The sequence below is a fragment of the Diplotaxodon limnothrissa genome, linkage group LG18, assembly GCF_057381915.1.
Source record: "Diplotaxodon limnothrissa isolate DT_005_m linkage group LG18, D_limnothrissa_male_GT1.1, whole genome shotgun sequence".
Taxonomy (NCBI): domain Eukaryota; kingdom Metazoa; phylum Chordata; class Actinopteri; order Cichliformes; family Cichlidae; genus Diplotaxodon; species Diplotaxodon limnothrissa.
Window position 1 is genome coordinate 7,570,594 of NC_140613.1, and position 144,179 is coordinate 7,714,772.

General features: G+C 39.9%; 5 protein-coding genes across 5 annotated transcripts; 1 reads left to right on the forward strand and 4 right to left on the reverse strand.

Moving 5' to 3' along the window:
- Positions 1 to 594: 594 nt before the first annotated feature.
- Positions 595 to 62,138, reverse strand: LOC146613014 (rho GTPase-activating protein 12-like). Its single transcript, XM_085377297.1, has 19 exons — positions 61,928 to 62,138; positions 49,770 to 50,538; positions 15,082 to 15,348; positions 13,166 to 13,381; positions 12,711 to 12,791; positions 12,298 to 12,426; positions 12,083 to 12,145; positions 11,583 to 11,657; positions 10,923 to 10,984; positions 8,370 to 8,451; positions 6,200 to 6,301; positions 5,243 to 5,341; positions 4,651 to 4,753; positions 4,181 to 4,300; positions 3,660 to 3,758; positions 3,390 to 3,467; positions 2,668 to 2,802; positions 2,184 to 2,289; positions 595 to 1,920 (listed from the first exon to the last, which is right to left on the reverse strand). Exons 2-19 carry the CDS (start codon positions 50,463 to 50,465, stop codon positions 1,746 to 1,748), a joined length of 2,688 nt encoding a protein of 895 aa, XP_085233423.1. The 5' UTR covers positions 50,466 to 50,538; positions 61,928 to 62,138; the 3' UTR covers positions 595 to 1,745.
- Positions 62,139 to 64,267: 2,129 nt separating this feature from the next.
- On the reverse strand, positions 64,268 to 88,228 carry LOC146613015 (kinesin-1 heavy chain). The gene is made up of 26 exons (XM_085379075.1): positions 87,879 to 88,228; positions 80,045 to 80,132; positions 79,851 to 79,924; positions 79,663 to 79,767; positions 79,074 to 79,122; positions 77,611 to 77,666; positions 77,426 to 77,513; positions 77,209 to 77,333; positions 76,913 to 77,017; positions 74,676 to 74,821; positions 74,241 to 74,389; positions 73,951 to 74,138; positions 73,569 to 73,637; positions 73,148 to 73,354; positions 71,706 to 71,849; positions 71,395 to 71,586; positions 71,187 to 71,304; positions 70,623 to 70,678; positions 70,038 to 70,147; positions 69,720 to 69,821; positions 69,508 to 69,568; positions 68,776 to 68,847; positions 68,478 to 68,582; positions 68,096 to 68,312; positions 67,422 to 67,557; positions 64,268 to 67,161 (listed from the first exon to the last, which is right to left on the reverse strand). The coding sequence occupies exons 1-26, from the start codon at positions 88,002 to 88,004 to the stop codon at positions 67,158 to 67,160; spliced, it is 2,892 nt and encodes a 963-aa protein (XP_085235201.1). The 5' UTR covers positions 88,005 to 88,228; the 3' UTR covers positions 64,268 to 67,157.
- An 8,731-nt stretch (positions 88,229 to 96,959) lies between these two features.
- On the reverse strand, positions 96,960 to 98,678 carry LOC146613016 (paraneoplastic antigen Ma2 homolog). The gene is made up of 2 exons (XM_085377714.1): positions 98,259 to 98,678; positions 96,960 to 98,099 (listed from the first exon to the last, which is right to left on the reverse strand). Exons 1-2 carry the CDS (start codon positions 98,676 to 98,678, stop codon positions 96,960 to 96,962), a joined length of 1,560 nt encoding a protein of 519 aa, XP_085233840.1.
- An 18,219-nt stretch (positions 98,679 to 116,897) lies between these two features.
- On the forward strand, positions 116,898 to 125,722 carry LOC146613017 (sodium- and chloride-dependent GABA transporter 3-like). The gene is made up of 14 exons (XM_085378246.1): positions 116,898 to 117,051; positions 117,135 to 117,269; positions 117,400 to 117,537; positions 120,743 to 120,821; positions 120,991 to 121,123; positions 121,210 to 121,344; positions 122,569 to 122,672; positions 122,790 to 122,914; positions 123,093 to 123,205; positions 123,294 to 123,431; positions 123,519 to 123,621; positions 124,119 to 124,219; positions 124,470 to 124,640; positions 125,588 to 125,722. The coding sequence occupies exons 1-14, from the start codon at positions 116,898 to 116,900 to the stop codon at positions 125,720 to 125,722; spliced, it is 1,764 nt and encodes a 587-aa protein (XP_085234372.1).
- A 6,433-nt stretch (positions 125,723 to 132,155) lies between these two features.
- On the reverse strand, positions 132,156 to 137,609 carry pold3 (polymerase (DNA-directed), delta 3, accessory subunit). Its single transcript, XM_085378002.1, has 12 exons — positions 137,481 to 137,609; positions 136,912 to 136,967; positions 136,402 to 136,501; positions 136,256 to 136,295; positions 135,885 to 136,017; positions 135,480 to 135,726; positions 135,315 to 135,387; positions 134,376 to 134,523; positions 134,027 to 134,130; positions 133,639 to 133,727; positions 133,439 to 133,520; positions 132,156 to 132,527 (listed from the first exon to the last, which is right to left on the reverse strand). Exons 1-12 carry the CDS (start codon positions 137,535 to 137,537, stop codon positions 132,325 to 132,327), a joined length of 1,332 nt encoding a protein of 443 aa, XP_085234128.1. The 5' UTR covers positions 137,538 to 137,609; the 3' UTR covers positions 132,156 to 132,324.
- Positions 137,610 to 144,179: the final 6,570 nt, after the last annotated feature.

Sequence of the window (144,179 nt, forward strand, 5' to 3'; positions counted from 1 at the left end):
TTCATGAAGTTAATGATAAACCACATACTGCACCTTTATTACAACAGCATGACTTCACATAGAGGAGTCTGGGTATCTGCAGTCCAGACCTTTCATCAGCTGAACAAAATCTGAAACCATCATGAAACCAAATATTTGACGCAGCGACCGAGGACTGTCAGACAAGAATAGGACACCATTCCTCTCCCAAAGGTCAGCTGGTCTCCACAGTTCCCAGATGTTTGCCGATCACTAAAAGAAGCTAGGATGCTACACAGTTATAAACATGTGACCTGTTGTTATTCCCATTTTAAAGAGCATTCCAGCCTTTCTGGATCGGGGTTGTAATCGACAGGTAGATGATTATGAGCATGCACCGTTTTCAGTTTCTCACTCACAGATCCAAACAGCAAAATAGCAATACTGAAAATCCTCAGCTAGAGTATTTAATAACCAGCTGATGATGTCACAATTGCCATGTCCATCTGCTGCTGAGTTTTAAAAAAATGGTCCTACCCAGCCCTCTGTGTTGTGATGCGGTGACTAAAATGCATGAACAAGTGCAAAATCAACAAAGAACGAAGATTTAGAGTATCTCTTATTTGAGGTCTTTAATTCAGTTAGACGCCAACAGTACTGACTCAAAGGTAAACCTCCACATCCCAGTTCATAATTTTATTTCTCAGGTCTGTTGGTTACACAATGATCACACAATAGTGATTTCTCCCTTGCATCATATATATTTTTAATACTCCAGGCGTACTTATATTTACTATTTTTACAATATATTGCTATTTAATTCATTCATTCATGAATCCATCCACCCTCCCCATTCACATGCACACGCACAAACACTGTACAATATCGTTAATTTGTTTTGTCCCCCCCAAGATGATGTTCTGCCCACTGTTAGATGATTTATTCTAAAAACTAAGAAGGTGGCGTGCAGATGCAATACCGGAGGCGATAACCTTTATGTGTTCAGAGGACCTTGGTCCTGTTTCTCAGCAAGAAAATACAGAGAAGCAGATTCAAAGAGAGGGGGAATGATCCACTTAAACTAAATGTAAAAAAAGAAAAACTAAACAAACAAAATAAAAAAAACAACAAAAAATATTCTTCCCTCCTCTTCTTGTTACAGCGTCAGCATGTTTCACCTTTTCTGTCCGAGGGTAAAGAGTCCACAGTTTGGTTTCCTTCTGTTGGTTCCTCAGTGTGGTTCATACAGGAGTGACTATACAAGTAATGAGATTTACAGTACAGTACATACAAGCTGCATCCAGCATCATAAACCCCCAATACTGCTGCCTCATCTGTAAATACAGCCTACTGGACCTGCTGCTGCTGCTTTGGCCTCAGTCAGTCTGTGCAGTAGTTCAGGCTTGCTTGGCCTAGTAAGTAATAATAGTTTTAGGAATCCAGTGATAGGACAGAAGGACGCCACCTTTGCAGTAAAGTGGCACAAATACAGCTGCGGGAGAAAACGAGACTGAAAAGTGCAAAGAGTCCAAACTTTTTGGTCGATAGTTATGGATGTTTTCATTGTATATTTTCGGTTGGCTTTGTTGGTCTAAGATTTTGAAGATCGGAGAAGTCAGCAACCAGAGAAGCCAGGTTGGTAAGAGTTCAGGATAAGCTGGCCCAGACCGGGGCAGGGCGAGGCTGGGCCGGGTTGACCCGAGGCCTGCCACACTAGGTTGGGAAGAGCTCTGCACTGGGAGAGGAAAAGAAGAAAAAAAAAGAGAGAGAAGCTCATCCTGTGGCATCTACCTTCCAAAAATGCTCTCATACTCTAGCAGTATAAGCTCTACAATCTGGTTCTGATACACCATGTGGACCGCCATGTTCAGCGTCTCCGTTTCAGGCCGCAGCAGCGTGGGGCCGAATACGATGGCGACGCTCTGGGTCGTCATACGGTTCTCCTCGCCGTAGTCAATCACTCTGGAAAAAATAGATAAACCCATTGTCAGTTATTTACCGTGCAAGGTAATATGGAAGCCAAAGAGTGCTCAGTACTCATTTGTTAATTAACTGAGCAGTCATCAAGTAGATCAATCTTTTTTATTTTCTTCCATTATTTAACACCTTTGAGTTTGCTCATGTTGAGAATGAAGCCCTCTTATGATTGAATATGATTTTTTTTAATATTTAACTTTTGTTTTCCTAGGAGGGGAAAAATCAATAACATGGTGTGCTGCTCTTACTTCCTGAGGTGTTTGAAGAGAGCCTGCATGGTGTCGTGGTTGGGTTTGGGCAGCTGTCTGACCAGCTCTTTGATCGACTGAACTCGATGTTTGTGGTCAGATATTTCTGCAGAACAAAAGACAAAATCCATCAAAGTCTGGATCCATCACAAAGTTACACCAGCTCACCAGTACAAAATCCAACATATCTTTACTTTCAGTGAGACAATGATGAGAAAAAGTGCACTTCGGTTCACTGACACTCATTTTTAAAGCGTTTTCAGAGAGAGGTTTGGTGACTGCAGCTGACCCTGCCTGTCTTTACAGACCCTTACAGTAAATACAGATGAGTCCCTGGATAAAAACCCAGGAGCTGTAGTCCTTGACTGAGTTTGGGTCTTTGCTGTTTGGGTGCTGTGAACCAGCTGTTTAAAAAGTTAACAGGATTCCACTTAAGGGATACTACAGTGACACTGCATTTATTTACAGATACAGAGACACATACTGATGGCGCTGACAAAGTCGTGGAAGAGACTGTAGGTGAAGAGGGGCTCCGGCAGCTCTCTGAAGAACATCTTCAGGGCTCCTGTGGTCACGTGGATGTCCTCCCACTTCCCGTCTGACAGATTCACCTTCTCATCTGGTGACAAACACATGTGAACACCACTTAAGTATCTTATTGAGAATAAAAGAAAGGAATTCAAGTCAAAATATCTTGTATAACACTGTATGTAAAATATTATGCTCATCTATGACCTGAATGAAGCCGTTTTAGCTTTCTCTTCCTTTCTGTTTAGCTTTTGTCTGGTTGGTTTGAGCAAAAGGTCAATGGAGCTTCTAGAGAGCTGTGTGCTTAGAACATCAACACCATAAAAATCATAGGGTTGAAAAAAAATGTGAAAATGAGCTCCGTTTGGCTCATAGGGATTACCAGATTACCTGTACTCCTAATGTAGAACTTTGACAATATTTAACATGACTTTAAAGAAATATTTACATTAAAAAGTGAGAATATTTAATGCTTTGTAAAGTGTTGTGCCATAAATAGGTGATGTATCACACATCAAATTGTGTTTTTAAAATCGTGTTAAAAGCTCTTTAACTGATTATTATTACAAAAAAGTACGTTTTGAATATTTTTCGTCTTTACTTTTCATTTTTACTCCATTATTCACTTCAGTGGTATCTCTGCAATTAAAGGCAGAGGCAGTTTCAAAGGGCACTTACCGTGATTGACAGCAAAGCGGAGTTTCTGTATGACTGCCAGGTTCCCGCTAACTCTGTACAGCCCGTCTACCGACAGACCTGCAGGGATCAACACCAGGTTATCAGTATCTGTAAATTAACCTTAAAGTCTGAGTAGCAGAAAAGCACAATCAGCTAAAAGGAGACCACAGTCGCACCTTATTTCAGTAGGCAGTAAACCTCACCTTTCTTTTATGACAGGGAAGAAAACAGAGAGTAGAATGATTTTCTCTTAACAGCAAAGTTACTCACCGTTATTCTCCACATTGTCAATGCACATTTTGACAAAGTTCGGCACCGTGGTGTTCTCCCTTTGACACAAACTGGAAAGAGCACAGCCAAACACCTGATCTGGAGACAGAAAATAAAGAACGGTCATAAAACAGACCAAACACACTAGTTTGCTTTCAGATCTCAACATTAGACCTCTGGTACTTCAGTGCTTTTAGTTTTTATTAGAGTTTAAGGTACAGAAGGCGAAAACGAATCATAAATTCCTGATTTATGTGTGAAAACTGGACTCTGATGTCTTAAGCCAAAAGTCTTAAAAGTAAAATAAATAACAAGAAACACACCAAAGCTCACGTGATGCATCCAAATGTACGGCTCTAACCTTAAACGGCAAGCGGTGGTTAAAAAAAAAGCACTGATGTGTGCTTCTTTACTGCTGTCATCACATTTCCAAACCTTTGCTGCTTGTAACATCTTTTCAACTTTCCACAGAAGAAATGAAACCGAAAACATTTCGAGTGTTGCTGTTGTTTCTTTGGCACCTTTAATGTATCCCTTGTCCTTGACGGTCTGAAGGGTGGGACGGCCGGTCAGGAGCTTCTTCAGCTTGTGCCTGGTCTTCTTGTGCTCGGCGGAGTCCATGCTGGTTGAGGGCTTCATGGCTGTGGAGGAGACACGAGACAGGACGGTGTTATCCACCATTCGTCTCAGCACGCTGATCGCCATGATGTTTTGGAGGAGTGAAACTGATAAGCTATTGTTTTATAGGGTAAGGAGGGCAGATGAGGTTGCTGAGGCCTTTGACCAAATAGGCTTGTTGTTGTACTTTGTGCTTTCACTCATGTATCCCTTCTGCTCTTTGTTAGAGGAGTCATGCACGTTAGTCATTTACTGCTACTGTAAATATTTGGCATGTGATGATTTGTGGCTACTTTCAGTCATTTTTAGTCACGTTTTATTTCTCGAATCACACCCTGAATGAATGAATCCCACCATTTAACAGCATGCACACCTTTGGCTTTCTTGGAGTCTCTGCGGTCTTTCTCTTTGTCATGTTTCTCCGCACCAGGCGACTCGGGCATGTCCGCCTCTATGGGGTCATCAGACTCACTGGCCTAATACACACAGAAAAAAAAATACATGCACAAGGAAATAAGATACAACCGCTTGTAAAAGTCTCAAAAGGTGCTCTTTGGCCTCTGGAAAGAAAACAATAAACTCTCTATCTTCTCGGTTTAATTTTCATGCTACTCTGCTTTTATGTAGCTTTGAAGTGTTTATTTCCCTTACAGTTGCTGGTTGTAGGTTTTCCATAAATGTGAAATTGCGTTTCATTCAGACCATAAAGCCTATTGTTGGTTAACGTTTTCCCTCAGTGGGTAAAAATGAGCAGCTGCTGTTTAGTTGGTGCTCAGAGCAAAAAGGTAACTGCGACACAGCAGTCCTCTTTGTTTCTCTTATCAGTCACCCGCACAATGTCAAACCCGGACGTATTCCTTCATGCTGAACCACAAATCTTCTCACTGCAGATGATTTAAAATGGACTTTATTCTGTTTGAAACAGATGGAAACTATATTGACAGAGTGAAGGTGTTGCTGCTCACATGGTTGCTGATGGTGTCCTGCAGCGCCTTGAACCAATCGTTGACGACGCTGTCGTTTTCTGACTGGATCAGCAGGTCTGTTCCCTGACGAGTCTTCAGCTGCAGAGAGGCACAAATCGTTTTTCTCATAAACATTTTGAGTTTGTGAGTGCAGCACTGACTACTGATTAAAATCACAAAACATCCGAATCCACCAGAGCGATAGTTTATTCTCTAAACATTTTACAATAACTGCTGGATGTCCTGCATATAAGAAATTGTGAGACCCACCAGAGAAGCTTAAACCAGGAAAAACCTGTTATACTTCATAACTGAGAAATATTAACATCACTCAATGCTTTCTCCACCTGAATATGAAACATTTACTTCAATCAAGCAAGCCGTCATAATCTGCAGTAACATACATGTTACTGTTTCAGTAACTGGCTGTGTTTGTTTTGTCATTTATGTATTTAGATGCTTTAGCAACTCACTGGGGACAGCAGAGGAAAATCATAAAACAAATTATAGCCAAATCTTGCACATTTACATGGCACACCCAAGCACTAATGTTAAACAACATGCACAATCGCTTTTTGATACAATAAACAGAAATAAAAGCTCAGGAGTAAGTGCTGGATTTTTTTGTTTGTGATGGCTTTTTGTTCCTTTCTCATGTTTTCAACGTTTGTTCATAAAGTAAAAAATGTGTTTATTTCATCTGTAAATAACGCTACTAACTTTCTCATGTTTAAAAGAAATTACAATTTCGATTTCAACGCTGTAGCTTTTTCAATAGTTGAAGTTCTTTAAAATGTTTGCACAGATGTATAATATGACAGAGGCGAACAAGAGATTTTGGTCTACAGTTAATAGATTTTATTTTGATTCTGAATAAAAAATGATATGTAAAAACAGTGACGCCTCATAAAAAGCGATAAAAGCAAAAGACTGGATGTTATTTAAGATCTCCCTCACCTCTATAACGTGCTTCTTGCTGGACTTGTCTTTGGAAGCCCAGTCCACTGAGCCGCCCTTCAGATCCACTGTGAACTCTGGTTTCGACTGACCGCCTCCAAACTGGACAGAGACAGAAAAACAATCATATTAACAAACAGAGGGCCTGCTTATATACAGGGGTCTCGTTTTTCTTTGATTGTTGAACCATGCAACAGCTCACATCAAAGAAAATAAAAAGTCAAATGATAACGGTGCGCACGTCAGTCAAGTTTCTGCCCAACTGTAAAATTTTCTTAGCTTTTAAAGTGTGAGGAAGAAAACAGAAGAATAGTTTCAGTCGAGGCCAAACACTTAATGGTGAATATGAATGGAGAGTTGTACTACTTGTATTTTCAGCTTTTTCCTTGCAAGTGTATTAGATGTGGTCGTCCTAGTTGCCTACTCAGTGCTCTGCTGCCTAATTTACTGCTGAAAACAAAGGCTTAAATATGCACTTCCCTTCAAAGGAAGACAAGAAATAACATTTAAAATGTCCAACTGCCTTTACGATAGAGTAAAGTGCCCATCACCACCTAAATCAGTACTAGGGACTCAATGTAATTGCACACACTTTGCTTCAGTATTTCCTTTTCTTGGCACACCAGGTGTCTTCACCCTTCAGCCAATTGGCTGATGAGACTGATGACTTTTTGATAGTAGAGTTTAAAAAAAAAATAAAAAAAAAATCTAAACAATAAGAAAAACAAACAAACAAAAAAAAAAACATGCATTTGATCCAAATTCACATGCATATAAAACGTAACTCCAGTGATTGATCTGTAGTCTTCCTGTGTGCTAAACAAAAACAAAAAAAAGACAAAATCCACCTGTAGCACTCGTTTCACATCAGGAGCTCATAAACCAAAGGCAGTCCAGAAAAGATTGGTTTGCACAAGTACATCTAAAACTCAAGGTAATCCTGCTTGTGTGAGAAATCAATAATTGTGATGCCCTGCAGATCTCCATCCCAGTTTTCCATTTCTAACCAAACAACTCTATGATTAAATTAAATCTACATCCTGTTTGTCAACCCAGAGATTAGCAAGTAATGACAGCAATATTGTCCCTTTTTTTGAGTCATGCCAGTGAATATTAGTCAGAGCATGACAGACAGCAGGAAGATGGCATGCAGAGAAGTAGGAAGAGTTGGAAGCACGCATAAGGAAGGAGGAAGAACATACAGAGGAGGCTCGGTTGAGCCTTGAGCAGCCAAAGGAGACATCAGGTTGTTTCTTAGCTGACGGCCTCCAGTTACTCAACAGTGACAGGAGCAATTCAGGGAAGTAGCCGCTCTGATAGTATGGCTGAACAGAGGGATGGAGGGAGGAATGAAAGAAAAGGATGATGGGAGGATGAGGCCAAAGGTAAAGAGATGGAGGCATGGAAAGAAAAGGACACATACAGAAGAGAGAATATTCAACTCCCCCTCAGTGACCTAACAAACAGCCTGAAAAATGTTGTGCAAATTTTGAAGAGATGGGGTTTATATAATAACCCCAGATGCAGGGGAATAAGTACAGAATACAGAGGCATGCTTAATTAATTCAGAAGTTTAACCTGTCACCGAGTTTCTTAACCACCAGCTAACTATATCCAACAGGTAAAGGAACAGTTAGCAGCCAGGCTGCCCTTGAGACTGAGATAACAGAAACCAGATAGTCATCCAATTCAAAAGCTTAAATGCACACAGTGTTTCTTAACACTCCTACATCTGCCCTTCAGATCAAAGGAACTGACCTGCACTATAAATAAGCAGAACGACCTTTCCACTGAGACTGACCTTTTTCAGGCCTCACTGAGTTAGTGAGACTTCACCAAAAGGAGAGGTTACCTCCAAAATATTCCCTAATGTATGAAGTTATGGACTGTGTTAACAAAGCTGCAATCAAAATTGAACTGTACATAATGAAAAGGATACTGCTGGGCATACATCTAATCATGAAAGTCGGTGTTCGATACAGGCTGTGTCAGAAGCGTAAGAAAGTGAACTCAGATGAAAAAGTCCCTGAAGGAGGTCTTTCAATACAACAGAGCAGCAGAGCCACATTAGTAACTCTTTTCAATGGCCTTTAATGTTCACAAAACAGTGTGTGGCTCTGTTTTGATACGAAACGACAGCTTTTAATGGCAGCAAGTTTCTATCACTCACCCAGCTAGTTCCACCTCCCTGTCCTTTGGCAAACAGGAGCGTTGAACCTTGGAGGACGGTCCAGGAAGAAGTCCAGTTCTTCCTGTAATGGATGTAAATAATAATAATAATAGTAACAAAAAAAACATACTTCATGTACTTAAAACAAGTGCTGAGATTAGAGACAACTACATCATGTACATGCAAGACAGAAAAGAATTGGAGAAACATTCACGGGATCGTTTCTATTGTTAATTTACTGAGAGTACTTAACTGCCTCCTTTTTTGTTTTTCAATCTTTTTGTCCTCCACTCATCCGACAGGGTAAAAGACGGACATAGTCACTTTAACATCACCCACAAGTTTATGAAGTCTAGTTTTAAAGTCTTAAGATAAGCATCGTTGCCATCAGCATCGCCGTCTTGCTTTTGAAGCGAATGTGATGAACAAGGGGTGGGTCTAACTGTGAAGCTCTGGCCAGTGACTTGCCCATCAGAAACCAAATAGTATAACCTGGATACATCCTTTCTGACCCTTAGAATGACCAGCATGTACCAAACAGACTTCAGTATGACCTGAGAGGAGTGACTGAGGACATTAACTCATCTGGAAAATGTTTACTGAGGTGAAATGTATGAGCCGATTTCTCGTATACTTCGATAGGATCTTAAGTCTTTTTGCAGCCTTTTATTAGCTATCCTCCTTGTGGCTAATAAAAAGAATGCAAGTTCAGGTTCTTCTACATTTGCTTCACTTTTCATAGAAAGAAGCTACGTCCATTTAATTTATTTTTTTTCTAATGGCGTCTATAGCCTGTATTTCAACTGGTGTAACAAAATAATTTCCAAAATATTGGAAAAACAGTATCGTGTGTCATGCTGCATTGTTTGGAATTTATAAAGAAAAAAGTAATGACAGCATGCATCAATCTTTAAGTTTATCATTACAAAGAAACCCTAATGTGGTAAATAAAAGAAAAAAACAAAACATCTGCATGGGCTAAACACATTACATCAGCGTCGCATAGCAGGCTGTGATACTCATACTCATATGGGAAGAAGTTCAAAAAAGCTTCTAAGATAGACTACCATGCCCTGGATGACTCAGAACCTACACAGACAGGCTGTGAAATATTTGACAGTAAAGAGATGTCCTAGCAGCAGCATGGTGTCCAGAGACTACAGAACGTCAAACATTCAATAATGATGGGCAAAATACCTCTGCTGAGCAGGTAGGTCCTTTATTCAACTTCCTCTCACAAAAAGTGAGAGCAAAGGATACCGCTGACTGACATTACAGGGTTGGTAAATACTTTCAAGGGTTACCTAGGCAACTGGAGTCTGACCAACCATCAGCCACAAAGTACTACATAAGTTAATTGTTTCCAGTGTGGACCCTCTTTGAGAAAGCAGATTAATTTGGACAAATTGTGGCCTATTTTTTAACAACACAATGATTCCTGGTGCAACTTACAGGGAAATGTGCAAAAAAGCTTTTATTATTATTTTTTAAATCATGAGGGGACTAGCCTAATAAGAGAGACCCTCTGCTGTGCTGATAATAATACTGAGACAGTATTACTCACTGGGGTTGGATTTTCTCTATAGTTCGATTGTCCTATCATCCCCCTGCGGCACTGCTGCCATGGCGGCAGAGAAGGTTAACCTTCACCTAATAAGAGTAGTGATATCCAACCTCCATAATGCACAACGTGTAAGCGACAAACAGGAGCGCCGGGTGTTATGAAACATTTACACACTGACAATGTACAATGTTGACTGATTTGGCTGACCACGATTATTTGATGTAGTGGCAGAGATATCAGCTGAAGAGCTAAAATGGTGTTAAGTCACAACATTAGCTGATTCTGTAGTTTAGTTCTACTAAATAATTCAGTTTTTTTCACTGTGTAAAATATTTCACTTGTCTCTCCTACAGTCTTCATTGCACCATTATCACACACAGCAAAGTCGTTCACCAACAAAAATAAAGAAGACGAGTTAAACGAGTACCTCTGCAAATACATTGTCGGCTGAAGCTCCATTTAAAAAGCAAATAAATAAATCCAATAGTCATAAATAGGCATCGGCTTTTTCACACACACTAAAGGACTGAAAAGTCCAGGTACGAACCTGTAAGCCCACCTGAGCTACAGGGGTGGCTGTAGCTCAGGTGGGTCAGATCAGCCACTAACCAGAAGGTCGGTGGTTTGATCCCAGGCTGCTCCTTGCCTGCATGCTAAATATCCTTGGGCAAGATACTAACCCCATGTTGCAATCCATCGGAGTGTGAATGTGTATGAATGTTACTTAGAAAGCACCTAGAAAAATGTGCTGGTGTGAATGCACAAGTTGTGTAAAGCGCTTTGAGTAGAAAAGCACTATACAAGAACCATTTGTGTCACAAATGTTGGTTATATGTGGAGACATGACCTGAAACTATGGCGAGGCAGCTTCAGTTTATTTTTAATCTCATATATTGAAATTCTTTTATGGGTAATGGAGAAATTGACTGGCAAACTCATCAATCCCTTTAACCATAATATTAATCATCATGCTACTTACTACTACTTACCGCACTTTCTTGCCATTTTCAGTGATCTTTGTCACATTCAGAATTCCACATTTTTCAGATGGCTGCAGAGGGGGAAAAAAATTAATACACAGTTTTAACATTGATTAATTTTGATAATTCCCACAAAAAGAGACAGAGAGAGATGCTGTTTAATCTTGGTTGCTACTGCTGTATAAAAACACCACCGCCACCACCAAACATCCCACCACCAGAATAATAACAGCCTTTAGCTTGTAGGCAAAAAATCCAAAAATCTACTATACCACTTTTCTGAAAGGCAGAATTGAATGAATGAAAATGTATTAGAATAAACTAACGTTAAAACTACTTGTGCAACATTCAGACAAACACGGTGATTTTTGGTGAATTAACCAACTCAGGGAAACAATTTCTGACAATATAAAAACTTCTGTGTGCTTAACCAAGGCCAAGAAATGCTTTTATAATCCACAGTGCTGCTTATTAACAGGATTTCCTACACAGGTTATTTGTTCAATTGGACTTTAGTTTTCCTTCAGGATGTTGAGCTTCTTTTATTTAACTGGGACAAAGACCTGTGCAGGAAACCTGCCATACAACATGTGTCACCATCCAACAATCTGAGACCACGTTAAATCCCTGCAGGAGGTGAAGAAGGTGAGGTTAGTGGTGAGTACTAACAGAGGCGGGGGGCTTGGGAGACGAAGGGCAGGAGTCAGAGTCAGGAGAGGGGGGCTTGAGACCCAAAGGAGCGTCCTAGTCAGGAGACAGGGATGAAAAAAAGAAACAATGTCAAATGGGCTAACAAAAGAAGGTTAATGAGAATATGATGCAAGGTTAAGGAGACACGGACAACTGAAAGAGGGTGATGGTAATTAGCAGTGAGATTATAATGTGTGTCTAGTACCTGTGTGTTTTCCAGGAGACACAAAAGGATTATTAATTAAGATGTGGATGCAACTACAGTTTCTATGAGGTTTCATGCAGCTATAACTACTTCATGTTCAGGCTAATCAGTACATTTTAAAGACAATCATCCAACATTGCTGCAAAAGTCCAGTTTGTGATTAATGCAAATTATTTAAATTAAAAATAAAATCAACTGAGAGTTAGAAAGGAGGTTTAATAATCACTCCGGTTGTGCGATTACGGTCATGCAGGCTGAAGGAACAGACACTGACTTGGTGTTTGTATGGATGTGGGCGTGCAGAGCCTGTTCGGAAACGCCTGGTTTTTAACAGCCGCTGCAAAGCAATCAGTCTACAACTGAAAATCTTAACTCAACAAATATCTCGGTCTATTTTTAAATCCAGGTGCAGCAGGAAACCTTAAGGATAAGTAAGGTGCATGAGGCTAATAGTACAATTTGACAATTTGTTGTATAGGGGTGTCAGACCTTGTCAGCTGGGTCCTGGACGTGGGCGCTATGTCTCCACTTGGTCAGGACGATGGGCTCCACATTTCTTCTGTCTAGACTGCGGGTCTTTGGAGCATCCCCAGAGGGTTGGGGAGGGGAGTGGTTGTACTTCATTGAAGAAACAAAGAATTGCATGACTTCAGTATACCCATAAAACCATTTTTTCATTAACAAAAAAAAAAAGCCCTTGCAATAATATATTAAATTATTAGGTGCAGTAGAGATGTCGCAAGTATTCTCTAGTTATCGCTTGTCGCATTGAAGTATGAAGCTTTACCGCCCCATCACATGTGGTCCATCCTGTGCGGTTGTGCAGCACGTACACTGTGCTCACCTGTACGACAGGTCAGTACGCCATTAATTCTCATCGCTCGACTGTTTTAGCGTCTCACCTTCGGCAGCTCCCATTCTGACCTGGAGCCGTCTGCACTGTAGTAATAAGGTCTTCCCTGGTCATCAACGTGCTTTAACCACTGAGCAGACACACCGGAGAAAAATCATTCAGTGGTTTGAATCCTAAAAATGTATTTTATTTATATATTAATTTTCAGCCTTCTTTTATATTGTCTTGATTAAGATTTTATTAATTTATTTTCTGAGTAGATTTGACCTAATTGGGTTTCCTTTTAGTTACACATAAAAGCCATTAAAACAAATTATGACAATAAGAAAATAATAGGTAAAAGTGTGTATAGTTTGGTATCATCATAGTTTCCTTGTTAACAGGAAACATTTGTGCTGTGCCCCCCAAGCAGAACTTTCCAGCAAATCAAATCAAAACCTGCTCCCACGTGCAGTCCCAGAAACCCCCAGCAGTAAAGACAGATTGGAGCGGAGCAGCCGGTACCTTCTCGTTAGTATAGTCACTGACGTACAGCGTGTGACCGTACTCGTCCATCTCCTCCGACCAACCACGTGGCGGTGAGCCATATTGGCTGTCTGACTGGCTAGAGTAGGTAGAGTAGGTACTGAAGCAGGTGTCCTCCGATGACAGAGGCTGCAGTCGACCAATAGAAAGCGAGAGAAAGGGGAGGAAAGACGGCGAGAGCGAGAGAGGGGTGGTCTGCCATTTGTTTAAAAAGAGAAAGAGACAGGAGAGGGCAAATTTCACCACAGCGTTGGAGAGAAAAAAAGACAGTCATGCACCCAGAAACAATAAATCATCAGTAAAACACCCAACACCAGTTTGATTCAGTATAGAGACCCAGAAACGTCAACAGAGTGCTAAAAATGTTCTTGCTTGATTTTGGCCAGTGATGAAGGCAGCTCCCGCACTGTGGCACAGAACAGATGAGGGGACAGTGCCTGCTTTGGGCCTGAAGGTGGCAGTGTGGTGCAGTCATTTAATGAAACAGAGGCTGAGTCAGTATTAGAGATGACTCAGGGGTATGTGGTAAGTCACTAGCGCGTGTGTGTATGTGTGTGAGCTGATTATAAAAATAGTCATTCACTGTTGATCAGCTGTAGTCATCTCATTTGAACTGAAATACAGCATTGTGGACTTTTACTCATAGCTTTTCGAGGACAAATCATTCTGTTGTTGCGTCAGAAAGAAAACAAGAACTTTCATTATCTCCGAGATATATTCTGTCTGATAATCCAAATCTCCCAAAACAATCTGGCGGGGCTGAAAGAGCAATTCTGCAGTTGCCTCCGTCTGTCTACGCGTATAGCAATGTGAGTGAGAAGACAGCCACAATATGTGATGAAGTACTGCCACGGCATATTTGTTTTCAGTTTAATATTTGTCTCTGACTCATGCTTTGACGCTGGGTGAGTATATATGAACAACTTCTGTGTACAAGCGGGTTTATGTAACTGTGTGCTTGTGAGAACCAGTTTGACTTTGTCAACATTTTTGCAACATCAGGTGATTAATGGCTCACCTGTTCGAAGGTTTAACAGTAACATTTCCGAGTTCATGTTGTTATAAAAATTGATGCGATAACAATTGGGACTTAATTTAGATTAAAGGATTTAATAAAATATAAACTTTGTCAGAAGAGCTGTATAAAGGCTGGCTGCACCTGCTTTATTTTAATGCTTATTTAAAAGGGACAGTACATATTAATTATGCAGTGATTGATCAGAGGCTGACATGTATGGCAAAAAAAGGAAAAGGACCAGACCCTTTATGATCTCTACTTCTCAGATTCTTACAGCTGCATTTTTACCTGACTTGTAGACTGCTGTCTACTATGTTTCTGCTGATTTTCAAGATAAAAATACCTAAAATGAAAAAAGTATTTGATTTCTGTAATGTTTGTAACAGCTATCTAAAGCATTTTTACAGTACCAATGATGTGATGGGCAGTTTCACGTCACTTTATGTGCTCTTGCTGGGTGTTAAACAATTTGAACTTGCTCCAAACATTTTGATCATCTTACAGGCTTACTCATAGTCCAAGCAGCTGCTTATATTTCTATTTGTTACTGTTTACAAAAATATCTATGGTTACCAAAGTGTCATATATTGCATTTGCAAATCAGACTGGATTCAATGAAACTGCTGCACATTTCACAGCAACACAACTCATTATTAAAATGTATTGTTATCCATCATTTCACATATTAAGCATCTAAAATGATATATCAGTCTAATGTTATGTTTTCATATTTATTCACGAGGCTATGTCACTGCTTGTTAAAACTCAAAGTAATGCATCTTGATACTAGGGCACATGGCTCAGGAAAAGGCAACCCAAAAGTGTTGCCAATGCTCGCGATACTTCACTAACCTCCACTACGGTAAATTGCGTTTACCTCTGAGCTCTCTCCGGTGCTGTGGCTCTCTCCTTGCAAGTTTCTGGTGCTATTGTCCCTGGTTCGAGGTGGCTTCCAGGTCCTCTCCTGGGTGGCGCGATTGTAGTAGAAGTGCCTACCATTCTGGTCCTTATGGGTCTCCCAGTCTCCAACCACATGGAGCGGGGAGGCTGAGGGCAGAGGGGGCTGGGTAGACTGGGTGATCTTCAGTTCCTGGAGGTTGCTGTAGACGGGTGACTCGGGGCGGCCCTGGCCAGAAGACACAGTCTAAGGAAGGGAAAAAAGAAAGAGGGAACTGTGATTCATCTGTGACCGGATGTAAGTCTGTTACATAAAAGTTCCTGGACAGTAAGTGAAGGGGCATGATGTAAAATATTCACAGCTTTCAGGCTGTAAATCACCAGCTGCACGCACAAGCTGGTAGACATTTTCATTTGAAACATTTTAGAACGGCACGTACATCAAACAGCTCACCCCCACACTCCATTCCTACAGAGTTTCAAATGAACTCAATCATTTAATCTTCACAGTAGGTTTGAGGTTTACTCTACTCTCTCAGCTGCACTGGAGCATTGAGTAACTGACTAAAGTCAGAGAGAAATTACAAGCTCTACTTCAAGGCTTTGTGAGCCGTGGAGGAGCAGATCATTGAATGAACTTGGAGAAGGACAAGGGAAGGAAGTTGCTGCTGTTATACAACCGGGAGTGGCAATAACCCATGTCAGGTAGAAAAGAGGAAGTTAAACTAGCTCAAGATGCATCCTAAACACTGGGATGAGAGTTTGTCCAACCTCATCTGAACAACTCTGAACACAGAAAAGGACTGTTACTGGTTACTGGCAAACCCTAATGTGTTGATTGACATTTTTACTTAAAAACTAACAGGATAACTGCTAACGATAAGAATTCCTTTTTAACTTGCATTGTCCCCCCGTACACATCATTCAGAAGAAGAACTTTCTGCAGACAGTGAAAAATGATACTGGCTGGACTGAGCTATTCAAGTTCACAAGGAAAATATGAGTTACGTTTCAGATCCTGTTTTAATTTCAACATGCAGCAATCTGGTCTTGATACTTAAACACTTACAAAAATGTTCCTGTATAACAAGCTGGAAAACCTGACCAACCATGACTCAAATGTTTTTAAGTGTGAGTCTGTAACCGTCACTTTAACCAGTGGCAAACATGATTACAAGTCTAACCTCCTAAGAACGTAAAATATGGTGATATTCAAGTGCCATGTGAACAAGAGAGCTCCTGTTCAGTCAAAGAAGAACATTTCTATTGCTGTGTAGTACAGCTCTGCTCTAATGACAGAGCATCCTTTAAAACCCAGATGAACCAGTGATCCAGTCAATGGGCTTCTTGTCATGATTATTTCATGTTGGCATTACAAAGAAGGAGCGCGGCTGCAGAGCGACAGGGCAGAGAGAGGCATGAATAATGCCAGTGCCCTGAGGCCTCCCAACGTTGGCTCTGTGATGTTTTTATTGCATGGGAATCAATGGGGATGAAATATGCAGGAGCCAAGCAAACAGCTGGAGGTACCAAGGAGAACTTGATATTCCGTAGAAGTGCTAGCTGTTCAATACAGTATCACAGGACCACAATATACATACTGTATCTTATTATATAATTAAAACAGTTTCATCCCTCTATTTGTGAAAACATTTCACAGAAGTCCAAACTTTCTTTAAAAGTTTCTGACCACGCGGGTTATCAAGCAAAGCTCTAGATTTCAAAGTTACAGCCAGCATTCAGTAGAAAGCTTCTGCAATGCTGAGCAAATTTCCACCCATTAATTAAAATGCACGACAAATTACCTCCAGTGGTTGACAAATAGTAAATACGTCATCCTCTTCATGGACTGAAATGGCTCGCGAAAAACGTTTCATCAAACGGATCACTGCCATCGTCCCTGTTTAGTATTTTGAGTGATTTGATTGAAGCTGTCAGTCTGCTTTACTGCATGCAGCGTGCAACACTGGTGACTGTTCTGTGGTCTTCCTGCATAATGCTGCACAAACATGTGATTTAGTGCATGGATCTGTCAAAGGGGAAGTCCTGGTAGTCAATCGACCGTTAAAAAGCCACAGAGGTGGTCGCCCACTTCAGTTTTGGCCACAAAAAACACAGTTTCCTCAAGGCTGCTCGGAAATTTAAGCTTAAGTGGAAAAAAAGACAACTCTGCGAATTCAACAAAGCAGTGTTGTTTTGTTTTTTTCTACTAGCAGTACAGCAACAAGCCACATGCGATCCATGCATGTAATGTAGGTAAAAAAAGGCTATTTTCCTTGATACACAGCAACTATCATGTCTCAGTGCCTTAAGTGCATTTACTTTGTTTCATTTGTTTAATTGAAGCTGGATCAAACGTTAGCTTCACTGCACTTTGGCAGGCCAGAGTCTTCTTTGTTGTTATAAGCTTTTGCAATCGAACGAAGGAGGATATTTAGATGATGGTGATTTTTGTCATTTCTGATTATATGTGATATACATCCACATCCTTTTACTGCTATTACCTTCATGTAAAGACTGCGGCACCCACGGTGTGGGACGGAGAGATTTCGCAGGTCTTTCCTCCCCACTGCTGTCAGACTCCATAATAAAGACTTTAACTGATCAAGCACACACATCCATACATATGCAATAATACTAAGTGCAATAATCCTTTCTGTCATCGTTGTATTTTTACTCAGTTGTATATAGTATTTGTATTCTATTTTTATCTTATTGTATATTTATTTTATTTTATTCTACTGTATATAGTATTTTATTTTATTCTATTCTGTACAGTTGTGTACTGTATTTATTCTTATTGTATTCTAATTTTTGCCTCATAACTTTTGCACTGTCCACTTCCTGCTGTGACAAAACAAATTTCCCACGTGTGGGACTAATAAAGGTTATCTTATCTTATCTTATGTAAATGACAATATGCGTGTAACACTCTACATACTCCATCAAATCTGTGCAGGACAAGTAGACACTTTGTGTATTACTGCCAGACCAAAGGGTTGTATTTTTAAAAGAGATGAGAAGTTCTAATGAAACAGAAAACAAGAGTTTGTTTTTGTATCAATTCTGTAAAAACACAAGAATAAAAATCCCCTTCATGCCTGTACCAATCTGAGCATCTCAGGAGTACAGAAAAGAACAACATGCTTATCACCAAAGCTGTATATGCTCTATCAAATAGACCCCTATTATGTAACTAAAGTCTTTACTGCCAGGTTGGCTCATTAAAAATGCACAGGGAGTCTCTTAACTCTGTTAAAGCAGCAGTATATCCCTGAGCAGCTGGTGCTGGACATCTGGTGTTATCAGACTGACCAGCTAATCAATACGGAGCTCTGAAGCCACTGAACATTAAGAGGTTGACCTCTCAGTATGAGGAAGCTGCTCTCTTTGTCAGTACACTGTGCTTTAAGTACAGGTTGCAATGGAGTCAGGTGTCAGCACCTACGCACATTTTCTGCACAGGGATTCCTGCAGTGAAATATCCGAAATAAAGCACTCGCTGTGACATTTTTATGAAGGTATTTATGAGTAACCCTAGTGTTTAAAGTGCCATCTTATAATACAGACAATAAGAGGAGAGCTTGTATAATGCATCCGATGCAGCTCAGTGGGTGAACAGCTGATTAAGTTTGCTTTGCCACAATAAATCTGAGCCACTTGCGAGTCAATGCCAGGAACACAGAAACCCTCTACAGTTTACAAGCTGGTAAAAGTGGAAACAAGTGTGGCCTTTGTAGTTATTGCAGGTGGGCTGTGAGAAGTATTTTAGAACAAATGATAAACATTTTTAATGTTTAATTCTTTAATTCTGTCTGAAATTACCATGAACATTTAGGATTAAATAAATTAAAGTAAAACAAAAATAAGGAATCATGGGAAATCAAGCAGGCAAATTAAATTAAGAAGAAAGAACCCATTTTAGTGTGCAGCACTAAAGTTTGGAAATGCTACACTATCAGAAACATTTAACGATGTTTTATGTTCTTCCTTGTGGAGGAAAATCAAATATTTCCCAAAACAAATATTTCCAAATATGACAGTGGTCATTTTCAGAGACGGCACGAACAGAAATCATTAAGAAACCAAACTGTGAGAAGAAAGAGGGCGATCATGGCTCAAGAGTTGGGAGTTCGCCTTGTAATCGGAAGGTTGCTGGTTCGAGCCCCGGCTTGGACAGTCTCGGTCGTTGTGTCCACCAGTAGGCAATGGGTAAAGTGCCTACTGGTGGTGGTCAGAGGGCCCGGTGGCGCCAGTGTCCGGCAGCCTCGCCTCTGTCAGTGCGCCCCAGGGTGGCTGTGGCTACAATGTAGCTTGCCATCACCAGTGTGTGAATGTGTGTGTGAATGGGTGAATGACTGGATGTGTAAAGGGACTAGTTGTTAGGGATGTTAGGGACTAGTAAAGCGCTATACAAATACAGGCCATTTACCATTTTACACAGAGCCAATAATTACACAGGCTGACCAAACCACAGTTCCACCAGAAATTAAGTACAACCACAGCACCCGGTGTACAGGCCACAGTCTGAGCCTGAGGGTTCACTACACAGCAGCAGCAGCAGCCAATTAACAGTTCTGATTGCAGCTCAGCATCTTAATTTCCTATTATAGGCCAGAGCACCGCTTAATGGGTGGGGAAACGAAAGGGACTGAGTGATGCTGCCAGTTCTAAATTTACAGTCTTATCAGCACAGCCTGCAGTCTGAATAATAACCACCCGGCCCAGTGTCATTCAGCTCAGAGATAAACCGCATCAGGACCAGGAAAAACAGAAGAACCTAAGACTCCGCTTCAGGCAGTGAATCCATCAGCGCTAACACTGGAGAGAACTGGCTGCAGATGCTGTTTATATTTAGACTCGTCTGCTGAGAGATTCAGAGCAGTGTGTTCATTTTATGCAAAGTTATCCTGGTTCTCGTAAATATGGGGTCAACTGTAAAACTGCTCAGCTGCTTTTCAAAAACAAATGTCTGGTTTCTAGTCAAATCATTTCAGCAACACTCTGAAAACAGATCAATGTGCAACATTGTGATCATGACTACAAACTGATGATTACAGAGATTATATATATATTAGGCCTGCACAATAAATCGAAAATTTATTGTCATCGCGATATCAGCCTGTGTGATGGGCCCATCGCAAAAGACGGCGTAAACTGCGATAATTGGGTACCTTAAAATGTTTACACACGTGCTTTAAAGTATTTACCAATCAAAGAGACAAAGGTTAAGGTCGCACCGTCCTTTAGGTGGCAGCCTGACAACAAAGTTAAACCTAAAGAGACGTAGCAGTATTGCAGGAGGAATAGGAGGCAGAGGTGTGTCTGTCCACGTTTACCTCTTCTATTTGACACAGATGAACCTGCTCTACCACATACCTGCAGGGATATGGGCCATGCAAACACAAACACACACACAGGTACTTTGATGTGAATCAAGTGTGCGCGCTTGACTAGTGTGCACACATACAATTGTGCACATGCACAATCATGCCCACAAAAACAAAAATAGACAGGCCGGCCCTTTCCCTCTTCTACTTCCTTGTCCATTCAGTTTTTTAGTTTCACTGGAGGGGTTTTTCACTGCAGTGCTTTACATGGTCATGTTCGGTGGTTACAGTTTATTGCATAATGTAGTTGGAAGGGTTTTATAACATTTCTTTTTGCACTAATGTAGCTGACGGAAGCAGAAAAACTCCCCATTTTTCTTCACATGTGGGATACAGGTTTCATGTTACAATGGAAAGTTCATGTTTTAATCATTTTTTTGATCCAAACAAAATTACCCAATTACTTTGGGATCAGTGTAGTTACTGGTATACTGGTAAACTTTAATTCATAGCTACATGTGACAGGTGAAACCAGCTAGGAAGCATGACAACACCTGATCGAAACAGGAAGAAAGGAGGCTATGTTAGAGCCGAGCTGATTACATCACAGATACTGCAACGCAGTGAGAACTTTACAGCACGAGCAGTGAACTAAACTTGACATTTTTTCTTCTGTAGGAAGAACACAGAGGGAAAGGGAAACAATAAAAAACACAGAGGGAAGGAGCTTGCAATCAAAAATAACATTTAATGTGTCTGGAAAAGTTACAAAGACACCCGGACAAACCCCATGATTGTAAAACACATGCTCATTGCAGCTTGATGCCTATTTCAGTGTAGTCTGAGGTAATCTCACCAAATATGACCCAACTGAATAATAAAGAACAGCAAACCATGGACAAACACACAGAAAGGCCTTGAAACACAGGCCCCACCCAAGATAGTTGCGCAACCCAAGAGAAGTGACATTCAACAGGAGAAAAGAGCAGACAATGCAGGGACAAAAAGAGAACAGCCTGAGGTGGGTTCAAGACCTGGGTGAACTCAAAATGCCTTCAGTATGTGGTACAGTTACAATGTTGTTTTTAATCACATGCCAAAAAAACAAAACAAAAAGAAAGTATAAATCTGTACTTTTCCAAGCATGCTACAGGATGTTCATTAATATTATTAAAGTCACTGATTTACAGTTATAACTTCAGATACGTGTTCAGTTCCTACAAATGGTCAATCTTATCCTTTTCAACAATACTATCCTACACCTTATAAATATCACATTTACAAATCCATCTTTAACTTAAAAAGGCTTCTTGGTATTTTATTGCAGATAACTGAGCCGTCATCTATATGTCACATTGGTATAAGCAAGGATTGACAAACTTTTATGTACAGTCTCCAAACTCTTCTACCTAAGCTCAGTCTCCTGTCTTTTTCTCAGTGCCACCATCTCCAAGTACACATCATGGCTGGTCTCACCATCAGCTACATTAATAATGTAGGCTTAAAAAAAATTAACAAGTGAAAAATGCTTACTGCAGATTCTTTTATCTTGAGGTAACGTCTCCAAATGACTCATTTCAATTAATTTAACATGATAATAAGAGGGGGGGAAAAAGCTAATACTCACATTTACATAACTGAAACCAGTGAACCTGTGTAGTTTTAAGCATTTTTCCCCAGTGATGTGATTAATTACTAAAACAATGTCAACATTCTGAATCAATTAATTATTTTAAATTATTTATTTATTTTTAAATATGAGTCCCCACTGGGTTAGGTGCTGGATTTAAAAAATATTACAGGGAAATAAGTGGAAAAAATACCTTGTATAATTAATCAGTCAATTAAGGAAGGCCAACTACTTAAACACAGTCCAATGGATAAGGCTGAACGTTATCCAAATATTGATGCCAATCTTTTCCATAGGGAACTAGGGAAATCTCTACAAGCTGATAAACCAGAGAAATTGTGAACATGTTATTTATTTATTTTTTTTCCATCCAATGCAGTAAAGTTCTCACACACATTAATGAGATTCATAAACAGAGGAACAAGTGAGCAGAAACAGGCTTGGTGTTACTCAGGGTCATCTATTCACTCCATGGGCTTGCAGCTGTGCCCACATTAACACATGTGTTCTTCTAATAAAGTCTAAAAATACAATGGGTAATATTTGAAGAGGTGCCTTAGGATAAAGGATGTGGATAGTGTTGTTTTTAAGACTCTGCAGATGCCGATTAATCTTCTAATTTCATGTACCTGACTGGTCACAGCTGATGATGCTAATACTCCAGCACAGCGGTTGGCTGAGAGCTGGAGGGGTCCATTAAGGACAGCTGGCATGTATAAATATTATATATAAAGGTGTGTGTGTGTGTGTTTATGTAAGAGGGTAGCAGGCAAGGGGGCAGGTGTGGTCACTGCTCAGGACACATAATACAAATGGATGTGACTTCCGAAGATGTAGATGTAGCTTTCTCCTCCAATCCGGGCTCCAGCAGAGGATTTAATGTTGTTATCTAACACACAGACATCGAGCCAACCATCCTGTTGCCAGGTAGGAAACATTAGATATTTAAAGAGGGATTTTAAGAACAGCTAAGAGAAGTAGTGTTTGTTTAGCCTGGAAAGTGCATTTGTTATCTTGGTTTTGAAAATGTATCAAAAAAAGAAATCCTTTAGACAAAAAGCATAAAAGGGAAAAACCAGATTGAAAAGATGATGTTTTCACTTTCACCACAGAAAAGCAAGCCGTGGTTGAGATTATCCTATTCTGGGCCGCTTCATTGTATCTTAAATAGATAAATGGAGGACTGCATCATAGCAGGCTATTTAAATCACAACTGACTGATGCTGACATCTTGACGCCTGTTATCTCAATCCAGCTCTGTCAATCCAGCCAACACAGATGAGGAGGATGAAGATATGAAGCAAAGATACAGAGACTCTTCCTTATCTGTGCCGTCCTACTGCTCAGCTAATCCCAGTCACAATATCATTCCACAGGCTTAGAGACCAGTTCACTGAATCTGATTCTCAGCCACAATAAACAGAGCACGTTATGAACCTGAGTAGGTTTCCTAAGAACACTAAGCTTGTCCAGAGTCTTTACAAAGTTTTGACTTTTTCCATAAGATTTTGGATTACTGCAAAAAAATAAGGTTTGAGGTAAATAAAACTTTTTGATACATGTGCTGTACTGCAAGATAATCGCACACTGACGCCACTTTTATAACATGATAACATCAGGCTATCACAACTACTAACCGCCTGTGTTTTCTGTAAAGCCAAATATGCCCAACAACATCTTTAGCCTTAGCATTTTTTTTCAAACAATATTTGAAAATCTCTAAAACTTGAATCAACTGCAAATCTTACTCATATTACCACAGTAGGCAAACTAAAAGAGCCCAGATTGAGATGTGGGAACTCAAATCCAGGTGTTCACACTCAGGTCTGCTCCACTCTATTTAAACTACCCATTTAACTTAAGACGCTACAGCACAGTGGACTGGATCTACTTTTATCAATCTGTTTTGCATTTATAAATGAACACACTCTCAGGCCTGAAGCAACAGTTTCCTACTGTTTGGTGCTTTTAAAAAAACTTTATTAGCACAGCTGGGCATTAAATGCTTTGCTTAAAGACTCATTTAAGTGGTGATGCATGGTTCACGAAAGAGAGAGAGTTTCTGGCCTATTTTCAATAATTTTTTTAACCTCATTATCTTCTGGTTACAAGACCACTACTATTCCAGCTGGCCTTAAAAAGCTTCAGCCACAGAGTTGCCTTAAAAAGCTAAAAAGCAAACAAAGCAGTTATTATGAGTCATTTTTTAAGGAAAGATTCTTAATTAATTCAACAAATTTCTGCACTGTTCTCTATTATGTATGATTTACGTGTGAAATTCTGGTGACTTTATCTCAATAAGGTGGTTTCACACAGTGTGTCCCAGTGCCAACCCTTTCCTTCGAATAGCTTGTGTGATGCACAGCAGCAGGCTGCTGCTATGCTGAACAAATCACTCATGCGCCTTTAAATTAACCAAATTTCAACCCTGACAGTGAACTGTGAAAACTGCCCATGCAGACACTCTGAATGAGTCATGTCATCAGCATATATCAGTCAACTATAAATTGCAAATTTGAGCTTGTTTTGGGAATGTGTCCTTCCATGTAGATATGTGAGGTGTGGGTTTTAACTGGTTTTCACATAGCTTGTTGTTGGCAGTCAGTGTGTTTAAATGAACTTTAAACCTGCATTCCTGTTAACTGCTGCCAGGGGCTGACTCCCGTGATTGTGAAAAGACCACAGAAGGTCAATGGGAAAATGGCCCCAGCCCAGACTTCTGTTCCTGATGAACTTATGGGCTTAGTCACTCCTTTAGGGTCATAATGAATAAAACATTTTCCAAACGTATTGTTTAGGTAATTGTTTATGTTAGAAAGGAGGTTAATCAGGGGTATTTTCATTGGCTAATGACCTGTATGACATGACCATGAAACAAAGCAAACGGAGAATGTAACATCACATTTGCAGGGGGGAGATGAAATGAAAATCAAAAGAATCTATAGTATTTTTTTTAGTTAACATAGATAAAAAAAAAAAAACAAAAAAAAACAAAAACATAACATCCCCCTCCCCCCAAAAAGAAACATATACATCTGCTGTATATGCCTCGCTCACCAAATCACAACTATTCATACAAGCACTTTTTTCTACAGTTTTCTCTATCTATAATTTACATTTATTCGTACTCCAATGACCACATGAGCTACAGCCCAGCCATTATTGAGGAAATAGGACATACATATACACATACAAAGGCTACGATCATTACAGTAAGATGATGTAAACACGGCTTAGCTTTACTATGGGTTTCTTACACAAGCTGTACAGAACTATTAAAGATTCTTAGTTAAGCTCATTTGGGGGAAAAGTGCAGTTTTTCCTGCAGAAAATTAAACCCCTGAAAATTCTGCCTTTGTTGGTGCTATAATGGATCGCAAGTCAAAACCTTTATAATTTATTTCAGTGGTTTTCTGCCAAGATAGACTTTTTGTGGTTAACGTAACAAATGCAGAAATGTCAGGGACAAAGCAAGCGGAGGTGGAGACAGCTACACTGACGAAAACATTTACTCGTCAATGCCAGCAGCAGAAAATGTCAACAGAGCTGCCCATACAGCATGCCAAACATTTCCTGCTGAACTGAAAATAGGAAAATGTGGTTTAAAGGGTTAGGGAGACAGTACAAGAGGACACCTGCAGCTTTGTGCACCTGTCTGATCCTTTCTCTCAGCTTTTTAGGCCTTTTTTGTAGAACCGTTTATCACCTGTGCAATAACTCAATTTATGGACCCCTCAGTCTTTTATCAAGCAAAAACTGACAAGCACATGCAAAATCAAGCTTCACTGTGTGTGTGTGTGTGTGTGTGAGTGATTTACACCATTATAAATGAGTGTTCCGCAGACGGAGATTATCATTTTCTCGTAGTCAAGATAAACGTCTGACGTGCCATCAGGCTGTTGAAAGCAAACGAAGTCTTTAATTCACTGTCAGATACTGTTTAACCTCAGTGTGGCTGCAGCAGAACTCTGAATTGATTTGTGAGTGATGAGGCAGATGGCTGTGCATGTGTGTGCGCACTGTTGTTGTAGTAATCCCTCGGCGACAGGCAGGACACGTTCGGTTTATTTCCCATTCAGCAGCAGAACATCAGAGAACATTAACGGGACACAGCCTGTTCTTCAACTAGAGTCCACTAAAACAACAATCACAACACATCTATCACAATTTGATCACATAAAACAACCAGTATGTAAACTATATAAACATATAATTCCCTTAAAATGCTCACAGTTAACCATGAATCAGACACGTTTCCAGCCTGGTACACTGTTCTAGTCGACATGGGTAATTCTCTGCTTTATGAAACTATGTGGGGTTAACACAGCCCAAAAGCCCATCCAAGAAATGTGTGCTTAGATCTTCTCAGCAGATTAAATTCTAGCACTATTTTATTTTTATGTTAGCAGTAATCAACAGGTATCTCTGTCCATGTGATATACAAATACCATCTATGGTTGCCTTTCACAAGCCAAGTCACCTAAGCTAGCTTTGTTTATAGCATTCCACCTTCTTATGCCAACACTGTAACATCTGGCTTTGTAAAACAAAGATAGTAAACGCCACACTTTCACTTGAAAGGTAAATATACCATCTGTAAACACAGGTGAAAGGTCAGTCTGAAAAACCTTACATTTTTCATTTCCAACTAACATAAATCACTTTAACTTTTTTTTGAACACCAAAACTTATTACAACCTTAAAAAAAGCTAAAAATAAAGAGACATAAAATTTGATAAACCACTGAATACTGTACAGCCACGCTGTACACATTTTGTCTGATCTTATTATTAGACAGACACAGCTTCACTGTTGTGCACTCTGACCCAGCTGGGCACACTAAAACATTAAAAAACAAATCCAGACAGGACTGGGTATTATTTCTTCAAACACTGACTGGGGTCCTTCAAGCAGTCCAAATGTGTTGGGTGTCCATTCACTGACATTGAATGAAGCTATGCATCCATTAACCCAGACAACAGTGACAGACCACAGCCATGAAGCACTTGATTCAGCAAGAGTGAAGATAAAGAGGCTTGGAGGGGAGCTGCAATTATCTAAGTAGACTTTATTCAGTCAAAGCTAAATGGCTGACAATAAACAGAAAACAGAAACAATACTGAATACTTACAAAGCTAACTGAAATAAAAGAAAAACATGCATGAAACAGTTAAAATGTCAGTTAAATTTACCAACACAGGAAGCCTGAGAACGCATCAATACATACATTTCTTTGAGACTATTATACTGATCCGTCAGTCAGTGGCCTTAAGCGTTGTTTGTCTTGTAATACAGAGTTGGAGTAATTTTTTTTTTTTTTTTTTTTTTTTTTTTAAATACGACACTTCCATATAAATATTCACATATCCATCCATACTGTTCATCCATACTAGGCTGCCTTCATTTACCACGCACATCCAGAGACACTTCACTGAATAACTCAGTGATCGAATCCTCTGATTAGTAAATGACCCACTCTACCTCCCGAGTCAAAGTTTTCCCAGAGGGCAGGAAGTCCTTCAACAATCTCACTGGGAATTCCTTGTTTCATGGGTAATGACTGCAATCCCTGTCACACATGGACTTCAATAGTTATCTACAGTTCACCAAATACTCAGTATTACATCATATCTATTATGAACTTCTTAAATTTTGTCCCAATGAATATTAAAAAAAACTGACCGTTAAACAAAAATAACAAATAACAATTAACTTAAAAAAAAACAAAAAAACCAATATATAATCCACTCACAAATGGGGTCCCCGGTTTTCTTATATTTCACAATGTTAATACAGCCTTATACGGCTTTAGCCTTCTATAACATACGTGTGATGCTAGACACTCTATGAAACCAAAATGTACATTAATAAAACCAGGCCATCTGAGATAGAAACAACACGGAGCTTTAAAATGTATAAGATTTTTAAAAAGAATAAAAGTGAACATTAAATAGTTCTATTTAGCTGATTGCAGGAAAGAGCCAAAAGTATTTGGATCTTTTTTTTTTACTATTGGTTTTATCATCTGATGGCAATCTATAGACTAAATGATACATGAAAACAGTCATCATGAGAATCAGCCACAATTAAAATAGCAGCCTCTCTACTAGAATACAAAGGTTGAATCAGAACAGTTCTCTCATACTAAAAATATAAAAATCCGTCATTGGTCATAAACCTAAAGACTTCCTGGAACAACTGCAGAGGTCAGAAGAGCCTCTAGAATCACAAACACAATGCTAACACTGATATAAAAACCTTGAGGTCATTACAAACAACTGTTTTCTATCTCAGGAGTCATAAAAAACAAAAACTACTTTCTTCCGTTATACATCGACAACGTCTCTAAAGTCAAACATGTGGGTGAGAAATCAATTGGAGATAGGGCTGATTAAAGAGGCGGTGTTCAGACTAAAGCTACATCAAAGACTACCTACATACTGTAAGATGACTCAATATTGCCACTAAAGTACAATATTAAAGTCACATAAAAGGACATCTATGGGCAAACATGAGATGAAAGTAATAACTAACCAGATGCAAACATTTCAGGGCTGAGACAAAAGATAGAGGACAAAATAGTAGGAGGAAGACGATGATTCACAAAGAAAAACAAACATGAAACATTAATATCTTAAATAAACTGGAGATTCAATGCATAAAAAACATTAAAGAAATCTAAAAGAGCTATAGATGTAATGGGCACTAAATGCAGTGGACCTCAATAATGAGTGGGCACCGGAAAAAGAGTGAGTCATGCCTGAGACGTGACAAATGTGGCCTTTTCACTGGCAGCACACCCCCCAGAAAACAACAAGGCAGCACACAGAAGTTTAAGGATTACTGTAAATCAGAGGAAAATACTGCAGAGGTGCGGGGGCTTATGTTATAGCAGCACCATATAATACCATTTGTTCCTTTCCTCTTCCGCACAGACTTTATTTCAGTGACACATTTGCGCAAAACAAATCTGTCATCACCACCTGATTACCAGAACGCCCGTCAGCGTGGACTAAAAATAGGTTCAGAAGCTGATAAAAATTATCTGTGATATTTTTTCAGATGTCCAGACAACAGGCACAGAGGGTAGACATTCGATAGGGCACAGTGCTCCATGACTAAAACATCTGGAACAAAACACACCAAATCAAGTATAAACCAAATCATATCAGGTCAGTTTCAACTTTGCTTTCCATTTCTCAGACAGATCTGCAGTGGTTAAATGTAATAAACAGCCTGCATTTAAGAGGTCATTACATCTTTGGCCTGATTAGGTTAACTAGGTTACTGGACTGCCATGTAAATAGGACATTCTTATGGAAAAACCTAAACTGGCTTTATTTAGAAAGCCAAGAGTCACACACATCTCTCTGACTCTAACTTGGACTGAACATATAAAACAGCATCCACTCTTCGTCTACTGTTAATGTAGACACAGTAGTTCGGCGCTAGCTTTTAAGTAGTATTGACCTTTCCAGATTATGTAGCGAATCATCAAATCAATACTTGCTTAAACTTTTATTTTTTTTTGTTATTTTATTTATATATATGGTTTAAACGGGTGGGTTTATGTTTTCGAACCTTCAAGTTTAAATGTGCAGTGTAAACAAACTGACCTCAATTTACTTGGAAATGTCTTGCAAACAATCTGTTCCTCATACTCAACACAAAAATAAAATACATGGTCAAGAAAAAATGTCCACTCACAACACAAACATGAGGTCATGATGTCAAAGAGAGAGGATGACTATTATATATTATCATCAGGGTCAAAAAGCTTCAGCTGTTTGAGTATCTAAATCCCAGCCATGTGCTTCTCAAACCTTCGGTTTACGAGATGTAGCCAACCAGAAGAGAGCTGACTTAAAGAAAGTGGAGTGAAAAACAGAGAGAGAAAGAACTAAGGAGCTGCACCAAGGCCATTATAAGGTGAATAGAGTGAACTGTGAACCCTGCAAAGCTACTTTAGCAGAGCCTTAAATAAAACCATGAAGCTAGAAACTATGTTCAGCTTAAACTCACTGTGCTTTTAAAAGCAAATATAAATTAAGTGCATTTCCTGATATACATTTATATACATATTTATACATATACATCATTAGCCATAAATATTATAATATAGGGCAATGACCTTATTATGTTTCTGAGATGGTTTGATAGTTTGTGCCATTTACACAAAATGAAGCTGGAATGACCTGAAGTGAAGTGAAATTAATGATCTATAACTGATAGGAATTCACCATGAGACCACTCCATGCCTTTAGGTCCAGTGAGCCAGTTAAACACTGCATTATAGCTAGCGAAGGGGCCAATAATTGTGTGGCAGAAAAGTTAAGCAGCAGCATCCAACGACAAAATGACAGAGCAATTAGGAAACCTTGGTGTAATTAAGCTCAACAATGCGCCCAAATGCTCCCTCCGAAGTCTTTTTACAAGGTCAACGACAGTGCAGAGTAATTGGTGGAGAGTAATGAGAAAATAAATGTACAACTAGAGCAATCAGTCCAAGGATACAACACATACTCCCCAAATCAGATGCAGAGGCAGAAATAGAAACAACCTGATAACTGCTGGGAAGACACAATGAAACTGCAGTTTAGTTTAAATGCTGTTTTTTTTACTGAGATTGAGTCCATATAGGTTGGCCTGCCACAGTTCCTGCTGAAGCCTCACTAATCATCATCGTCATGTATCCCAGATAAGAAACCACTGAACTTTGGTGGCTGTAGCTCAGGTGGCAGAGCAGGTCAGCCACTAATCAGAAGGTCGGTGGTTCGATCCCAGGCTGCATGCCAAATATCCTTGGGCAAGATACTAACCCCGTGTTTGCCTACTGGTGGTGGTCAGAAGGCCCGGTGGCGCCAGTGTCCGGCAGCCTCGCCTCTGTCAGTGCGCCCCAGGGCAGCTGTGGCTACAATGTAGCTTGCCATCGCCAGTGTGTGAATGTGTGTGTGAATGGGTGCATGACTGAATGTAGTGTGAAGCGCTTTGGGGTCCTTAGGGACTAGAAAAGCGCTATACAAATGCAGACCATTTACCATTTTTTTCTTTGGAAAACAGGCCAACATAACAGATTTGCTCTTAAAAAGGAAACTGCAACAGTTTTTAAAAAATGTTCTCTTTTTATGTTTCCTTTACTATTAACGGGAGAAAGCTGTCGTTTTTCAGTAAAGTAATAAATCATTTTCTCATCTGATGAGGTGGTTTCACAAGTTGATGTGGTCAAGGATTTTGAATATCAGCACAAAAACATCTTCTGTTTTGTAATCCTTCCATCACTCTGTGCATTTTTCCTAGCTCATTTTTCACACTCTGTTCACCACAGAGCTGTGTATCGACCTGCTTTTACACACATTCAAGAGGTGTGGTGAAGAGCGAGAAAGGGAAAAAAAAAAATAAATATATACCCTCAGATTCTTCTCCCCTCCTCCAGGCTACAGAGATGAGGCCACGAGTCCCAGTTTCCTCACAGAATCATGCCTCAACAGCACACCTCTTTATGGAGGAGGAGGAGAGTAAAGGCCAGGTATGAAGAAGAAAGAGTCAGGAAGAAAGATCCCTCTGGCTAAGTACAATCCTGTAGTCAGCCCGTAGCATGCCAAAACTCCTTTTAAAAATTACTTTGTGGGAGAAACTTGTGGAGAAAAACGAGACAGACGGTGAATGTAGTGATTTGCTAAAGTAATTAAAACTTCTATAGAATAGTAATTAAGGTGAAATAGGCCTTCAGAATGTTATAATGTTAAAAAAAACAAAAACAAACAAAGATATCTTTGGTTTCTCTGACCGAACATGATGTAATAACAATGATCATGGAAGTAAATGAGGCTCTATCCTCAATTATCATTTATTGACACCGACTATTATACAATGATCATCTCATTATAAAAGAATACACTTTGCAAGCTTGGGTCCTTTTATGTACGTTGCTGTTAACAACCATCTAAACACTGATGCAAACAAAGCACCCTTGCCTAAAAAAGGCCGCATTAGCGGAGGACCCCACTACAGGTCAATGGCCCAACTAAACAACAGAAACTGCTCAGGAACAACTCAAGGAACATTATAAAGAGACCACACGACTGAGCTCGGCTTCAAAGTCCAGAGATCCAGTCTAAATTAACATTCAACCCATCTTGAAATTCAGAGGACTCAAAGGATCTGCTGGTTCAGGGCTAGGCTGGCTGCATGAGGGGGCCAAACGTAAACATTACTTTTAATGTTGCAGGTGACCAGTGTAGCACACATCTAGAGCATCCCCATAACAATATTTGTGCTGTTAGAAAACTAAAATATCGAGAAATCCTTTTATACATTGACCTCTTTGATTCCTAACAGGTAACTTTTTACTCACCTGTTAAAAACTAGGCTGAGCAAGGTGGCAAAACCCGGCAGTGACAGCTAACAAGCAAATAAGTCCACCAGATGCCATGTTGTGAAACTAGAGTTTGGGAATGCAAAGCAGGCTAAAGAAAAATAATATTTGATATTCAGAAAAGCTGCCCTGCTAGAATAACCGTAGGTATTATAGTGAAGTTGTGGTAGGAAATGACAAAAAAGGAGTGGAAAATTGCATTGCACAGGTGCTGTAAACCACTGTAGCTTGTCTTGAAAATCACTCCTGGCAGTTTTCCATCTACTCCGGGGAAGGGGTGAAGCAACGTGGAGAGAGAGAGGAGCAGCCTGCTGGCTGTGATTATTTCAATGACCATGCAAATTCTGCAAGGTCACTGTGATAGGCAAGCAGGGAGGCAGAGACATAAAAGGAGAGGGGGAAAAACATCTACAATTTTATAAGGAGCTTGTAGAAAACTGCACACTGGTATAAGTCAAACATGTTATAACACAACAAAAGTAAAGACGTGGTAATGAGCTAAGAAAAAAAGATTTTGTAAAGGAAAGCTATAGCAAGCTCCAAATCTATTACAAACTACCAAAGAATACTTTTTCTCCCCATATGAGAGATACTACAAATCTTAACATTTGTGGACAGTTTGTTTTGTTCTTAACATTAACAATGAATGAAATTCTAAGAACACTGCGGTGTAAGTTAGTTTTGTCCATGAACAATAAACGGTGGAATATCAGCTTCCTGCAATTGTGACTTCCTTTTGACAATCTTAACTTAAAAACATCTGACTGTGTTCTAGAAATCTGCACAATAAAGCAGTCGAAAGACAAAGTTTAACAACGAACTTCTTAGGTAGATGTTCAGCAGCATTGACCCTAATGTTTTGCAAGTCATGTCAAATTTTGGTCGTTTTGACTACCCCTCATCCTTTATGATTATAATGTAAAGTTACTGATAAGCTTGGGAAATATGCAAAATTTCAACAAAGCCAGATGGGGCAAAGAACATTTACTTGCAGATACTGCGTGTGAAACCTCTATGATAGGCTCTCAGTACAATCGAAAGGTGTTTGTATACAGCTACAGTAAGCAGAAAAGGGTTAGCTAATTTACAGCTGAGAGTTTGCTTACGCTTTGCCACATCAGTAGTTCACAATTCTTTGCTTTAAGAATGCACTGACATTTAAAAGGAGCAGTGGCAACAACGACAAGAACAACAGCTTAACTTTAATGTTTATTTTAGCAATCAGGCCATTTACTTCTTTGATTTCAGCTTGGTGTGAAAGTCTTTGCAGCTTGCAGCTATTGTTCATGGCCTTACTAATTTCCTATTCCCTGCCCTGAACCTCATTGTGAGCTTACCTCCTCACATGTGTGACAGCTATGATGCAGATGAAGATGATGATAACCGAGCTGATGGCAACTTGTTGAATGACACATTTTTTTTCATGCCTGAACACAATTTTTAATCCGTCTGTTTTCTCTCGTGTGTGGTTATTTGTCTTCATGTACAGGAGATGAACAATTTCCACAAGTAGGGATGGGTATCGAAACCCGGTTCTTGTTGAGAACCGGTTCCCACCGTTTCAATTCCTTGGAATTGTTTGCCATTTTGCAAACGATTCCCTTATCGATTCCAGTCGCCCCGAATTTAAAAAGAAGAATCGATAAAGAATCGAATCGTTAAACAGAATCGAAAATGGAATCGGAATCGTGAAAATCTTATCAATTCCCATCCCCAGTCACAAGAAAGTTGGAGGCTGGAGAGGTTGATGGTGAAGAAGTTAATCATTCTGCCTTTCACACCCAAGACCCAAGTTTGAGTCATATGCATCATACAGTGGGGCAAAAAAAGTATTTAGTCAGCCACCGATTGTGCAAGTTCCCCCACCTAAAATGATGACAGAGGTCAGTAATTTGCACCAGAGGTACACTTCAACTGTGAGAGACAGAATGTGAAAAAAAAAATCCATGAATCCACATGGTAGGATTTGTAAAGAATTGATTCGTAAATCAGGGTGGAAAATAAGTATTTGGTCAATAACAAAAATACAACCCAATACTTTGTAACATAACCTTTGTTGGCAATAACAGAGGTCAAACGTTTACTATAGGTCTTTACCAGGTTTGCACACACAGTAGCTGGTATTTTGGCCCATTCCTCCATGCAGATCTTCTCGAGAGCAGTGATGTTTCGGGGCTGTCGCCGAGCAACACGGACTTTCAACTCCCGCCACAGATTTTCTATGGGGTTGAGGTCTGGAGACTGGCTAGGCCACTCCAGGACTTTCAAATGCTTCTTACGGAGCCACTCCTTTGTTGCCCGGGCGGTGTGTTTTGGATCATTGTCATGTTGGAAGACCCAGCCTCGTTTCATCTTCAAAGTTCTCACTGATGGAAGGAGGTTTTGGCTCAAAATCTCACGATACATGGCCCCATTCATTCTGTCCTTAACACGGATCAGTCGTCCTGTCCCCTTGGCAGAAAAACAGCCCCATAGCATGATGTTTCCACCCCCATGCTTCACAGTAGGTATGGTGTTCTTGGGATGCAACTCAGTATTCTTCTTCCTCCAAACACGACGAGTTGAGTTTATACCAAAAAGTTCTACTTTGGTTTCATCTGACCACATGACATTCTCCCAATCCTCTGCTGTATCATCCATGTGCTCTCTGGCAAACTTCAGACGGGCCTGGACATGCACTGGCTTCAGCAGCGGAACACGTCTGGCACTGCGGGATTTGATTCCCTGCCGTTGTAGTGTGTTACTGATGGTGACCTTTGTTACTTTGGTCCCAGCTCTCTGCAGGTCATTCACCAGGTCCCCCCGTGTGGTTCTGGGATCTTTGCTCACCGTTCTCATGATCATTTTGACCCCACGGGATGAGATCTTGCGTGGAGCCCCAGATCGAGGGAGATTATCAGTGGTCTTGTATGTCTTCCATTTTCTGATGATTGCTCCCACAGTTGATTTTTTCACACCAAGCTGCTTGCCTATTGTAGATTCACTCTTCCCAGTCTGGTGCAGGTCTACAATACTTTTCCTGGTGTCCTTCGAAAGCTCTTTGGTCTTGGCCATGGCGGAGTTTGGAGTCTGACTGTTTGAGGCTGTGGACAGGTGTCTTTTATACAGATGATGAGTTCAAACAGGTGCCATTCATACAGGTAACGAGTGGGGGACAGAAAAGCTTCTTACAGAAGACGTTACAGGTCTGTGAGAGCCAGAGATTTTCCTTGTTTGAGGTGACCAAATACTTATTTTCCACCCTAATTTACGAATAAATTCTTTACAAATCCTACCATGTGGATTCATGGATTTTTTTTTCACATTCTGTCTCTCACAGTTGAAGTGTACCTCTGGTGCAAATTACTGACCTCTGTCATCATTTTAAGTGGGGGAACTTGCACAATCGGTGGCTGACTAAATACTTTTTTGCCCCACTGTATTTTCACACATAATTTACTTTTAATACATTATCATTCTAAAATATGTTACACAGTTAGTTAGTGCCTAACCCCAATCACAGACCACGTCGGGTTCTTTAAAGCTCAGTTTTCTGGATTACCATGATGAATTGTCTCCACTTTGCAACAACTATCTAGTTGTCAATGTGGTGAGTAAAAACTACCTCATAACTGAATAGCCTTTGCTATTAGCCAGCCTTCAGCTACTGGTGCACTGCTACTGCCAAGTGTCATAGTAAACGTAGAACAACTAACCTGAAATTAACTGTCATGAAATCCTTATCCAGCTTTTTAAGTCAGGATTGGACTAATATCTGATGGAAATATCAGTGCGTCCTCAGTCTGAATCTCTTTCTCACATGTTTTGGGGATTTCTTCTGGGGGGGGGAAAGAAATATGTCTTTGTTGTGCCCCTCAACTACAAGTCTGGGTAAAAATGAATCATATTTTTAGTAACATTTTTCTGTCTGCACACATTTTATCTCCAACCATGCAGGTAGTCAAAGCTGCAGAGATTTGCACAGTGGAAAGATTTAAGTGTCCCGCTCGACACTTCCCTGATGCACTTACTCTAATACAATGTGAAGTAGAGCAAGAACTACAAGAATCAGATTAAGCTTGCATTTTAATAACCACCTGAATACAGTGAGCCAAACCGTCGACAAAGACAAGCTTCTGTGAAGTCACAGATAAAAGGTTTGTGTATAGGAAAATCCAGTTGTCCTTGGCGAAAAACTCCTCCTCCTTATTCTACTCAGAATACCAGCACTGGTGCTGAACCTGTATTACAGGTCTTGAATGCAAATGAACAAAACTGTGGATCACGTCTCTGACTTCTCAAACAGTTAACCTGAGCAAGGCACAAAAACCTGCTGGCAAAACCAGTTTGACAAAAACAAAGGGGGTTCACTGGTTTTTCTCTGAGGGACACAACATTATACATACAATGGGTGCTTTGGTGTATTACATCTGCTTTGTACTTATTATTGAAGACAGGAAGAGCAAAAGCAGGAGGGAAGCGCATACAGGTCTCCCAGAATAATCTACTAATCTAATCTGAAATGGAATTACTGCAGGAGCCCAGTATAAACAGGAAGTTAAGGAGCTTTTATCCTGCAGGAGAAGAGCTGACAGTGTGCAGCCAGTTCCCCAGAATGACCCTAGTCATTCTGTGTGTGTTCATTTATGTTTTATTAAGCAAAATTAAACAGGACATCCCACATATAAAGCAAATTTCTTTACAAATTGTTTATTTAGAAATGTGCAAGCCGACATTCATGAAATTCAAGTTCAGAGCATATGTATAAAACTGTATACAACTTGTGTATAAACTGTGACTGCTGGAAGAGTTACCAACACACACCTAGCACAGTCATCTGAGCAGTCAGCCAGTCATGCAGTTGCCCTTCGTAGTTCTAACTTGTTCCTAGCTTCGAAGTGCAAGATAAAATCATTCAGGATTAATTAATCAATCTTTGGACTGCACTTTAATAATGAAACTTGCTGATGACAGCAGATAAGCCTGATTTCAAGAAAAGATCTCTGAATTTCAATTACTAATTCTGCAACTCTCAGACAACTATGCCTACGCTACAAGCTGCTAACTCAGCTACGCCGAGGCATTTCAGCAAATACTTGCCTAAACCTGTCATAGGTACATCAGGTAAATAAGGAGGCCTTGAGCTATGAAGAGTTGTTCGAACCTGTCGAAATTCAAGTACATGATAACCAGGAAGAGGCACAGAGTATTTTTCTTTACCGGCAGTCTGGCTATTATGATGAACTGATAAGCTAAAAGATGTCTGGCTATTATTAAGCTGCTATTCTTTAAACCACCCTTTCTTTGTCAACCTCAAACAGCCAAATTTTTAAATTTCTCCAAAAAACTATTCATCTTTTGGCAGATTTATTTTTATTTTAAGGTTTGAATGATCAGGTTTCATTTTAGTCAGACAGCATTTTTTCCATCAAACCTTCATACTGACGTGGTTAAACAGAGCATCGTCAGGCTGTGTTTCAGTTGACTGCCTAAAAAAGCATTCCCATCCTCAAGAAACATGCAGGCATGCTCTTTTTCCTTTTGCGGGGAAGAAATTATACTAGGTGCATGTCCCAACTTGTTTCATGAATTTGTCAAAGGTTTATATAACTACAAAATACAAAATAAGAACCCGATGCCACCAGCAATTTGCCATTTAAGTTCAAGCCAGGGTGACTGTAAGAAGACGGTTAACAATCAGCAGGGGCTCAACTGTGGAGCTTTGTGTAAGAGTTGAAAAAGAAACTCATTTGCCGAGAATACAGTGTCCCACTGACACATTAGAAACCCACTGTAGACTCTGAAGAGAAAGTACGTCTTTGTTGGTAAAGACTAAAGTCTGACTCCATTATCCGCATCTAAGCTTTAGCTGAAGAAACGCACTGTATATACAGCTACTGTATATGTGTGTTCTGTGAATAAGGAAATCTGGCAAAAAGTTATTATAAAAATTGCAATAAAGACATGAAATCTGGAAAAAAAAGAAGCCACAACTTCAAAAAAAACTGATAAATTGCAGAGGATGAAAAGGCCCTTAAACACATCTTATTGACAACTCCTGCACCTAGAGGCTTACTTTCAGGGGGGTTTAAAAACAGGACAACGGCAGACGTTACCTAGTTATAGACCTGTGAATCGGCAACTAAATGCGTGTTGTTTAAGATTATAGGCAGGGATGTTGATTCTTTTGCCATTCTGGGCTATGAAATGATGCTGTGGTGAACTACAAACTCGATGTTATTAAAATAAATAAAATCATAAAACTTTATATTTCTGTATCAGTCTAATTGGTTTATCTTTAAAAAAAAAAATTAACATTTCTTACAGTCACTTTATTTCTAGGACTTCTCCTAAATATAGCATGCAAGGGCTACATTTCCTCATAGACCCACGCTATATTAACCAGACTGAAGCTGGATGTATAGAACTATAAAATCATGTTCCCATGCTGCCAAGTTAATCATCTCTGACTCTGAGCTTTGCAGAGGGCAAAGTGCACACACAGGTGGTTCACTCTACTGGAAAGTCAGAAATTAATAGTGCAAGCAGTCCTCAGCCAAACAAGTACACATGGGTAGGGCCAAAAGCAAACCTTTATTTATATTGGACCAAGAGATTACATACCGTAGCGGCTCATTGTGGTTCGGTGGCTGCTCGGGTATACATGGTGGTTAGGAAATGACTGATCATCACATAAAGGAAAGGAAGTTTTAAAAGAACTGTCAAAGGTGTGTTCTGTCTTACTGTACACTTTGCTTTACTGAAGCCTCCCCTCACAGAGATAGAGAATCATTTATGTATAGTTTCAATAAATACTATTATGATGCCAACGTGAGAAGGCACGAAAGTTTAATCATCCTTTTGCTTAGTTGGGTATATCCCTAATTAGGAACTGTGCCATGTTAACATAATAATCTGATGTTGCAGTTGTGGAAGAGGTATACAGTTTCATGTGGCCAGGCAACCAGAACCCACCCACTGGCAAGTCCACTGGATAGATCTGCAGAGTGTGAAAGCTGCAGTGCAAGCTTTTAGTTTCTCATTTATTCTTCATAAAATACACTGCTATTCTAGGTGCAATGATGCCAGCATGACTACACGTGAGTGAAAACGTGAAAGTAGAAAAATAGTGTGGATCACAAATATTACTGCTTGTCAAAACTCTACATGTGAAAATGTGAATGTTAAAGATTTTTTTCTCACCTCAGGCTCTCCATCATCTTTGTTTTTTTTGTTTTTAAATGGATGTTGCATTAAATGTGAAAATTGTAAAATTTTCTGAAAGTCCACCTTTAAACCTAGTAAAGGAGACATTTTAGAGAGGTATTTATTTTCATATAGGTAAATATGTTGTAGTATTTGTGGTCTGAGAATTCATTTAATGCATGTTACAGTTACAAGGGGAAAAAATAAATAAATCTTAGCTGCTGATTGTAGCGTCTTGCATGCATGTTGTATTAAAGGTTTAGGGCAAAAAAACCAAAAACAACCCAAATCACCCACTACTCATGACAATCAATAAATGGCCAAAAATTATTATTTAAAAACATAAGATTAATAACTTTCTTACTAAGCATTGTTTGTTAAACTATCATTCTAAAATACAGCGCATCTATAATTGAATTACATGTCACAGGATACTCTGCCCTGTCTGCCACCCTCCTCCCTGTCCTCTCTGCCATCATCACTGCTGCCCCGAGCTCGTCTCACAAGCCAGCTGTCCAAACAAATGTTACGTAGCTGGCGCTTATGTAATGAAGCATACCAAGTGCTTAGTGCATCCTCTTAGCTATCCTGTCCCATGGCACCATCAGTTCCAACATCTCAGGATAAGACTGAACCTCCCCTGTGTCCCTTCCGGCTACTGAGTTTACTGGATCAGTGGGAGTAAAAAGCAGCTAGATTTTCACTAATCAATGGTATGGATTACTGTGAACACTCACACTGAGAGAATGGATAATAAACACAAATCTGCCCAAAGCTTGTGAGCTAAAGCTGCAAGATCACCTGCTTTGTGAATGGAAAGAAAAACAGAGCTGTGAATGAGAATGTATGATTATGCATATAACTGTAAGAAAATAAATCCTTGCATAAACAAGATAAAACTAAATAAATAACTAAATCACTATATACAGCAGCATGACTGATGACATTCAAAACAGGCAGCACTTCGCTTAAAGACAATTTACTCTTTGCAACAGACTCTGTAAATGCAGCAGTGCCTGCTGGCATGTGTGCTTCCTGCAACCCAAACAGCTTGATGCTTTATCAAGAGTTTCATTGCGCTAGTAATATGTGCGAGCATTAATCACTGCGCAACACATTACTTTGGTACAACAGAGTATAACACACTGCAGGCTATGCTGACTAGGCAAAAAATGTGCATGTAGTTTTACAAAAATTCTCTATTCAAGAGCATCCCCCTGCCAGTGTATGCACACATAAAGCGGCTGTCTTACCCTCTCATTCTCATCTGGGTACATACTGTCCTGTAGCTGAGTTGCCGCTGCAGAAGAATAAGTGTTGTAGCCGGCGTTGCTGATGAGAACAGTGATGGTGCAGAGAAAAGCAGCCGCCCCTGCCTATTCACCAACTCTCTGACTGACATGTCACTGTGGCAAACCAGATAATGTCACTCTGTGAGCACATACACAAACTCCAATTCACTCACACATCCTTACATAAAAAGACAGGGAGGGAGGGACAGAGAGAGAGAGAGAGCACACACACACACACAGCTTAGTGATGCTCGCTCTCCCTGCGCTTCCACGACACACGCCGCTTGACCTGCCCTCCCATAATGCCGCTCTGCACAACACAGGACATCGCAGCTGACATAATAACCAAACACACACAGAAACACATACATATCCAAATGAAGCTCCCAGAGGGATTAAGAAAAGCTCCATGAAGTGCGTGCACACAAACACACACACACACACTCTCTCTCTCTGTCTTCTGTTTCATCTGTCTCTCTAATCAAAGAAATACAGAGAATAGCAATGGTTTACATTGGATTATCCCTGAAAGTCAGTATCAAGGAGAGTATTTATACTTCGGGGAGAGTTGCATTTCTACAGTGTCTAACTTCAGTCATTCATTGCTCATCAGTCTACAGTATGATGTGGCAGAGAGCAGCTCTTGTACTAAGAAAAGCCTGATTTTGCATCAATGTGGAAGCTGCAAATACTCGCATCTTGGCTGTGAAATGTAACACAACTCCTACAATTTTGATCAAATTCTTGTTACACAACTTTCCTAAACTAGACATCTGACTTTGTGAGAACTGTGGATGCACCAGTCTTTAATGCTGAGGTGACATGTCACCAGTATCGACTCCGGCTATGACTCTACACAATCACAGTATCATTTTTCAATGAAAAGGGACTTATGTTATCATCCATAAAACTTTAGAATAGGTGAAGGTTTTTAGTGCATCAGATTGGATACTGATGAGGCTTAAAATTAGGAACACAGCTTCTTTGACTGATAGGGGCTAACACAGGCCAATGCAGCTAACTGCAGCCAAGTCTCTGAATAACTGAGCTGGACCTCTTATGATGCTGGTCCCTTTTGGAGCATTTTAATTAAATTCTATAACAAACACTAGAACACAATGTGCTCCAGGTTTGATGAGTGAAATTCTACTGTACTTAGCACTAATTATTAGTTATCTATGTCCTAATGATGCAACCATCAGAGTTTATGAAGGTTTATGAATGCCTTCTCCTCCAAAAAAACCAGCAAAATTCACCCTCTAAAAGTCTCATAGCCAAGTAGCTCTCTCTGAAATCACTGGCTGTTAAAGACCCTTTGCAAATTATTCTAAATTAATGAGCTTGACAGCTTTATGGCAATATTGGATTTAAGTCACAAAATTTGTGAGTAAAAAAGTAATGATTTTTCAGTCTTCTTCTAATGTGTATAGGGATTTTTATAGAAAGAAGAAAAGAAAAAAAACTTATACTGGAAATGCATTTTAAATTACTCAATGGCCTTACTGGAACCCTTTTTATGTTTCAAGTCGCAGGTTAAAGTTATTACTTTTAAATGTTTTAAATGTTAGTGAGAGGTAAGACTGCAGTGTATCAACATAAAAAGGTAAGTGGAAGCGGCCAAATCAGAGCTTTGAAGAGGCCCAGGTGAATCTGACTGAAGGCAAAGGTAACAGGATAGAAGAGTGTTAAAAATAAACAGACAGAGACATAAATTAAGTGTGTAAAATCTGGCCTCGCCGTTGCTCTGTTACACAACAACCAAACACACTGCAAAGGGTCAGCTGCCAGACTGCCTGAAACTCTGTGGGTTTGTGTGTGTCCCAGGCTGAGAAGAGTACTATAAAGTCCTCAGGGCTGGTTCATAGCATCGGTGATGAGCATCCAAACTGACATCACAGCTATCTGCAGACTTAACCTTCTTTTTCTTCAGATGATCTGCTGTTTACTGGCTGAGAGTTTCCTGAAAGGCCACATCTGTGAAGTCATATTGAGGTTTGACTCCCATTAGAAATTAGTATCCTCAAGAAACACAGGGCAATAATTGCACCAAAGACACCTTTTTCATTAAATCATGCAAGCTAGGACTAGGACTAGTAATTTGGTGGGGAAAATGAGGTATAAGTTTCCTCTGTATGTATTTTTATGCATGCTGTATACTAAAAGCCCCTTTTTAGCTAAAAGCATGCAAGTGGCAGAGGTAGGTTTAGCCTCTCTAAACTGTGACAGGCAATGGACGATTCAATAAAACCCTCAGTTAATTGTTAATAAAAGAAGTATTATTGGTTGAAGCCATACTAAACAACCTGTCATTGAGCTACCAGTCATGTGGATGGCTGCATGGTGACCTAGATGTATGAGAAGTATGTTTCTGACAGAAGGTCAACTGTAATCCACTAACAATTTGGTAGGAAACATGATGGAGTATGATAAGGTTAAAAAAAAGAAAGGAACATACAGCAGAGGTCAGGGGAAAAACGGTGGAAAGTAGGTAAAAATAGCAAGCTCTTTTTTTTCAGGGAACCTCTCTCTCAACTTTAGTTCAGTAAAGGTAAGCAGATGCTGTAATTCAAGAGCTGTAAATCAGCAGTGAAAGTTTTTAAAAAAATATATAATTTATTATAAAAAAAATTATTATTTTATTTATTATTTTAATCTGTTAATAGAAAAATATATTCTCCAGCAACTAATTCATGCTTTATTTAAAATCCTTACAAAGTAGAGCCCATTTTTTATTATGTTTCCATCTGGGGTCCTAACCCTGAAAACATTTGGGAACTGAAAGACTTTGGATCCTCCTGCCAACATTTGATATAATAAGCTTTTTTAATAAGGCAGAGAAAGAGATTTAACAGTAGTGCAGATGGCCTGGCTCCTATTAACAGATCTCTCAGACGCTGTGTGTGTGTGTGTGTGTGTACAAATTTGTCTGTTTGAATGTGTCTTTGCATAACTGAACAGAAACAGGAGTCCATGCTAATGAGAGTGCATAGACTGTGTGTGTGTGTTTCTGCTTGCGTAAGTGTGCGGAGAATGACTAAAATACTTGTTTCATGTGCTAAAGATGCACATCAATGTTCAACCACGTCATGTAGAAACAAGGTGTGACGGTGTAAAGACACACACTTGCCATCTCAACTTCCTGCCACACTAAGTAATCAAAGAAATGAGGAAGTCCTCCAATCAATCATCCTGCTGAGAGTCATTACAGGTTTTTAGTTGATTACAGCTGCCATTTAAGAACGATGGGAGTCTGCAGGGTTGAGTGGGTGTAATTGACTGTGACAATCAGAGGAGGGGGTACTGAAAGCTGGTAACTCTTAAATGTTACTTTTAAAAAGTGAGACAGCAAAAGAACAGCTGATTTACATAATTTTAAGACCTTCAGCAGAGTTTCTAGATTAAAGACACCATAAAAAGTTGCTGAAAAGTATATATATATATTTTAAAAGAGGTTCTAGTTTACATAAAGAGAAACACAAATGTTAAGAAGCACTAATGGAAACAAAACCCAGAGTTATAAATTAACTCCAAGACAATTGAACTAATTATTTGCATTTTATTAATGTTAACTGCTGGTCTTCAGATGTTACGCAGTCACCCAACCAACAGCCAGGCCTGCAGCAACACCCCTCTCTATTCTTCTGATAGAAAGTTGTAAACAAGCGAGATGGTAAGACAGACAGACGACAGCAACGCTAACCATTGTGGTTTTTCCGCTTTGATCAAGAAAATAACTGGCTGCATGTTATTGTGTAAGAATAAACTGGCAAATAATCCCTTAATTCAGACATTTCCAAAAAAATCTAACATTGACTGCTATACAAATGCCACAGATAACAGCAGCATTTAAAAATAATTCATTATCAAAGAATGTGATCAAATAACTAAAAGCTAATAACACAATAGCTAATAATAACACAGGCAATAACTGAGCTGCAATGTTTAACCACAATGTGTCAATGCGTCACAGTCTATACCACACACACTTGATGTCCACTGACACAAAACAACATTTTGACTTTCAGCACATCCCTTTTCCTGCATTACAAAACTGCTTCATTGGTGGTGTGCGATTAACTTAATTTTATTATCAGTTACAATTTTGGATTTCACTGATCGTTGAAATAATATTATCGAGATGAAACTACGATTCGATGGCATTCTATTTTGCCTTCGTTTGTTTTACTTCACTCTTAGTGCTGTACACATTTATTTAATTTGAGTTTGAAGCATTATAAATTCCTGGAAACCCATTCAGTAAATTTAAAAAAAGGTTTTCAAACTCTGCAATCATATTAAATAATCATTACTTCAATATTCAGCAAAATAACTGGAAAAATGAGTTCTGCCATAATCAAGGAGCTCTAGTAGTCACTCTTATCTACTTGAGCTGCTACAAATACAGGATACAAATTAACACCCCTCACTGTCTTTTCACTATAGACGATCAAGATCCCGACGGAAGGTGGATGATGAAAGGCAACGGATGAGAGTGCAGTAAAGCAGCAAATTAAAAACACAGCAAGATCTGACAGCCATTATATTCAGTGGCAGGAGGGAAGCATCTCCTTCAGCGAATACAATGACCAATCCAGTGTTGCTAGAGGTTTTAACTGTATGCATGGAAGTACCGAGTGATATCTCAGCTGGAAACTGCGAGAAGGAATGGAATACTAATGCAGTGACAGGTCAGCGATGTTTTGCAAACATACCTGCATTGTTTCTCTTACTGCTCTAATAGTATTGCAGTACGTCACCTTTCAACTATGAGTTTCCGCTTTGGATGCAGTTGCTAGTGTAATATAAGGCCGTATGAGAATAGTTCTTTACCCTTGATTCTCTGAGATTAACTGAAAAAAGTTATTTTTTAACCAAACTAACAGTCAACCTTCTAGCCTCTGCTAACAAATGACATAAAGTGTAGGAAATGTTTATCTTGCAGTAATCAAACTGTGGCTTTGGAAAATGTTAGACACATAAAAGGCATATATGTAACTTCATCTCTCCCCCAACAAAGCATGCCTTTACTGTAAAGCACTTTAGAGAGATGTTTAATTAAAATTGGATGGTGCAACACAGCTAATAAGCTATTACAACAAAGGTCTGCACAGCCAAGGCAAATTGCTTTTGCACAACATCACACATTTATGTCATAGAAAATTTGCCTGGATTTCTTTCTCACTACTGAATTTCTCAAGCTTGCAAAATGTCGTTGTGATTCACTAGTCTTGGAGCAAACGCTCAAGTGACAGCTAGAGGAGTAAACTCTTCTTCTTGCAGATGAATGCATCTCTGAATACATCTGTACTATTTTGGACAGACAACATTCCCAAACTTCATTAAAAAAAACGTCCCTGCTGTCTGAGATAATGATGAACAGATGAAGTAATGATGAAATACTGCCAGTAGTTTAAAGGAGGACATGTGACAAAAGTAGTGACAAAGTGGGCCTTGGTGTCAGGTCGAGTACAGCAGATAAGTGTTTGGCACACTAACTACAACCTACTCAAGTAGCTTGTCAAAAGCTGGATGAACTGGGAATAAGAAACAGGACCTGGCAGCAGGACAAACACACAGCTCTCCTTCCTGCATTCAGACTGCAGCTTTGGCTTTATATCCATTACTTCTTTCTTTATACTTTAAATTAAAGGCTGCAGGGAAGCAAAAAGGCGAATGGGCCCAGTACACTCTTCATCAATGAGTGAACGACACTACACGCCTGCAGGCGCAAGCCATACTTTGGTGTCATTGTGGTCAGTCATGCACCTCTTGATTTTTGTAACCTTACTTTTATGCTGCCGCGGCACTGCCAGGTTCAAGATACGAGTATGTGATCGTGTTGGGTTTTACTGTAACTGTAATGGTATATCAGTGCAGAAGATCAGAGAGTCAAATTATACAGAGAAAGATAACAGTTCTGAAAACCTCCTTACCTCCTGGAAAATGACTTTAATTCAGGTTTTGACTTCTTCTCTTCCTCCTATACCTGCTGATTTAGGCCAGTTTTGATTATGGCAATGCCACTGTTTACAAGCAACAACATGAGGGCTCTGCTTGTTTTAGGAAGTCCTAACTCAACCCAGAGTTTGTGTCACCAGCACCCTGCTGCCAGGACTGAGGAAAAAACAAACAAAACAAACCCACTAACACTGGATGAGTTTCACATCACCGGATTTATGTAGGAAGCGTCCACCTTCTGGCTTTCATGAGCTTTGCAGGCCTGAAGAATAGTCAATCACTGAATCATTACTATGTTATGGGTTGATAGATCACATTGATGACACTGGTTCTGGTCCCTTATGAAAAGCCTACAATCACAGGAAGACACTACACCACAGAGCGAATCCAGATTTTCAGAGATAACACATCCTTATCAAGCAGCGGCAGTAAGTGAAGAACACCAGATCACATCTTTTCCTTCCAGTAGCGGGACGCCTCAGGCCACTTCTCTTGCCCTACATATTTTGGAAATATCGCTTTTGCATGTGCATGTGTCTTCAGAGCTTAACAGGGGAGCACATGATGAGTTAGGGGGGTCTGATCGCTACCACAGTGGTGGAAAGTTCTCAGGAGACATTCATCATGTCGTCACCTATAAAGCTGCCACTGCTGTTATGGTCACAACATACACGATACAATTTCCTCCTCGAGTGTCAGTTTCTGTTGTGCAAAGGTCTGTTCTCATAAGGAAGATATTTCAGGAATGATGCTGATGCAGTTTGCACAACAGTGGATACACTTTTTAATCTTGATTCTCACAACGAGCAAAAAGCCACCCTGAGCCTGCTTCTACTGGGAATGTTTTTCTATGAAAAGGAAGTTCTTTCTCCCTGCCAACACCAACTGCTATGAGACTGTCAATTGCAGCATAAAGTACATAGCAAGACGGCCAATGTTGTGAAAATCACTGAGACTGAGTTGTTGTATTTGCCCTAAGAAAGAGAAAATCACAGAGTTTACTGGCACACAAAGCCAGACTGGTTGTATACATAACCAAAATCAAGCTTGACTGCTTTGACCTTTGTCCTTCCATTTAAATACACACAGACACAATAACCAAGGAAGGAGATCTATTGAGAACTGGGCTGCATTCAGAAAATACATGGACTTGTAAAAAAGGACTTTCCTTCAGATAACCTTTTTACGCACAACATACTGAAACAATGCTTACGTCAGTGCGTGATGCATCATACTGAGATCCAAACCTATGAAACTACAGTTGACAGATTAACTAGATGACCTGTTGTAAAACAAATAAGTCATTTAGAAGACGTGACGTGTCAATGACAAAAAATCCTACAATTGTCATTTTATTATCACAGGGAAGGTAAAGACAGTGTCTTTATTACTCAATACACGATCAAATGTGTTGCTCACGGGTTCAAGCCGAAACATGTCAGTTTCTTTCAGTGTTTTTATTGTACTTCTAATGATGGTGCTAATGAAGGAGCTGACTTTTGTGTATGTATAGTGCAAATAATAACTTAGAAATGGAAAATAAGAACAGGAAGAGAAGTTCAGCTGAACTCTGTTCATGGAACAGGAGATGTGTGTCTTTTAACTGGATATACCTGCAGTGCACGTTCAGCATAAAGGTGTGCGTGCGGCAAAAAAAAAAAAAAAAATACTATGAGTTTCCGCTTTGGATGCAGTGGCTAGTGTAATATAAGGCAGTATGAGAATAGTTCTTTACCCTTGATTCTCTGAGATTAACTGAAAAAAGTTATTTTTTAACCAAACTAACAGTCAACCTTCTAGCCTCTGCTAACAAATGACAAAGTGTAGGAAATGTTTATCTTGTAGTAATCAAACTGTGGCTTTGGAAAATGTTAGACACATAAAAGGCAAAAAAAAAAAAAGAGGGCAAAATTTTCTTTTGGGACTTGGTTTCGTCTTTAATTTTTGAAGCTATCAGAACACATTAAAGGTTTTGAACAAGTTTAAGTAATCCAGGACAGGTAAAGATTATTAGGTTATCCAAAATAAAGTTTAGAGGCAAAAATCAGCTGACACTGAACAAATTAATGTTAATGTTAGTCATTTGGGCATACCAACAGTTTAAAACTAAAACACTTTATGACCCATTTCTGTTTAACAGAATACTGGTCTGATTTTTTATCTGAAAACCGAATCTCTGTGCTGCACATGAATCATTTAGGCATTTAAACTTTCTGCGACCACAAGTCCACTCGGGTCAGAGTGATGTAAATTCATCACACTTTGGATAGTGACCAAGAAGGTCTGTGACAACGTCCAAGTGCCAGCCAGTTTTTTGTTATCATGTGACGTTGCACTGCAGTGCACCAATACACGTTGCTTTGTTTTTGTGCTTGAAGTGGAAAATAACATGAATGCCTACTTAGCCATTATGTCGCCAGCTGCCCGTGTCTATGTCCACAACAGAGTATAAACGAGGGCTCAGATACTGCTCTGTAGCAGGGTGTGGCAGGTTCAGGTTCCCTTTTCAAGTTCTTCATAACACTTTATGAAGAAAGTAGGATAATTGATATACTAGCAAACCTAATAGCATCTGCTCAGAAATAGTCTGCATATATTAAACACTTGATGTGAAAAGTTTCACAAACACCTAAAATAACAAAAATAGTTGCTACATTCGTTCTAAGGCCGTAATCAAGGAACAAGAAACAAAAGTTGCTCTGGATCTGATATATCCAATATGTGAGTATTGGCTATAATTTAATAAAAGTGAAACAAAAGTCCTATTCCACAATGTCCCCCCCCCCCAAAATTCTTGTATACATCACCGCCAACATTAACAGTAACACACACACACACACACACACACACACACACACACACGCACACGCACACACGCACAAAAAGCTTTGATGTTACCTGGAGATGTTCAGTGGAAGAGCTGCTCAGTTCGTCTCCAGACTCAGAGTCATTTGTACGTCTATCTTCACCCGCAGAGTCACAGTACTGGGTGGTGTCCACGTCCAGTGGCGCTCTGACCAGTTCTGGGGATCTGGCTCGACTGCGGGGCAGGGTGCTGGACCCACCTTTGTAAGGGGGTGGTGGGACACCACCATGGAGAGCTTCAGCGAGAGCTTTGTCATGGTCAGTGGGAAAGGTGGGGGCATGATGGTGGTTATTGTCCCTGCGCTGAATCGGGGGAGTGAATTTAGCCGTGTTTCCAGTTTGTGCTGAAGGGGAGCGCTGATAGTTGGACTCATTTCTGTGAAGGTTCTCAGCGGGATGATTGTTGAGTCCCAGATCCAGATTGTTTGGTTTTACCCAGCGTGCACCTGCACTTTGTGAAGATGGATTACCAGTAGCACTCGGAAGATGGAGGATTGGTTTAGGGGGTGGCATGAGGGCTTTGCGGACTTCTCGGACATATTGAGCAGGTACATAAAAAGCTTTAGACGCCTCCTCTTTTTTCACCTGCCACCAATCCTCATTACTTTTCTTGACTAGCATGTAGCATTCCCCCTGCTGGATCTTAATGAGCCGGTCTTTAAACTTATACTCATAGTCGTATTCTACCTCGATGTAGATCTGGCCCGGGGCAATAGGCAGATCTGCCATGATGCCTCTTACTATCCACCAGGCTGTTCACCCCAAAAGAAAAATATTTATTACCATGTCTTCATCAGTAGACCTTTGAAAAAACAAAGAGAATATATTAAATATACATTTAATTTCAGTGTGAATAACTCTGCTATTGTACTTATTATATATACACCTCGGGTGCCACAATGTTCTAATGTTCCAGTATGTATAACATCTAACTAAGTTATCACCTGTGAAGTTTTTCCATTTTTCCCCAAAGATTGAAATTAATTATTAAATAACAATGTCAATAAGGAGCATCTCTGCAAAATACTTTATAACCTTTAAATGGAGTAATATAATCATAATCTCAGTTGTCTCATTAGTGAGTTTTTTTTCCTGAAAATGTACTCTGTCCACTCTCTTGGACTGCAGCTTAACAAAGTCTATGTGGCAGCAACTAGCAGCTATAGTCCAAGGTGGTGGAGTTAGACTTAAGTCTTTCTGGAGAGGCAGCCAAACAATTTCTGGGACCACCATTACAGGGACCTGCCCGCAGAGGTGGTAGACTTTCTCACCAAATATAATGTGGCATACCTAAATATTCCTGATTGTGCCACCTAATTAAAGTGTATGTATAGAGAAACGCTCTTCTTATTACTTACTTTTTCTGTATTAGTAACCTTTGAAACAATAAAATGAATAAAAACTTTGAATGGCTTTCTAACTAAAGGTATCGTATGCATTTCTTTTTAAATTGTCATTAAAACAACATGTTTTCAACTAACAATTTTAAGGAAAAATGAAAAGTTGTGTTTTTATGTATGAGAGAAAATAACTTGAAGAAATAAGCTTAAATCAAAACTAACAATGAACATTAAAACCATAAAAAAAAAAATCTTGAGGTATAGTTAAGTCAGAAAATACTTATTCCCTTCTCCTCTCATTTAATCAAAATAAAGACAAAAATAAAAATGCCATTGAAAGCCTGACACTCACATGCTAACCCAATCAGAACAAACAAATAAGATATAAACTGAGAAGATTTAATCCTCTTCAAGGGTGAATGTACCGTCCAGCTCAGAGCTTCAAAGCCGCACGTAAGATAAGACGGAAGAAGTGGAGACAGTAACATGAGTCACGCTGCTTTCTCCCACTTACTGTGTTTTTATGTCTTACTCTATTTCTTCCTCCTTACTAAGGACAGCTTGTCCAGCAGCTATTAGGGCATCTTGGATTAGCTAAGTCACACACATAGTTTCCTGTTGAAGTCACACGCATGTGCGCACACTCTCTTACACAATGATGTGATGCTGTACGCCAATATGATTTATTTAATGGAGTCAAGGCTTATATTAAAAGAAACATCTTATCAATAGTGAACTTCGTGGCCAACCTTGAGTTAAACAATAATACACCAAAACTATTAGATTAAATAAAATTAGTGTTTCCTGGTTGGACTTTACTGCTTCAGGGTATGACTGAGCATGGCCTATTTTGATAGAAAGAGGTACCTCAGCTGTTTAGATTTTCAAATTAACAGGAAAATAAATATATTATGATCAAATAAGTTTAATAGTTCAAAGAAACTACAATCTTAGGCTACCCTCAAGTCAACTCTCACTACAAAAAGAGATTTAGTCTCAGCTCTCTCTTTCTGCCTCCGGTACATGACAAAAATGACTTCTAAAGTTCTGACTAGTCACTTTAGGAGACAAGTGTCAGCTGAATGCCTCATATGTACAATGTAAAAATGCAATAACTACAATGACAAATTGTTGCAGACTGCACAAATTTACTAGGTCACAAATATTCAACTGGGTATAATGTTTCTCAAATGTTGGCAAACTTGATAAAGCAAAGAGACATTTAGAGACCTATAAACTTTAAGCTATCCCAGCTGCCACGGGACAACGACCGGGGTACGCCCTGGGCAGGTCGCCAATCTATCACTGAAAGACAGACAACCATTCACCATCAATTAGACTAACACGCAGTTCTTTTATGAGAAGAAAGACGATCTATTCTTTTTGTAATTTTCTTTATATTTTAAGCAAAAATGCCAGTCACTTACACAAAACTAACACTTGAAAGAAAAGGAATATAGATTTTATTTTTAAAACTCCAACTTTTTTTTTTTTTGCTTTTGAAACTTTAGATCTGCACATAAACTAAGCCTGAGCTTGGTAACTGATGAAAAGAAACAAGATACCAATCAGTTGTATCTCTGGTAATAATTAAAATACTAAAGCCACTGGGACCTCAGTGTTTATATTTGCAGTATTAAATAAAGTATGAAAAAAAAATCATCGCAACTCATTCCTTCCTGTTTAATGAAATAGTCCAAATCAAATTAGTATACTGTCCCAAGGCATCCAAAACCATGAGGTGGTTAAAGGACCTGTAATGTCAGCCGTGAAACAATTTCAAACAAAGTGCGATAGTCAAGCAGACTCACTTGACGACGATACAGGCTACTGCAGAATGAGCAGCAGGATATTACAATGACAGTCATAACTGCAATCCTACAAAATTATCAGTGAGTTACATCATTATCAAACCAAGAATATGCCTCCAAAGACAAAGAGTGCATTGTTGCTATTTTTTAACCCAGCAGCACTAATTTCTCTTCAGTATCAAAGTCCTATGGTCCCTGTAAGCCACTGGGGCAGTTAAGGAAATGTCGTTAAACTAACGACACCCTCCACAAACACACGCGCGCGTGCACACACACACTCACAAAAGAAAAACAAAAAGCACACATACATACCAAGAAAAAAGAAGGTGGGGAGAAATTTGCATCTCTACAATAGTAACCAACACACTTCTGTGTGTTTCCTCTCGTCTTGAGTTCATGATGAATGATGAGCATCGCTGCACAACACATGCAGATTCACTTAAGAGACACCCATGATCCATGAAACTATAGCGAGGCCACCATCTGCAGCTGGTGATATAACCCCACGAATTCTGTGAAAACATTGGAATGGGCACCAGACAAAGCGCACAACAAATAGTGGTCACTGTGAAGACTGTTGTGGTTGTACGAGTGTCCTGAGAATGCTTAATGAGCATATCCCCACACACATTAACCAGCATGAGCTACGCTATTTTAAAACCACTTGATTAATCAAAAAGTAGTTTCCACTGGGTGTCACCATTAAAGCTGCAGCTGAACATTAAATGCGCGGTTGGCAGCTATTACCTAATAATAGCATTGCGCTTCTGTTTACCTTCAGTCGTGCATTAGCTTAATAAATATCTGTGATTAGGCGAGCAGTGCTGGGATTACTGCTGATGCAGTGACTGGTGGGATAATATCGCCACAGATTAACTCGAGGGTTCAGGCTAACAAGTACTGAGGGAAATCTCACCGAATCTATCAGCTGAACAGAAAGTCCATTAGCCAAATGAAAATAAAACATTGCATCTGGTGCTAATTCACAGCTATTCACTGAATAACAGCAGAGTAGCGAGGAATAAGACTGTGTGATGGTTATAGCATGAGTAGTAGTGGCAGCTTTCCTTGTTAACATCCTCAACCCTCATGCTGAAGGCATGGAGTCGATCACTATATCACTATTTTATTTTTTATTTTTTAAATGAGAAACAGTGCTTGTAGTCAAGGAAAAATATGATGAAACCAAATGTGGTAGAACACTAATAAAAAGATAGTTTTAAAAGTATTTAATTTAAACCTATTTCTTTAATAAAGAAATCAAAAGGCAGGAAGCTTAACAGTGCTTTTGTCCATTAGTTTTTGAGAGCTTTTCCCAGCTCAAAATGGGCCTTAGTAGGTTTACAAAGTGTCTTTGTTAACATACTTATCATAAATCTATGCATTTTCCTGTAATTTGGGTCCAAAAATATGGATTTTAATAATAAAAACCCACTTAAATTAACTGCTAACAAAATATTTTTATTACAATGCTGAAGATTTTTCCTTGGGGGAAGGTCAAAAACTCTTTGGGGGAAAGTCAAGATTTGCTGGAAAAACCCAGAGTATATATAGTGTAGCTAAGAATTCCTTAATGGGCAAGACTTTGGTGATAGTGGTGAAGGGAAAAAAAAAACAAACTCAGGGTGGGCAGTCAACCTGGCACAACCAGTTATGGCTGGAGAGAGTGGAGAGGAAGAAAAAAAAAAAAAGAACAATAAACAGTCAACACTAAACAGGAGTCAGATAAAAAAAACAAAAAAACTCTGTAGTCTGCACAGAGTTCAGATGCACGACCGCCTTTCTGGGAATAACTGAGCAAATGGCGTGCCTAACCTGCTAATATTAAGGGGCTCTACAAGCATCGTTTGCCCAGTGAAATAATCACAGTGGCTGGAAGGTTTGGGGACTCAAGACAGTGAGATGAGATTTCATTTCCTGCCATCCCTCCACCCCTTGCAGGGTTTTGGTCTTCCCTCAAAGAAAAACCACATGGGTCATAAAAATCTAATCTCAACCAGTTTGTTTTTCCAATGTGAGGTTTAATTTACTCAAGCATGAAACACATTTTTGCTCATAATCAGCCAGAAATAACAGGAACAAATTTAGACAACAGACTCTTTGTCTTATATATGTGAACCAGTCAAATGCCTGTTTTCCACTAGTACCTACTCAGATTTTACTCTACTCAACTTGGTTTTGGTCTTATTCCATTACAACTGAGTACCACCTTAATGTGCTTGGGGTCATTGTAGCAATGTGACCAAAAGTCCCATGACGTCGTGGCAGTGGTATACCTGCTGCGCTTTCTGTGGCTTTTTGTCAGACTCAGAGACCACGGTGTTGGTTTTTGTGCAGCCATTTCCCTCGTTGCTAGGTTTTGAAAATGGCAGTTTGAGTTTTGAGAAGAAGTCGTTCTCATGACTCGGCTCACTTGGAACCTCAGCCAAGGTACCAAAAAAGTACCTCTTGCGTAGAAGACGCTATTTTGTCCGCAAAGCTTGTCAACTACTCAACAAGCAGTAGTGAAACTTGTAAAAGTGCAACACAAACCAGAAATGGAGACCATTCACCTTCAGAGTAAAAGTTTTGCCTTTTGAAACACCCTTGATGCAGCTTTAGGACACAAATTTGACTCTGAAGGCAAACCTTCTCCATTTCCAGTTTGCATCACACTTTTTCAAGTTTCACTACTGCTAGGTGGGTAGTTGAAGAGTCGCCATCTTCTGTGGAAACTAAAGATGACCTCAGCAATTCTGTAGAAACCAGAGATTGCAACAGGTTCATTAATCAGTCTCTATGCCTGTGGCACTGAGGCCTTATATGCCAAGTGACCCTTGAAAGAACAATTTTGATTCAGAAAAAACATACCTTTGAATGTTTCCTTCTCACTGTTTTTAAATTTAAGACTGATTTTAAACTAGAGTACAGCTTTTAATTACTAAGTTAGGTAAACCTCAAGTCATACAATGCTAAACATGTAAAAACCAACAAATCATTTAAAGTTTGTGGGTTCCTTTTTAACATGTAGCTTTAAAAAAAGTGATGATTAATTATGAAAAAGGTGTCAAAAATGCAATCCCTCTATGAGAGAGTCTGGCATGTTGGTTCTGAAAATACCCTTTGAATTAAAATGAGGAAGACTACAAACAAAACAGACAATCAACTTAATGCTCCAATTCGTCATATGGAAAGGTCTTTGGAAGATTAAGTACCTGGGGGTTGTTGTCTCTTTCACTTATCCCCCACTAAGATTAAGCTACAGCTTCAGTGCTGCTATTTAGCAAACAAATCTTCTCAGAGTCCAATCAGCAAAATCAGAAGACGACCCTTAATTCAGAGTAGGGCTGAACGATATATCGCATTTGCGATAATATCGCGACATGATCAAGTGCAATTTTCTAACCGCAAAGGCTGCGATTATACTGCGATTATATTATACAATTCATGGGCTGCATCCTCCTGAGGCCGCATTTGTAGACCGATTACGTCACAGCGACGCGCCGAAGGCTGTCCAAATTACTACCATATCCCAGAATTCATAGCGCGGCCCAGCCAAACTCCAGTTTCCAGCAATGGCGGCCGCTACTAAGTTTTAAAATTACTCATACTAATCTTTCTGGGTCACAAAATAAACTTTTAACATATTTTCAGGCGAGAAAGTAGTTGTGTAAACATCAAATATCTGCTCGGTTTATCAAGATATCCCATATTTGCAAAAGTGCTTCGACGTTTTCAGAGGCGTCTGCTACCCACCAGCTCGACAGCTAGCCGGGAGCTCGAGGGTTACTGATGCGGCCGAGAACGGCACAACTCCCGGCACATCATTTTCAGATCACCGCGGAGTTTCGCTGCTCGGGTTAAACGTAATATATAAGTCACTTAGACAACCTAAAAATGTTATTGTTGGGCTTTTTTCAGTGTTTTGTTTGTTCGTGAGTAAATCGGTTTGGCTGAGATTAAAGTTATTAGATTAGATAAAATAAAACTTTATTAATCCCCCGGGTGGGTTCCTCCTTGGTTTTCACACAGCTGACTAAACGTCAAACAGAAAACTTATTAAACAGAAGTATGAGACAGTCGAGAATTTACACCAGTGTCTGGTTATATTTTAGATAGCAAGAAGCAGACGGCCGAGTTTATTAAACTCCACCGAGACAGCGGTGACGCTAATCAGAACTAGACCGTCCAATTTCACGCCTTTAAACTTTAAAGGCGTGTTTGTGTGTGTGTTTATACAATTGCTATTATGTTTGCACTTTATGTGTAATGTTACTGACTGCAGAGATCAGTAAGATGTGTGTATTTTTTATTTATTAGTTTTATTTATTTAATATTATTTTTTAATTGAATGACTGTCTAGTAGTTCACAGATGTCGAAAAACTGAGTGTGGTAAAGCCACTGATTTTTTTTATGTATATTTCTGCAATCTGCACATTGTACTGACTTTCATTTTAATGTTTACACCAGGGTTCCTTGTCAGCACTTTATGCTCAGATGTTTGTAAGCTAAAAATAAACTATTGTGTATGTTCAAATATACTGTTGTGATTGAAGAAGTTAAATAAAAATGTCAGTCATCAATTCATGCATCACCTCATGTCATCATAACAGAGGTCTGTCTTCCAGGAAAGAACAGTTTAAAATTAATGTAATATAGTATTGGCCATACTATATGATGTATTGCTTGTCTTTGTTTAATAATACAGAAGACAAATACCTTAAAAAATAATCGCATATCGCATCGCAATCGCAATATTGGGGCAAAAAATCGCAATTAGATTATTTTCCATAATCGTTCAGCCCTAATTCAGAGTGATGGTAATAAGATTTGCAGTGGGAGACAGAGTGGATGGGTGGGTCCCATGAAAGCAGGACCTCGGCTGAAGTGTGTGGAAGTGTTGGAACTGATATGTATGTTTAAAAATCCGCTGCTGTCAGCACATGCAGGAAACACACCCTCACAGTTTCTCTTGCCTCAGCAAAACAGAAATCAGCACACTGCAAATACTCTCTCATTGTGAGCACATTAAATATTGCAACTGAAACAGGGACGAGTGAAGCACCAGCAGCAGCAGCAGCGGCGAAATTCCTCTGCATCGAGTCTCACATGACTCTTGTTAGCCAAGTTCAGACTGTTGATTCAGAGCCGGGCCACTGGTGATGGTCTAAACTTGATAATGTTTCTGCTTCCATGCCTTTAAATATGATTAGGGTGACTGTGCACCCCCCCCGTTCCCCTGATCTTTTATATTTAAACAAAAGCCAACACATTTACTTTCAATATGTTTTCTTTGGTCTTTTAGAGATGAAATCTTGCTATAAATGACTTGCCATTTAGACTATGCTGTATATATATATATAAAAAAAAGGTAGGTGTAATAAGCCAGAGCTTCAACCCACATCTTAAGTAATGTGTGTTCAATTCAATTTAAGTCTTTGCTGTTGGACATTTATTTTTATAGCTTTGGTCGTTTGCTTTTCTCTTATTAATGAACAAAGAAATATCATTATCCCGTCAGCCTGACAAGCATCGTGTGGCTCAAAAAGATGTGGTAATAACGGGTGTATTCTACACTATGAAAATGAACAACTTTAAGAGTTTTAACAGTCACTGGAGGAGGAAAAATGGACATGAATGAGGCCATGAAAACAAATCAGAGCTTCCATTTATCCTTAATAAATGTACTTACTGCAAGGGGAAATGTGAGAAATATACATTAAAATAAAAAAATACTGATTATAACAAACCATCTTGTTTGTGGTTTTTAAGTTGGATATATAATATGGAGAGAAATATGTCTCATAAGGGTTACAAATGCATATGACATTATCCACCAGCGTACACTAAGATTAACAAATGTGTGCAGTGATTTGTGTGTAATGTTTGAGGACTCACAAGCACGTGCTTCGATGAATCAAATAAGCTGCTGCTGCATCCTGAAATGTTTTTCTGCTGGGGAAAGTCAGTGAGTGCTCAGCTGCAGATGTGGAAACACTGTGGTTGTGTTGATGTTAATTTTACCATTGTACAATAACAGCAGGCTAACATTAAGGAAGGAATACGGAGGAAGCCCAGATGATGGACACAGCTTACATTTGTGGATCTGCAAAGCTGGCAGCATGAAATTTGTCTCACAACCCCCACACGGGGGTCATTTACACTTGTATGTATCGAAAGGGTTACAAATGCGTACGAATCATCCACATTTCTGCATGATATAAAAACTGCCAATGAACTCTCAGCATCAGTTACTTGTCTCATGCAAGCATACTCTTTGCTCCACATTTAGTTTGCTGGGATGTGATCTGCCTCATCTTAATCTGTATTTTTATTACAACTGGTGGCCCCACAGTACGGAAGGTGTGAACAGCAGGTGGGTGGGATGTCAGATCACAGATATCTGCTCTCACTGACATCATTCAGAGCCAAGGAGAGAAAAAAAAACTTCAGAGTTTTTAGAGCCGTCTGAAATGCGAGCTTTTGGCTCTTAGGTAGTACAAGCTGACCTCATTATTAGAAACTTTGGTCACATCTATTAGAACTATCCAACTTTGTAACACAAAGCGCAAATCACTCTGGCCTGTGGGCGCCGATCAGATGTAACAGAACATTAGCATGAGTCTCGAAAAGCACTAATTATTTTCCACTGGGTCATTCACTGTTCAGATGTCAAGAGCACATGCGTGTGTTTGCTCTTGCTGCCAACAACAGCTAGCAAAAGAGGCTGTGATGATGGAAATAATGGGTGGACATGGAGGAAGTTGCTCAAGGTTGGATGGTCAGTCTCTTTGGCAAGACCAAGGCTAAGGGCAGTGACCGCATATCTGTGACACTGCAACCTTATAGACGTCCTGATTGCCTGTTTACAGGCACAGTTTGTTAAAATGGGGTATGGGTATTTACATTTATGTCCAGACCCACTTCACCACTAGAAGAGACACATAGCTAATACTCTTAAAAACATGGTGATAATCAGGGATGCACCACATATCAGATATTTGGATCCAATATCAGTCTGATCCCATCTCACAAAGTTAGACTGGTAACAATGAGCTTATTTAAGGAATCCATCTATTGAATTAAATTCTGTGTTGTTAGCTGCAGAACGATGGTTGCAAAATGGAGAGGTAAGTTAGCAAAGAAGAAGCTAAAAGCAAAGCTTTAGCAGTTTGGATATTTTAGAGGGATTTGGGTTCAGTTTGACCCTTGGTAAATCTTTACTGCGACCATGTTTTTTTTTTTAATCATCTAAATTATCATCTAAATGATGTATGTGGTTCCTCTTAGTTGTCAAGCTCTTTGTTTAGCTTTCTGGCTCTTAAATGTCCCATTTCAAGCCACTGCAAACAGCTTAAAAAAAACCCCCTAAAACAGCAAAAAAAAAAAAAAAAAACAACAACAACCACAACCACAAAACACAAAAAGAAAAACAAACTCACAGACACACAAAGCAACCCAGTGGAACAAAAAGTAGTAAAAATGTTATTCGCTACAGAGCCAAACATTTCCCTCAGGAGTCAGTAGGAACCAAAAATATTGGCTTTACATTCACCAGAGGACCACAAACACATCTCCAAATGAACCATAATTCTATCAAATAAGCAATTGTTTGTGTCCAGATTTATGTGTCAATGTTATGTTTATACTGCCCATATCTATATTTTGCTTTTCACTTGTTTGGAGCAAAAAAAACACAGTTACCAGCAAACAGCTCACAAACAAAAGTCAGAATAGTTTCAGAGTGGGGGAAAAGTGAGGACATAAAATAGACCCTTTAATGTGTAAAACTAATTCTCGATGTATCTATTTGTAACAAGCAGAAGCAGTGCACTGTGCCCCGTGCACAAAGAAGCCACCAAATATAGGCCCAAGCTGCCTCAAACAGCCTGGATCCAGCACTGGCTGTCCTACTTTGACACTGGCTCTCACCATAATTTTCTTCTAGAGAAATCAAAATCAGCTCCCCACGGCATCCCCCCACCCTATCACTGTTAAAGCCACAGCCTGAACCACTTCGACCAACTACGGCCAGCTGCAGCTCCCTCAATCAAGAAAGAAAGAAATCAGAGTACACATTTTAAGCAAAACACAAATAAAGAACATGTTAAAGGCATGCTGGCCACAATAAGACCAAGAGGTTTTATAGAAAATCTCTCTTCTGTTCACCACGTGAAGCTCTGTCACCAGCAAGGTTTTCTCAAGCCCATCATTACAAAAATAAAGTAAATAAAAACAGTAAAACTGCTTTAACAGTCTCTTTAAATTGGTTGCTTTTTCACTTCATAAACAAATATTGCTTTATTTTCATAAATGGCAGATTTGGGGGAGAGTATCCAAACTCTCAAATAACTAACTACTTGCTCAACTGACACTCACTTATGCCCTTTAAAAAGTACAGGTTTAGTTTTAAGGTGAGAAAGACTTTCATTAATGGCATAGACACACCTGCTTCTAAATCACCTCAAAACTTAAGAGAATGAACATTTTTGAAACAATTAAAGGTTCTTCATTATAATTCATGATAGGACTGTGTCGTTGAGGTGTTGATTATAGGCTCTACTGTGATTTAAACGGCAGCTTTCAAACCACGAGGATCAGATCAACTTTAAAAAGCCATTTATCACTATTTCATATATTTAAAAAAGTGTGAGCGGGAGGATTTCTGCTCTATGGCAGATCCATTTCACTGCTCTCAGGTAATAAGGTTAACCCTGCCAGTCAAAAAGTACTATAACACATCTGTTTAAGACACTCCTTAGAAAAGTAAACACTGATTTCTGCGCTTTCTTAACGCTAATTTAGAAGGTATTCCCAAAAGGATTCAAGTTTCTCTGATTTTTTTTAAATATATATTAGGTCTGAAAGTAGCTTTGGGTTCTTTTGTGGGTTCAGAGCTTTAACCTTCACCTTAACGTCACGTTTTGTGGTCTTAACTCTCAGTTTCAGCTCGCAGGTCTCCTCGGTCTTGCTTTAATCTGCCCTCTAACGTTAGCTAGCTAATTAGCTTTCAGGGCTACAGCATTCCTCAGTGTCCCGCACTGAGGCACAGATACGCACCTTCACCTACCTCCTCCGCTGGCTCCCAGGGGGGAACACACCGACACGACGGTGCTCCCGGGTGTAGTTAAACTCCCAGTAAACTTCCCCGTCGACCGGCCACCGTGTGAAACTATTTCCCTACTTGTCAGGTTTGTCGGAGAGCGGCGTTCCAGTCCGTCCTGCTCTTCCCTAGCCGGTGTGTAATCTACAGCAGTGCTCGCTCCCGTGGAGTCGCTTGCCCCGAGAACTTCGCAACTACCTTCAAGCAAAGATCGTCTATGCAGACAAGACGTGCTATTCTATATATTTTCCGGAAAACACAAAAATAAAACTTTCCGGTTTAACTAATTGTAAGTTACCATAGTCACCGGTCTTGTACATGCACATTTAACAAAATAATTAAACTTAGCACTATTTTATCAGGCAATGCTGTAGTTGTAAGTGGCTAATGACTAATCACTAGCTATCGTAGTGAGACCTCTTCTCTTGTTTGTGAGTTATACACATGGTTCGAACTTTCAGGTGTTCCGGACACAAAAGGGGATTTAGCGCAACCTGGCGGTGATGACCGCGAACTGCAAATACATTGTGCGTAATTGTGTCGGCTTTTAAAACGAAAAAAAAACTTTTAGTTCATGGCACACATACAATGTGCTAATCAGCCCAATGTGCTGTCAAGTGAGTGACCAGCAAATGAACAATCAATCAACTATCATTTTACGGTTTACAAAATGCCCATTCCTTTCCCTGTGTGTTACAATTCACAGACCATCTACAAATGGGACCAAAAGCTGCACTGTTCTACATCAAAAGTTTTACACTACTTTTAACTTTGTCTTATTTTTATAAACACTATAAAGACAAACTCATCCAGTTGGCCAGTTTGAACCCTTTAGTGGGCCATTTTGGACCCCAGGCTGCATGTTTGACACCCATGGCTTGAGGCAACAACAGAAATCAAAGTCATTGATGTTTATGAGGCATATTTGGCCAAGATTTTACTTCAAACGAGCCTTTAATGAACCATCTATTTAAAAAGAAAAAAGCATCAGTATTCCCTCAGGAGTTATTACAGGTTTGTTAGTATGCATGGATCACAGCGGCTCTACAAAAGCACAAAAACTGCAAAGGTTTTGTAAAGATACAGTATCGCAGAAAGTTGATTCTGCTGATCTGGACATTGTGTTTTCAGTGGGAGAAATGTTTCATTACTCATCAAAGTGACTTCTTCAGTCTCAGCCGACTGCAGGTTTCCCCAACTTTATAAACAGTACATTTGCATAAAGACCAAACCTAGCACCACTGATTAACAATGGGGTCATGAGGTCAGTTTCATGATCATTAACATGCAGACTGTCATGACCACTGATCAATGGCCAAGAAACAATAGAATTTTACTATTTACAACTTTAACATCCTGAGTCTGGGGGAATCAGGTGTCCCACTGTGGCTGGGACATCCCCGGCATACTGAGAAAATGTCCTATATTTTCACTTGTTTTAGTTGTTGTGCTGGGCGACACACTGCACACAGGTTTGAATCCACCAGCCGACTGGCACTTTTCTGTGTTTGCAAACTTTTCAAAGATGGGTTCAGTCATCAGGACAGCAAGTATATCCCCTGTCAGTTCTTAAATATAATGGGCAGCAAGTTGCTTCTCTAAGACCACTGCTGGTCCCTCTCCTCCTTGGCCTTGTGTTTACACACACCTAAATGCTTCAGACCAGCAAACTGCCAAGACCTTTGCTTTAGTCAAGGCGCTCACACTTGCAAATGATCACATGCTACTTGTCCTCTTAATTCACGATGAAGCAGTAAGGTGTACTGCTTCTGCACTTTGGCTTCATCTTCATGCAATACGTCATGTATTTCATTCATCTGAGGTCATATTCACCAAATTTTACGCCCTTCTTTAATTATATGTAAAACCTGAACTGACAGAGGGTGTACTTTCTTTTTGCCATGACTGTAAATTGGATTTATTGGTGATTCTAAAATGGCTGTAGGTGTGAGTTGCTGTCTTTCTGTGTTAGCTAACTGCAGCTTTCCTCACAGCAATTTTCACACTTTGTAAAACCATCTAGTGGGCTGATGCCACTCAGTGGCAAATCCCTCCACTTAAGACTGGGGAAATATTTTATATGTACCTGGATTTGCTTGAAGTGACTGTGTTAAAGCATGAAAGAAGACCCCATCTCTAATTCCAGGAGAGTTCTCAGAACAAAGCCACAAACCAAAAAAAAAAAAAAAGTAGTCGACCAGTGTATGTACGTAAAAGAGAAACAGGCACGTGAAACCCATCTCCACATTCACAAGAGTCAAATGACAGAACACAGAGGGGGCAGTTTTTTTTCCTCATAATTATTTAATCACACATACATTTACATCATGCAGTCAATCCAAAACTGATCTCATTAACGTCCCGTCTCCGTCCGTATCAGAGCCCAGCCATTTGTGCCCCAGTTCTCCAGGAATGATCCAGTACCTTGTCCACTGATGGAGCCCCAAAACTGTCCTTTTAAAAACTGACCAACTATTACACAGTAATAAAAAAAAAGTGGCTACACTTTTAATTTAGAATTAATGCAAAATTTAATTTAGGTAAACACACGTATTTATCTTTTTGCTGTATTTATTCCCCATTTCGTGTCCAGTTTTGGTGGGAGGTCAAAGGATGAAGATCTTGAGGTCCACGCGGCAATGTCTCAGCTAAATCTAGAAGGTTACACAGATGGTATAAACCGTCTCCATAAGACACCAAACACTGTCCTGTCATAGATGCAGGGAGCTACTCCTCCCTGCATCTTGCAGAGCGTAATTATTACAACTGAATACACTTCAGCGACAACAAGCAGTTGTCAAAACTTTTCTTCCCCTCCTCCACTCAAAAACAGCCACATGTGGAGTGTTTTTTATCTGAGTGCAGCTAAAGAAGTGCTGTTTTACACCCAGCTTTCCTGTATGGAGATAACAGGTTTTAGCCAAAATCATTTCCCCTCCTTTTGTTTTCCAGCTACATTCGTTCCACCAGTCTCAAAACGTATCCTTTTTCAGTAGAAGTTTCTTTGACCAGTCTTCCTAAAAAGCTTCAAACTCAAAACTTTGGGTCATATGTGATTTTTTATACAATCTGTGCACTTTTGTTAACTTTCCATTACAGCAGCTGCAGTAGATTTGATATAGAATATGAGGTTTATATAAAACAAAACAAAACAAAAGATCTGCAACATGTCTCAGCTTTTCAGAAAGAGTGATCAAAGAAAGAGAGCACACACCGAGGACTTGACACCAGTGAAAGTAAACGCAACACAAAAAGGAGGATTGGGCAGGTACTACCACTGCAACCACACCCTGATCACACCTGCCGGCCGACTGATATACAGTGTATTTTACAGTATATTGCACTTGCACAAGATGTTAGTGTTCTCATGCTGGGATTACAATCACAACAAGCTCTTTGCCAAATGCAGTGGGGCTTCACAGGGTTAAAATAAAGATGTGATGGGAAATTAATAACAATTTAAAAAAAACCCACTAAAAAAAAAACAACAAAAAACAAAAACACAAAAACTCTACACCCCTGGTTAGATTTAGTTAAATAGACCCTTCCTCCAGATGATAACAGAAGATCATTGTGCAATTATAGACCCCGCTCTCCCTGACTGGCTGATCAGCGGCGAAGGTTTAACCCATCAACTGAACGATCCCACTCCACCCGCCCATCATTACCCCCCACTTTGAAATAGAAATCTACACCATCTATGGAACAAAGAAAGAGATACAGTACATAAAACCAAGCATGACACTCTGCTAATTTATAACCGAAAGGGGGCGCATACAGTTACGGGTCTTTTAATCTATAAGGTGTGGGGAGGGAAGACGGAAGAAGCGAGGCACCCTTGAAAAAGAAAACATGACACTGTAGGGATTCAACAGTCAAACTAGTAACAAGAACCAAAAAAAAGAAGAGGTCCTGAATACACGAGTGAAAGGAGACGAGTTACCGACAGGGACCCGGCGAGGACAGGACGAGCTTCGTGTGCTATTTCCATCTATACACTTGCAATCTATGTGCTCCAATGTGCAGAGAGATATTAAACAGCTTCCATTAACACGTCATTATTAACCACTGAGAGAAGTAAAAACAGTACATTTAGCTACGTAGCATAGGCTATGCTAAAAGGTGGAAGTCTGTTGTGTTAACCGGATCCTCCTCTCTTTTCCCTTCATTCTACATTCTTTGCATCCTTCTCATGAAGCCACCATTAACGAGTATAGTTTTTTTTTTTTTTAACTTAATATTAAAAACAGTTGGCCTCCACAGGTATTTAGGTAAATACACCTACGGTACACTGTTGCACGTCTTCTTGGCTTTAGTTTAATCCTTGTGTTTAGCCTCGTCTCTCCAGGGAAACGTGTGCAGTAGTGCCAATTTTACAACTGTACAACAAGATCAGACAGAACAGTAGTGCTCGACGCCATCTAGTCAATTCAAAACATTTTTTTGTACTTTTTTGTTTTTCCCTTAAAGAAGCATGTAAAATCTACCCAGAGAAAAGTGTGGTTAACAGCCAATGATAATAATAATAATTATAATAATAATAACAATGAACTGTACAGAGGTTAGCTTTATAGGGTCAAGCTGTTTCTCACTGTAGGGTCTCCTCTTCGTTTTTTTTTTTGGTCTTTTTTAGTATTAGGTGTTTATTTCTATGAATTTTTTGGATCTTTCGACCGTTACATTCAGCTTGGCACAGTGCAGAACTACTCGCACGACGACAGATGACGACAGACTGTGCAAAACGAAAAAGAAAAAAACTAAATAAAATCAACAAACCCGAAGCTACACATTCGAGTCGCGCTGCGGTTTCGCTCGCCGAGGCTTCGCTCAAGACTGCGTTTGGTTGCCTGAATAAGAATATTATCTTGGCTTTTTGTAAATTAAAACTGTTGTCTTCTTTCTTTTATTATATCCAGTAAGAGAAAAAGAGATAAGTCATGATTAGAATGTCGGGGAGAGGGGAGTGGGTAGGTGGAGGTGTGATGGTGGGGGGGCTGGAGCTGTACAAGCTGGGAATATTTTTATATATATATATATATATATATATATTTATATTTCAGAAACTCCTTCGTGGTTCCAAAGCAGCGACGAGGAGTCTGTTCGCTGTAATGGAATGACAGGCTGTCGGGGTGGGCGGGGGGTGATATTGGCTTCTTCTGTGGTGTCGTCCTTCTGTTCTGCTGCTCTTCAGCTACATAATAAAAATATATATATTAAAAAAAAAAAAATTAGTGAAGTGCATTAGTGAAGACTACTTTCATTTAACTTAAGAAGTTTTCAGTTGTACAATAAATAAAAATGATTTTTAACAGGATATCTTCAGTACTCCTGGATATTAATGAAAGTCTACCATGCCTGGCTTTTGATGCGTTATTGTGTACTTTTAAGAATTGCTGTGTGAGAAAAAACAAAACAAAAAAAAAAAAAACCTAACAACTACAAACTACTTACTTCTTGTCAGGCTTGCTGCTGCCCCCTCCTCTGATGGACACCGTCTGGCTGTTCTGGTAGAAGCCTCCTCCACTGCGGTTAATGTTGGGGTGGGTGGGGGATGCCACTGGCTGCTGCCCAGGCCTGATGGGTTTGGCTGAGCAGAAGAGGAAGACAAGTTACCTTTAGAAGACGACCGTTTGCTTTATGACAGGCAGCCAATCAGACAAAAGCTACAGTGGAGCCAAAACAGCAGGAATGCACCGAGGCCTGGTATAAGATGAATGTGGATTATTTTGAACTGTCAATCATACAAAGCTAATCTTAGAGAACTTCAGGGGGAAAAAGCAGAGACATAAGTCTAACAGGTTCCCATTAAAGTACCTTTCAACACATATAATCTAAAGAGATAGAAAAAGAAATACTCATATTTGGTATCAAATAATTGAGAAATCCAGTAGATATAAAAAAAATAAATAAATAATACACCAACACAAAGCTGGTGTATTTTTTTTTTCAAAGTAAATTCAGCTTTCTATTTAAATGATATTCATATACAGGTTAGCAAAATCTTCTGCAAAACAGCAACACGATGTTCTCCTTTGATCCACCATAAAATTAAAATGTTGACTTTCTGTCGTAATTAAAAGGAAGAATGGTGAGGGGTGTTCCTCGCCCTGTTCATTCCTACTAACCAATCTGGGCTGAATGTCCCCTCCTGGCCATGTTCTTGGCTCTGACGGCCTCTTTGATGCGGTCCACTTCCTGCTGGTAGCGCTTGCGATCGCGGGCGGCGTTCTCCTTGGCTTCCTTCAAAGCAGACTCCAAGGCCTTGACCCGCTCAGCCGTAGCTCGAAGACGCTTTTCCAGTTTAGGAAGCTCACAGCGCAGGTCTGCATTATCACGCACCAGCTGTGGGACAATTTGCGTGAAAACGTGGAAATCATTTAGTCATTTTAGCTTCATACATAAGTGCCAACAAGGGAAGATGAGTTGCGCTACAACAGGCAAACAAAAATATGGCATGAACAAAAAACAAAAAAACAAAAACAAAAGGTGTGCACGTCTGTCTCGTACCTGTTTGTGAACCTTGGTGAGCTGTTCAAGATTGTTCTCAAGAAAGGAAATTTTCTGTTTCTGAGCTGCACTCCCACCTGTGTCATCTGAGTCCATCTCAGCGCTCTGCACAAAATAAAAAACATACAGATGTGACTCATGAACAGAGATTAATATACACGCCTCCCATCTGTCACCACATCCTTGTTTATTGCTGCATGTGATTTTTGGTGTGCTCTCTCTCTTTTTAAACTCAAAGTTCTTCTCTACAGACATAAATATTTCTTGGTAAGCTGCCTGTCATCCTGTGAATGCTCACCTTCTTTACTCGGGTGGCCAGGTCCTGGACAAAGAGTTTCCTCAGGTTGTGCAGAGTCTGCAGCTCTTTAGCCTGAAATAAAAACAGAAAAGTGTATTCTAAACTCATTTGCAGGAATAATGAAACAAACACAGTGTGTTTCCTACAAAGGTGAATCCCATTTTTAATGGTAGTGTGTATGTATGCAAAAGTAAGACACAAGCATGCCAAATAATGCTGTTCATAACATGCTCCTCTCAAAATATTTTAACAGCAGAGCATTTTGTGATAAATTAATCATGCAGCAATAGAATCGGCTGCCCAATGTTTCTTCTGCACCACAAGTCATCTTCAACTCCACAGTACTGGACTGCAGGCTTCTGCTCCTCAGCCTCAGAGAGACCTCAGCAAAGCACAGCTCTCCATCTGTTGTATGTTCTGATTAGAGTGGCGCACTAGCTTTCAGAGGACTTCCAGAGCTGAACAAAGACTACAGAGTGCTGCAGTCCAACACTGTGAGTTGGACTTTGGTAAAACAGAATAACAATGACGACCACTACAGCGAGCCAGCGGAAGAGGAAACGGGGACTAGACTGCTAAAGTTTCAAAATAAGATCAAGGGAGTTAAATATAAAAGCAGATGGCATCCTTCTCCTGGGATTAAAAAGAATACTAAGCTGAGTAGTCAAAGACACCTGGTCAGACTGTTCAAACCCATGTACTTTATTTATCAGACAATTTCAATGAACTCACCACTGTCTCTTCCAGACCCTTCAGGTCCTGTCTGGCCTGCTCCCTCCTGTCCTGCATCACCCTGAAGAAGAACAAAAGAACAATAATACATCACATATGAAATTCTAAAAAACTATAACAAAACTGCGCGTTGACAGAGTTGTTTTTTGTTGCATCTTGAAAGTGAAGAGAAAAACAAACAGAAAATGGCGGCCAGTGGACAGTAAACATACGTGAGCTCGTGCAGCTTGCGGCTCTTCTCCTGATCGGTGGATTTGAGCTTCTCATGCTCCACTCTGAGTCTCTCCTGCTCCAGCATGATCTTCTGATTCAGACTAGAAGAAACAAAATAAAATCATAGTAAGTATGTCTCAGTCAACATATCCAAGTCCTGAGTGCACTTTTTCTACTCTTCTCATGAACCTCCATGCAGTTTCAATTAAACTTTGCATAAATATTTGTTCGACTGTGGGTTTCCATGTCCCACTACTGCATCTATGTGCACAGACAAAGACTGACGACAAAGGCAGCCGGACATTGTAAAGCCTTACTCCTGCAGCTCGGTGATGAGCTTCTCCTTGTTGTCCAGCTCGTCTCTCAGGCTGCTGATCTGTTTCTGATGAGCTTCACGATGGGAGTGGATCTGCTTTTCCACTGCTTCCTGAACACAGACATAAACAGATAATCAGATTCAAAGGAAATTTTCACTGACTAATAAACAAGCAAAATGATAATGGGATACAAAAAATTACCAGGATGACATTTAGCATTAGCATGGGAGTGACATATTTTAGTAACAATAGTCAGCCAAAGGCCGCCACTGAGAACATTTTATGTGGCATTTTATGCACCCACAATTGATCTCACACTATTATATGGCAGGACAAAATGAGACTCAAAGGACCACTTGTTCTTAATGTCTCTTCTGGCCGTCATCAGCTGATGTGAAACAGCCAGCCCAATAAAGGTAAAAACACACACCAACACAGAAATAAGACAATAAAATTAAGAAACAGAAATTAAAAATAAAATACGCGAGTGTGTAATTTTCCTGTCAATAATAAAATACTTCCCTAAAATAAAACTGATGTTTGTTTGTTTTTTAACATCCTGTTTATTGGGAATGAGGAACACACCTTGACTTCATTGGCAGTCTGGATCTCGTTCTCTTTCTCCATAGCATGGACTTTCTCTGCATAACAGAAAACAATTCCCCATTATTCACTGACATCAAAAGGACAAAGTGCTGAATGCATTGTACAAAAGATCCTCAAAGTGAACTCATTATTTTCTGTAGGAAACCACACTGAGTTTAACCAGCCGTGAAAGCTTGTTTATTTCTGCTAGACTGCACGTCGTCTTAACCTCCTAGGACCTGGCGTCCACATATGTGGACATCACATTTTATTTAGACCAAAATACTGAATTTTGCTCTACAAGGGCCTGGTATCCACTTACAAGGACATTATACTGTCCTCATACTTGGCTCTTATTTTTCTTAAAAACAAAAATAAGGTAAAAAATAAAAAATAAATCTGGTAATTCTTTGTTTTTACATTCATCGGGCCCCAATATGACCAAATATCAAAGAGAAATTAAAAATCCATGCCGTGGAAGAGTTCAGGTCTTAGGAGGTTAAAGCGGACTTTGAGTGAGTGCCAGTGCTTTAATTCCTGCCCTTCCCTCATAGAGTGACGTACCTTGAGCATTGAGCTTGACAAGTTCCTCATTGAGAGCATCCACATTTTCCTCCAACTGCCTCTTCTTCTGCTCCACATTTTGCAGGTACTCAGTCAAGGACTTGATTTTAGCCTCGTGCTTTGGACAGAGGAAAGAGGCACATGTAAATACATAGGTGCCAGTGAAAGCCGTGATTCACTGTGCCGTTTTCGGTTCGTTTCCACATACCTGGGAGATGCGCAGCTGGCAGGCAGCCAGTTCCTTCTCGTTCTCATCCATCTTCTTGTTGCTTTCTGCCTGGGTTCCCTCTAGCTGCTTGCAGCGTTTCACCATCGTCTTCACTTCTGACTTCATCTTGCTGATGTACAGACGGGCCACTGTAAACTCCTCATCAATCAGACCACTGCCACCGTCATGTTGCTGAAATGAAAAACCGACGTTAAGACCACATAGTGGGAAAAGAAATGAGAAAAAGAGGAACAAAAACTGGAAAAGATGGATAGAAGCTGAACCAGAAAGTGCAGAAATCAGCTCAGTACCTTAATGTCATTGCTGCCTACAGCGATGCCAATCTCAGTTAGGTCTTTAAGCAGTGATGACATCATCTCAGTCACCCTCTTCTTCTGGTGGTTGGACATCTCCTTCAGCTTCTGAAGCTCAGAGTCCAGAGATGACAGGATGGACTGCAAGAAAAGAGAAAGTATTAATACAAAGTTAACTGCTATTGAACGATTCAGCACTAACGTTGTCACTGCTCCTCCTTTTCTTCTCTTGGCTGATCCCTTTTAGGGGTCACTGCAGATAAACGACTTCCATCTCATCCTATCCCAACCCAACACCAACCATCTGCACTTCCTCCTTCACTACATCCATACATTCTGTGGTCTTCCTCTTTTCCTCCTTCCTATCTGCTCCATCTTCAATATTCCTTTGTCCAATATATTCACAACTGTCTCCAAGCTCTTCAGCCTGAGCTGTCCCTCTTGCTTCTTAACCAATATTTGAATTTAATTCAGTGCTATTCTCTATAATACAACAATACAACCGGTGTACTGGTGCATGCGTGTTCATCTTTCCCTGTCAGGCATCTCTCTATTACTGTGTTCAAGTATAGCACATGCTGGGAATATTTTATTGCACTTGCAAGTAAAACTTGTGCAATTAATATTATTTCAGCTGTATGTGAGCAGGTGAACCTATAATTAATAACAGCAACTAGTGACCTACTCACTCTCACACTGAGCTAAAATGAGAGAAGCATGTTATTTATGTTTATGTTATGATGTTATTTATTCTATGCATTTTGATCTAATTAGCATACTGATAGATATAAATTCCATAATCTTATGTTATTTTTTATATGTGTCTGTTAGATTAAAAAAAAAAAAAAAAAAAGTCAGGGAAGCAATATCCAGACAGATTCTGCTGTACAGACACAAGAATGATTTCCAGTCTGCAAGTGGAAAAAACTGGATCAGTGCATGCCAATTAAAGTTTCCTCCACATTCTCTGACCCTGCACACGACAACTTATGTGGCCAAAAGGCTACTACTACTACAGGCATTGCTCCCTCACTCCTCTGCTGCTTTTTCAATACGTTCTTGTAAACAGGCATTGAGACTTATTTGAGGGTGTAATTACCTTTGTAAAATCATAAATTAATGTTTTTGCCTTGAGGCACGTAATAAGAATGAAGGCATTTAGTCAATCTGCCAAGTACTTCTCCACTTTATGGAACATGGTTCAGTTACTTACAGAAACAAAGGTTCTGCAGCACCAATTAATATGCACATGTTTGCCGGGTGAATGTGTGTGTCAGTTCTAGTTTTTAATCCCCGCAGGTTTTAAAGGCTTTAATTATAGCGCTGTGTCTGTGTGTTGCATATTAACATGGCCACTATAAAGGACACGTAAAAGGCACCTGAATGAAATTAAAGTATCACTGAGTCTATGAGCATGCTGATATCTGTTCCGGGCTCACCGATTTCTGGCTGAGCTCCTCGCTGATGGTCTCAAACTCCTTGGTTTTATCCTCCACCTCTTGGCTCTTCTGGTCATAATTGACAGCCAGCTCTTCCAGAGCCTGCAGCACCTCCTTCACCTCCTCCTTTGAGGCTTCGTTTTCCGCCTGGAGGCGGTTCAGCTCTGTCTGGAGGTTCTCATGATCACGGCGGGAAGAGGCTAGAAGCTGGATGAAGGAAAAGCAGCTTAACTTTGTTTTATTCTTTTAAACGTGTCATTGCAACAATAAGGAAAGCTGACTGCATTTTAAGTCCAATAAAAACATTTTTCATAGTGATGTGACAGCTTCACGTTTTTCCTCGCTCCTGTGAAGCTACAAAGATCACGAGTTCACTCTGCATCTGTGCCTCCACGCCACCTGTTAGACCTCCAGTACTCACCTCCTCCTGGTCCAGCATCTGTTGCTTCAGCTTCTCAGCCAGCTGGCTCTGCTGGTTGATTTCCTCATCCTGTAAAGGGTAAAGACAGACGGCAACATCAGCATTTACGCCAGGCCAAACACCACAAGTAGACAATTACAAGGTGAAAGACCACTGGTTAAACAAAGAATGGTCTGGATGATTAAAGGAACATTTTTCTCATTTAATAACTGAAGATTTTCAAAAGAAGACTCAGACTTCTACTTCCCAATGAAAAGGAAGCAGAATAAAGTCTGACGGGAATCAATCTTTAGTTACTGGTATAACTTAACTGTTGTCGCATTTTCACATTTACTAAGTAGTAATTGTTTAAAACCTGTCACACACAGGTTGACAAACGCACCTTATCATCCAGCTGTTTATAGAGTTTGGCCAGCTCTGCTTCACACTTGTCCTTCTCCACGTCAGTGAGCCGAACGCCGGGCACGTTGGGCGTGGAGGCCGCCTTTTCGTTTATAACATTATCCAGGGCCAGCACCTCGGCGTTGGCTTTCTCCTTATCAAACTGCTCCTCCACTGGCACGCTCTCACCTGAGGAGCAGCAGGAAAACGTGTGTTCAGTAGATGGAAGAAGAGTTGTTTCTTTCATGCGCACATAAACGGCACTGAGAAAGGATTAGACGACAGCCTCACCATTTCTCCAGCGGTTCAGCTCATTCTCCAGCCACGTGATGGTGTTCCTCAGGGTCTTGTTCTTCTCCTTCTCTCTCTCATACTTCTGCTTCCACTGCTCTGCTGTCAGCTCAATGTTCACTGTCACTGTGTTCTTGATGGTCTTTGCTCTGGATTATGAAGAAATACATTTTTGTTTTCCACCAGAGAAAAACCTCATGCATCATTATTCATTACAAGGAAAATAGCACATAAATGCACCATCTGAAACTTAACAAGTATTTTTTTTATAACTTTATATTCTGCTTTGTTGTAAATCTGATATTTATAATTACATTTTCTAATGTAGTTGCTTAATTTATATGAAAACATTTTCTGTAATGTCAAAGTGGGACGTGAAGCGGATTTGTTTTGACAAAACCAACACAGTTGAAAATTTTCCATCAGCCTACTGACCTCTGCCCGAACATTAGGGTGGTTTTGGTTTCAGCCTCATTAAAGGAGGAAGGTGAGCAGCAGATGACAATGGTGGTTCGACAGTTACCGCCCAGCGAGTCCTGCAGGATACGGGTCATCTTGCTGTCTCGGTAAGGGATGTAAGCCTTGAAATGGGCAACAAAAAACATAAAATTCAATGACAGAAAAGCACACTTGTATTCAAACACAAGTAAAACATCAGCTCTGCAATTAGTCCCATAAATATGAAATTAGGATTACTAATAACTAAATGTTTTATAGTCATCACATATAGCTCAATTCCCTGAAATAAAATAAATAAATAAAAGCTTTAGAGAAAAAGAAAAGCTTTTTTTTTTTTTTTTTAAACCACAGCACATGTGTAGTCACTGACATTAGTGACTAATATCAGTGACAGGATAAGATATGCATCAGGTTCTCAGAGAAGGTGGCATTGTCAACAGAGATACTCAACCTTTTCGACAGAGGACACTTTTGAAGGACAGGCGCAGTCAATTAATATATTTACCAGAAATTAAACAACCAATAAAAAGTGAAGAAACATTAAAAGGCCTGGAAGTCAGCTTTTTTCAATATGATTTACCTACAAATTTACAGCATATATTAACAATACTAACTAGGTAAAATTTCTTATTCTTTCGGCCCCTCTCTTATTAGGTATGGCCACAGTAGATCACCTACTTACTCAGCCTATCCTTAACACTCTCGTCTGTCACACCAAACCTCTCAGGTCTTCCTCTTTTCTTCCTGCCTGATCTCATCACACACAAAGATAGCTACCAATCCTACAAGTTTCTGGGCTCAGTCACTCAGTTTGAGTCATATTGAATAAAACATCAACCCTTTAATGTTCTGCTCAACCATTTGGTAGGGCATTTTGAGTCCTTATATTGTTCTGAAACAGCACTGACATTAACTTGACCTGCCTGAGCAACTTCTACCACTTGGTTTTGATAGGTTATTTTTAAAAGAATCAACTGGATGTCAATATGTCTTTTAATGGTTAGCAATGACAAAGCTAACCACTAAAAGACATATTGAATGCTTGAAATGTGGACAAGTTGGGTACATTTTTTTGGTCATGAGGCATGGTTTAGGTTAGAGGCATCGCTGTTGACGACAATACCCCATCAGCCTTTTACAGCTGAGGGTTAAAAACCTTTATCCGCCTATATTACAGGTCTCACAAGTTTAGAAAAAAAAACAGACATTTAAATAATAACTTGATATATGATTCACATTTATCCAAATGGCTCAGCTGAAACGGCCTCCTATACATCACACTCCTACACACAGTAACGGTAAGCAAGACATCTGTGGACAATAGCTCATTTGTTTTACACCATTGCCCGCCTCAGGTTGTTTACAAAGCCAAGAGTCTCTACATCAGACCAATCGTTGATCAAAATGAAAAGGGTGAAATCAGAATGAAAATTGCTGGGAGAAATGTTTTTGCTTTTTTTTTTTTTTTTTTTTAAATCTGCGTAAGTGTTACTGCAGCACAAAGAACCTGTAGAAGGCTGAAAATGTTACTTTCACATCAAGACCACAGAAAAGGACTGTGGTTTTTCAACAAGCACACCAAGCCTGGGGTTGTGCAGCTGGTTGGTACCGACTTTGCTTCTGTTTACTACAATAACAGTAATGCCTGTCTGCTTCAAAATGCAACAGAAGCATGAGGCAAAAGAGCATAGCCTGAGGTTATAACAGATTTAATGCTTATTATGCTGAATACACCACATTATGCTGTGAAAACCAAATTATTTTTCATAATGTTTTGAACCAAAGACAGACTTCAGATATAAAACACCTTTACCAAATGGATAATTATTCATCCAAAATAAATAATAAAAATCCTAGACACGATCAAAAAATACTCATAAACAGACCTCTTAAAAAGGAGAAATTGGCACACATTTGAAGCATTCTTAAAAGCGGGGCTTTTCATAGCATTTAGGGAGCCGGTATATGATTGAGGGCCATAAGGGAACTTTTAGTAAATGCCTCAAATGCTTTGTTTTTTGGGTAGTTTTTGCAGGTTTGTAGTTCTTCAGTAATTTGTGAGGTGACTACTACATTCTTTGACATCAGCTGCATTTGCACGTGTTAGGATGGTGGGACGTTCAAGTTTAAATGGAAGAAAAAAAAAATACTCCTTTGTTTTACACTGCTGAATCACAGTAAGAGTCTAAAATCTATAACAAAGTAGTACTGACCGTTCCTTCAGCCAATGCAGAGATGACATTTCCCAGGGATGACAGGGACTTGTTGATGTTCTTGGCTTCATCTAGCACTGCTCCCTCAGCACCTGTTTTACTGACCTGAGAATCACAGAATAAATAAAGTTCAATAGTCAACAAAAAGAATGGATTGTAGCCTGAATTATTTGCCACTACATGAAAAAAAACAAAAAACAAAGGAACAATTTATATTACAATAATTTATCACTAAGTTACTGCTAGAGCAGAATGAATACCACTGAGGCCAATATGTAACAAATGTTCCAGATTACCTTTTCACTACCAGCCAGATCTACCAGGTACAGCTTTCCACTGAGCTTCTGCTCTGTTTGAGTATTCTCCTGTTTAACGTTGATCAGGAAGATACTGTGACTCCTGGAGCTGTGCTCGTTCATGTCTGAGGGAGAGGCGACATTGGGTCAGACATCATCAGCCTATAAAATACAAAATCTACAGTAAATAGATTCATGACAGAGGGTGGTATCTTACTTGTAACTGCTACATGTCTGTTAGCTTTTCCTTCATCAATTGTATCCATGACCTCCTCTGGGCTGCAGACAAATCTCTCAGTGCAGCCCTTTAAAAAAGGAAAACATGAGGTTAGACTCTTTGTCTTCTCTTTTCAGCAGGTTTTACCAGTTTGTTGAAATCTGATATATATGAGTAGGTCTCACCTTGACATAAGGTACTCTGTTTTTGTCTTCGTGCACTGACAAATTGGTCTTTGACACTGGAAGTAAATTGGAATAAATCAGCCTTACAAACTAATTTTGAACTATAAACATTTAATTCAAAGGCATTATAAAAGACAAAGCCATGACATTAGAAAGAATCCTGAAATGAAATCTATAGACGCAACAGAAATGGCAGGGAAAAAGCCTTTAAAACCATAAAACAGCAAACAAGTGCTTTTTGTTTTGTCAATATTTGACTGGTTTCTCTGTATAAGTACATTCCAGTGACCAGTCAAATTAAATTAAATTTAGATAACATTTCAAAATTACTGTCTAAATTAGTGCCCTGTGGCATTTCACAATGCTGCCAAGTGGCGAGACTTGTAGATGTATTGAAACTTATGGACCCATTATACTCGCTGTTCCTGCACTGGCCATATAAAGGCCCTTTATCCGACCAGAAAGTTTTATTATTCATATCTTCATGTGTGTTCAGTCTTCTGCCATTTCTACATCTTCACTGTCTTGGACTTCTAAACCATTTCCTTTTAGATCGTTTACAACAAACAAAGCCAGAAAAACCCAATCAGCAAGAAATATGACGACCTGTAACTTTTTTACAATTAATAATAAAACACGTAGTTTATTAAAAAATGACGACAAAACCTTATTATGCAATGTAGGGCAATATAAGAACTGGTACTGTGAGAGATTTAAGGCACAGCACAACTGACACAACAAAACACTGAGGATCAGCTTCTGCAGCTCATTTTGATATGAATATATAGTGTGTACTTGTACTGTTAGCATAACACGCATGCTACGCACTTGATAATACAGTGCATCTTGAATTAAAGATGGCAAGTTTCTTTCTTTACCTTTACCTGCAATTTTCACTGAGACAGTGAAGCTGGCAATTCAAGATACGTAAAACAAGGCCACAAACTCACATGTTAACAAGCTTGCTAGACCTCAGTAAGCATCAGTAAAATCACTTGTCCTGACTCTGCATCCTCATGCAACCAACTAAAAACCGCCCCTCCCTTTGGTCATCTTTCTATTTCTGCTATCTTGAGTCAAGATGCCAGCGACTTGGTAAAGAAAGTATACATCATCCCACTATTCATAGAGCACTTTATAAAGTTGTACTTGATAGTGTAAACATATATGACTCAAAATGTGTAAGCATGGAAATACGTGATTAAGATAAAATAAAATACAAATAAACAAAAGAAATATTTCTCTTGAAACAGCCTGCTCCTATGCTTAGTTTTTAGATGTTTTTATACATTGTTGCACTTACAAAATTACCTACATTTGCAATTCTGTACATATACAGCTAACAACTGCCACACCGTGCTTCTAACTGCTGCTCATTAATTTCCATTTCACAGACTTCTCCTTTGACATGTGTTACCAAAGTTTGGTACAATTAGAGGAGATGAGAAATGTTTGACACTTACCGTCCAAAAGGTCCCGGATCTTGTCTAAGTAGATTTCAAAATATGAAACCTGTAAACAGATAAACAATCTCATTATGCAGGGCCAAACTGAAGGAACAAACTAAACAATCCAGATGCACACTCATCGATCTGCCTTACTCTAAGAGAAAGATGTGCGAAGGTCTGAAGAGTGTAGTTTGTAATTGTTTCTTGGATCTTTTTGATTAAATGATTTAATTCATTTCTTCACACATACTTCAAATACAGCAGCAGCAGACAGTTAAAATCTGGTACTTAGTACAGTTTCACAGTAAGGGCTTTAACATAAGAGCAGAGCTCAAAGGAGGTGGGTCAAACAGGAAATATGACATTGCAGTTCAAAGCATATCACCCTTCTCCGTCTCTTATATTGTCTCAGGCATAAGAAACACAGAATAACCGCAGGCTACAAAAAAAGAAGGAACTAAGCAGCTTGTCTCTTGCACTCATAGTCTCAGATCTTAGCTATATATCTGAAAATGTAACTTCAGTTTTAAGGAGTAAAAACTGCACTTTTTATAAAAAACTTTTTATCTGTTGGATCACTGTATTGTGCATCCCGTCTTCTTACTTTGATATGAAACTCTAGGTTTTCGTCCATGGAATAGATGTAGTTGAAGATGTCTTGCACTATCCTGGGGATAATTCCCATTGAATCTGTGTCATGGAGATTCCCCTGGGAACACAGAACAAATTACTGTAATGTCTCAAAGTCAAATGAAAATTTTATTGAAGACAAGACTTGGAGGCCATCCTTACCTCCATGGTGTGTGTTTTACCAGATGATGTCTGCCCATATGCAAAAATTGTCCCATTATAACCCTCGAGAACATCTACAAGAAAACCCAAAACAACTCAGAACTTAGTAAAGCAAAGATTCAACTGATCTGCTGTGTAAATGCCTGTAAACAAAGAAATATAAAATGATTACAAAAATAAAAGCGACCCCTCACCTTTTACAATCTTTTGGGCGCAGGCGTTGTACACTTGTTCTTGTGTTGTATTTGACTGAAACACTCTGTCAAACATGTAAGGTTTACCCTGCAGGGGGAAAAAAATAAGAAAAAAAAGGAGGAGGAGTATTAATGACAGTAAAAAAAAGAAAAAAGAAAAAAAAGAAAGCCAATAATCTGCAATCTCTGAAAAATAAACCGACTTGCGTTTTGTAGATGTGTGTACAATAGTTTCTTTCACTAACAGACACAATAGGAATTCACTACGGACCATGTTCCCACCCAGAATCGGATAGGTGTTTCCTGATGGAAGCTGACCAGCAGGCTGTAAGTTATACAAACTTAAAAAAATGTCCAGCAGCAGCAGCAGCATAGATTCATCTACAGTAACTCAAAGATAGACATGGGGACCCACTACACAATATTATTTACTTGGATTACTAAATAATACTTTGTTACAATAAATAACAGATGAGTAATCAGCTGCTTATGCAAACAGTTTCTTGCTACAGATGTTCTGCACTTGGTGACAGTAGTTCTTCTTCTGCAGTCTTTCACAGCACAGTGGAGCAGCCCACTAACTGCCTCTCCACCTGCTGCAAAAGTTCTGTTTTTTGTGGCCTTCTAGCTTACAACATAAGGCCTACTAGGGCTGGGCGATATGGCCTAAAATCAATATCACGATAAATTGAGCAGTTAACCTCGATAACGATAAATGGACGATAACCACCCCAAGTGCCAAAAAAAACAAACGTTTTTGTTTTTTTTTTTCATTTGATGGAGCTGTGGCAGGCAGCATAGTTCCTCCAGTTATTTTGATAATATTATTCCCCCTAGACCTATTCATTGCAATTATATTATTACCACTTTAAAGGACTGTAAAATGTCACTGAAAATAAATGAAGACATTCAGGGCCACCGTAAGTAAGTACTTTTAGTGGTTAAGATTTATTAACTGAACAAAATAAAAAGTGTAGGATACAATATGTAACCATGCTCTCTAAAAAATGTGTATCCCTTGTAAACAAAATAGTTTAATAATAAATATGTTTCACATTGGCTATTCACAAAATAAACAATGATTGTGCAAATGTAATGCCATCATGGACAAAGGCCTATCTCTGCTAAGGCCTTGAGGTACTATAACTTGTAAACAAATAATGTCACAAACACAAATGTCAATTGAACACAGAAAAAACTATAATAAATACTAAGCACTGCCATGTGACTAGTGAAAACTATAAACTCTTAAACAAAAACTTGTGCTGCAGGTGGTGGAAGAGGTTGGTTGTGTTACCTTGACTTGACGCAACAGTCTTTTTGCAGAGTTTACATTTAACAATTTTTTGATCAATATCATCCTTGTTGAATCCAAAATGTTGCCAAACGATTGATGATGCATTTTTTTTTTGTTAACAAGCGTCTCCTCTTCCTCCTCCACCAGCTCTACCTCCGTCGCTGCTGCTTCAACATTTAAATTGTCCTCCATTTGTTCACCCGTGTCTCGTCTTGTTATGCTGGGTTTATGCTGGGCTTACACTGTGCGATTTTTGGCCCATTTTGAGCCGATTTTTGAGTCGTGCGACCGTTTTGGCGATCGGCCCGATTTTGGCCTTCATCGTGCGTCATGCATCGTATAGTATACGTGGGGTAACGAGAAGCGATTGACACCTCACGACGAGCTCCCGATCATCAATCGCTTGGTCGTTGCGACCGTCGTGAGGGTGTCACCGCAGTTTGTCACACTGCGCACGCACAAACACAAATGTCAGCGAAAAAGACTGCGCGGCACGGCAGTGCAGCGTGTGATCTGGACACAAGCGATGGACGCACAACTTGTAGAACTTTGGAAAGCTTATCCGAGCCTTTTCGATGTGGCCTCACAAAATGATCACGACCACAACAACCGTGAAAATAGTTGGATCTACACTGCTGCTCCATCACAGCTGCCTGATCAATGTTTTTCATTAGCAATTTAGCAAAGTTGATGGTGGTGGTGTGCGTGTCTGTGTGAGTGAAAGACAGAGAGGGAGAGCGAGCGACAGAATTTCTGTTATAACCTTCATTTTATGTACGCAGTGTGAGCACTCAGGTCGCATCAGAGCATCGGGCCGTATAGTGTGAGACCCTGCATCGTGACCTATGAACTTCTAACCCCTGCGAGTCAATCGTACAGTTTGAGCAGGAGCTGACTCGCGCGACTGGAAAAAAAAAATCGCACAGTGTCTGCTCAACAGGTAGTAGAGTCATGTGACTCCACCCCGTCAAGTCTGTAACGTAGCACAGCGTCTTAAAGGGACATGAACATCGCCAACCTGCACATGCCTTTTTTTTTTTTTAAATACCGAATTTACCGACATGGGCAAAATGACGTCGATGAGAGTCATAAATTTCGGTAACGATAAATTTTTGATATATCGCCCAGCCCTACCATCATAATGGTAGATGGTGATGTCAGGGTGGATCCCTGATCGTGACACAAGAGACTCGCCAGAACATGGTTCTGATCAGCCTGCCAATGGCAGAACATGACACCAGAAGGACTAGCTGGTAAGCAGTAACTGAACCTTAAAAATAAAGAGTGGCAGCATTGTTCACCAGCAAAATCATTAATGGTTGTAAAGTCTACGTGTGGGGAAACACTGTTAATTGTACTTTAGGTGTGTTTCATCAGTTGTTAAGTGTTTAAAAGCATTTTTTCCCCAAAAACATTTTCCTTTTTTTTTTCTTTTTTTTTTTTAAGAGAGAAAACTGAAAGATACCAGGAAATGTATTTTAATAGGAGGGATGTCATCTGATGTTGGACAAAATAAATAAATAAATAAATAAACCTAAACTAAAACCTTGGCGGCTTTTATACTGTTGTATTTTTTTACTCTCCACCCAATTCAGCCTTTGTCAGCTGCACTCTAGTTAACCTCTAAATGCTTGCATTTCCCATCTAATATAGCTTTTCTCATCCCACATCTCTCTCCCAGCATTTGAAATAAACTAAAGTATACCCTGAGCTTTTAGTGCTAATTTAAGAGCCATCCTGCTTCAAAAAAGCCAAGTGTATCTCACTCTGACCCACGGGCTAGTCAAAACTTCAAAGTAGACTTTCAGTCAGATAGCAATCAATAGCTGGCAAGATGACGAAGTGCAAGATGAGGAAGAAGATGATGAACTGCAGGGCGATAAAACTAATGCTACAAGCAAATCTGAAGTTCAGCTGGGATGGCATGCTATCTCTGAAGGTTTGGATCTCTCATCTTGTTTTCAGCCGTACAGGCAAGGACGTAGCTGTGATGTGTTAACAGTCTGAGCACAAGAGAGCCTCATTAGTGATAGCCCAGGTTAAAAACAGACATGGCAGCAGGTAAGTTACTGTCAGATTCAGCGTTAACACCTGTTTAGGAAGATGAAAATGACGACAAGCAACTGCTGTCACCTTGAAGGCTCCACTTACTAGCTTACTAGTTTGAGGCCAGGAATAAAAGCAAACACATTCACTACTCAAGGTGAAGTCACAGATACTTCATAGCCTGGCAGCAAACGCAACAGCCTGTTTACCGGTGTTGGAATCATTCAGACGACTGCAGCTGTGCTTAGATGTCCTCAATTTGCACACCGGCTCATAATCCCCTCCTGACAGACGGTCGCATCTAAAGCACAGCTCTGTGCAATACCTACCGGCAGCATCTTAAGACATTTGTAATTCATTCCAGTTAGCCACATCCCGGAAACTGACCCAAAACAAGAGTGCTGAGCCACTATCAGGACTGCCAGACGCTGTCAGCAAACAACAGAGCTTGACTTTAAAGTCCTCATTGTTACCTGCACTTATGTCTAATGGGATTACTGTGTGTAATTGTAACTGCAGTGAAATGTATTGTTAGAGTATTTATGAGTGCTCTGTCACACCCCTTGCTTCCTGATGGTTTTCTATCAGGCGTATTAAGTTATATCTTAGACAATAGAGCTACAATTAGATTATTCTACCAACACCCAATGCATCTTAATATTCGAAGCATGATACAGCCATGGGGTTTTTTCCCCAAATCTGGATTTTTCTTACATATGGCAGAAAAAAATAAAAGGTGTTGACTGCTTTCACTCTTCTCTGTCATCTGTTTAAGTGCTGCTGTCACAAGGACAGAAAATCTTCAAACCATTTCATATCATTTCTGTTTCAATTTGCTCCTTTTGCATATTTTTTTAACCTGATTTCGCCGTTTTGTCCAGTTTTATTTTACTTAGCTTTTTTATGTTATTTAGATTTTTTTGTTGTTATGGTTAATGTTTTGGCTGCTGGAACACAGTAAGTTCCCATGGTTTGGGATAAATACAGTATATGTGATTTATCTCATCTTATATGTTGCATAAGCACTTTTTTTATCCTGTGTTTCTCCATACTAGGGTTTTCACAATTAAATACATAAATATCAATACTCCTGTATTAAGTGATACTAAAAATTTATATCGAATTAAAATACACCTTTGCAACAGTATCGATACCAACAGTGGCCTCCTCCAGCCGATTCACAACTTCACACAACACTGCTGCAGATAGACGATGAACGTTAACTATGTGTTTATTCTTAACTTTTTCATACTGTTCTTCTTCTAAAATAATTCAATTATTTAGAGAGTAAGTATTACCGGTATTGGTGTTTGTGACCTAGGTATCAGTGCCTAGGTTCTGAAACATATTTTACCTTCATGATCTGTGATAAAATGATCCAAATACTCTGTAAAAACTTCTAAATACTTATTTTATTAACTCTAACTTCAAATTGGGAAAGAAAAAATTAAAATTAACAGGTTAAATTAACAAGTTTTCGAGAGATGACTTTGCCATCACTTCGGTTGTTGCAGGGTGGGGTCAAAATCTTCCCCTTTGTGAAAACAATATGGTATCAAATATTTCCCGAGGTATCAGTACCGAGTTTCAAATTCTAGTATTGTGACAACCCTACCAAACACATCAATCTTACTTGGGCAGACCATCCAACAATACTAGCGACTCATTTTAGCGTTTACATGTGTAATCAAAAAGTTCTCGTTTTAAGAGTTTAGTTGCTGCTAACCACCTAGCCGTCTAGGAGTCCTAGGACGTAGGACCTACTTCAGTGCTGCCACCTTACTCTACAGCTTGCGTCTGTCCTTGGAAATTCTATGTGAGCTGGAAGGTTCCTCTAACAGCAGGTGAAGGACCAGGTGTGGTCATGTCATGGCCACATTTCCAGAGCAGAACTATCTACCAACTGCCACCAGCAGCTCACTTGAGAAGCATCTTATTATAATGTTTAGTTATTTCCCACTGGGAAAAACAAACAATTCCAAGAGGAGAAACTAGTGTGTAGCTCTTTATCCACCACACATGCACTCAAGTACATACAGTACATATAATTTTTTATACAACATTTCCTTTTATATCCTCTTTTGAATAATTTTCCTCCCATTTATCTTTCACGCTTTTGCAGTACTACACTTTGTAAAAGTACCTCAAAGCTGTTCTTGAGGGACATCTGAGGCTAATGTATGAAAATAGCAAACGTAAAAGCAAAGGAAGGGGGTGACGACCTGATCTTTCTGTGTACCACTGACGGAGAACGAAAGAAAGCATGAATAATTCACCTGCTGCACACTCACACTAGGATGGCAAAGCTTTCTTGGCAAATCAAGCTAGTTACGACACCCATAACACCTCATCTGGAAACTTCATCTACCTCTCGCTTTCAAGCCAAAAGACTGGGAGTACCTAAAAGTGAGCTACAGGGGAACTCTGATGTATTGCGCGAATTCCTCCGAAAAGACAAAGTGTGTTGGTAATCAGCTAATATCAAAGCTAAAAAGGAGCATTAAGCACTATCAAAATGGTCTGCACTGGTCTAGCTGCTTCTCTTTACAGCTGGAAGTGTGGGCACTGATGCTGAGGTATCAGTCCCAGCTCAGCGTCCATGCCCTGAATTGTTTCAAAAAGGACAAAGTATGAGCTAAGAGCATCTGCAAAACAAAATACATCACCATAATAATTACCCTCCCCACCCGCAGTGGTTGCCCAGCGCCCACTTGCTCTGATTGGTCCAACAGCTGGTAACCAGGAGAGAAAAACACCAGGGGATTACACAGGATCCCTGAGCTGCTGCCGGTCCTGTACTTCTCGAAGCAGATTTACCAACAGAGACGATTCGCTTCTGGCTCGCAACACTTGCGTCTCTCAAAATCTGCACTGGTATTTTGCCACTATGACTGGCACTCTGAACTGGGCAGGGCTGCATCATGCCTTAGCTGCACAGACAGTGTGCCTGCTATTAGCTGGAGGCCTGAAGTCATTGTCAGCAAAACTATTCAAGAACTCAGCACACAGCTCTAACGGTCATCTCTGTTTTTGCTTGACAGGAAATGAATGGCTGTGTTGTACTCTACAATCACCACCTAAATTAGTAGTTTTACTCGAGAAGACGTGACTCAAATTCACGACAAGTTTCTATTGCCTTGTAATCTCTCTTAAAGCTGTATTTCCATTGGTGATCATATCATATAAAGATAGCAAAGTCCACAAAGAGTGAGGCAGTTTGCCGTCAAGAAAAACTAATATTTAACCACGTTTTCTTCAAATAATATGCCACTCCCTTTCACCTGTTGAGCATACACTGTAAAATTTATATGTCAGTTCAGGTTTAGGGCTGTTTGCTTCTTAATTACAAGTAACTGTGAAATACATAAAGATCGGGTAACTTCCTTTTGTGTAGAGGCATGCAATGGCAGGGCATCAAGTTGTGTGAACAGCTCCTGCTCTAGACATGCTTTACAGGCCTGCGATGACAAAGCATCAAGTGCACATTATTTGCAAATGGTTCTCAAGTCAAGTTCTTTGTTGGTTTAGTAAAATGGAGGTAACGTGGTACTGCAAGGCATTTCCTTCTTTTGTTGTGATGGTAACTGTTCCAAAGCCTTTTATCCTTATCAAGTGCAAGGGGGGTAATTAAACTAAAGACAAAAAACTCTAGTTTAAACATCCTGAAAAGAGAACACATGGATTTTATAAGATAGCACTGCAATGTGTCCAGTCACTTTAGTCCAACAGACTACAACTGGCCTGCATGATAATGGACATTTCCACTCCCAGTTATTGTGTGTCCACGTTTCCTCTTCCTCATTCCCACCCTCATATCCAATACTCTGATAAACGTGCATGGTCTGCAGAAGGGTTGGTTCAACAGCCAGCTAGTCGGCTATCTGATGTTAGCTCTGATTAAGCTACAGTATTAATACTAGCCAGCTAGCCGAGGCCAGCTAATCTGTCAACTACCAGCTGGCCTAGCCTGCTAGCCACTACCAAATCAAAGCTGGCTTACGCTTTATGCTGACGCAAACTGTTCATAATAGAGTTATCGTTACAGATGCACACTCTATGAATAATTTATATCGTTATAATATTGTAGTTTGTAAGGGATGGGACTGGCAGGCAAGCGCGCGGCCGCCGACGACATTTTAACCTGTCGCTGTGTTTGTGGCTTTGTTGAATGACAGCTCGCTAGCAATGACAGGGCAACCGCGAGTGGTGACATTTTTATGACAACAACTACTGGGCTTTGTTTCCGAAACGTGGAATTAAATCCTGCCGGAGTCTGTATATAAAATTAAAGCTGAAGACTTAGCACGTTATATGTGAGCCACTGAATCGAGGCGCCAGCCGAGGGCCAGCGAAACAACGCAACCGTGAGCAGGTTAGCGCCGCTAGCTACCAGGCTAAGGTGCTAACTGCCGTCAACGAAAGACAAAAATGGCGTACGGCTGCCAGTGCCGGAGGGCTCTGTCAAACAGGTAGCAACACAAATCAACTCACCCCGATAATGACGGTATCTTCCCCTTGAAACTTGGGAATGTACTTGTCGCCCCTGGTCACCTCGGAGCTGTTCAGGGGCCTAAAACGGCACATCACTTTGATGGTGCACTCCGCCGGGTCGGCCATCTTCCACGGTTCAAGAATGGAAATTCACGAGAAGAATTAAAGTATATACTGGATCTCAGGGGCGGCCGTGAGAGGCGAAAAGGGAGGCCGAGCCCCTCTGTCCCAATCTCAGGTTCTAGAAAGGGCGATGATCAGTTGGACATTAGACAAAAATCCTTGTTTTTCCACTCAGTCACTTCCCCCCGTCCTGTTAGGAAGCCATGATACCGGTGGATCAGCGGCTGGCCACCTCACCCCTCCTGCTACCGTGGATGTGGATCACAATGACGTCACCCCGGCAGGCGCTCCCCTCCTTACTGTTTTTCTGTAGTGAAATCTTCATTAATCAGCAAATACACACAAAAGCTCACAGCAGCTGCCCAAAGTATTTAAAGTATTTGTACCTTGCTGCCACTTTTCACTTGTACTTAATTTCAGATCATTTCTTGTAGTCATCACTCAATACTTTGTATTTTAAGTTAAAAACATGGCACACCTGTAATTATTTTTTAATAGATGAGAAATTAGAACAATATAGAAAGCAATCAGCATTAAAATGATGTATGAATAAAACTGGTGACACAGCGGATGCAGTAGTTAGCTCCGTCTCCTCGCAGAAAGAGGATGTTGTTAAATCCACCTGTTGGCTGAGTTCCTTTTGTGTGGTGTTTGCGTGTCCTCCCTCAACTTGCGTGTGCATCCGTTCTCTCCAGGTTATACTAGCTTTCTCACACAGTCCAAAGATATACTTGTTATTTGGGGAATGTGCACAATCATTCAACCAAACATTCAACCATTAACCTCCTTGAGCCACAGTTGCACACATCCACAATAATGTTGTGTATATATTATGATTTTACTATAAAAGATACGTCATAAATTAGTTTTGGTCCTAAGCTCAATAAATACTTACCCCTGTGTTGCCATAAAAATGGCATTTTCATACACTTATAAGATTGCCTAAAATTTACTTTATGCCTCAGAAGGGAAAAAAAATGGATGCAGAAAATGTATTTATATATCATCCATCGTGCTTTTAAACCTCTGTAAACCATGTACATAGACTATAAATGGGTCAAATTTAGCATCATAACATTAGACTTATTCTTCATTCTTAGATTTGAATGTTTCACTGAATATTTATGAGTTTCAATAAAACAGACAAAATGTATTTATGTTCCACAGTGTGGGAGTCTTGTTTATCTAATCTGCCAGGGAAATATTAGGAACAGTAGTGCTATTGTTACTTCCGAGAGAGGACAGAACTACGGCATGCTGTGAAGGTTGCAGCTGTGAGACCTCCTCATAACTAAAAATTCATCATGCCTGACCTCACTCAGCAGATGCCATATAATGGAGCAAAAGCCATGGCAAACCGCTAGCGGCTGGACACATTTTCAGGCCACTCCCTGAAACACTGAGTGATATCCTTTTAGAGTGCTTAGCTAATCCGAATACCAGTTCTACTGGCCCACTTGTGTATTCACAGAGGGATGAAAGGGTGTGGCGCTGCTGTGTGAGCTAACAGGGTAGTCTGGCTATAACTGAGCAACAAGTCCCCACAGACCACATTGTCGACTATGTCTACTATACTGGTAATAACAACAGGAAGGGCTATTCAGTCATATGAGCTCTTATTATGTCCCTCTTTATTCAGCTAAATCTGGGATGAGTCTGGCCTTTCATGGTATTTAAAAATGAATGCCTTTATGCCTAAATTTGATTGAAACATGAAAAGTCAACACTTGTCTTTTGATGCTGTTAAAAACTCTTAAATTCATCCTCATTTCAAAATGTTTACCCACTGAATATCCTTGTGTTGACTGGAGGTATGAATGGTAAAAAATCATGAAAGTTTAGTAGCTATTTCTATCACAACTAGTCACTGATTCAAAAATCTTTCTTTTATAGAATTTGATCATTTTGATTTCACATAGCATAATGGTGTGGTGGGACTGTTGCCTCACAGGAAGAAGGTTCTGAGTTTGATATACCGTCTGGCCTCTCTGTGTGGCCTCTCTTTCCATGTCTGTGTGGGTTCTCTCTAGGAACTCTGACTTTCTCCCACAGTCCAAACACATCCAGATAGTTAAGTGGTCATTCCAAATAGCCTACAGGTGTGAATGTGAGTGCAACTGGTTGCTTGTCTCTCTGGGTGTTAGCCCTGCAGCAGACTGGCAACCTGTGCAAGGTATACCCCACCTCTCGCCCTATGACAGTTTGGATAGGCTCCAGCCTTGGAAGAAAATTGATTAATGGAATTTGATTGCCATTTATTCTTATCTGTCTTATCAGGCAGATCCCAACTTTAACTCCAGGTACACAGACTACTATTACTAGATGTCATTTGATAATATATAGGTAAACACATAAAAAAAAGTTTATTCCAGCCATGTGCATCTACATATACATAAATATCATGGTGAGTTGCAGTGTGAGTTTACTGTATTAGCCTCTTTCCAGTGAAATAACTTGTTTTCACCGAGTTTTTAAGTGTTGTTTGAGACGTTTCCAGAAGTGTCCATGAGGAAGAGATGTCCTTTCACATTTCAAAATATATTTAGAATCATTTTTCAATGACCTGATGACCTTTCACATGTCACATTATCTAACCAGGAAGTGAAGCTCATGAAATCAGTCTCTTTTGTGGGTGTATCCTGAGCTTACAAAAGCCTATAGGAATTTTTTTCCCCAAAAGTGGGAGAAACCCGATCTCCTGGACACAACCCACGCAAGCATGGAGAGAACATGCACACTCCACACAGAACAGCCCTGCCTGGGTTTAAACTCAAGATCCTCCTTCATGTTGCCAAAGGTTTTTCAGAGATTTTGCTCGGTGGCACTGTAATACACATTTATTTGAGCCCCCTGCCTCTCAAATCATATGTGTACTGAAGAGCTCAGCATCCAGCTAAGCCTATTAGTTGACAGCTGTGTCTTATTTATTGTAGTTGTAACCTGGACGTGTGTCCCTCTATCTATAAAGAGATGATCTATACTGCTCGCCCAAGTGCAATGTCTACAATATCCGAATCTAGGTTTGGGAAGGAGATTGGCGGTAGCAACTCTGTAAGAGCAATGAGACTTCCAACCCACATAACACGCACGACCACAGGTTTATGAAACAAAGTTTGCTTTATATATTTCCTTTTGGATCAGTTCCCTTTGCTCATCCTCAATGTAGGGATACCTTCAAATGCAGTAACCATCTCAAATGCATCACAAAAATAATTGAAACAATCAAAATAGATGTAAGACAAGAAACACAATATTTCAACACCCCAAAGAAAAGGAAAAAGAAAAGAAAATAGCATGTGAGTGTCCAGTTCCTTATGGTGTCAGTTTATTCAGTTACCCACTGTCCTGGGTTAAGAACTGAAAACGACCTGAATCTCAGGCGGAGAAAAAGTAGCAAAGAAAATGATAAGGTATCTCTCAGGTGGGCTTCCTTTTGTTTTTTCCCTACCGCCCTCCTGGTACGGCAGGCATCAACGTGTCGGCGTCCTGACACAGAGAAGGCCTCCACAGCAGCAACAGTGTCTTAGACCCACGATACCAGCTCCTCACTTGGCACCCATGGAACTGTACCTCAAAAAAAAACCAGTCTGCACACAAATACGCAGAATGTTAGATGTCCACATTCCTTAAATGTCCTTGTTCCTAATGTCCTTGGTTCTTTTGAAATATTAAAATAAATCTGCATCTTGTGACACATTAAAAGTAAATACACCGTATTACTGTGCATCACCCGCAGTTACAGTAACAGCACAGCTATTGCACGTGAACTGCGCATAACCACTTAGCTGGCCGCGGCTGAACTAGCAGGCCCAAGAAAGTAAAAACATTAGACACTCATAATAAACAAAACTGTCACAACATTGCAATACTATGAAAACACATCTTAAACATCATTAAACACATTTACTACTATTCTGACTGGTTAGTTATTTTTTCCAGTGCATTGAACTGCAATAGCGGTGCTAAGTGAGCTAGGCTAACTCACCAGAATAGTTCAAAAAGTTCAAAGAAATACTCCGGCTCCTTTCAGGTAGGTACCCGTCTGTGGTTCACCGCTAACGACAGCTCTCTCACAAATGTTAATTAAACCTCTTTCCTCTCTTTCAACTGGAAAAAACCGTGCTCCGCGGCAGCATGGAGTTTTTCCTTGCCGTCCTTTTTCCTCTACACCACACCTTCACGCGCACGGAGCTGCAGATGGTGCCTTCAGGGCAAGCCCGGAAATTAAACTATCAGACAAGGACTACGATGCATTCAAAGAACCCTGTACTTCTGATTGCTGTAAATCTTACCAGGGTTACATTCTCCCCCTCTAGACTGCATGAGTCCCAGCATGCATACCTGCCCCTACCGGTACAGACACATGTGAAATAGCAGCCCCTAAAGCCTGAAAGAATGAACTAATGGCCAAGGTTAAAGGCTCCCCCAGCTCATCGTAGGTGAGTTTCCGAGGCGGACGTCTCTCCCTAGTAGAACGCCGGACACTTGCGTTCTCGGACTCTTGACTCTCAGATACTACATTGTCAGTGTCTGCAACTACAGGGTCTGTGGTGATGAGATCTGTGTTCTCTTCATCAGGTGAGATTTGTGTCACATCAGGTTCAGGAATATCAATGACAATATGGTCCGGAGTCCTACAGTGTGAAGTAGGATGTGTAACTGAACCACTATTCTCAGAGCTAACATAAGGAGTTCCTGGTTGAAGCTCGTGAGTAGGTCTTTCAGGTAAGTGTGCGGAACTTTGGGGCACAAAAGAAGGGGTGTCTGGGTTTAATACCCTGGAAACTGGCTGAGGCTCATTGAAGCCTCCTTCCCTCTGCAGGAAAGGACCCTTCGTGATGATTTCTGGCATCCATGTATTAGGATACAGTTCATCTTCATCACTGTACGACTCGTCCTCCTGACAATCAGTGTCCCCTTGCACGCCTTTTGTTGTTTTGCCCCTCAGTCTCATTTTCCTCGATGCGTCAGTGGAAGAACTTTGCTCTCTGATCTCAGTTACAGGTAGGAACCCGCACGGCAAAAGAAGGTCTCTATGCAACGTACGGTGTGGCCCCTCCCCTGTCTCAGGTTTGACTACATAAACAGGACTGTCGCTAATCCGTCTGACAACAACATGGATTTTCTGTTCCCACCGATCTGCCAGTTTGTGTTTCCCCCTGATATTCACGTTTCTCACTAAGACCCTATCCCCTTCTAAGAGTTCAGCTGCCCTGACCTCCCTGTCAAACCTAGCCTTGTTCTTCTCTCCCATCTTCTTGGCATTTTTAGCAGCTAATGAGTAGCTCTCCTGTAGGCGTTGACGAAGGCCCTTGACATACTCTGAGTGGGTCTTGTGACTTGCCATATCAGGTTGGATTCCCAGGACAAGATCAATCGGCAGTCTGGGCTGCCTACCAAACATTAGTTCGTAAGGCGAATAGCCTGTTGTACTGTTTCTCGTGCAATTGTATGCGTGGACCAGAGGTTTGACAAAATCTCTCCAATGATATTTGTCTCTTTCTTCCAGGGTCCCTAGCATACCAAGGAGGGTCCGGTTAAATCGCTCCACTGGGTTTCCCCGGGGATGGTACGGGGTGGTACGAACTTTGTCTGCTCCAATCAGTGTGCAGAGTTCTCTGATCGTCTTAGACTCAAAGTCCCTGCCCTGGTCGCTGAGCAGACGACTGGGGAACCCGTAGTGAACAATAAAGTTCTCCCATAAAGCCTTCGCAACAGTTCTGGCTTTCTGATCCCTAGTCGGCACCGCCACAGCAAATTTTGTAAAGTGGTCGGTGATGACTAAAATGTTTCTCGTGTCTCTATCATCCGGCTCAAGGGATAGATAATCCATACAAAGAAGTTCAAGTGGATAAGTAGCAGAAATGTTTTCCAAAGGCGCGGCCCTCTGAGGCACAGCCTTCCGCCTGAAACAGCGTTCGCACTTTTTGCACTTCTCCTCGATGTCTCTGGCCATTCTCGGCCAGTAGAACCTGGCACGAGCAAGCTGAAGTGCACGCTCAGAACCGAGATGGCCAACATCATCATGCACTCCTTGCAGTGCCCTCTCTCTGAACTGTTCGGGTAAGACCAACTGATACACCAGTTCGCCTCGCTCAGACCACTTCCTGTACAGGACACCATCCCTGAGTTCAAGTTTTTTCCACTCCCTAAAAAGAAGTTTGACATCGGGATGTTCAAGGTTTGTCTCTCTGAAACTGGGTTTTACAGCTCTCCTCACAAAGGTGATGACACGTGAGAGAGACGGATCATTATTTTGAGCATTACACCAGTCAGAGTTAGCCATGGATGGTAAAGTGCCCTCATCGAAAACATCAGGCACTACAGAAGGGTCGACAACAAGAGACTCCGCAATGACAGGCTGCTCTGAATGAGGGTGACGTTCATCTTTAACCATCACAAGATGACGTTGACATAATGCAGAGAACACCTCATGATCCATGTCATCTCCTGCTTCCATGAACCGTTTTTTCATGTCCTCTATTCTCTCTCTTTCTTTAGTGAAAGCTTCATCCTCAAGAGGCGGACCTTGAGGCCGCCGGGATAACCCATCTGCATCGCGGTTGGCCTGCCCTGCTCTGTACTTGATGGTAAACTGGTAAGTAGAAAGAGCGGCTAACCAGCGATGACCAGCAGCATCTAACTTCGCAGATGTCAAGACGTATGTGAGGGGGTTGTTGTCGGTAAGCACAGTGAAACTTGACCCATAAAGGAAATCACTGAACTTTTCACAAACGGCCCACTTTAAGGCCAAGAATTCGAGTTTGTGCGTAGGGTAGTTTCTCTCGCTCTTGGAAAGACCTCGACTGGCATACGCGACAACTCTGAGCTTCCCCTCCTGCTCTTGATAGAGCGCTGCCCCCAATCCATCGCGACAAGCGTCAGTATGTACAACATATGGTAGTTGTGGATTCGCAAAAGCAAGGATGGGCGCAGACGTCAGTTTCTTGATCAGGGTTCTGAATGCACTCTCACACTCCGAAGTCCACTCCTCACCGAGCGGTGCATTAGGGCTCACAAGAGTCGTGAAGCGTTCCCTCTTGTACACTTTGCCCCTTTTCTTTGGTGGATAGTAGCCTGCTGTCAGGCTATTAAGAGGTTTGGCTATCTGGGAATATCCTTCGACAAACCGCCGATAATACCCAGCGAAGCCTAAGAAACATTTAAGCTCTTTCCTATTTGAAGGACGAGGCCAGTCTCTCAAGGCGGATATCTTGTCAGGGTCAGTATGAACTCCTCGTGCATCCACGACATGACCAAGATACTTTACTGACGTCTTAAAGAAGTGACATTTCTCCGGAGAAAGCTTTAGACCGAAATCTTTAAGACGGTTCAGCACCTTCATGAGTCGTGCTTCATGTTCTTCCAATGTGTCTGAAAAGACAATCAAGTCGTCCAGAAACACCAATACCTCATTGAGATGCAAGTCACCGACACACCTTTCCATAAGGCGCTGAAAAGTGCTTGGTGCGTTCGTGACACCCTGAGGCATGCGATTGAATTCAAAGAAGCCGAGGGGACACGTGAAAGCGGTTTTAGGCTTGTCTTCTTCGGCCATCTCAACCTGGTAATAACCAGATTTAAGGTCCATGACGGAGAACCATTTAGCACCGCTAAGGGCAGCAAAGGTCTCCTCAATGTTCGGAAGAGCGTATGCATCTCTGATGGTTCGAGCATTTAGCTTCCTGTAGTCGATGCATAACCTGATAGAACCATTCTTTTTCCGGACCAAGACCACTGGGGATGCAAAAGGGCTCTGTGACTCTTTAATGATTCCTGCATCAAGCAGTTCTTTAAGATGCTCCTTGACTGCCTCCCTGTCACTGGGATGAATAGGCCTTGGCCTCTCCTTAAAAGGAGTCTCGTCATGTAGCCTGATGTGATGTTTCACTGCAGTGGTGTGACCATATGACAGGTCATCCACAGCAAAGACTTCTGGAATAGATCTAAGCTTGGTGATGATACGATCTTTCCATTGTTCAGATATTGGTGAATCATCAAGATTGAACTCGAGGTTGTCACTGTCAGGCTTATTGTGATGAGAGTCACCTTTCACTGGTCCAAGTGATGTGACCTGCTGAGCTGCACATATTTGAGCAATGATGCATTTTGGCTGCAGCGTAACATCATGGTCACTAAGATTGCGCAGGACGACCGGGACCTTGCAGCTAGACTTAAATGGAATGTCCATCAGAGCAGCCTCAAGGAACACGCCACCTGGCAACCTGTGATGTTCATTGGGTTCAAGCACAAATGTGGTCTGACTGTTCCTTTTCAACCTGACATCACCTGTGATGCAGCACTTTTGTTTTGCAGGGATGGTGATGGGGTTTCCACCATGTAACCTGACAGGATGAGCATGGTTGTTGAGGTCATGGATCTGGGCAATATGCTGGAAGATCACTGCAAAATCTCTAGAGAAGAGTCTGCAAACAACCTCTGGACCATCCTGTTCAAGTACTTGTTCATAAAGTCGTAATAACACATTGGTACCAATCAACAGGGGGGTCCTGCTGTTGAACTGACACTCTGGCACCACAAGTGCTAACACGACTAGCTCCTCTTTCCTGCCAGGAACAGACAGCGGGAAAGTGACACGCGCTTCTATGTAACCAAGATAGGGGACCTGCTGTCCACCTGCTCCTTCGATTTCAAGAAGGGCATGAATTGGATGTATAGGTAAGTGAGACAGATGGTTCTTATGGAAACACTCGGACACTGTTGTAACTTGTGAGCCGGTGTCCATTATGGACTCACACTGTACACCCTCAAGAAAGACAGAAGCCGCACAACGAGGACCTACAAGCCCTGCAGGTATAGATCGCTCTGTGCAACGGTAGGTTTCAGTCATTGTGTGGGTTATGACTTTCTTCTGTGTTCCAGCACCATCAACTGATCTGTTGGGACAGGGGTTATCATCAACTGCAGCTCCTGGACGTCCCACAACAGGAGCTGCTACTAGTTTAAAGTGAATGGGGAAGCAGCCTGCTGAGCTAAAAACTTATCCTGCCTCTCCCGGAGTTCTGCATTTTTCTTGCGAACCAGTGCGGGGTTGGGTTCATTGGAGCAGTGAGCAGCAATGTGGTTGTCTTCCCCACACTTAAAACAAAACCACGGCCTCGGCATTCCAGGCACCTTAAGGCCCCTCTTCATGTTACTACTACTGATTGCAAAGCAGTCGGTCTTTTCAGTACTCTCTCTCTGATTTTGTGCTAGTTTTTCAACTTGCTTTGTCAGTTCAGCTATCTTGTTCTCAATATCAGAGGTTTCATCTCGCTTTGCTTTTACCACTAGGGGAGGATTACTATCATGAGTGAGGCTCGGTGGCTTTTTGTTTAGCTTTTCCAACTGTTTAGTTAGCTCATTTACTTTCTTTTCAAGCTTTGATGTCTCATTCGGCTTTGAGTTAGGCAGTGGGACAGGCTCACAGTCATAAGAGGGCATATCAAAAACATGGTGGGCATACATGTTAGCTTTCGAAGCACCTAAATGCTTTTTCATCCTATCTAGCTTTGTGGAACGGCGGTCTTCCTCAGTCCTCAGCATGAGGAGGAATTCAGGAAATGTTGGTGGATTTCCCTTTTTGCACTCTAACTGTAAGCCGATGATGATGCTCTGATCCCAACAGCCCCTACAAAACTGTCTGAGCAAATGATCATTGGAATTTCCAGCTGAGGCTCCCCCTCTAGAAATTGCTCTTGTGAGGAGGCTATGGAGCCTGTTCAAGTATGTTGATGGCTTCTCTCCACTATCTTGGTTAGAGCCGAGAAATGCCGCAAACAACTCCTCTCCATCCTCCACAACACCAAAAGCAGAATCAAGTTGAGTGATGTAGACACTTGGTGGTGAAGAGATGCCAAGAGGCTTCACAACATCAGCTGCTGGACTCAACAAGCTCTCAAGAATCCTTCTCACCTTGTGAGCATCATTCAAGGAAGGATCGTTAAGGAGAAGATCAACTTGGGTGTGCCATGTTTCGTAGTCCACCTCACCGTTTGGCCTTGGCATCCGCCCAGAGAAGGTGCGCAACCTTATTTGTGGGGATGGTGAAGTGGTGGACTCACTTCGGATGACATGCTCCACAATCACTCTCTGGATCTGGGGGGGGTTAAAAACATCCTCACTGATGTGGACTGGGCTCGTTGGTAAACTAGCAGATGCACTATAAACATGTGTGGGCTATGCAGGCTCATTTTGATCATTATTAGGTGTGTTAGCATTTTGAGCTGCATAGGGCTGTGTAGCATTACTGTGTACGTCATGTGATGTGCCCTGGTTCCCATGCAGTTCCTCCTGAAGCACATTCAAGAAACCTTTCCTGCCACTGCCTGCGACAGACTTTAGTTCGTCCAGGTATCTGCAAGCTATCTCCCTCCCCACCACTTCCTGACAAACATCTCTAATGGTCCTCGCAAACCACATCACAGCTGGGTCCTTTGGACTTGGTACGGTACCCAAAGTAATGGGGTCGATTCTAGAGATAGACCTGTCAGATGCATACTGGACCAGGGCTCTACCCTCTGGTTGTCCTGATTCGTCAGGGATCCTCACTAATTTAGAAATATCTCCATTAACTTTGAACACAGCAGTTATTTCCTCATCTGTGTATTCTGGTCCTATACCTGTTACATACAGGGAGTTTTGACCATTAACCTCAAAACGATTGCAAATATCCATACCTGACTCAGTGGAACAAATCTCAAAAATCTCAAACGTGCGTAGTGTGGGGTGGAAGATCAGAAAGCTACTATTAACCAATCTCCTGGCTGGCTCGCCACTTTTTATGTAACCTGGACGTGTGTCCCTCTATCTATAAAGAGATGATCTATACTGCTCGCCCAAGTGCAATGTCTACAATATCCGAATCTAGGTTTGGGAAGGAGATTGGCGGTAGCAACTCTGTAAGAGCAATGAGACTTCCAACCCACATAACACGCACGACCACAGGTTTATGAAACAAAGTTTGCTTTATATATTTCCTTTTGGATCAGTTCCCTTTGCTCATCCTCAATGTAGGGATACCTTCAAATGCAGTAACCATCTCAAATGCATCACAAAAATAATTGAAACAATCAAAATAGATGTAAGACAAGAAACACAATATTTCAACACCCCAAAGAAAAGGAAAAAGAAAAGAAAATAGCATGTGAGTGTCCAGTTCCTTATGGTGTCAGTTTATTCAGTTACCCACTGTCCTGGGTTAAGAACTGAAAACGACCTGAATCTCAGGCGGAGAAAAAGTAGCAAAGAAAATGATAAGGTATCTCTCAGGTGGGCTTCCTTTTGTTTTTTCCCTACCGCCCTCCTGGTACGGCAGGCATCAACGTGTCGGCGTCCTGACACAGAGAAGGCCTCCACAGCAGCAACAGTGTCTTAGACCCACGATACCAGCTCCTCACTTGGCACCCATGGAACTGTACCTCAAAAAAAAAACCAGTCTGCACACAAATACGCAGAATGTTAGATGTCCACATTCCTTAAATGTCCTTGTTCCTAATGTCCTTGGTTCTTTTGAAATATTAAAATAAATCTGCATCTTGTGACACATTAAAAGTAAATACACCGTATTACTGTGCATCACCCGCAGTTACAGTAACAGCACAGCTATTGCACGTGAACTGCGCATAACCACTTAGCTGGCCGCGGCTGAACTAGCAGGCCCAAGAAAGTAAAAACATTAGACACTCATAATAAACAAAACTGTCACAACATTGCAATACTATGAAAACACATCTTAAACATCATTAAACACATTTACTACTATTCTGACTGGTTAGTTATTTTTTCCAGTGCATTGAACTGCAATAGCGGTGCTAAGTGAGCTAGGCTAACTCACCAGAATAGTTCAAAAAGTTCAAAGAAATACTCCGGCTCCTTTCAGGTAGGTACCCGTCTGTGGTTCACCGCTAACGACAGCTCTCTCACAAATGTTAATTAAACCTCTTTCCTCTCTTTCAACTGGAAAAAACCGTGCTCCGCGGGAGCATGGAGTTTTTCCTTGCCGTCCTTTTTCCTCTACACCACACCTTCACGCGCACGGAGCTGCAGATGGTGCCTTCAGGGCAAGCCCGGAAATTAAACTATCAGACAAGGACTACGATGCATTCAAAGAACCCTGTACTTCTGATTGCTGTAAATCTTACCAGGGTTACATAGTCATGTAGCGTGTAGGTTTAGTTTCACTGTAAATGCCTTAGGCTTTAGGCAAGAATGTGCTGATGAGTGTTTGCACAGGGGAAAACAATGACACTGTCATTCACGCAGTTACATCCAGTCATTTTATGGGAAAGACATAAATTAAAAATGGGTGATATAAAGTCTGTCATACAACTGCCTCATCATCATGTGGTGAAACTGAAAACTAGAGCAACAGTGTTTTTTCAGATCTTTAAAAAGACACTTTTACATCTAAACACATTAAACATTTTACTTAAATATATCATAATTAGTATCAAAATATATCCAGAGAAGCAAAAATAAAATACTCATTATAGGCAATGTCAAATTTCAAAATAATAGGTACTATTTCATCAGTTAATGTGGCATCTGAGTCTAATTTTGGTTAGTCTAATTTTGGTTATACTTTCTACCATGAAGTACAAAGTATAAGGTGCAAATCCCAAAAAGCTGATTCTTTTCATTTGGATGTAGCGCTTTTAGTGGGAGAAACCTTTCATCACTTATCCAAGTGACTTCACCAGACTGAAGAAGTCATACTTATCTAATCTGACCATCTTCCAGTAGCTGTTACCATAAAAATCATAAACTCATGAATTTTCTGCTGTGTTAACACTTGTTCCACCCTACAAATGAGAAAAGGACAGACAAATGCGAAAAGGTCGAACTTGACTAAGATTGTCTAAACATGTTAAAAAATCTGTACCACACAAGAAGAACACAAGGTTTTCTCAGTAAATGATTAAACATTTCATCGTAAGCCCAACCTAACTGAAAGTACCGGCTGTCAAACACATCTGTCCAGCTGCCAGCAGTGGTACCATGAACGCTGTGGATGACAGAGGTTCATAATCCATCATGGGGTGTACACCCAGTTGTGATAAATGTACCAGTCATTTATCTAGAGGTGTCTGTAATTGACAGGATGTAGGACATCTTTGAAAGTTTGCAAAACTTGAGAAATAAACCAAAACTAATAAATTAAAACGGTTCATAGCAATTAGATGAAAATGAACTGGTTAAATAAGTTGAGAGGGCAAAATGTTAAAGGTTTCTTTGTGATAGAATGTGTGACATCCTTTTGTAAAAAGTTCATTATTTTGTACAATAAATATTTTTCATACTGTAACTGGTTCCCTTGTGCAAACACTGCACACATTTCCAATACTATGCAGCCTATACCCGGTTGTACTGATCTATAAAGCCAGATGACACACATCAGTTAAACTACAGGCAAGACTTAAATGCACAATGGTCTAAATGATCCGTAACTTTCTGTTACTGCATTTAGCCCCAAAGAGGCTAGAAACACTGTCTAACCACTGTGACCATAAACTAGGATTACAATACAAAGACTTTTGAGACAACTGTTGCTGTGAACTAGCACTTTAAAAATAATGGTAAGCTTAATTAAACTATATATTTTGTAACTGTCAAGCTGATAACAAACTTACTAGTGACAGAACACTCATAGATTCAGTAATGTTACTAAATGATGGTCAGCACCGGTTGAAGGTTTAGATTTGCTATTGTTCAGTTTTTTTTGCATTACAGATATTTGATTTGGTTGTACAAAGTATAATTGAATTAAAATCAAATTAATTTCATTTATATAGACCAAAATCACAACAACTGTTGATTAAAGGCACTTACAGTTGCACCTTAAGGCAATTGTTACAAGTAAAATTCAGGCATACAAAACTATAAATTTAAATAGTATTCAAATGTGATAAAATATGAACGCTAACTTTGTTTGCCACAAATCAACTCTGTAAAGTTTTCTCTTTTCTTGGGCATTCCTCTGCCAGCTTCCTTTGCACTGGAAAACTAAAGTGTGTGATCACAGGTGAAGTGAAGGATATTTTTTCCAGTGCAGGGTTTAGAGAATAATCTCTAAGGATCCAACTGTTGAAGAAAGATTATTTCTGTTTACTGTTAGGCTAAAAAGCTTCATACAGACATAACAATTTCTAGTCTAAGCTAGGAAAGAGCTTGGAAAGAAAAGCGTGTGGACATCTTTAAGTTTCTTGAAGACTTTTCACCTCTCATTCAAGAAGCTTCTTCAGTTCCAAGAGAAATTGGTGGAGAGTCCTAGATTTCTAAGCCCTATTAGGAGTGTCCCTAAGAGAGTTGTGGACCCCCTATTGAACCTTTGCCTAATCACACGAGCCAAGGTGTGAAAACGGGTATACATCTGCTGTACAAAGTATGGAATTTCGGAGTTGTCTTTCTTTTCCTTTAGTCTTGGGCCTGCCCGAAACATCTTCCCGAAACTTAAAGAAGTCCAGAAGCTTTTCTTTCTAAGCAACTTAGACTACTCTGACCCGTATGACTGAGAAGCTTCACGGACAAAACTATTTCTAATATGTCAGCAGCATCCCATAAGCATCCCACAAGGCATATAACACCCCTACGCACCAGCACTGTGCTTATATCATACTTTATTAATCACATTATATTTATATTTTCATCACATTAGCTCAATAGTGTCACAAAAATAAGCCAGGTGCTTTAAATGATAAAGCACCTGGCTTACATAAAGCATAACATAAATCACGTTTTCAACAAAGGTTAGAGTGAAGACAAGAGCGAAAATTTGTCTGTCTACAAATCGTTAGCTTCATAGCATAAGTGCCTAAGTCATTTTTTGGTCAAATTGAGATTTTTGCCTAACTTTACTCCCCTACCACTGCTGCATCATCCTGTCCGTCTGCCTATGTCATTGGCCAATCACAACACTCATAAGAGTCAAAAAACATACTTGCCTAAGTCATTCATTTGACTTAGGCAGTTTTACCATTGGACTTAGGCAGTTTTGCTACAATCAATTTGACTTAGGCAGTTTTGATGTATGCAAAATGGCTGATAAGAAGAAGAGGTTGACCGCAAGTGAAGCCCTTGCTCTTCTTTTTGATTCATTTACATCTGGTAAAAGTTCATATTTTTTTAGTTTTTTGGTCACTAAATGTATTTTCATTCAATCAAAGAGGTTATGACCATGTTAAAAGATTACTTTTTTGTTGCAAACAAAGTATGATGGCTAGCTAACATTAGCGTTAGTAGTGTAGCATTAGCATAGTAATGTAGTACAAGCTAGCAGCTAGCTAACAGCAGCATGCTACCAGAGTAAATCTTTGGCAATTTCAAAGGCAATTTGAGCATTTTCAGCAAGTTTGCAAATTATATTATGTTTCAAACATTTGCTTTTTATTAGGAGGAGAGTCTAAGGACGGGGGACGCCCTGGGTTCATTGTTAATTGTTAAATTGGACTTTATATTGACTGTGTTCAAATGACTGATACTGGTTGAACTCTATTGCCAGTAATATTCATGTAGCCCTTTGAGGCGACTGTTGTTGTGATTTTGGGCTATACAAAAATAAATTGATTTGATTTGATATTAATAGTACAAATTGATTTTTTTTTTTTTTTTTTACATAGCAGACATTTTGACTACACAAGTAGATTTAGATGTCATCTTGATTTACCATTTTAAGATACTCCAACAGCATTTTATTTTCTGTTGTATCATCAGGAAAGGAAGTTGATGTGAACTTAGAGGAGTTGGTGGATATAGATGAGGGAGAAGGAGGAAATTATGTTGATATGGGGCAACAGACTGATAAGCAGCCAGAGGAAGGAGAGGAAGATGAAGGAGAGGAAAAGAAAGGGGAAGGAGAGGAAGATGAAGGAGAAGAAAAGGAAGGGGAAGGAGAGGAAAAGGAAGGAGAAGGAGAGGAAGATGAAGGAGAGGAAAAGAAAGGGGAAGGAGACGAAGATGAAGGAGAAGAAAAGGAAGGGGAAGGAGAGGAAAAGGAAGGAGAAGGAGAGGAAGATGAAGGAGAGGAAAAGAAAGGGGAAGGAGACGAAGATGAAGGGGAGGAAGAGGAAGGAGGGGAGGTGGAAGCAGAGGAAGAGGAAGCCAGTCCAACCCCCAGCACTTCTGCTGTTCGTCACAAGCGTCCACTGCCCCATACGTGGAAGAAAAATGTCATCAAAGAAAAGCGTCTGAAGGGAGAGAATTACAAGAATACAATGGGACAGGAGAGACCACCAAAGGCCATGGGCCCACCATGCACATCACAGCACTGCTTCAAGTCAACGAAAAGAAGTTGTGAGCTACTGACTGAAGTTGAGAGAAGAGGAATCTTCAACAATTTCTGGTCCATGCCTTCCTGGGAGACACGCAAGGTGTATATCCAGACTGTTGTTGAAAATGTGCCCATAAAACAGAAGAAAGGTGGTGTTGATTCAAGGAGAACAACATCTCTGCTATACCACCTGCAACTCTCAGATAGATGCAAAATACCTGTGTGCAAAAATCTTTTCTGTTCCACACTTGGTATTGCCCTGAGAACCATTGGATCATGGTTAACTGCAGGCATGAAACCCAACACTCATACCCAGCCCAACCCCAAGATCAACAAGACTGGTCCTCATATGCCAATATCAGATGGAGACCAGGCCTTCCTGAAAGAGTGGCTCTCTGGAATACCTACAGTCCCATCCCATTACTGCCGCCAGGTTCCCTCTTATCAGAACAAGAAGTTCCTGGAGCCAGGAACAGTTTTGAGAGAGCTTCACAAGGAATACCAGAATGCTGCCAATGAGAATGGAAAGCGTGCTGTGAGTGAGACATACTTTCGGAAGGTTTTTGGAGAGCAGGATTACTCTGTGTTCATTCCAAAAAAAAACCAATGTGACATCTGTGTAAGCGCCAAGGTAGGAAATACAGATGAGGATGCTCTTGCTACACACTTGAGATTGAAGAGTCAGGCTCAAGCTGAAAAGGCTGCAGACAAAAATGAATCCAGTGACACACTTTCAGTGTGGACAATGGACCTTCAACGCGTTCTTCTTTGCCCCCAGACAAAAGCAAGTACAATGTACTACAAAACTAAATTACAGATGCACAACTTTACCTGCTTCAACATGAACAACAGAGATGGGTACTGTTATGCTTGGGAAGAACATGAAGGCTCCCTCAGCAGTGAGGTTTTTGCACATCTGCAGTCCAACCACTTTGAGTCTGTCCTACAGGCCAACAGAAACATTGAGAAAGTCATTGTCTGGAGTGATGGCTGCGGGTATCAGAACCGGTGTGCTACCATCAGCAACGCCTACCTTTACCTGGCCATGAAGCATGGTGTCAGCATTGAGCAGAAATTTCTAGTTGCAGGCCACACACAGATGGAGTGTGACTCCATGCACAGTCTAATTGAACGGCGCATTGTGCAAGACGTTTACACTCCACGAGATTACGTTGTCATCTTTGAGGCTGCACGCATTAATCCATCCCCATACAGGGTGACTCAACTATACCACAATGACTTCATGAAGTTATCTGGCACCTATGTCACCAATATTCGACCCGGCAAAAAAGTTGGGGACCCCACAGTCCATGACCTCCGGGCTTTGCAGTACTTGACTGATGGACGGATCAGGTACAAGCTGGATTTTGAATCTGACTGGGAAGACCTGCCTCGGCGCATCAGCATACCCGACAACAAGCCATTCAAGTGGATCCCACTCTTTCCTGCTCAGTTGCCCATCACCCTGAGGAAATACAGTGACTTACAGTCAATGAAAAATGTACTACCAAGAGTGGCCCACAAGTACTATGATGATCTTCCTCATCAGTAGTATACATAGCCTACCAAATAGTACACACACACACACGCACGCACACACACACACACACGCACACACACACACCCGCACACGAAGAGAAAGAGAGAGAAGAGAGAGACAAACACACACAGACAGATACAAACACACATAGACACACGCACACCTCTTTTATGAGCCTACAGGCCTCCTCTGCAAATTAATGGGTGGGTGAGGTGAAGTGAGTAAGTCTCCTTACTCTAGCTGCCATTTTGTGATTAAAATTGAAAAGTTACAGTGTGTTATGGTTACATTATAGTATGTCATGTTCATTTTATAGTTTGAAGAAAAACTGCCTAAGTCATAGGCATAATCTGCCTAAGTCACTTTTATTAGACAAAAGAAATGATGTTGGGTTTTGTTCTTTTTCCATACTTTTCCTCACATATACTTAAATGTTCTGTGAAAATATCAATTAAAAATATGCATGTGATATTTAGAAAATTAGTTTTTTCTTGTTTTCCGAAAACACAAAAAAATGACTTAGGCAATTATGCTATCAAGCTAACGAAATGTTAATCAAACATTCTTATGTCCTACAACATGGACATAATGATAAATGGGCTGAGGTGAAAATTACCTTTCAATAATCTTACAACTGTAGTCCGTTAACTGGGAATTTAGTTCATGCTGGTCAGCTAGCTAACAGTCTTTACTTTAGCAACCCAAATCAGAGGCTAGCATTAGCGGGCTGAGGCTAAAACTGGGATTAGTGGAACTCTGTCTGAAACCCTTCAAAGTCTGCAGTAGAGGCAACTGTAAAGCAAAAGTATCATTATATAACTCATTAGAGTCTTAAAATTATTTCTTCCTGCTTATACATTAGTAGAAACATGAAGTTTTCACTTTTCCCAGTTATTTATATCACTGACTTTAGCTCATTAGCTAGCAGTCACAGCTGTGTAAAACCCAGAGAGAAGCAGACAGCTAACTATAGTATTTATGAATACTGGTCTTCATCCTGCCACTGGAGGCCAAAACTTATAGTGTCATAGCAAAAAAATAACCTTTGTATTCTCTAAAATCGAAAGCTTAAATAATATTAAACCCAAATCCCGATTATTTTTAAAATAAGTCAAGAAAATATTCCTGACTTTTCTGGTTACAGCAGACAGCAGTTAACAAACAAATTTAACCACTCTTTCTAAATAAAAACATATATTCTTTTTAAATACATTATTTTAAAAGCTTTAATATTCACCACATAAACGTGAAGGCAATTTCTGCAGCTCCAGAGTACAAAATCTAGTGTAATGGCTGGCCTCGCTCTTACTTTTCCCTCCTTTTGGGGTTCTTGATCCCACAATGCATTGTAGTAGTTAAGAAATACAGGAGGATCACCTGTAGGTAACTTATATGGTAAGTTCCTTCTCATTTATACAGTACATTGTACTGTTTTCTGTGCTCGGCAACTGGGAGTTACCAGAGAAACCTTACTAACTTTAAGTTAAAAAAGAAACAGCAATTAGACAAAGGCATCTGGTCGAAAAAAGGAGAACAACAACAATTACATCAATTTATATTGTTTTATCTTTTCAAGAACAGGGCCCTGTGCTTCGTACGTCGCTTACTACATCCAAGATCAAATGAAACATCCAAGACCAAACCATCGCGCTAACCGTGAGCGCGCTAATCCGGTTCCCCGAACACACCTGCTGTTGACGATTAGTACAGCTGGACGCAGTAATGTGACATCACTGGGTGTCATAAAAGGGGCTACGCATCGATAGTAGAAACATTGATCGGCAACCCTCTGATTGGTCGGCGAAAATGTCGACGGAGCGCGCTCGGCTCGGTATTTTTCGGCAGCAGAGCAAGAACTCTTGAGTGAGGGATTTCAGGAGTTTCAGAGTTTAATCAGAACGCAAGGGAACACTGCAAAGGCTGCAAAAGCAAGGAGCGAGGGCTGGCAGGAAGTTGCTGACAAATTAAACTCGTAAGTAATTTAATAATAACAATAATAATGGAGTGGATTGATATAGCGCTTTTCAAGGCACCCAAAGCGCTTTACAATGCCACTATTCAGTCACTCTCACATTCACACACTGGTGGAGGCAGCTACAGTTGTAGCCACAGCTGCCCTGGGGCAGACTGACAGAAGCCAGGCTGCCATATCGCGCCATCGGCCCCTCTGGCCAACACCAGTAGGCGGTAGGGTAGATTTATTATATTACACTATATTATCCAATATTATATTACATTATATTATAATATGTTATATTTTATCCTCTTTCACATTAGAGCCACGACAGGACCCACTAGAACATGGGAACAGGTAAAAGTGAAATATAAGAATATTCTACAGAATGGTAATATTTATCACTTATATTGCTTTTAGTCTCTTGGAAAGAGACCCTGGAATAATCTGTTTGTTTATAACAGCAACCAAGAAAAGGGCAGAGCAACAAAAGACAGGTGGTGGTCCTGCACCCCCTCGTCAACAAGTTGGTTAAGTAAATAATACCCTCACGGGAAAATCGATATCTCTCTATGAGCACACTGTCGCGCTGAGCTAAAGGATCCTGTCTGTCCCGCAATATACGCTGAATTCTGAGGACTCTCCTTATCAATCTTGCACCTTCCGCAATGGGTGGCTCGCGTATACGGACAGGACATGGCTGCGACAGACTTCCCAAATCCACCTTCGCTTTTATAGCCGTGGTCTCTCATCTTGATTACACGAAGTAATTTACAATTGCTACTCTGAAATATGAATTAAATCTGTAATAATCACATACATGTAATAGAATGTTAATAGTACATTTCCCTTTTTTAGGAAATGACCTGTGTGAAATCAATAAATGGATCAGGTGCTGCATTGTCTTTAGTTACATTGATGTTATTTATTTATGGTGAAACAGTGGTGGAATATCGCTGTTGCTTTCGTATGAATGACGCGGGCATACCTGCGTGGCCGCGATCTAATCCTGTTTACATAAAGTAAACCTGCTCCCCAGCAGGTTTACGCTTACGGCTCTGTTGCTATGACAGCAAGTCCCGGATGGGCTTCGGGGAACCGAACGATCCAGGATCACGCGAAATCGTCAACAATCTCATCCAGCTAACTCACTTAGCGCGGTACGAAGAACAGGCCCCAGGTCACAGTGTTCATGTAAATAATCGCACTGCCAGAGGAGGGAGACAAAAGCTTTTGCCACAGTTATGAGGCAATTCAAATCTGGTTACAACTGGAAGGAAATCCCTTCCCAAGCTAGATTTAAGCACCTGATGAGCAGTATCATGTAGGGAAAGGTGGCTGTGAAATATGCAACTTTCAAAGGAAAACATTAAGACAATATTTTAGTTTCATGTTCATTAGTCTAATCACTGCTGTGTACCACAGCTCTATTTTTTATGGATCTGGAACCTTTCCAGAGGACCTGATGCTTTTTCATAAAATGAAGCAGACATAGCCAGTACAGGTTTTATCAGGATAAATTTGTCATTAACTTTATGTAAAAATCGAAAGAGACGTGGCATTATAATGTAAATGCTATGAATTAAACTTTTTTTTTTAGATTTTACTATAAAGCTAATTTATTATTGTTGTTTTAAATAAACTTCATGTTTATTGATTAATGTTAAAGTACATGTGGAAGTACTCCCAGAACTCAGTAACAGCAGAGGTGGTGTTGGTGATGGTGGTTTGACAGAAATCAGAAAAGCTGTACAGCTGGCCGATTTGGAGAAGAATTTAAATAGATTTGAGAAAGACTGATAAAACTATACACTTGAGGAATTACAATTTTAGACAATAAGGAAGAGTTGTTAGCTCCACAGTCAGTGTCCCAGAAATTATAGCTTGCCCTACCATGGAGTTTCATTAGACTGCTGGTAATGGATAAACCATGACAACTTCTGGCTTTGTGCAGCTGTTCATTACCGGCAACTGTAGCCAGATCCAAAAATGTGTGCCCTTATTGCTATGCTTCTTTTACTTTACTTTGGCTATGCGTTATTTTTTTTTACACAATAAAACTGTGTACTATTAATTTGAAAACATAACTTTCTTGTACAAAGACTGAGTGTGTGAAGATGGTAAAATAACTAACTATAAGCTTAGTTATTTTACCATCTTAGAGAGTGATTCATTTAAACTAGTAAACCTTTCTGGCATTTGTGGTTGACATGTTGCTCTCCTATGAGTCAGTAAACACTTTCCAACTAAGAGTATAGGCTCAGTCACTAGTTTTCAGAATACAACATTGTTTATGTCATACATTATAGCACTTATTCATGTATAGATGGACATTAAAGCAGAGTTTGTTTCAGAGAAGGCTTTGTCACCCTATGTCAAAGGTCATAGCCAATGATTACATTTTGGAAAATGAAGAAGGAAGAATTATATATATTAAATATTACCATGCACACACCAACCAGGACCCAAGCCCCCGAGGCCCACCAGGAGCCCCTGCCTGGAGGAGAAGCACCCCTGCATCCCCAAGCCCCCAAGCCTGTCCCAGACCCAACCAGTGGCCAACAGGCTACCTGGCCAGTAACCCACGTCCACCAGCACAGACCCTTCCCAAGCTCTGCTGCCCGCAGCCACCAGGAAAACGCCACCCAAAAGCCACCCAAGCCCCCATCCAGGTCATGAATAAACCTGAGCCCTCAGCTCAGTTTAAAACCTTTGTTTTCAAAATATGATTGTTTCTATAGGTCAAACTTTCTAATGAAAGTGCATGAAAGTGTCAGCAACCTGATCCACAAAGGGGTTGGTCATTCCTAGTGTCCTGTGTGGTTTGAATAAGTTACTCTGAAAAAGATGTGACCTTAAGTTTAATGTTCACACTAAAATCATCGAAGGCCTGAGAGTGATGTGTTCAGAACAGAGTGTATTTTTTTTTCAATCATTTAAGACTACTTAGGAATTCAAATGTTTGTCTTCCAGTATAAACAGGGCATTGCACACTTTTAAAAAGAGTGCACTTCAGTCACCAACAGTAGAGGCTTGGAGAATTTCAACTTCATAACAAGCAGGTAAGAACAATGGGTATTACAAACTTCAAGAGAATACTTTATGTGCCTGTAAAACTGTTGCAACTTACAAGACTCTCAACTTTATTTTTGAATCATTTGAACACACAAATTTAGTTTGTGTGGTTGTCTAATGTTACTTAAGTTGCCTGACTGTGTGTGATTGATTTTTTACTTCGGTGTAGTTAGAAAATGGGCAAACTGAGACACTAAAGTCAGCGGAACTATCAGGTCAATCTGATAATACAAACCACATGAATGTCAATTTTCTTTAGGCGAGCCCTACTTATTATATAAGTCGATCACACATCATATTTTTTTTATAACAATTTGCCAAATTATCGTGACCCAAAGAATTCTCTGAAGTCTAAATATGCAATACCTACTGCTGTTGTCTAAACACTTGGCAGAAAAACGCTTGTTGAAACATAATTCTTTTTTAAAAATTTAATTTAAGAAAATCATATTTAAAATAGGAGTGTAGAAACAAAGAGAGAGAATCTATAACCATAACTATAAAAAAGCTATGCGTGAGTATTTGGAGTATGTCTCAGTGTGTGGTGAAGACTGCAGATAGACACAGAGCACACAGAGAAATAACAGACGTGTGGATCCTACGTGGATTGTTACCTGTTTACTCGTCAATTTGACTCTTCTCCCCCCTTTCCAAAACATCTGAAAGACACCCCCCCCCCCCCCCCCCCATGAATTTACATTGTTGATAATGTAAGAAGACAAAGTCAAACCACTTAAAGCTCTCAACAGCACACTATCTACAGATGAAGCCCTTAATCTTGAGATGAACAAAGGAAGAGGAAAAGGAAGTGAGAACATTGTTGGAGGAGACAGGACGGTGGGCCAGCAAAACAGAAAATCAGGTCGTTGCAGGAAATGTGGTGGATCTTGGCAACATGTGGAGATTTCATTATCTCTGCTACAAGAATGGTGGAGGTGAATTAAAAGGATCATTGACTTAAGTAGCATACAAATAAAAATAAATCACATATTTGATACTACATGAAAAAGTGGTCATTTAAATATATAATATAATTTTTAATGTCATGTGTCATGGTTTGAATATTCTCAGGTGATTAAACATAATATTTTGATTTAATATTTAACATTTAGATTTAACATTTAAAATTGTGTTTTAAATATGAAAAGTTGCAAATATTTTACTAAATGTTGTAAAAAATGACTCGAGAAAACATGTTTTTGTAAGGTTTTGAGCTAAATGTGGAAAAATGTTGCCGTTAATTTCAGCATGTTTCACTTTACAAACAGCGCCGCATACCAAAACCCATGAATCACAATAATCAAAGAATATAACTAAAACACACAAAAACACTGGGTCACAGACCCAGTATAGATCCTGGGATATGTGCTTTTGTTGTTTGGATTTGATCAAAATTCTGAAGCACTTTGTGATTCTGTTTGTTTTAAAAAGTGCTATACAATCAAATTATTATTACTGTCTAAAATGGTCAGAATTCTTCATTTAAACATCATTGCCACTACTGTTGTTTAATAAGGGAATTGCAGATTTATAAATTTAAGCTTTCCATAAATGGTTCAAATTCAAAAAAGGTTCCATACTATAACTTTACATAAACCTTTGAACTTCCAACAGGTGCTGAATGCTTCTCCAACATGATTCAGGACATGGTAGGACAGAAACCATCTGCCTTCTTTAATCTATGCTGGAAATGCATCATTTCTCTGCTGACACTTGTGAGCCCAAAAAATTTAGATTTACTGACATAACCAGCTTTTCCTCATGTTTCTCAACAAGTGCAGGAAGAAATTGAGATTCTTGTCTGTGAAGGTACTCAGCTTGGAAATAAAAGCGTCTGTGCTTCTTTAGTCCAGATGTTTTTCGTTCTAAGCTCCTTAAATTGAGATTCTTATTAATCCAATTCTCAAGAGAGTGCAGTAGCAGGAATAATATTATGGTTTGAACCAGGATTTGAAGCTGCATCATGACTGCTGCGGTACATATTTCAGGATGTCAGCTCGTTTTGGCAGAGTTGGGACCACATCTCCGAGGCAAGCTTTCCCAGATGAATGTGCCTGATCCCATCTGCCGGTGGATCACTGACTTCCTGACGGACAGGAAGCAGCACGTGAGGCTGGGGAAGAATGTCTCGGACTCCCGGACCATCAGCACCGGCTCCCCTCAGGGCTGTGTTCTTTCTCCTCTGCTCTTCTCCCTGTACACCAACTGCTGCACCTCCACCCACCAGTCTGTCAAGCTAATCAAGTTCGCAGATGACACCACCGTCATTGGGCTCATCTCTGACGGGGATGAGTCTGCCTACAGGAGGGAGGTTGAACGTCTGGTGTCCTGGTGCAGCCACAACAACCTGGTGCTGAATGCCCAGAAGACAGTGGAGATTATTGTGGACTTCAGGAAGCACACAGCCCCACTCCCCCCCATCATCCTGACTGACACCCCCATCACCTCTGTGGACTCATTCCGCTTCCTGGGTACCACCATCACCCAGGACCTGAAGTGGGAGCCCACCATCACCTCCGTCATTAAGAAAGCCCAGCAGAGGATGTACTTCCTGAGGCAGCTGAAGAAATTCAACCTGCCAACACGGACGATGATGCAATTCTACACTGCAATCATCGAGTCCATCCTCACCTCCTCCATCACCGTGTGGTACGCTGGAGCCACTATCAGGGACAAACAGAGACTGCAGCGTGTTGTGCGCTCTGCTGAGAAGGTGATTGGCTGCAGACTCCCATCTCTGCAGGACCTGTACACCTGCAGGACACTGCGGCGTGCAGCCCGGATCTCAGCTGGCCCTTCTCACCCTGGACACAGTCTGTTTGACCTGCTCCCCTCAGGCAGGAGGCTCCGGTCCATTCGCACCAGAACCTCTCGCCACAAGAACAGTTTCTTCCCCTCTGCTGTTGGACACATGAACAATAACCACATGACTGTCCCCGCCACTCACACATGACCCTACGCTGTGTCACTGCATCATTTCATGTCTGGCACTGATCACCACCTGCACTCATGTATATATCCTTCTACGTAGCACTCTTAATTCTTATTCTCATGTATATATCTCATGTATATCTCATGCACATATCTTTCTTTCTACATAGCACTTTAATTCTTATTCTTATTGTTTGCACTGAAGCACCGCAGCAAATTCCTAATGTTGTAAACCTCAACATCTGGTAATAAACCCATTCTGATTCTGATTCTGATTCTGATCTGTGAAGGCAAAGAAATAATTCCAAACAGCGTGATTGACCCAGAGCAGCTTCTAGCTGTGTGTAAAATAGTAATGGTTTACTATTTCGCTACATGCCTACTTCTTGCCAGATCTAGAGGTCTGATTGGTGAGATCTCTTTATTGACATGCAAAAATAAGAAAAATCTGACTCTGAAAAAGTAAACGCCATAAATTCGTCCTGCAAAATTGCACAGTCAGTGTTAAAAATGAGTTCAAAAATTTTTTAACTCATTTTTGAACGCACAAAATATTTGAGTGAATTTTAAGTGTCCAGCGTCTAAAGGCTTTAAGTGACTGTGATATTACTCACTAGGCTAAGACTTGTTATTGTCTTTTAGAGACGTCTTGATTACTTCACTGAATTTAGTATTTAGTATTTATTTATTTATTGTCATTGTCAAGAACAATGAAATTGCGTTTGGGGCTTCCATACAACCCCAAAAAAAGAAGAAAATAATAAATACCCCTTAAAACCCAAGTGTACATATTTAACCCAGTGTGACTCCAATGCAATAAGACAATCCTTAGCAATAATGTTCGTAGAAATTCAGACAAAGACCTGAGAAACATGACAAAATACAACAATGCAACCCATTCAATATTATTGTACTGTGAGATATGATATCAGATATGATAGTTATCTATTTAAGAAAGAGGGGGGGGGGGGGGGCAGGAGGGGGAAGAGAATAAAGATATGATGCACCAATGCAGACCAGTTCATTGCTATTAAGAAGTTGGATATGGTTATTGTCCGTGAGAGGGGGGCAGAGAGTTCAGGAGCCTCACAGCCTGTGGATACAGGCTGTTGGCCAGTCTGGATGTTCTGGCCTGTATAGACCTGTACCTTCTCCCTGAGGGCAGCAGATGGAAAAGGTGGCGCGCAGGGTGATGTTGGTCCCGCAGGATACTGTGCACCCTCCTCAGACAGCGAGTGGGGAAGATATTACTGATCTCTGGCAGACTTGTTCCAATAATTCTGCCAGCTTCTTTCACCACCCGCTGGAGTGCTTGCTGATCGGCCTTGGTGCAGCTGGGGAACCACACTAGAAATCCATACGTCAGAACGCTGCTGATGGCACAGTTGTAGAAGTTCAACATCAGAGATCTGGGAATGTGTGCGCTCCGCAGTCTCCTCAGGTAGTAGAGGCGCTGTTGGGCCTTCCGTACAACTGAGGTGATATGGTTGCCCCAGGACAGGTCCTCGGTCACAGTTACCCCCAAGAATTTAAAACTGCTCACCCTCTCCACCGCCTCACTGCCAATGAAGAGAGGCAGATGGTTGTTATGACCCCTCTTCCGGAAATCTACAATGATCTCCTTGGTCTTTTTGGTGTTTAAGACCAAGTTATTGTCGTGGCACCATGACTCTAGTTGTTGCACCTCTGTCCTATAGTTTGTCTCATCATTGTTGGATATAAGTCCGAGCACTGTAGTGTCATCTGCAAACTTAACAATGAGATTGGACGCGCAGGAGGAAATACAGTCATGGGTGAAGAGAGTGTATAGCAGAGGGCTCAGAACACACCCCTGAGGGGCACCGGTGTTGACCACAAGGGTGGAAGAGGTGTTCTTACCCACTCTGACACTCTGTCTACGGTTAGTGAGGAAGTCCACAATCCAGTTGCACAGAGAGGAGTTAAGTCCCAGTTGGTGGAGTTTGGGACGGAGTTTGTATGGCCGGATGGTATTAAAAGCCGAGCTGTAGTCTACAAAGAGGAGCCGTGCATAGGTGTTCCTGTGTTCCAAGTGCTTCAGTAATGTGTGCAGCACTGTGGCGATCGCATCCTCGGTTGACCGGTTCTCCCTGTATGCAAACTGGTGCGAGTCCAGGGATGGTGGAAAAGCAGCTCTGATGTGTTTAATGACCAGTCTCTCCAGGCATTTGGCGGGAATGGGGGTGAGTGCCACAGGTCTGAAATCGTTCAGACATGTGACATTTGACTGTTTTGGGATGGGAACGATGGTTGCTGCTTTGAAACAGGATGGTACCAGTGAACAGGACAACGAGGTGTTATATATAGAGGTGAAGACGTCCGCCAGGTCCGCAGCACAGTCTTTTAGCACCCGGCCCAGCACTCCATCCGGCCCGGCCGCCTTCCTGGTGTTAATGCTCCGGAACACACGCCTCAGCTCATGAGTGCTCAGGACCGGAGCAGGGTCGGTTGAGGGGAGAGGGGACAGGACAGGGTCATCAAATATGATGATTGTCAGCACAAACACCTGACCGGGGTCGGGTTTTTTGTCCTAGCCTGGGACAAAAAACCCGACCGGGGTGTTCTGGTAATCCGTCCTGACAAACCATCCTACCCGTTGTTTCTGCGCAACTTTATTTTAAAACCCGATTTTAAAATAAAGTTAAGTCGCAAACCGTCCTACCTTTATGAATATGAGCTAGAAGCATACGCTGATGGGTAAAGTTAAGTGGCAAACCGTCCTAACTATTTAAATTTATGCTGGAATTGTGTGACAGCAGGAATGTGCATCAAGTACATATGGTAGGACGTTTTGCCAACGCAGGAACACATATCTGGTAACTCCGATTATGCAAAACACAGGACTGTTAATATTCCAATATTAACCCTTTCATCACACTTGGCCAAATTACTGTGACCCAAATGACTTACTAAAATCTTGTTTTTGAGATAACTACACAGATTTCGGTCATCGCGCGTAATTGGAGTGCACGCTGCGGAGACTGTTACCGGTCAACTGCCACGTGCATTCCCAAAGCCTTATAATAATTTATATTGTTCATAACTTAATGAAACTACACCAAAACACTTAAAGCTCTCTACTGCACAACAGGCGAAATCCTTCGCCTTGAGATGAACAAAGGAAGAGTAAAGCGAAGTCAGAACACTGCTGGAGACAGAGGACGGTGGGCCAACAAAACAGAATATCTTCTGGTCGTTGCAGGAAATGTGGTGGGTCTGGGCAACGTGTGGAGATTTCCTTATCTCTGCTACAAGAATGGTGGAGGTGAGTTAAAAGGATCATTGCCGAGTAGCATAAAAAAGATCACATTCGATGCTACATAATCATCTTGGTTTGAATATTCTCAGGTGCCTTTCTGGTGCCATATTGTCTCTTAGCTGTGGTGTGTGGGATACCATTGTTCCTAATGGAGACTTCATTAGGTCAGTACACTCAAGAAGGATTTATCACCTGCTGGAGGAAACTGTGTCCACTGGCACAAGGTATATTTGCTCAGTTAAAATATTAAATCAGCAGGGAAAATAAGAAATTATATTTGAAGTTTTAAATGCTCATGTTGTATTAGCTCCACAGATTACAACATTTTAACCATCATTTTTATTTCCATCATAGGAATTGGATATGGAGCTTTCATAATGAAACTTTATGACTTTAGCTACATTTTAATACAAGTCTGGGCTCTCTTCTACCTCGTGTTTTCATTCAGCTCCCAGCTGCCATGGGTCAGCTGTGAGAACACCTGGAATACAGGTAAGGCAACATTCAATCAGCAAAAAAGGCATGATATTAGCAACAGTTTTAGATTTGTAAATATATAAAAGTAAGTCGCAAGAAATGACTGTAATCACAACATAATCCCCCCCGAAATAGATGTGAACACTCATAAGAAAACAGTATAAACACAAAATCAGTCTTTCCATTTTCAGCTTTGTATATTTTTATCTATCATCTTCTTTTATCTATCAGGCTATTACTGTAGTATAGCATAGTATATTACTGTAGTATAGTATATATAGTAGTATATAGCAGTATATAACAGTTTACCTCACATTAATGGTTAAATTGATTGTTTTCCTGTTCCACCTGGAGCATCTCTTCAGGGAAACTAAACTTATTATTCATACAGACATGTATTTTAGTCATAAACAAATTATATTCTTTAACTATAAATATACATCAACTGAATAAACTGAATATGTATATATATATATATATATATATATATATATATATATATATATATATATATATATATATATATATATATATATATATATATATATATATATATAGATAGATAGATATAGATATACATATATAGATAGAAATAGATATATATATGTTCAGTTTATTCAGTTTAGTTTAGTTAGTTACTGTTGTTACTCTCTTGGAACAACTGTGGCCACATCTGCTTACTACACTAATATTATTCAGTCTGCTGAAGGAAATATATGTAGTTTGTTTTCCACATTCAGACAGCTTTAACACATTCTGGTGCACTCTGTAATAAATATATGGACTTTTTTTATACCAAATTATGAATATTCATCAACAATTGCCTTCTTCCTGCAATGCAGGGACGTGTTCTGCTTGCACCTTTTCACCTACCTGACTGTCATTTTCTTTATCCAGTTTTGAGCTTACTTCAGTATTTCAAATATCTTCCATTATTAGTAAGGTAAAGTCAATGACATGTCAACTTGATCCACTGCCTTCCAATCTTGTTAAACTTTCCTTCCCCTCTCTTGGCCCACTTATTACTAATGTTGTACACTCCGTCCTTATCTCTGGTTCTGTTCCAGCACTTTTAAAAACTGAAATACTTACTCCAGTGCTGAAAAAATGGTTCAGACACAAACAATTTAAAAATTTAGAATCTGCCTTTCCTTTCCAAAATTATTGAACAGTTGGTTTATTGGTTCATAAACGCCTTACTGGAAATAATTTAAATGAAGAGTTTCAATCTGGTTTATGTTAATTTCCAGTGTAGAAACAGCTCTTGTGAAAGTTACAAATGATCTTTTACCTGTAGGTGATTCCAGACTCATCACTATTCTCATTCTCCTTGATCTTAATGCAGCTTTCGATACAATCTCCCATCATATCCTACTCTATAGATCAGCCTCTATTGGCATCAACAATATGGCACTTGCTTGGTTTCCCTGATACCTCTCCAGTTGTTCACAGTTTGTGCAACTGCATACACAGATCACAATCCAGTTGATTAATTCAGTTTATCTCTGCCTTTCTGCAATAATTTCATTTAATTTCACTGTTATGCAGATGACACCCACCTCTATTTGTATTCCAAACCCACTGCCACTCCCCCACCCACATCTGTTTTTGAATGTTTGTTTGAAATTAATGGTAATAAATCTGAATGTTTTCTTATTGTTACAACATCTACTCTGTCTAAACCTAACAGTTTTTCATTATCTACCGATAATTCCCTTTGCATACCTTCCTGAGTCTGGATTTCATCATTGATAGTACTATCTCCTCCACAGCACCAGTGTTGGGAAGGTTACTTTTGAAATGTATTCCACTACAGATTACAGAATACATGCCCCAAAATGTATTTTGTAACGTATTCCGTTATGTTACTCAATGAGAGTAACGTATTCTGAATACTTTGGATTACTTAATATATTATCATGCTTTTTACAACTAATGAATGTCCTGTTCCTGTGTGATTCATTACTATTACTGAAGGCTACTCGCAGGCTACTCAATAGCAACTAGATTTTTAAATCTTAATATAAAATGAGTAACAGTAGGGTGGACATTAGGTAAGGCTGCACTTTTTGCAGCGATCTCGTATAGAAAACTATTCCGCGCTTATATAAAACAGATCCGCGGCTCCGAACTGTAGTAAAGGGACCTCTGGTTAACACGTCGGTTTCCGTGTCGGGCTCATAGCCGAAAACTAGCTTTACTTTGTTGTCTTGGTCAACTTTGCTGGCGAGAGACAGAGAGAAGCGTTGAAAGGCTGCTCCAGCAGAACTTGTTGTTTCGGAGGAAAACAGGAACACGGTGTACACTCGAGTCTTAATAGCTTACTTACAACTGGGCTCGTCAGGCACTCTTTTTTGGCTGCAGTGGTTATTATTATATTTACATGCTTCCAGCTCCCGTTTCTGCTCGATGACAACTCGTACTTTTCCACTCACCTTTTTTTCCCTCCCTCGCTCATAGATACATAACGTGTACGGCAGTCCATTCTCCCTGCAGCACGGACTACACTGCCCATGAGGCTACATTCTTTAGGGCTATGTCTGTAACACTCTGCTATTGCCTTCATATTAAATCATTTTAAAAAAATATTTCTTCACGTCATTATGAGACTCGAGATTGAGACACGGGCATTTGAGCCTCTTAATGTGTGTTTTGTTTGGGTTTCCACCTGTGTGGAATTACAAAAAATAGAGAGGGCATAGCCTAACATATGAAACAGGAAAAGACTGCCGTGTAATCCCTTTATTTCAACAAAGTAACGGTATTCTAAATACCACCCTTTTAAACGGTAACTGTAACGGAATACAGTTACTCATATTTTGTATTTTAAATACGTAACAGCGGTACATGTATTCCGTTACTCCCCAACACTGCACAGCACATATAAACAATATCACCCAGTCGGCCTACCTTCATCTTCGCAATATTAACTGCTTTCATTTCTCACTTACTCAAACAATACTGCCATACTTGTCAATGCTCTTGTCATATCTCGGCTTGATTACTGTAAATCTCTTCTCTGTGGTTAGAATTCTAGAATTTTTTTATGCTTTTGTTTTGGGGTTTTAGTTGTGTATTTTATTCCCATTTAGTGGTGTGTGTGTGTGTTTTTAAATTTCTGTACTAATGTAAGGTGACCTTGAGGCTTTTGAAAGGTGCCTATAAATAAAATGTATTACTATTATTGTTGTTATAAGTTACTTATCTCACCCCAATCCAGCTAACTGTCTTGGTCTTTACTCATCTAACGGGACTGCAAATCTAACCAACGCCACCTCTGCTGCAGTCGAGTTCTGGGAGTGAGTTCAATTCACTTATAATTTAAAGAGCTCTCATGAGTAAAATTTGAATTCTGATGCAATCGCTGCAAGTTTCTGTATAAATCCACTAATTACTTTAATTGAACATAACAAATTATAAATTAATTAAAAACATGATTTTTGTTTTTCCTAATTTTCCCTCTCTGAGGCGTCGGATGCTGGGTATGTCTGCAGGTATCGAGGAAATGGGCGGTGTGAGGTGGGAGCTGGCTCTTTGTTTACTGGGCAGCTGGGTGTTCTGTTACTTCAGCATTTGGAAAGGTGTCAGATCTTCTGGAAAGGTCACTGGAAGTATTTTGATAACTTTAAGCTGAACTCTTTTTTTGTATCACAAGATTTTAAATAAACTTATTTTTTTTCTTTTCAGGTAGCCTATTTCACAGCCCCATTTCCCTATGTGATACTCCTAATACTGCTCATTAGAGGGCTCACTTTACCAGGAGCATGGGAAGGAATTTACTTCTACCTGTATCCAGATGTGAACCAGCTGGCTAACCTTGAGGTATATTGTGTGGAGCAGGGAAATTATTTTACTGCTATTGTTAAATAATCATCATTATTACCATTGCATTAATAATATAATCTGGAGTTTATATTGCATTCAGGGGTTGAACAGTGTGTGTCTTTCAGAAAGGCTAAAAGTAACAGGACAGGAAACAGGCTTGCAGAGAGTTTGCAGAAGCAGGAAGTTATTTTGAGCAGCAGGCTAAGACGAGGCTTTAACAATGTAACAGATAGCTTTAAGAAGGCCTTAAGATGTTATGCATACAGTTATTATGTTGACCTTGTATTTCAGGTGCAGTTATGACTATTTTATACACAATGCATATCTGTGCTTATTAAAGAGTTGGAGCTCGGTCAATTAATTGGGGGTTGGAAGCTTTGTTCGGCGCGATGTCCGGACAATCTATTGTGCAAGTGACTTGGAGCCATAGAAGGAATTGCAATACATGCTTACAAAACACTTATATATCAGGTCATTTCATATTAAGGTTTAAGTAGAGGTTCTTGGTTAAAACATTTATTTAGTAGAAGACATACATATAGTCTCAGTGAGCCTCTGGTCTGGTAAAAGGTCAGAAGTGCAACAGGTGAATTGAGAAAGAGCATGTGGGGTCAACACACACACACACATGAGTTAGATTTATTTAGAGGAGAGATTAGTCATGTCTCGGCAAGAAAGAGGAACAATTCACTTTAAGACAAGAACGGAAAGTACCAGCCATGAAAATAGAAGATGATCTTCTGGGTTAAAAGTCATTGTGGTGTTGATCTGATCTATGTATAAAATGTATCTGTGACGCATGAAGGGGCGTCAGTAAATCAAACCCTGATGCTATAAAATATCTGTTTATGCTTTGATTAAGTCGGAGATCACTTGCTGTCTGCGTACAGAGTTGTCTTCCCACACGTGTGTGTTCATTAAAATCATTGTTTGACCAAGACCTTCTGGACCATGGGTGGTTTGTACTCTCCTTCCTCAATTTTGAACCTTAACAATTGCTTACTTAATTTCATGTACACCATCGTGGTTGCCAGCATGACAAACTTGAATAAATACCATTAATTTAAAAATACTGATTTCTACTGTTTTCTTTTTTTGGACTCTGCTGTAGGACCTTTAATTGAGCTAACCAACATATAAATATTCCCATAAAAACCAATTTCAAATAGAATACAGCCTTTTCTGGTACATGCATCTGATATATATATTTTTCTGTTACAGGTCTGGATTGAGGCAGGCTCTCAAATATTCTTCTCCTACAGCCTGACGATGGGGACTCTAAATGTTCTGGGCAGCTACAATGATTACAACAATAACTGTTATAAGTAGGTACAAGTTACATGAATTGTCACCTTTATTGGATTTAAAAATAGGTTTAACTATTATATATCCAATTATATGAAAAAATACAGACTTTATGATTGCTTTACTTTGCCCCCCAGAGACTGCTTTTGGCTGTGTCTGCTGAACAGCGGAACCAGTTTTGTTGCTGGGTTTGTCGTCTTCTCTGTACTGGGATTCATGGCAGAGAAACAGGGTGTAACTGTGGATGCTGTGGCTGAGTCAGGTATAACTTCTTGTGCATATAAAGATTCAGAGTGAAGTCAAGGTTTTAGGCTCTTTCAGCTCTGTTGATGTATTTTGAAGCAAAAGAGTTCTGAAAGCAAGTATTAATTCGAACAAGGTTTTGTATTAATGTTTTATGGTGAGTATAGACTTCGTTCTTGTTTAACTGTGATTCACAGGTCCAGGTCTGGCCTTCATTGCTTACCCTCAGGCTACAGCGATGATGCCTTTGCCACAGTTCTGGACCGTCTGCTTTTTCCTGATGCTCATTCTGCTCAGTGTCGACACACATGTAGGAATGTTGTACTGACTGTTTATTAACTAACAACTGTTCAGTTGAATATAAACCTGAAAACAGTCACTCATAATCCTGTCTCCAGTTTGTGACAGTAGAGAGTGTCATCACCTCCATCAGTGACTTGTTTCCGACATTGTTTCGTGCTCCAGTGAGGCATGAGATCTTTGTCTTTATCTTCTGTTCAGCCTTCTTTCTCATCCATCTGACCATGGTCACCGAGGTAAAAAATAACCAAATAAATGCTTAAAATGCTGGTTGTTTTTCTAAGCTTTGTTAATTATTAAAACACTTTCTCATTCTCCGCCAGGGAGGAATTTACATATTCCAGCTTATTGATTACTACGGTTGCACCAGAGCTTGTCAGGATTGTATGGCTGTTTGTCAGTGTGTGGCTATAGCCTGGATTTTTGGTGAGTATTTGACTACATATAGAAGACATTACCGTAATGAGCAGATGGTCACAGATGGTCAAATGCTGAGTGAGTAGCCAAGTAGAAAAATAGACGTAAAACACAAATGCAGCACATAATTTATTTGATTTTCAGACAAAATGAGTAAAAGCCACACTGAGCAAAGTAGGATGACATTTTTACTCAGTGTCTTTCTTACTGTTGAATTATAAATACTGAGCTTAACTGAGACGTGTGGCTCCTGTAGAGGTTGCTCTAGGCTTTTTTGTGACCTTCCATGAGTCACCAGTGTGCTCCTGGGGTACTTTTGGTAGGCTGTCCACTCCTGGGAAGGTCCACCACTCTTTCAAGTTTTCTCCATTTCTAAAATTGTCTGCCCCCATGGTTGACTGGAAACCCAAAGCTTTTAAAATGGTGTTAACTGCTTTCCATAAATGGCGCAAAATAAGAAAAGGGTTTATACCATATCTTTACATGAACCTCTGAACTTCCAACAGGTGCTGATCGTTTTTCCAACATTATTCAGGACATGGCAGGACAGAAACCATCTGCCTTCTTTAATCTGTGCTGGAGATACATCATTCCTCTGCTGACACTTGTGAGTCCAAAACATTGATAACGGATGGATAGGTGGTGATACATTTTAACAAGTTGATCACAATTTATGTTTGTTACAGTTTCGAAATTTAACTGCATCAAAGTGAGATGGCAATTATTCACTAGTCTAATCCTCATTACTGATTTTAACGTTGCCATCATCTCTTTCAGTAATTATTGTAATTATGGGATATAACCATGTAAGAACTATGTATCTAAATTTTATTTTGTGATTCACCCAACCTTTCCAGTCTTCCTTCATCTTGTACCTCGTTGATTATCAACACCTCAAGATTAACAACTCGTACGTTTACCCAGACTGGGCGTACACACTAGGATGGGCCATGACTCTGTCGTCTGTTCTCATGGTACCACTGTTCGCAGCTGTACAGATGTATTTAACACCAGGCACCTTCAGACAGGTCAGTGCTCAGTGAAGATACTCCTGCTATTTTGCCACACACTGTTAACACCGACCTTTTTCTTCTTCGTTTAGTAGAATCAATACATAACATTAAAAGAATAAAGCCAGCCAGCTATGGTAATTCACAGGTGTGACACTGCGTGGCTTAGTTCAAAGGCAAGTTCAACAAAACTTGTTAACCCATTAATATTGTTTAATTTTACAAAGCTGACAAATAGGCTCGTCTTTCAGTGATGGTCTTTTGTCCTATTTTTCATGGCTTGAGAATTAGAAAAATGTAAATATTTATCTTCATTATTTCATGTTATGATGGTTCGACCCTCCTCTATCACAAATTAGCACAGGTATGCACTGGGAGTTTATAAAACTGCAATATTTTGTAGAGGTAAAGATGCAGGCTTGATCTTAAAAAAGCATGGCTCTGAAAATCTGGTAACTTTTAGTTGTATGTACAGCTGTACACTATGATTATATGCTAGCAGTTTATTATAGACTTTTAGACAGTTAACTTTATTACTGTTGAATTGAATTGAATTCAGTTTTATTTATATAGTGCCAAATCACAACAACAGTCGCCTCAAGGTGCTTTATATTGTAAGGTAGACCGTACAATAATTCATACAGAGAAAAAACCCAACAATCATATGACCCCCTATGAGCAAGCACTGTGGCGACAGTGGGAAGGAAAAACTCCCTTTTAACAGGAAGAAACCTCTGGCAGAACCAGGCTCAGGGAGGGGCGGAGCCATCTGCTGCAACTGGTTCGGGTGAGAGAAGGAAGACAGGATGAAAGACATGCTGTGGAAGAGAGCCAGAAACTCATGACTCACACCTTACATAATCAATCACATAAACCTACCGCAGTCATGGCTGAATGGCTTAATATATAATCACAGCCAAGTTTTCAATGTATTAACTAATCAGTCGTCCTTTTCTGTGTTCCAGCGTTTGCCCATCCTTTGTCGTCCTGCTGAGGAGACAGTGAAGCAGACAGAAAATGAGGGAATGAAACTAAGTCGCGACAACTGTAAAGCTGAAGCCCTTTGCGGGGACCGTGTTTCCAGTTCACTTAAAACTTAAGGTTAAAAACCTTTTCAGCTCTCATGACTTTGTAGTAATCAGCAATGATTTATTAATAAATTCACAATTAAATGAAAACAAACTTTAATGGTTGTTCATTTTGGACATGTCTCAAGTCTTTTGTTTTAGCACACTGTCTATACAAAGAACCAGTTACATACTCATGTTGTTAGCATTTTATAAACTTTGTAAATTAGAAAATTACATTTAAAAGACAGTAAAAATATTGACGATAAGCAAACAGGGTTTCAGTATTGTCTGAAATAACAGCAAATGTTGATGATACCAAAAGTGTAATTAAAGTGAACTAATTAGATTTTCGACAGCAGAGTTAAAGTAGCCTTTGAGCCTCCCATTCGCCAAAGATTTACATGGGAGGCATTTAGATATCTACAGATGTCAGCTAACTAAATGGTTTTAGTTAATTAAAATAACATTGAATGAGTGCACACACAGTTGATTATATTATTAAATGGATGTTTTCAATATACTCTGCACTGTATACTGTAAATATATATGAGAATCATAGTTTTTCACATCTTTATGCAGAGTTTTTTTTTAGTTCTCACTGAGGTTCTGTTGTATGTGATACTGTTAGACAAAGTATTTAGTCAGCAGGTCAGCGATCAAAGTGCTTATCAAACAATGCAGCAGCTATGCCCGTTACTGCCTGGTGTGAGTCTGATCGTGTCACACATCCCCCAGTGTGATTTGATTGGTAAATGAATGAGCTTGCATAGCCAGCCCCTTATTGTACCAGGTGAAGTCTTTGACATCAAGATGAACAGTGGAAGAAGAACAAGGAATCAAAACAAAAGACAGAGGATGGCGGACCAGCAGAAACATATTTAATTTTTGCACAAAATGTTTGTTCTGTTGATGGGAAACAGCTTATTTTTGTACCACGTGTCTCTTTTTCACTAAAGGTGCCGTATGATCTGTTACAGTTACTATAGTTTTGTATTTTCTAATTATTATAATTTTTTATTCTTATTTTGTCTTTATTTTTAATTCGGTTTAATTTCAGTTAGTTTCCAGAGTTTTCTTGTTTAGTTTCTTGATTAAAACTGTTTATTTTTAGTTTATTTTTAGTCGTTTCAGCGATAGTTTTCATCTTTTTAATTATAAACGTGAAGGAGGGCATATGTCAGAGGCGAGATTTAGAAAAACAAAACAACAAACAGTACAGCTACAATAAAAACACAGATTGTTAAAGCAGTTGACTCACAGTCTTGTAGACATCCAGAGTCTCAATAAACCACCGATCCCTCAGGCAAATTGTATTTTTAACCAAACTAACAGAAAAATAAGGATATTTGGCAATATTATATTGTTTTGTTATTTTTATTTTAGTTAACTAAAATGTTGTTTTCACGTTTCACAGTTTCAGTTTAGTTGGCCAGTACACCAAGAAGGATTAGTTACACAATACAAGAAACTGTGTCAACTTTAAAGGTTAGTCTTACGTGACTGAAATGGAACCAAAGCTGATCATTACAATTTGGAGAAAAGATTGAAGGACCTAAACTTTGAAGTGAGGTGTTATGATAACTACAAGCTGGAGGCAGTCCTAGATGTTGTCAAATTGTCAGTAAGAGCCAAATATGGCTCACCCAGCTACTGTTCCCAAAAATCTTTAACCAACCTCCACAGACAAAGTAAGCATTTATTTTGATAATCAGGCATGCAAATCATTAAACTTCATGACTTCAGCTATAGTATAATCCAAGTCTGGGCTCTCGTCTACCTGCTGTTCTCATTCAGCTCTCAGCTGCTCTGGGCCAGCTCTGAGAACACGTGAAACATGGGTAAAATTAGATAATGGAGTTTAATTTGGGGAATAATACTGTTTCATATTAACTTCTTTCTAGGTACCTTCACCCGTTGCCTTCACAAATAACACTGTTTATTCCCCAAACCATCTGTCTGGGGCTCAGATTTACCATCATTCCTCAGCAAATTAGCAAAAACTACTGTAACACACAGAGACTCTAGGTCTGACCAGCCATTGCAGCCGTTGGCAAAAGATGACAACCAATACAATTCTAAAAGATAATTTATTAGTACAATGACCAAAAATATGAAGGGACAAAACAGTCCAGTGTCCCAAGTCAGCTTCATTTTACATGTCAACCACTTAAACAGGGATCAGTGGTTGTCCTCCAAGACCCACCACCCTGTAAGTAGAAGGCCAGTAATCACTCCGGCTTCAGCAACCCAAACTTGCCTTTAGGCTTTGCTATATAGTAGGCCCTGACAGAGAGAGAAAATATCACCCCATCTCCATGATACAATTCACAGAGCAGAAAACTGTTCACCATAAATATATTTAAATCAAGTCATCTTAGATCTGGCCATATGACACACCTGCGCAGAGAGACAAAATATCACAGCAGTGTTTGTAGTGTGGGATATAAGTAGAGTATTCGAATACAGCTGCACTAGATTAATCCACCCCCATCACAGCCATTTGCTCACAACAAATATGACATACAAAATTGTCGAACCCCTCTACAGCCACTTATCCCTCGCTTTACCGAGCTCACTGGCTCATTTTAGCTTACATTGTCTAAACTCAGAGTCTAACTTATGACCTTGTTATGGATTTTATTGAGCACATGACCAATTATTTTCTTCAAACTTTTTCAGAAGTACATCCTTCCTGTTCTGGCACTGGTGAGTCAAAACAAGGAGCCTTTAGATCTTAAAAAATTGAAGCCAATCTAAAGTGCCCTGAATTCTATCTAATGACCAGTGAGGGTCATCTCCTCTGTGGAAAAAAGACGTATGATTGTGTCAAACTCATTTTAGTTCAAAAAAACCACAGACAGCCTAATTTATTCTCTAGTGAGTTGGACGAGTAGAGCCCAAACATCCATCCATTTGTTTTTAACTATTTATCCATTTCAGGGTCACAGGGGGGTGGAGCCTTTACCAGTAAAACTATATGTAACAGCTGGCAACTTGCCTAACTCAATATTTTTACCTTTTTTAACTTCTTTTCAATGCTTTTTCAATCCTTTGGTGTAATGCTGGCTTTGCATCACCACACCCGGAATATTTATGCAGTATATTAACAATACAATTATGTCACTTTGCAATGTTATCCAGCAGGACGAACAAGACCGAGGGCAGTTAAAAAGGGTTCTTATTTATGTTCTTATTTAGCACTTTTCTACTCTTCCCGAGCTCTCAAAGCACTTTATGCAACTTGCAACACAGAAGCATCTTTTTCTATTCTGTTTCTATGTAAGTGCTTTCTATCTAACACTCACACACATTCACACTCTGATGGATGCAACTCTTGTCCAAGGATATTTGTCATGCAGACTGGAGCAGCCAGGGATCAAACCACCAACCTGTTAATTAGTAGATGACCTGCTCTTCAGCCCCAAGTCTTCATGTTTGACACTCGTGTTATAGAAGACATAATGAGCCTTGTCCTTATTTCATCTGCAGCTTCATTAAACATTTTCCTGATGGAGCTTCAGTATTTGGCTGGTTTTCAGCAATAATTCATTCCAGTGCTGAATAACTGTGGGTAACACAACCTCCTCACCTTTTCATCTTCCCTCCATCCTCTCTGTGTTGATTAGCAGCACCTCAAGATTAATGACTTGTACATTTACCCTGAGTGGGTGTAAGCACTATGATGGATCAGGACTTTGTGCTCTGTTTTCTTGCTGCCAATGTTGGTATTTGAACAGATGCGTTTGACAGCTGGTACCTTCAGACAGGTTAGTGTTATACCGATGCTTTTCTGCTGTATCTTCCAAATAGATCAACACACTTATTTTATTCCATGATCACCCCCCAGTCGGTGATCTGCAAGATCATGATAACTTTAAGTTACTTATACTTCACCTGGGTGCCAAAATATCTAGCTAGTCATTCCAGAGTTTGTCTTTTCTTCGTCACCCCACTGAACATCTGCCCTGGCAGAGGAGACCAATGGGACAGGAGGGAACAGCTGCTGAAATGATGACTTAACCAGTGACAGCTTAATGTAACCTGTAAAATCACATTACCAATTAATCAACTGATTATTCAGCCAAATGCTACAAGGGCAGATGGCCAAGTAAAATAGATCTTGTATGCATATTTTTTCTTTTTTCTGGGTTTACAATTTTAGTCTAGATTTTATTTATTTTTATGCTTTGTTGCATATCTTCAAGAGCCTCAAAAACATTAAACTCTTCAGTTTGCACCTACTAGCATCAGCTAGCACTCCTAAACCATCACAGATATGTTTTTACTTTATTTTATTTTATATCAAATGCTTCTTTGTCTCGTATGAATTTTGTATGAATCTGATTCCTTTAAATGTTCTGTCACTGGTCCTCACTAAGCTGCCACCTTTTGATCTCGATCTTCAGTTTTGTGATCATCAGATTTAATAGCAAACATGAAACAGTCCAATAGCTGACAATTTCTAACTAGTTCTAAGGACTCCACTATTTTCATTTAATATTAGTCAAGTCTAACATGCTTGTGATTTTTGTGGAATCTACTCAGATTATTTTCTTACTGCTGTTTCAGTTTCGTCATTGTTTCCATATTTTCTATATAACTTATGTGCACTGCTTGTGATCACAAAAGTGTAACACAGAGTCAGACAGACCAACTTCAGGGAAAACAGTCTTTCTAATTAGGAAGCATAAAACACTGCAGCACAAAGCAAAGTGCAGAAAAATGAGTCAGGAGGGATTAAACATTTCCTTCTTTTTGAGGGCTGTCTTGTTGCCTGCTGCCAGTTTCATTTGCACCAAAGCAGGTGACTGAATTTGTAACTGGACAGATTCATGTGTCTAATCTTTACTGACATTTATTTTTGGAGGTGAGGTATTTATTTAAATCTTTTATCATTTTATCCCAGGGATCCATACATTTCCTTTTTCATTGAGACAATTTTTGTATTTTTACTGTCATTTTTATGTTTGGCTTTTCATTTTTTTGGGAACCCGTTGAGGAAAATGTTAATATATTTTCTTAATGGAAACTAAAAGTGACTCCACATGCTGAATATTACATAAAATTCAAATGCAAAAACAAGACAGACCATTGTTGTTGTTGTATTTTCAAACTTTTTAATAATCATTTTTTAATAGAAGAATATAACCCATCTAGGTTATTTTCATTGAGTCTCTGAGTCAAGAGGACAGGGGAAGCTTGCTTAAAGAGATCAAGGATGTGCAGGTGTGTAGAAGTGCTTTTACATTCAAGGGATAACAGAGGTGTGGCACAGCTGGACTAAAGAAACCAAAATTACCTTTTCAGTTTTGACTCATGTTACAGCTATTTAGAATAATCAACCTTTCTGTTTTTCATTGTTTGCACTAACTCTTGTCACACTTGTTGCACCTTAATTAGTAAGTTTTATTAAAAGTAGTGGTTTTAATAGTTTAGGATCAGTTGTGTCAAATGTCATATTAACTGACATCGGTTTAAAATGAGCCTGAAAGGTGCTCATTTTAAACAAATCAGTGATTTGACAAAATTACTGAAGCATCCATTAGGAGAGGAGCTGAGGAGTAGAATCGAGGACGTACAATGAGGGAAATAAAAAAGGTCAGTAAACTAGATCTAAGGTTCTTAACTTAAAAACGATGACAAATAATTTACTCAATAACTTTCCAAAAATCTTTTGGATACACATAGAAAATGCAGACAAATCAGGGAAAACTTGAAATAAAGATCAGTAAAGTAATATATTCTAGCTGCTAAAGACCCCCCCCCATTTCAATGTGCCTATAGCACTGTGGAAAAGTAATGAGCTGTCCCTCATTTCTTTTTATATTATTAGGAAAATGCAAAATAGGTGCAGTTATTAGGTGCACTTGTTACCAGCTGGCAAGTCTGTAGTTCATATGACCACCTTTATTCTGGAACTCTACTTTTCAATGTTTAAATTTCATCAGCTCATCAAGATTCCTCACACCATGGGCTGAACCATGACAGAGCCTCCACCCTGTTTTATAGATGGCTGTCACTGTCGTACCGCTCTCCTGAGCTCCACTCACTAGAAACAAAAATCTCAAATTTGGAAGAATTACTCCATAAGACCTGTAGCCACTGATTTTCAGTCCAGGTCTTGTGTAATTTGCCATACATAAGCCTTTTCTTCAGATTTCTGTAAGAATGACATCCTGACAGCCACCCTTTGTTTGAGATCATTTCTGATGAGGTTTTGGTAGCTCCCTGGTTTGGTCACATGATATATTAAAAGGGAGGCATAATAATAACAACTCAATTTGCTACTGCAGCAATAGGTGAAGTCTTTGACATGAACAGAGGAAGAAAAAAACGACAGGATTGGTCCATTAAAATGTGGTGGTTTGGTTAATGTGTTCAGATTTTCAGGCTTGTGATGGTTCTACATTTCTGAAAGTGAAAACACATATTTAATTTTTTAATGTTTATTGAGTTGGACATGTATTCATAAAACAGAGAAACTAAAATGTAATTTTTAATGTCCATGTGTTGAAGTCCATTTGTCAAGTGTTCTGACTTGTTTCAGCTGATTTCAGATACGCCACAGTCTCATTACAGGAAGTCTACAGCAGTGCTCATTTGTCCTTAGTGAATGCATCCATCACCATCTGTTATTTCTTCTGGAAAAATCCCATTATGGAAGCTTGTTTAGCTCCTTTATTTGAGTTTGCTGATGCTTTCTTTTGAGTTTTCTTCTCATCCTCTTTGCTACTTGATGGTTTTGCTTTAATGGGATCTCTTGAAGCTTGTTTGGAGGGTTTAAAATCATCTTCGGATTCAGAGTAAGATTCACTCACGTAGCCTTTTTCTGTCACTGTGGATGAGAAACAACCCGGAGTTACAAATTCATACAAAACAACCAAACTAATCAATCTACTGTGGACAAGAGGACACTGCCAGATTCAGCCTAGATTGCTGCGTTTCTCTTGGTAAGACTGATGGAACAGCAGCAGCGAACATGATGCTGTCAAAGAGCAAAGACACGTTGCCGTTAAAAAGAGTTCAGGTGGAGTGAAGGACAAAAAGTGATCCTTGCGCTTGCTCTGATCTACCACCTTCAACAAAATAAAACACAGCTCTCTGTATGCAGAAATGATACTAAACTATGATCTTAGTTATCTATGATTTTAAATTGCACAGCTTGCTGCAGGTTGACAACCGTCATCTCAGTGTTGAACTGAAGCCTGCTGCATGCATTGATGAGTTAATGTAATGGATGGGGTGCACTCAAATAGATTTACCTAAAAGATTTAGTAACTTAGCTTGTAGATTTAGATTAATATTAAATATAATTAAATCATATTAAATATAATAGTTAGATTAGATTTTATTATAATAATAAAAGTCAGACCTGTAAAAATATAAAAGCAGCTATTAAATCTCTCAGAGAAAAAACATTAAGTTGAGCATTGTACACATTTCTCACAGAATATTACTGCTCTTCCCTGGATGTATAGATTCCTCATAAACAAGTATAAACAAGTGAAGCGACTGTGCGCCTGAGTATAAGCATATAAGGAATATCCTTTATATGCAGACAGGACTAACAACAGCAGCGGAAATCTCCCAGCCCTGAGCTTTTGTCTCATATCGATTACTTGTACAGACCCTGACCTCTTTATTTAAAAACAGTCACATATACTGTAGCACTATATATAAATACATTAAAAGTGTTTGATTATTATCTGCACTGGTTGGATTTTCACTGTTGTATGTTTTTCATACCCATGCATCCATCATCGTCCAGAAAGGTATGAGACTTCATGACTCGTCTTCTCTTCCTTATTTTCATTTCAGAACTGCTCGGCTGTAGAATAACAAGACGCATGCTCCGAGTTAAATACATAAAAAAAAATACATTAAAAAATGAATGAAAGACTACCAAAGTTTCCAGTTATATCAAAACTAGAGTATCAAACACTTACATGGGAATGTCTATCGGGTTCAACCTCCTTTTTAGGACTTGGTGATGATGGTTCTCTTGTCACGACTGGCTGTGGAGAGTCTGGAATAACTGGAAGGGGGAAAACAGATTATCTTATCAATTTTGAAATGTCTACTTTTATAAGTTCTTCTTTTCCCAAAGACTGAAATGAACTGAAATAAAAGTTTTGTCCTCACAAGCCGTTTGCCAATCCAATTAATTACAATGTTTGGAATTGCTTTTAGTGTGCCTACAGCAGCAAAACTAATACAAAATATACATTTATATCTTTAATCCAATTATATCACTGTTTGTTCACTTTTAAAATAAATAGGTTTTCAAAATAGAAAACATCAGAATAAGAGAATAATATAAAATAAAAGTATAACCATCTTCATCACTGCTGTCTGGCTCCGGTTTCTTAATCCTCCTCCTCTTTTTCTTCTCCATCTTCTCCTCTTCACCGTCAGAATCTTCTAGCCGCTTAGTTTTGCTATCAAAAAAAAAAAAAAAAAAAAAAAAAAAAGGGAATTAAAGAATTTAAATTAGATTAAAGCCAGAAATAAACACCCTTTATAACTTTTGAAATTACATTTCTAAGTAACAATTAGAGACAGGGAAGTGGGACTTGATTGAGGAAAGCGGATTCTTTTCATGATTAGAAAACTATTTCCTCATGTACTGAAAGGAATATTTAATTCAATTTGTCACATTTCCCACATGAATACCAGCACACACCTTCTGGAGTCTTTCTTTGTGTCTTTTTGTGGCTCCACTGGAGCAACGGTTTCTTGCTTTTCCTCTGGTTTTGACCTTTCATGCTGCTGCGCTGCTCTGGAAGATGACTGAGGTGCTTCCTCCTCCTTCACAGGTTTCTCTGGCTTCTCTGAAGTAGTGAAAAAGAACAATTATTCAGTAAACATATTCAAATCAAATAATTACTGCTCATCTTTCTGGGTTACTTTTGTATGTCGCAAAACAGCATGCACATCGATAAACGTGGAAACTTGATTTAAAATACAAACTCAATTACTCACAACAAAACACTGAAAACATCAGATCACTGCAGCAAAAAAAGTTGTGACGTGGCATCCATGTTTTCCAAGTAAAACTTACCGGTAACATTTTTATTTTTAACCAGAAAGGTTTCCACTTTGCCTCAGACCATTTTAAATGAGCTTTGGCGGAGAAGATGGCAGGGTTTCTGGATCGTGTTCACAAGTGGCTTCTGCTTTACAGCCTCTACATTCAAAACCTTACACTCTATGCAAGACAAAACCGTTTTTGCTGATTACAACCTGCAGCACTTTGGTACTTTTTTTAAAACTTGTTGGCTCACTCGCTGATTATTTTTCACCATGGTGAGGAACACATTCAATTATGATGCTTTTACTAGGTTTATGTGAAATAAGAACATGACAAAGACAACATTCATTTATATAATGATGTGATTTGTACAACTGCTCTGAAAGGCAGATCGTGTGTCAAATAAAGAGCAAAATAGTACTACTACTACTACTACTAATAATAATAATAAAAACAAACTATGAGCACAACAGTTTCAAGGTTAAAATAGAAACCTAAAACAAAATAACAGCAGTCTAAACGGAACATATGAATTTTAATCCCCCTTTTAATAAAGCACACCAGACACACAATACTTTACTTATTACTCACTTAATGTTTGAGTCCCAAAGAAGTTTGCCACTGGATTGGCTTTTGCGACTGGTTTGCTTTTGGGTGCTTCGATCTAAAATACAAAAAACACAATTATAAACAAACAGAGCAAAAACTCGAGTACCCTGAAGAGCAGCTGACTGCAGCACAAGGACAAAGTCGTACATCCTCTTTCTTTTCAGGCTTCATCTCTTTGGTGTTATCCTGACTCTTAGGAGCAGATTTGTTAGCAAACATTCCCATGATGCCTTTTGGAGGCTTGGCGGATGATTTTAAAACTGGTCTGGTGTCTCCATTCATGCCAGCCTTTTTGTTTTCAGCCTCAGGTGTAGGAGCTTGCTGGACTTCCCTCGCCTGCTGCAGCTCCACAGAAGACATGGGCACTGCGCTGGCACAGTGGATTGCGCTGTATCTGAAAAGCAAAAGAAAAATAACTATTAAATAATATAAATAACATTATGCATTAATTATGTTTTCATTCTAATAGTGGCTAAACTAATCTTTACACAGATGGTGTAAAAATGCTGATGACTGGTCACTGCAAATCAAAAAACACCATGATTAGCATACCTGCTGCAGTTTTTAAGATTGTCTTTCACAGCGTCGTAGTCCACAGCGTAAAGTGGGCCGCTGTCTCTAAGCAACGCTCTCTGGACGCTGTAGACGTGCACGCTGACTACCAAGCTCATCTTGGCTTTGAAATCTGCAGAAGAAAACGGCAAACGTGACACACTGCTGCTTCATTTACAACAAATATGTCATTAAATAAAACAAAATACAAAGAAAATCAAGACTCACTGACATAAAAGCATACTATTTATTGATGGTGATGATTATGAACTGAGGATATTACTTTCGAAATTAGAATCAAACAACGAGCCAACCTTGCTGTTACAGAGCAACACAACCGAATGATGTCATGTGAATTAATATTTACACACCTTCCAGCTGGTCCTCTCTCACAACAGACACCTTGTGACTCTGAAAAGCAAACACAGTGTAAAAAAATCATTAAAGCTGCAGCTTTGGGCATGTAGAAAAAAAAGAAAAGAAAAGAAATCACAAAAAATGCTACAACAGGTCTCACCGTTTGACCGTTGTCCACAAATTTCCCTGACACAAGGTAGGTGGCATGCAGCTGAGCTGAACTCTCCTTCCTCTTGTGATCCAGGTAATGGTAGAGCATTCTGAACACAAGACACAACTTAAATGTATTTCCTAGGTAAATCTGTGTTTATGGCATTTATGTATTTATCAGCCAATGACACAAAGTGTTAATGATCTTTTTTAAAAGAAAACACACAGCACCTTTTTTTTTTTTTTTTTGCATGCACACACATGCCAAAACATGCAAACGTGCGCATGTCTTCATCTCACTACCACAACAAAAACGGTGCAACTCAAGTGCAGAAAAACTCAAGCGACGTTCCATTGGACTGTTACTGTCAAATGTAGTGCTTCTTTGGCGCTAAATACAGTAAACCCTAATTAATGTAAATTTGCGATTGTTGCTTGGACAAACAAGACATTTTGAAGATAGTAAAAATGTATCATATATTATTTTATTAGTTCCTGGCATGTCAAAGTAACCACTTACTGTTTTGCTGTGTTGACATGAACTCCAAGAGTGAGACTCAGCCATTTATAGGTTACCTGGTGTAGAGAAAGCACACAGGACACTTGTATTTACACAGAGACTATATGACGGATAATAAATATTATCCAAATATTGTCTTTGTTCTTTAAGGTACCGATTATTGTTGCTTTCCATTAAGCTACATGAGCTGGGAAATATCTAATACTTATCAGATATAAATAAATATCGACTTCATGTCAGTGTTTGAAATGTCTTTACTACAGCAGTGTTTGTCACGCACTTGGCGGTTTCCAGCAGTAACTGAAATTGGTCAACTAAAAATAAGCTTTTCTTCAATTCAACTGCCATTTACTACATCATAGCAGAGCCGAATTAACACGAAGACCCCTGAACATCTCCAAAATTGATAAAAATGCCCCTGGATACACATAAATTATCGTGAAAACCAGACAAAGTTAAAACGGCAGTTTTTTTGAGCGGAGTTCAGCAGCCAATCATGTCGAAGCCAGAGCTCAGCCAGAAAACCTCATCGCACAAAATGAAATACCGCGAATTAAGAAGGCACTTACTATTTTATTATGGTCATTGACGTATTCGTCAATATTATCCAAATAAAGCTCATCCATTTTGTTTTATTCTCCTTGAAAGCAGACGACTTGCTGTTCCAATTTAACTGCGCGGGAAAGCAGTTTATTTACTTCCTGTTGCATGTCACGTGTCCGCCCGTCCTTCCTGTGAGGTGAAAAGCTTTAGGCTGCCCTCTGCAGGCCAGACGGGGCTGTGAGTCACTCCCTGGATCAAATGAATGATAGAAGTAAAAAAAAACCAAAAAACAAACAAACAAACAAAAAAAAAAAACCAGGAGCTTCATTCATTTATTTTTTACTATATTCCACATACATTATCACTATTAATACGGTTTTTTGTACCCCAAAACCAACACGGGACAGTTAAAAATTAGTGCAAACTCTCTGAAACAGCAAAATCCACAATGTGAATGCAGTGGAGCTGAGAGAGCATCAGTTCATTATGGGCACTATAATGCACCTATGTATGTGGAAAACAATAATGATGATGGGTCTCCAGGGGCCACTTTAATGCTATCTCTTATTATAGTAGCCCAACAATGTGCTTCAGTTTTACCTCACCGTCTATGTGGGAGGCAAAGGAACAGTTTGTAGAAAATAAAGCAACCTTCTTGCACCTCCATCATATCAAAGAGCAATAACTACAACAGCAGCAGCCTCAGATTGTTCAGTAGAGAAGTCCATTCTTTCCTCATGGGGAGTCCGCTTGATATTTCTAACTCAGGCAATAATAAACTCTTTTGAAAATGACAGAACAAAAATGGTTTGCCCAGTGTGTCTTCAGCTTTCAGGCAAGTTTCTCAGGTCACAAGAAAAAAGGTATGGTGCTCAAAACATAGGATTATATGATGTGATAACATCATATGTTAAATGACCTTAGGCTCGTTAGGAAATAAAGTAAGGAAATAATGTAACTTCTGTCGGTGCTGTGCTTTTTTGGAAATCGAATTTCCCAGAGGAACCCACCCGAGGGATTAATAAAGTTCTATCTAATCTAATCTAATCTTTCTTCCTTACTGTACATCGCCTGTATATGGCTATTCCAGTCCAACTTACTGTTGGGCTGCACACCAGGGTATCTGTGGTTGAAGACCACTTCCATCTCAGTGCTCCTTATAGTTATTGGTGTTGATTGGCTCCCTCTCCCACCCCTAGTGTACTCTACAATGGTTTTTGTGACATTATGATGAAGAGGTCCAAAACTGTTCCTCTTTTCTCTTCGTGCTCAACTGCTGTGTCGTCAAAAAGTTTCAGGAACAAAGTGTCACTGTTGTGCTGATGTCTGAAGCCTGCCGTAGACAAGGTATATGGTACACTCAGGACTGTGTTAGAGACACTTTTCTGCAGATGCACATATTGTGGTCGGCAGGAGAGATACTCCAAAAACACAAGACCATTGAAGGATTGTAGTAAAGGCACTGGAGAAATCAAAAAATATGAATCTCACAGATGCATCGACCAGATATATATGTGGCCTCTGGATCGACACAGCATTGGTGTGCTTCATTTCTGTTGTATCAAATCTGAAAGAGTAGGTTCAAAAAGTTCAAAGTTATTTATTTCCTTTAATCAGAATGAAGTTTACTGACTCTCCCATGTTGATGGGGAAAAAACGAGACTTTTTGTCTCTTATGGATCAATCAAGAAAATTAAGAAGCTGAATAAATGAATAAATAATGTACCAGAGGAACATTTCTAACCCTGAACAAATGTGCTAAACAAGTAGAAAAGTAAGAATGGTTTTAAACAAGCGAATCCATATTATTATCGGACCATTTCGATTTCAACTCTAGCACATGCAAACCTATTGGTCCAAAAAGCCTTGTTAATGAGATGTAGCTGTCAAATCTGAGTGACACGCTGTATATATGATTATCTGAGGTGTGTTCTCAGAGTCTATCTGATGTAATATTTAGATTGAAGTAGCTCTGAGTCAGCCTGCACGGTAACTTCTAATAGAAATGTCAAACAGAAGGGCAGCGACGTGCAGCAGAGGAGGGAAAAATATTCCCATAATGATGACAAAGTACAAGAATAATTGTCTCACCTTGAAGACAGAGAGCAACACTGAAATCCTCAGGTGGATCAGATTTGGTTTAAATGAAGAAACATTGTGATCCTCTTTGTCTTTCTTCTCATTGTGCTGCACACAAGCACGTTTACCTTTTTGGCTTTTTTTGTGGACTTCTTTGCAATGGTACGAGTGCAAAAACGTAAACAAGAATTCTCAGAATTCCAAAGGCAGAAGTTCAAAGGCAACTGATGTTAACGCAACAGACCAGGCTTTTTAGTTAGTGAAGACAAAACTTAAGGCGCAAACATGCAGCAGCTGAAAATGGCTTGAGTAAAGGCCTGAGGATACAATACAGCATTCGTTAATTTCCATGAGCTTCTAGATTTCAGTCAGTTATTACCGTATTTTCATTCTTATATTTTTGTACAAACAAATTTCATTGTCTGAAGATTTTAAATAAAAATCATAGCTGGAATTATGTAGTTCCACTGCAGTGGTGTATAGAGGCAAAATTGTGTCCACAAGCATGTGGAACATGACTAGTCTATATATAATGTGCTTTTACATAAAAATCCTAATCTATGAAGGTATACACACTTGGATGTCAAATCATAAATCAATCCACTGTATTTCAAAGAAAGATGTATTTTTTTTTTTTTTTAAATAGATGTTTCCATAACACCAGTCAATTTTACAAAATCAGGTCACTAAACCAGGTCGGGTTAAACAAGGTTTGTTGTTTTAATGAAAGGATTCAGATTCAGTCAGCCGATCTGATTCACTGTAAGCAAAATCAGTGAATTGATATCAAACCGCAGCCCTCCTCTTGTCACACCAGAATGTCACTTGAGTGTCCCAGTGCCCCCCTCTGGTTGGCTCAACTGCCTCTCTGCTATGAACTAATGGGTCAAAAGTAAACCTCTGTAATCCAGCCCTGCACGTGAAAGAAAATCTGGATCTCCTTTGGTTGCACCTCTAAAAGCCAATGCTCATCACAGCTGCTTTCAGAATCGGGGTAATGTTTGATACAGTGTTATTGCTCCTTTTGCTGAAGTGTTTATGATACTTTTTATATTGCATTTGTTACTGTTCACTCCCCGATTACATCAACACCGTGACTGGCTGTATTTGCGTGGATCAAGGGGTTTATTATTGGTTTTATTTTACACTTTGTTTGCAAAACAAACAAACAATATTGGACGTGTCACTCTAGATAAGAAATTCAGTCCAAAGTTTTACATTACAGATGCAATCTCTTTGGGATGCAGTGGCTGTGCCATATTTAACATGCTGGTTCACGTGGACAGAAAAATACGTTTATGCTTGTAACATCTGGAATGTTGATAAGTGTCGGCGGTACCTGCAGGTGTCTGACACTCTGTGGCTGCCTCCTGTGCTGCCAAAACATCTCTGATCCATCAGGGCGTGCACGAGGTACCGCTGAGGGTGGTCTGTGATGTCTGGCACCAGGAAGTGGATGTTGGCTTTGGGTCCTGTGGGGGCGCTTCCTTAACTGAGGTTGTTCAGGCGCGTCCTGAATGCTCAGCAGGATTCACATGTGGTAGGTTTAAAATCTGGATCAGGGCCTTTGGCCATTTTGTTAAGTTCTTTGAATGATTGCTATCAGGGATGACTTTGACGTTAGATACACTTGACCTGCAGCAGTGGCATCAGTGTAGATGCTACCCTGACATGTAGTGCTCCACATCATTGCAGAAACTCATGCAGAACATTAGATGGTATCAAATCTTTCTTGTTTCTTACACCTTTCAGTGGTTTTAATGTTGTGGCTGAACAGTTTATTTGGGCGGTGTTGTGCAATCACACAAGTTTTGTTTTGTCACTGATGTGACTGTGATCTTCATAATATTCCTCTATGACATACTACAAGCTTCTATGATTTTAACTTTTTAATGATCCTCAGAACTTTTAAATATTGAAAGAAAACAGAGAAGAACTTTTGATTGCAGCAAGAAAGAAGGATGGTAAACCAGGATGATTTCCCAGACACCGGAGGAGAAAGGATAAAATGTCAAACTAGCCTCACCATTACTGGGATGCTCTTTTTGGCCGTCTCCTCCCACCACTCTCACAGCATTTAAGTGTATGAAAAACCAAGCCCATCCTGACCTCCCTGCCATGGCCCCCAAAATGTAATTAAATTCATTTGTTTCTAGTTCCCGTGATATAATTTGATTTGCTGGTCCGCTTTTGTCACGAATCCAACTCCTGTTGGGTCCTAACAGGTGACTGAACAGCTTTCAAAATAAAAGAATGCAAATAAAAAAATAAAAAATGAGCAAATACAAAACAATAAAATGTACATCTACCAATCTACAAAGAACGACCACACCGAATAAAAGAAAGTGGAAAAACTAAAATTGCTTTCACATCATCACAGTCGTATCAGTTTATGTTTATCTTAACTTTGACTGGCCTAGAGTTTATTTTGGAAAACTAAAAAGTATACAGTATCTACACGATGCGTTAACACACAGAGGTCACAGTTTCTTTTTTATGTATATATATTTACATTTATGGAACACCTGAACAAGAACCTTGATCAGGATCACACCACACATACCAGATTACACATCCACAAAATCTGAATTCAAATCTGAACCACCAATGCAGTTCAGTGTATTTGCAGATCTGCACAAAATCAACAGAAAAGTTACTCTAAGATGAGTAATTTATTCATCCATTAATCAAACTGTGGGGCGGACTGTATGCGGATTGGGGAAAAGAGATTAAAACATAATTTACTGTTAATTTACTAAAGTTTGACTTGAATCCTTTTTCAGTGTTAATCATGGGAAAATTTTGTGCAAGGAGTGAAGTTTTTTTTGGCTTCTGAAATGGGGCGTGCCAGAAAACGTTTGAGAACTGGATTAATTATTCAAATGTGACCTGAAAACCCCGCAGTCGTGCCTCAACATTGTATTTTTTATTTTAATGTTTCTGGGTCTAGTTCTACTTGAAAACCCCCCCCCCCCCCCATAATTAAACAAATTTTGGTCTTCCCATTATCACTGTTTTTTCTTCTTTGAGTCTCTGTGAAGAAGAGAGGGAATGATCTCTCTAATAGTTTGCAGACAGATCTCTGCAGTGCTCTGCAGCGGCAACACGATCCATTAGTCTCAGCACACTCAGATACTCAAAGGGACGTGTAAAATATTTGACTTGCGTGTGTGTGCTTAAAGAGCCCATGCTTTGGTATGGTTTTTGGATCTGATCAAATCTAAAATCTAAAGACCCAGTTCAGACAAACATCAAAAGGCAGAAAACAAACACAATTTTCAAAAGGAGAATTACAACAAAAAACCAAAATCAAAACACATCGTATCAAAGCACAAAGTCCTGTTTTTATGTGTGGACAGTAAAATGGCAGCTTTAGAAATCAATCTGATGAGATCTTCTCTGTCTGGCCAAGGTTAAACCTTGATAATGGATTCTTTTATTAGCAATATCCTGGTATAAGAAGGAATCTTTTATTCAGCTCTAAGAAATATCTTCTATACGTTTCAAAGGATGGTAACATTTTTGATTTTTTTTCTGCCGCTGTTTTCATGCCCTCAGATAACACATTCTGACTCCTCTGTTCCTTCAGATCAACAGGGAAGATATCTGTTCTCAGAAATGCATAATGAATGTATTAGATATCTATCATGCTGCCTGCAGGCTCATTTTTGAAGCCTTTCCTCTACACGAGGTTTTAGGTTTCACTCAACACAAATCCCCGATGGGTTTTAGGATCTAAAATCGATTACTGATTGCTCAGAGGAGACGATATCTCTGCGGATGCATAGACGCCGACACCTCCTCGGAGTGTTTGACAGCGGTCACACACCCCATTGCAACTGCCAGGGAAGAAGATGTGTGTGAAACAACATGTAGAGATCAGACAGATTTCCACACATCAACAGCAAACAAGTGACACACTGTGCAGCCTCCTACGGGTGCCTGGTTCAAAAGCTTCAACTGCTTGTCATGTCAGGAACCCCACACTTATGTGTTATGTTATGTTTTCCTCACAGCCACCTACAGAGAGGATTGTAGTCATTAGATAAGATGTTAAGTCTGAATTCTAATTGTCTTTGCTGCAGGTGGGGAGGTACTGTAACAGTGGGAGTGATGACATTTATCAACAAAACATGCTTTATACATTCACCCAGCATGCTGCTCAGAAACATCACAATAATAATAGTGGACTGTAGCTTGAGAAGAAACCTCTTAAGCACATGCCACTTTAGTCATACAGTAAATGGTCCATAACAAAGGGTGGCTGCTGAAATGTAAAACACATTTTTGTTTTTGTTTAAGGCATAGCCACTTTCTTCATTACCAGTTTACAAAACTGTAAGCTGACTTAACCAAAAGCAGGTTTAGTGAGTTTTTAGCTGCTTTTTAAAAGACACCACTGAGTCCACAGTTCTCAATCTCAGTAGGGGAGAGTCTGGGAGCCACTGCTGCAAAAGCTCTGTCACCTTTCATTTTCAGCCTTGTATCATGCACAGCCAGTAGCCCTTGATCACATGACCTCAGGGAACCCACTGGCGATGCTTGGATGTAAAAGTTCTGTGATATATGTTGGTGCTTGACCATGCAAAGCTGTACAAGTCAAAACCACAATCTTCTGAAAGTGGAGTCTGAAGTTAATGGGGTGG

Coding starts and splice junctions, on each gene's coding strand:
- LOC146613017 (XM_085378246.1), top strand. CDS start 116,898: ATGAACAAAGGAAGAGTAAAGCGAAGTCAGAACACTGCTGGAGACAGA. Junction 120,822..120,990: donor GCTGCAGTCGAGTTCTGGGA/GTGAGTTCAATT, acceptor TCCCTCTCTGAG/GCGTCGGATGCTGGGTATGT. Junction 123,432..123,518: donor ATCTGACCATGGTCACCGAG/GTAAAAAATAAC, acceptor ATTCTCCGCCAG/GGAGGAATTTACATATTCCA.
- LOC146613016 (XM_085377714.1), bottom strand. CDS start 98,678: ATGGATATTTGCAATCGTTTTGAGGTTAATGGTCAAAACTCCCTGTAT. Junction 98,100..98,258: donor ACCAGGGCACATCACATGAC/GTACACAGTAAT, acceptor AACCCCCCCCAG/ATCCAGAGAGTGATTGTGGA.
- pold3 (XM_085378002.1), bottom strand. CDS start 137,537: ATGGATGAGCTTTATTTGGATAATATTGACGAATACGTCAATGACCAT. Junction 136,018..136,255: donor GAGAGAGGACCAGCTGGAAG/GTGTGTAAATAT, acceptor TTTCTTCTGCAG/ATTTCAAAGCCAAGATGAGC. Junction 133,521..133,638: donor AACCCGATAGACATTCCCAT/GTAAGTGTTTGA, acceptor GTTATTCTACAG/CCGAGCAGTTCTGAAATGAA.
- LOC146613014 (XM_085377297.1), bottom strand. CDS start 50,465: ATGGCAGATCTGCCTATTGCCCCGGGCCAGATCTACATCGAGGTAGAA. Junction 13,382..15,081: donor GCACCGGAGAGAGCTCAGAG/GTAAACGCAATT, acceptor AACAAATGGCAG/ACCACCCCTCTCTCGCTCTC. Junction 1,921..2,183: donor CTCTTCAAACACCTCAGGAA/GTAAGAGCAGCA, acceptor TATTTTTTCCAG/AGTGATTGACTACGGCGAGG.
- LOC146613015 (XM_085379075.1), bottom strand. CDS start 88,004: ATGGCCGACCCGGCGGAGTGCACCATCAAAGTGATGTGCCGTTTTAGG. Junction 79,123..79,662: donor ACCTAGAGTTTCATATCAAA/GTAAGAAGACGG, acceptor ATCTGTTTACAG/GTTTCATATTTTGAAATCTA. Junction 77,667..79,073: donor GATCCGGGACCTTTTGGACG/GTAAGTGTCAAA, acceptor ATTTACTTCCAG/TGTCAAAGACCAATTTGTCA.